At 41.9% G+C, this 134,685-nt stretch overlaps 1 protein-coding gene across 2 annotated transcripts; it reads right to left on the bottom strand.

Moving 5' to 3' along the window:
* Positions 1-41,688: 41,688 nt before the first annotated feature.
* On the bottom strand, positions 41,689-122,393 carry ELOVL6 (ELOVL fatty acid elongase 6). 2 transcript variants are annotated; one of them, XM_062574120.1, is made up of 4 exons: positions 122,151-122,393; positions 70,741-70,872; positions 51,804-51,955; positions 41,689-47,948 (listed from the first exon to the last, which is right to left on the bottom strand). In XM_062574120.1, exons 1-4 carry the CDS (start codon positions 122,237-122,239, stop codon positions 47,524-47,526), a joined length of 798 nt encoding a protein of 265 aa, XP_062430104.1. In that variant the 5' UTR covers positions 122,240-122,393; the 3' UTR covers positions 41,689-47,523. The 2 variants fall into 2 exon arrangements, with proteins under 2 accessions (XP_062430104.1, XP_062430105.1); XM_062574121.1 differs by lacking the exon at positions 122,151-122,393 and adding an exon at positions 89,931-90,000.
* Positions 122,394-134,685: the final 12,292 nt, after the last annotated feature.

Here is a 134,685-nt window from a genome sequence, read left to right as displayed (position 1 = left end):
GGTATTCTATTTCGTGCACATTTAAATGGCTCTATTTATGAATATTGCTACTTGTATGTCTAGAAATATTATCTGTTGTCCCAAGATATATTTTCAAGCTAATCTCCAAGATGTTATTCTCAGGATTTACAGGAAAATCAATGGAAGTCAAGTGGCTGAATCCTCTAGGTGCCTTATGTTTTTGGTTATACTTTTTTTTTTTTTTTTTTTTTTTTTAAGCATATTGAAGATACCTTAAAATTTTTAGGATTTCGTGTATGGAGCTAGCCTGGTATTGACCTCAAATCCCAGTGTTATTCTCTGTTCTTTTTTTTTTTTTTTTTTTTTTTTTTTTTTAAAGAATTGAACATGCATCATATCAAACTATAAAGGGGAAATCTAGAAACATAGTAGAAAAAAGCTGGACAAGCCTAAAGTGAGAAAACTGTTGGAAAATTCTGAAGAGCAGGGGAGAAAATAAATTTGTTTAGTTTAGTAAATCCTGACTTTACTGAAACTAATGTTTCAGTTCTCTAAAGCCAGATTTTCATCCTAAACAAATGAGGAATGATTCATTCTCCTTCATGAGGAACATAGGCAATGTGAAGGTTCCCAGTCATAAGGAATGCATGACATGTCTCACTTTAAGTCCTAATTTGCCATCACTTGCAACTTCTGCAGAAGTTTATCTACTCAGGCAAAAAATTTCCATCCTGGACTCTATTCCAGGATAAAAAATGTTCCTAGAAAAATCTACAAAAAAAGGTTCAGAATGGGATTAGGAGAAGCCTCTATCTTGTTAACTTATATTGTAGTTTTGTCCTGTTGGGAGCCATTTTATCTCAGGTTATTTCAGAGTGATGCCTACGCTGTTCATTTAGTCTTCAGTACACACTTGGTGTTATTGCTTCACTGGCTGATAACTTGCCATCTTTATCTCTGTACATGTGAAAAGGAAAGAGCTTAGTGGCATTAGAAGCCTCTCCCCAGATCCCCAGGAATGCACCCCAAACACAATCTGGAAGGATGATAGCATAAGTTGGCTCACTTCCCTCTGATCTTTTTATTAAGATGCTGTTTAATGCCAGTTTTGATGTGGACCAGGAACAGCCAACTTCATGAAAACCATTCATCATGAGATTAACTTTTAAGCACTCCTCAGTACTGAAGTGGACTAGATTCAGACCAGTGAAAAGCCTTAGTCCCTTCTAACTAACTTCAATATCCTACAATTTCAAGGCTTATGACCTTGACTTTTGAGGTAACTAGTGCAGCAATCCTCTTAAAGGTGCAGTAGGCCCTTTTGCACTGGACGCCTCACCACTGTCACACTTTACTCCTCCAGCCCAGAGGTAAGAGCCAAAATGTACGCAAATGTCCTCTCGCTGCCTAGTCCCTTTCTGCGGGGGGATGGTTCTAACTCTTTGATTCTACTAGTTACAAGCAGGAGCTCAACCAAAACCTAGAAGGAATTTCTGCGCTTCATAGATTGGGACCGTGAAGTCTGGAAGCCACTTGCTTTCCAGGTAAGAAGTTAGAAGTTAGACTCCAGGATTAATTTTAAGAACACTTGAGTACCAGATACTTGTTTTTGCTTACACCCATGGCTGCACAAGACTGCTTAATTTGGAAGCACCCAACTTTAAACTGTATACATCTCTAGAGCTTCAGTTCATAGTCAGTCTTGTCCACTTGACCTCTCAATTGCCCTGGTTGGTCTGACCCTCACCCTGTGCCTGTTAGGGGTTGGATCCTGTCTGTCAGTCACTTTTCAGTCTGTGTAGCAATGTTCACCTTTCTCCCATGGCCTTTATCCAAACCAGTTTGGAATGGTTTTAAAAGAAAGTGAAAGACACCATGTATGGGAATTTCTCATTTTTCTGTGAACTGCTACGGGAAGCAGAGCAGCTGGGCTCCTGGTCCATTAATAAGTTCTCTAAATAGTAATATGATGTAAATAATTAAAAGAATACTTAATAATCTGTAAAGAATTTGCTACTTCTGCCCGTATAGAAAGGAGATTTATTTAAAAAAATCAGTTTAATAGCTTTGTAGTTTCATGGCCCAGCAATTTTTGTGCAGCTCTGAGCGTTTTATTGATTAAAACCAACAAGTCTTATTTGCTATATTTAGCTGACAGAACAATGTGCATATTTTAAGGGACATAATTTTTGTTAATATTGATTGTGCAAAAGTATACTGTAATAAGTACAGAGAATGCACAGTTGATATTTTATAGTCTATTAACAGTAGATATTAGATGAGAGTAGTGAGTGTGCTATATATAAATTTATTGTCTTTTCACCTGAGAAAGAAATATGGAGTGAATTATTATTATTCTGATAGTCTGTATTATGGAGGTTTACAGATGATAATCAGGGATGCTGCTTAAAAACGTAACCCAAATTACTCTTGTTGCAAAACACCTCAAAAAAATATTTAGACTAAGATTTTAACAGCCTCTTTGCTATTTCCTATTTTTCTTCTTGTCTGCAAAAGAAAGTTGGGCCCAGTTCTGCATAGCCTTTACGTAGTGTGTGTGCCAGATAATAAGTTAGAAGAAACCAGTTGTTTTAAATGGTTCTTGAAAAGTAGGCATTTAAAAAAGAAATCAATAAACTAAATACAGCCAGATGCTGAACATCTTACTGAAGACCAAAAACACTAATAATTCCGAGAAATTCAATGATCCATATAGTATTTGTATAAAATAATAATAGAGTTCAACCTTATTTCTACCAACCTTAGTGTTGCTCATTAAAGTTTTTAGCAGAGACCTGGTTACAGTCTCATTCAAGTGAGGTGTTTGAAATTAAAATACAGATAAAAGGAAGAAGGTTAATCCAGGTCAAGGGAACAGATCAAAACTGTGGTTGCGTAAGATTATAGTATCTTTCCTCATTTCTCCAATGGTCAGCAGCAGTTAGTCTTAAGTAACATTCTTCTCTGCAAAATCTCCTAAATGAGAGCCTAAACATGGTATTAACTGTCCATTCTTTGGATTTGTCACTATCGTTAAGGTCACTATATAATGATTTTTGACCTCTAAGACAATTCTGTTTGTCTGAACCTGAAAGCATACTGAAAAACTCATCTGAGGGACTCATGTATAACATTTCATATATATGTATGCTGTTTTTATGGTAGTTTTTTCTCCTTTCTCATGCCTTATACTGTTTATCAGTTGTGGGAAGTGCATACATCAAAACACAGTATGAGCCCATTTTCATAGCAGCAAGGGAACCATGGCCCCAGAGCTGAACACTACCAAATGCTGAGGCAGCTGAAAATGGATCTGATTTATCTTGTGGCTGGATATAGCAATAAACCAAGCCTAAAGTCTTTCTCCGGGCAGTTGTTCCCTATTTTTCTTCTGCATCCCGTCCCCTAAAGCACGAATGCAGAGCTTCATGGCTGAGGATACTGTTAAATTTAAGAGTGATGGCAAGCAATCAGGAACGTTTAGTTCTGTTCCTCACGTCACTACTCATGGTGTGGTGCCAGGTAAATTACTCAGCAGGTCCTTGCAAGTTTCCTTGAAAAAAGAGAAAAAAAAAAGGAGAGCAAGACAGGGAGTGATATAAGTATTCTTGACTGTTAGTGAAGTGTAAGGGTTTTCTTTGATCTTTGAAAGATGTTCCCATAGAAGTACTGTTATTCTTATCATAAAGAAAGCTAGCATTAAAATCAGCGAATTTGGAAACAAGCTGGATCAGATTTACATTTCTTGCTGCTTCAGAACCAGACTGAGGCCTGGTTAAAGGGGACATACGTTTAACACAGCTAGTGTTAACGCCTTTTATAACAAATCTGAATCTAACCCCACTGTCACATTTTTATGTGCACAGAATGGTTACTGTGTCCCCTAAGTCACCCAATATTTTATTTCTAAGTGATGTTAACTATTCTTTCTGGGTGAAATTCAGTCCTCTGTCCACTGCCTGTTCCCCACAGAAGTCCAACTTAAACTCCAGAACTGTTAAACTGGGCCAGCTTTTCACATGTAGGTGAATTCACTCTCTGCTTACACGTGTAATGATAAGCAGACCCTGTTCTAAGACTTTAGAAATGCTTTACAGAACAGAAATCCTGAAGCTCTTCAATAAGCAAAACATAGATATGTTTGCTGCCATGTGTATTTTAGGATGAAGAGAACGTTAGAAGCACTCTAATATATCAGTGCAAGGTCTTCTGATTTACACTAACACAAAGCTTGCAGTGTAAAATCTGGTTCAAGAGTCTTTTCAATTAAAAATTTCATTCAAACCTGTAATGTGTAAGTTGGATATGCGAATGTGCTATATACCACCCAGCTTGTGGTGAGCAAAGGAGGTAAAGGTGACTGGGTTCTTTAAACAGTTAAACCTAACAAATGACACATTTTGAAGTCTTAGGAAAGAATGTGTGTTAGAGTGCACTAATATTGGCAAACAACAGAAGAGAAACAGATACGGCCAAAAGTTGGCAGATCTTCTCTTGGAATGTAAAGGGGGGAAAAAAAGAAGCCGAGAATAAAAAGGTTATGTGTTATTCTTTCCACATGTGTTTATAGAAAAGGGATAGATTTCACATTTCACCTTTTTCCAGTTTAATGTGTATTTTTTCTTCTGGTTTGGTTTTTGCTACTCCTTTCACCATCCATTGTTCTATTACAAGTCACTCAACCTTACGTTTACGTTGCTTCGTAAGCTAGGTAATATTCTTCTGCCTCCCATTTGCAAAATCAAAGGGTCGTATTTAGTACACTATTAAGCATTTTCATTTATCTGCTCTATCCTGCATGCTGTGCATAGGTAACAAGCATCCACAGTCTCTTTCTTCAAAAACATGCAAGCTGAATAAATGCCCAGAGGGACAGGAAGCATCTTAAATGAGAATAGGTTTCAAACCTCCTCATCATAAAAATAAGAATGAAACAGGGAGTTTTGTTTATTGTGCAAATACTCTAAAAGAGGGAGAAGGAATGAAGAAATATTTGTTAAAGGTAATGATTCATAACAACAGGACATCCCAAAAACAAATCTGTGTCACCTCTCTTGTGACATAAGTTCATGGAAGCTCCTCTTTACAGACCTCTTTCTATCATTTCCATATGTGAAATTACCATGTCAGGTGCTATATTTTGTGATACTTTTGAACATATGTATGTGTGTTTTTGTCTTTATATTAACATGTAGTAAAGTAGTTTAAGGGTTTAACAGCACTAATTATGTTGTGCTAGTAGCCAATGAATAGGTCAGAGAAATATCACAAAGTTGAATTTGTTTCAGAAGAGTTAAGCTTTTGCCAAGGGTGAAGAGTCTTGTCCTTGGCCTAGCCTGTGGCTGAATGTGGCCGATATATTTCTGTGGGATCAGTTCACCTGTGTGCGCCAACTTCTGAGGTGTTCTCTGGGGGCCTGGGTAAGGAGACACTTGAGGAGAGTAATAGCTCTGGGCAGGGCAGTGATAGAGCTGCTCGGCAACCTGTATCCATGCTGGATAGCACTTTACACACACCTCTGTGGTTGCAGTCAAGCCAGGAGAGAATATATCAATATCAAATATCGATAGCCTTCTGTGGGTTACTTGTCTGAACTGTATCTACTTACTGTATACTATCTAGCTGACTGTGTGACTACCTAGTCCCATTAAAACACACAGAATTACATAACTTCAGATATTTCCAGAAATGTAGAACTTTAATTTAGCATTTTTCATCCTATCAGATGAAAGGGACCTGACATTGAATTACTTTGATATTTCAGATGCTAGATGAATGAGGTATCCATAATCTGAGCTGCAGGATACATTTTCCTTTAAAATTCTGAAAGGCAAATATAATTGTGAGTGTATGATTTGTCTCCTTCCTGCTGATAAGAGAAGTGATGGTAAGTTTATAGCAACATCTCCATATTGCTGAATGGATACAATCAGTGCTGCAAAAACTGAGAGGCCTAGTAAATAAATCTATGTAAGATTTCCAATTACAGCTCCAATAAGGCAGAGTGTGAACTTTTGTTTGTTTATTTTTTCAGATCTATCAATAACTTGCAGAGCTTTGCAGACCCCAAGGCAGGCTTCAGAGAGTCCCCTGAAGGTATAGTATCTTGGCTGATAAAAAGGAATTTTCAAGATTCCCTTTTAAATATCTGGTGAACTCTACTGGAGGTTGTGGTTTCATGTAACTCTCAAGTTGTTTTTAGTTTTTAAGAATGTTTGCCTTCACTAAAACTTTCTTCCTATGCTTTAAAACCCAATCTTTTTCCTTGAGGAGGATTTTGGAGTGTATTTTTTTTAAGCACATTTCTAGTTGAGGGCATGCCTTTGCTGGATGGTAGGAGCAGAGCAAAACCTCAAAAAAAAAAAAAAAAAAAAAAAATTGAAAGAATGAATGAATATTAGATATATAGCATAACACTTGCAAAAAGCCCACAAATGAAGATGCATTTATTCACTACCAAAACTGATTAATTGAAATTTTTTAAATGTTATGTTTAAAATTGCCCATGCAACATTAATTCAGCTCCCTTGTGCATTATATTCATTTGTTTCCTGTTCCCCTCCGTATTTTTGCTTCACTCATGAACAAAAAAAATCTAAATGGATTTACACCAGAGTTTGGTGCTAAATCCCTATTGTATTCTAGCAGCAAAATCCCTACTGCGATTTTAGAACTAAGTGTAAATTCATTAAAACGGAATCTTGGCAAGCACTAACCTACTTTCAGATGTAACTTGACTGTCAAGGTCTTGTCTCTAGAAAATGTGTCTGCTTCACAAAACTAACACTATTTCAAAAACTGTTAGCAGTGATGGATACTGTTTGTTTTGTCTCTTTGTCCTGCTCTACTCCTGCTGTTTAAGTCACTGTCAGGAAGCCTCAAAAACATCAGGATGCCCCAAATATCACCAGACTCCCAAATTATTGTGCTTAAAATTCCTTGGTTGTAACTGAAGGCTTTGTCTTTATAAAGACTGTAGAATCTGTTCACATGTGAGCTGCAGAATTTACACACAATGGGGTTAGGAAAGGATGGAGTTCCAGCTATAACTGTGAATTTCCTGACTTCTAATTAAAACCAGATGCTTAGTACTGTTATAGTACAGATTTATGGGTGAATACAGCAATATTTTATTTTGTAGGTGTGTGCTTTACAACAAATCTAATGGGAATTGTAAAGTAGTACCTGACAATATCATTGTTTAATTGTCCCAGTGTAGCATATTAAAACAATAGCAATTCTTTCCTCATGGCACAGCAGAGGTGCAAGTCCATGTGCTGATACCCTCTGTAAAATGTGTCAGATGCAAAAGAGAAACAGTCTCTCAGGACAACATTTCAGAGCTAAATACAGTCCCTTATGGGACATCTATACAGATCGATTTCTCAGGGCTATGAAAAATAAATGTAAACAGTCTTACCTGTCAGCATTTATGCCACTGCATTATATATAATTTCTGCCCATACATGGTAGAAAGAAATGCCACAGTGTGTCATACAGACTTTTCTATGTTACATGCAAAATGTTGCATCACCATGTCAATAGGATTTCGAAGAAAATCTTGTCCAGATTTTTTTTTTTTTTTTTTTTTTTTTTTTTTTTCCCTGTTCTGGGAAGGTATCCAGCCAGGCAGCAGGAGTAATGGAGTTACAGAAAAGTTGAGGGACACACTTCAGGCCAACACTGGTGGAGCCTATCAGGCAGCTGTCATTTCAGCCGTTCTTCTAGCCAGACCTGCTCGTGCCACTGCCAGGCCTAATAGCTCAGACAGGAAGTAAAGATGCTCTGATTGTTTCAGGTCAGCATGAGCTTGAGCTTGGTACCTCAAGTTTTCATCCTATTTTGCCTTTTACAGCAGAGGGAACTGGCCATCTCTGGGGCAAGCTAGGGCTGAGCCTACCGTACAAATCATGGTCAGAGTGCCATGAGGAGTAATTTGTGGCTGAAATAGCAGTATTGGCAAAAATTCATTATGTGAGTGCATAAACACAAACAAAACTTACCTTTAATTGAGGCTAGGTTTCAGAATTGCAGTGGTCATATTTTGTAGCGTTTTTCACCTGTAAAGCTCAAGTCCTAAATTAGATACTATGTTTCTATTCTATTTTACAGATGAAATAACTGAGAAGGAAGGAGCTGGCATGGGTTGTTGCCTACAACCTGTCTGCTGTTGCCTACAACCTGTCTGCTGATTTCTGTGCCAGGTAGTCCATCTTTCTACAGGGAGTGCGAATGAAGGCGTAAAATATGGATGAAGGTCTGGATCATCCTGGGCAAGGTCCATCACTATAACCTTTTGATCTATGGGGAAAAAACGTCCTCTTAAATTAGATCTATTTGGTGTTTGTGAAGACATATGGAGTGAGAATACTGGAAACCACATGCCTGCATTTATCTGAAGGTTGGGGATTACTTTCCTGACGGGTGAGAAAGAAATTGTCTCAAATCCTATTCAAATGTTTCCTTTGTTTCAGTAAATCTTGGAAGAGAGACAAATTATAGCAACTATGTAATTTTGACATGAAAAACAGTCCAAAAGAGCCTGAAATGAAACCACAAATTCACTTCGGTTAGGCACAGAGATTAAGTGTGGTTCTCTTGCAAACGATCTACACTTGCATGTTGAAATTCCAAAGCTTGGTCTCTCTCTGTCTCTGTCTCTACTTGGAAAAAGGGTCATCCCTCCCCCACCTCATTAACTGTCAGTCTCCAGTGGTATTAAATCTCTCCTCCTAGTAGTTTCAAGCAAGCCTTTTAAATCATTTTAAGCATATACCGATTTAAACTTGTTGAGGGTTCTGTGTCTAAGCGTCAAGTCACTGGTGGTGGTAAGAGTTGGAGGGGATTCTTATTTTCTGTCAAACTCTTTTTGACTTTGACCCTAACACAGAAAATATGGCCTATGGAATTGCATGCACCAATGTAATCCAGAAACTTTCTCCTCCAGTCCCAGGTGAGCCAGTTTACTGCTTTTTTGTTTTGGGCAATATAGTGCTTTATCTATGTGACTTTCCACATTTTTCCGTATCTTTTGAGACAATGAGTTCTTTGGATGCTTGGGACTTCTGGTATCCTGCTCTTGCGCATTGCCTACTTACACTATGCACTGCAGGAGTGAGCATAGAAATAGCCAGTTTCACCTGTCCACCACCAGCTCTACATGAGCTTGGATGCAGAGAATACAACTCTGTCAGTGTAGCACACTTGTGCGTAGGGCCAGATCACACCACTTCTGGGTTGTGAGTGGGCAGGAGAATCTGTGTGGTGCTTCAACATTGTATGGCTTAAAGATGCCTTAGCTGCTCTAGAGAAATTACTCATAAATGACAGTAATAAAAAATAACATTTTTAACAACACCACACATAAAACGTATGGCATTGCTGTACAATGCAGCCCTAATGATTATCTAGAAAGTACCACGAGTTTTTCATTCACCCTCCACTGAAGCTGACAGAAATGTTCTCAGTAGGATAAAGGTGTACCCTTGAAATAGTTGTGAAAATTACCCATCTAAAGGATTATTTGCACCAGCTCATTAGTCCTGTAGCATATTCTAATTCCATAAGAAACATTAATATAATTCAGTGGCTGTCAGCTGTTACTGTATTTTTTAGTAGCATATAGACTGTCACATCATTGCTCTCAACATGAGAAGGTGACAGCAGTCTGAGTCCCAGAAAGCTGGAGTTATTTCATCATCCTCTCCTTCCCTAGTGAAGGTCTCCTTCCTTATGTAGTAATATTTCAGTTGGAGAGCAGAGATTTGCTGTGCTGTGGATTTATTTAAAGTTGGTTTTGATGCAGTTGGAATCAGTGACAGACTTTCCAATAGTAATGCTAGAGCAATTTTGTAATCACTTCATTTGTACATTCTGCTTCTCTGGTATCATCCTTTAAAATGTGCTGGGGAAAAATAAACCAAAACCAACCATAAAGTTCCTATATAAGCAAAATAGGATGTTAGATTAAACAGTCTACTGGAGCTGACTGAAAGCTTTGCATTAACAAGCAAGCCTTTTGTTGAAAGGGTTGGAAATGGTGCAATGAGGAATTTTCAAAACAAGGCAGTAGTTCTGTGAGTTCTGTGCAGGCCTCGGGAGGGAGGGAGGCAGAGAGGGAAGTCGCTCCTCTTTTATTATCTGATGAACATTAGTCCCGTTGGTCAGACTGCTAGGCGCCTCCTGGAGCTTAACCTCAGATTAACATCTGCTTCATTTCAGTGTCTGTCTGATAGTGGTATCAATAAACATCATCTTCTTACAGTAAAAACTGATAATTAAATCTATGCCCGCTGACTCATTATCTGTTGTGCCCTGGGGAATAATTGTGGATGATGAAGATTTAATAGATAAAAATATTTCATATTTGTCTGAATAGTGACTATGAAGCTGTTTTCAGCATGATCAGGAGCTCATCACGTAGCTAAGTTTATCTATAGAACATATAAAGTGCAGAAAAAGGCAGGCTGAACTTCCTCATGCTGGTTTAGACCTGCTCTAAATGGATGAAGTCCCATTGACTTCAGTAGATATAGACCTTGCATCAAGGCTGTACCTGCCTTGATGCAAAAATCAGTAGCATCTGTAAAAGACTAATTTGAAGGGAAAACACAAGTTAGCATGATGTTACATTGCACATACATTTATAACTAAGAGCTCTTGCACTGCCTAGTGGGCAAATCTACAGTCAGGCTTTAGCTGGACAGACCTGCTTTTGCGTTTACAAAATAAATAAATAAATAAATAAAAAGCAAACTGAATTTCCTCTAGATTTTCCAAAGGTGTCTGGTAAATAGTCTCCTGAACTGAGGGGCCTGTACCTCCAGTCAGTGACGAGGAGCAAGGAATGTCCTGCCCGAAAGCGTTAGGTACAAAATGCTTTGCGTGAGGAGAGGGCTGACAAGCACTTTCTAATGTTACATGTGAGGCCCTGTGAAGAACAGTGTGCTTCAGTGAGAAGCCTTTGGTAGTTTACCGTCAAGCCAGCAGAAATATCTTGCCTTCACCACAGTAGCATCTGAGCACTGTGCTAAAACCTGCAAAAAGCCCCCAGTAGTGTTGCTGAGTAGTGCTCTTGTCAAGCTCCAGTAGTGGCTCGCACTGGTTTCTGCAATCGGCACAATGATAAACCAGAGAAGACTAGGGACTAGAGAGGACTCAGTCCCCAGTGTTGGAAAGATTTATGTAAGTGTTTCACTTTATGCACTGCCAGTAGTTTGAGGATGGTGCTGCAGGCAAGATAAGTACCTTTGAGTTGAGAGTTTTTGGTTTGTTTGTTGAGAAGATGGAAAGGAGAGATAAAGGAAAAAAAAAAAGAAAAAAACATTTAATTTTGCTTTTTTAAAACAACCAACACACATGTTTTTGTATTTGGAAAAGTCACTGTCAAGGAATGAAAATGCAAACAGTGAATCAAAGCAGTGGTATAGTTAGGCAGCACTGCCATAAACAAACGAGAATGAGACTTTATTTTTGAATTTTGTATCAAATTCAATTCTGCTGGGTTGGGAAAAACAATGCCGTAGGGGTTGTTAAACTGGTTTGCATAAGCACTAATTTTCAAAGAAGTAAAAGTGTAAAAAAAAAAACCAAAATATTTCAATCCCATGCACATTTATCTTCTTCAATCACTCTGTTAAAGAATAATTTGTGCAATTTGTGTAATGTCATTACTTCTGGAGATGGACCAGGAGACATAATTTGATCCTCCTGTGATTTATATACCATGTCACTCACCAGCACTAAGATTTGGGCTTACTTCTGGAATGTTATGGGCTGGGTATTGGGAGTGTTAGCTCCGCGTGGTGTAAGCTGGTACACAGGAAATGTACCTTTTAGTCTGGGATCTGGTCTGCAGCCCAGGCCACTGAGCCAGAGTTGTAACTGAACTCCTCTTGAAATCTTTGAGCATCTAATTTGAAGGTCTGAATTTGGGGCAGCTTAATTGTTTATGAGTGAGGATGTTTAAATGCCTTTGCTAGACATTCCTAGCTGATCATGCTGCAGTCAAAGTTTATTTAGGTTTAATTAAAAAACCAAAAACAACTAACTGCTCCCTCCTGCAACCCCAGAGTTCTGAACTACCACTTACTGTTGTAAGATTAAAGCAGATATAGGTGAAATATCACAGTGATCTCATGTGAGAATCCACAAAAGGGGGATTTAGAGACTCATATCTAAGGAATCTTTAGAGATCTAAGATAAATTATTTCTACTTTAGCTCATCTCTAAAACAGGAGGATTTATCTTAGATAAAGATGTATCATTTTGTGAAATACTGATCCCATTTTAAAAAAAAGCAATTTAACCCTTGATCTTAATGAACTATTATTTCAGTTATTTAAATAATTTCTATTTTAAAAAATGAAATATTTTTAGCTATATGTTCAACATGACTGTATATTCAACATAGAGAGTCAACCAGAGATAACAACGTATCACAAGATTTTACCTAACACTTCAAACTGAGGCCTACCTGGCAGTGAAATGGGGGTATGAGGAAAAATAATAGGCTACATTAATCAAAGTTTTCATTGACAGGACAAATCTCTTCTTGCTGAGGTTTGGGCTAAAAGCTTTTGCTTCACTTTTCCCATGTGGACAGTCCCTGTGGTTCAGCCATATGCATTAACCCATTTAGCTGCCCAAACATGTCTGTTGAGAGAGTAGAGAAAACCTTCCTCTTACCTTTTTTTCCCAGAGGAGAGAGAGCATACTTGAGCTTTGTTTGGCTTAACCTGTTTATAATTGTAATTTTGCGTTAGGAAAAAAAAAAACTTTGTTTAGGGATAGGTGGCAAAGCTTTGGGGAGACTGTGTGTGGTCTCACAGGATCTGAATTTCAATCATGCTTTGTTGCTGATTTGAGTGATCTCCCTTCCCTCAGTGATGCCTTGAGTGACTTGAAGGAAACCAGCAGTTCATCCACTGCGTTGCTTTGAGCATGCAGGAGCACCTTTCTGTTTTCCCTCTTGGTGGCCAAGTCTCATGGACTTCACTGCATGTTTTGGCCTACATTTCCTGACCTGGAAAGTGGGGAATGGGGTACCTTGGACGAATGCTGCAGGAACTAAGTTCCCATTTTGTCCTACTTGCTGAGTTTGAGACTCAGACAAGAGTTTCTCATCTTACATTCGTCTTCAGCTAGGGCCATGTCCTACTGGCTTGCATTGCAGATGCTGGGCTGTGGCCCATTCGCTGCTCCAGATGCCGTGTACCCTGTGAGGGAAAGGAGCAGATCCTCTAAACTGCCTGGCATGCAAGGCCACAGCACTGCTTTACAGCCTAGACGGGGGTGGCTTCTAGTCAGAGTTTGTGTTTTGAAGAGCTCGCGAGAGATGCAGCCTTTGGCCTGACTAAACACTGTGGGCTCTTCCCCTCGCCTGTAACCTGGTGAGCTAGAGGCACCTGGTCAGGATGCAAAAGGACTTTCTGCCTATCTGCCTCTGGCACAAGGGTCCTGGACCATGTGCCAGGCACAGAGCTGACTGAGATAATGAAGCAGAAGAAACTCAAACAGATTGGATTAATTTGGTAATTTGTGCATGTTGCTTTGAACATATAAAGAGCTATAAAATGCCAATTAATATTATGAGGTGCCTAACAGTCCTCTTTAATTTAGTGTGCTGTTTTCTTTAGCATGCATTTGTAAAGAGCTTCTGGCAAAAGGGACTGTTACTGTTAACATTCAGAAAGGAAAATTTGGAGTTTCATGTCATATGTTGTCTTGGAATAATTATATCTGATAACCTGCCTGATTAATGTGAGACAAAAATTAGCAAAGCAGATCTTACATTAATGGAGCACAGCCAGCTCATAGCCTTTGCTCAAAAAGCCCTTAGAAATTTCTGGAAGCATATAGATTCTCCAAAACCCTAAATGTATTTTAGCCACATTTCTTAAAGGAATGGTAGGTGTGTGCGCAATGTTATTGGCCTATATTTATAGAGAAAACACTTCCATCCAAAATCTTAAGTGCTTTACTGATGTTAATGAATCCTGGCTGGAGAGAAACATTATTTGTATTTATGAATAGGGCACCTGAGGCATAGAGAGAGTGAATTATTTTCATGAGTTAATGCATTAAGTCTGTTGCATATCCTCAAACAGGAACCAGAAGACTGTTGTCAGGAGGCCTTGTCTGGTGCTGATACTTCTCTCCCTAGAGCCTCACGCAATATGTCAATCTCTACTTGTAGAGGCCCTTAGGGATCAGGGCCAGCTTGCATGGATTAAGTAAGGGAGCTCTAGCTTGCACCTGGATCTAGGGACTTGTATAGTTTTTCACCTCCACTGTTGCAAGATTTAATTCTCCTACAACACTAGCAGAGAGACACTAACATTCATTCAGCCCATGTAAAATGCTCTTCTATGTGTCTATGTTACCTAAAATTGGGTGGGTGGGTTCTAAACTGTGCATGTGGCTGAACAGCACTCCCATTAGTCATACTGACATTAACCCTCTTATGTCTTTCTCAGATGTCCTCATCTCCAGCATTCTCACAACTAAAATATAAATGACAATCTCTTTGAAAGATCTTGCTTCTCCTGCAGATTTTAAGGTACGTTTTTGCAGCTTTAGATTATTTCCGGTTGGGTTAGAGCTTCCACAAACAGGCGCAGAGGAAATGCTCATGATACCAGAATTTGTCTAAGCTGGGAGCACATCCCTTGCTCTCGTCTTGGCCAAAACTTGATCCCATTTCTTGATGAGAGAAGAGTGCACCCATACTGCTAGCACCCTGGCATCCAAGAGATGAAAACCGACGCACAAAACACAGACAAAAGCTGTAACAGGCCTCAGATGGGTCTCTGTGTGGATAATCAGGACAACATGGCCCCAGGCCATGCAAGGAGCATATCTACTAGGTAGTACAAATACTGCCAGAGAGTTCCTCAGTAGCAACTTGCTGAAACTGAGTTTGGTCTCCAGGCCTTCCCCCTCCCCCCCCCCTTCCTTTTGAAGCATATTTGAGGAAGCTTGTGGGTTTGTTATATAACAGAAAGGTGGCAGGATCACAGACCAAGAGTGATTGCCTTGAAAGAGAATGGCATAGGTTCTCTTCCAGCAGGTGGTTTTCAGTGAGCAGTAAGAATCCCCTTTCTGAACCAAAGGGGAAATAATTTGTAAATTGCTGTTATCAAGAATGTCTGTCTTTTTTTTTTTTTTTTTTTTTTTTTTTTTTTAATAGTCTGTTCCAGGTTCTTGGTGTACTGTTTTAATTTTTGCATCTGGAACACAGCTAGAGAGTGGGAAGGATTCCTCTGAAGCAGCAGCCATCTCAGTAAAGATAATAACACCTTAGGTAAGCTTCCCATTGACTTTATACTAGAAACTGTTTTCTCCTTTGTTTTCTACTTTGCTTTGCCTAAGCAATAAACAATCTCAAAATCTATAACTAGCATGTCAAAGTGCACAAATTCAGGCTGCAAACGTAGGGAATTAATTTTTCCTGTGTAGCTGTAAAATAACGTACTGTTAAAATCCCTAGCCTTCATCTAGAGCTACCATGTGGTCATATCTGATATATGACAATTCACCAGCTACACTCAAGACTGGGAAACAACCCAGCTGCCTCAGCACACCTTAGAAATGTTAATTGTTTAAAGGACAGCCACAATTCTGCTGCCAGATGGTGCCATTAAACAAAGAACTGTGAACAGATTCATGTAAGGTAAAAACTGTGCAATATTTCTCCCAAAGCTCACATCAAATCTTTTGTGAAGTGTTAGGAGAACTTGGCAATTTGACTTATCTCTGAGAGTGTGCATAGCAACAGTTTTGACTCTGCTAGGGAATTTGCGCAGAATTTTTTCTCTTTTTGGGAGGGAGATATCTGCAGCAATTTTTCTGGGTTGCCTTTACCCCAAATTTCTACTGTGTGACTAGCTACAGTCATTCTGAAAGGTGTGAAAATTTGGATGAGGATCTCCACAGGTTTTTCTTCATCTCTAGTAGTATATATTCTCCCCAAACTGTCGACTCTGAAGGAATTTGATTAAATATGTGTAAGAAGAATAGAAAGTAGATCCATTGCTTTAATGTGACAAGTGTGAAGGTAAAGAGAGAAAGAAGTGATTCAATTTCTATACCAAAGTGTGTAACCAGAAAAAAGAATTGGGATTTTGGAGGGCTGATTTAGGGGAAAAAAAATCATGTAGAAAAAGTTGAGGATTCATGCTGAAAACCAAAAAGTGACTACAGATAGTTCTTCTGGGCTAGTAGGAAAAAACTGTGTAAAGTGAAAACTCAGATAATACTGACAGTGTAAATTGGGCTAGCCACAAGTAATATATGCTTGTGTTTGAAAACTTTGTAGAGAGTTTTTGGTGGAGATATGGATCTGATAGGCCGTAAACCTCCTTCTATGAGGTGCAAGTAGCAGAGTAGAGACTGATGAAAAAAGGCTGGGGCTCTATGTCATGTTGACCTGAGTGGTGGCCAAAGGCTTTTGTGGAAAGCAAGACCTAACTGAGCAAAACCTTAGATAATCCATCCATGGAAAAATCAAGAGTTAAGTGTAATTGTAACAAACAAAGCTATATCTAAAACTGTTTAGTTTACCAAGGAGTTCAATGGTTCTTAAGATCTCAGTATGCATATGTTGCAGAAAGGTTGGGAAATTGAACTCTAAATTCTGTTAAAGGAATGCTATCTTGTTTTTCTTTTCAAGAGAGTTGTGTGCTATGGTTTGTTTTGAGGCATTTGTCTTCAGTGCTAAAATTTCCTTTCATTTTATAGACTGAATCCTTTAAAAATGAAGTTTTACATAAATTGCATTGTGATTTAACAGCTGCTGTTAAATACAAAAATACGTACATTAAAACAAAATAAAACACCTCCTCCCCCCAAGCAGTAGCATTTGAATGAAGGAGAGAACCAGCATGTATCCAAAGGAGATGATGTCATTCCAGATAAGTATGAAGGCAAGTTCTGTGGAATATTAATAAGGATAGCTGTTTTCTTCATGTGTTAGTTTTGTCCAATATTTGATCTAATCAATCAGGAATCCAAAAGCTGTTTAACTTGAGCCACTGAAATAAATACTTATTGGAGTATAATGCTGATAGGTATTCAGGATCATTAGATCCTGAATGTGTGTGTGTGAATGTATGTGCCCTAATATGTAGGGGAAACATATATGTCTGGACTACATGGTTAATCTTTCACCTGGACCAGTCAATAAGCCTTCCTATTCCATCTGAAGGAGGCTGGTAAATTTAACCATAAAGATTTTGACTTTGGTAATATCAATGAAAGACTTTATTGCTTGGCTTAGGGTGTATGGCTGCATGCTAGAAAGTGAGCATAGCAAAGTAATATTTGCCATGAATTAACACTTGACTAAATTTTGGCAACTAGTTTTGTATTTGGTTTTGTCTATTTCCATAAGCAAACTTTATTGGAACAAATATTTGAAAAGAGTTAAATTCAGACTCTGATCCAAATGTATTTGATGAAACAGAAACATATATTTGCTACACAATTGTTTTTGCTCTCCCAGCCAAGGAGTAGAATACCCTCCAAGCATGACCAATAATAGCGTGACCTTAGGAAATTTCACTTTAGAATATTACATATTTATTTACAAGGTGAATCAGTAGATAATTATACATGTGCATATTGAAATAACTGGTAAATGAAAGAGTTGTGTAGATGTTCATGGGATGGCATTTACAACTAAAGTTTTAGAGACTGAAATAATTCTTTCTACGATGGTAGAACAAGAAATGCATTTGAAAAAATTGTAGTTTGTCTCAAATATTATGTAAACTGAGACACTCACATTACTGGATGAATTATTTGTTGACCATGAGTTGTTCAGCTCCAGCTGTGGATGAAAGACAGAACTTAAACTAATCAAAAATTACACAGAGCCATAACTGTAAAGCTTAAAATTCAACTTAGGTGAAAGCTCACAACTAAAAAAGAGTTAGTTCCACATGGCTAAATTGAGATAACAATTTAGAATGAGATTCGTTTGACACAGCCTTTGTTTGAACAAATAATAATTGCTTAGAGGGAATGAATGGGACAAATTTGCAGAGGAAGAAGGAAAATACAAAATGATGAAGTTAGCTGCACAGTTTTGAACACCAGAAAATGTTTTGGAGGTCAAGTAGTTGAGTTGTGGGAGAAGCTTTGGTCATATCCTCTTTTACTTGATGTTTATTTTGTTTCCCATTTCAAGAACATCTTTTTAAAAAGAACTCAGGATGTGACATCTTATTTAGTATTTCTGACCAAGGCTTGTGAGGGTTTTTTTTTGGTCAAAGTAGGTGAGATTTAAAAGCACACTCTGAAGTAGATTTTCATTATCAGTTTGTTTTCTATCTGCGTTCTGAGGTTCAGCCAGTTCTCAGGCTGGCAGCAGAGGCATTGACTAGAGCAGTAAAATAGAAAACTACATATTCTTTTGTGTAAAAGCTGTAGGAGGTTCACTTTTGGTGCAGAAGACTTGATAAGAATGCCCTGTTTTCATCTTTTTCCAGATATCACTGTGTCTGAGCACTCACAATCTCAAAGTATTTATCACTGCAATGGTCTCGTAAAGCAACAAAGTACCACTGTTTTCATTTCACACATGGGGAAATTAGGAAGGGGAAGATCAGGTAACTTCTGCCCACTGTCACAGAAGTGTATTTTGACACAGAAAATTGATTTCATCTTCTCTCAGTAAGCCCATGCAGCACGCACATACCAGAAATGAAGTCATTTGAGGATTCAGATTTATATATTTATTTGCAATGTGTTTGTTAAAGGAAAAGGACACTATATATCTTCATTGCTTTCCAGAAAAAGGAAGTTTGTTCAGTAATAATTCATCGTGAATAGTTTTAACAGCTGTACTGACTGTTCCTTTTCTTAGAGAATCTTTCCTTTTGGATATGATTTTCTTCATCTCTTTTTGAGTTTCTAATCCCTTGACATTCTTCCACAAAACTGTGCTCTCTCTTCTACACTGGTCAGTCTCTCTTCATCTTGTCTCTCTCACCTTAATGCCTCCCAGCCGTTTCTATCTGGGCTGAAAATGTTGGTCAAATTCCTTCATCTACTTACGAGTCCATATGCAAAATTAATTATAGTAGTAAGCTTCTTCCCGAGTATCTTCATCTCACATTCTTTTCATTTAACTCCCCACAAAATTATGGAGCTCTTTCCTCCCCACTCACACACTTCAGCTGGTTTCTGTTCTTACCCTTCAAACAATATGGGGTCCTTTCCTCTCAGATTCTTCCCTTTGCTCATTGTGGATACTTCCCTTTTCCTCCTGTGAGATGCTATTGTGCAATCCCAGCAAGCCATATTTAGGGAAGATTTGTTGCAAACTAACCATAGTCCCCATGTTTGTTTGAGTTGCTGTCATGTTTAGTCTCTGTCAGGTCAGAGTGACTGGCTGCATTATTGGCTCTCACTTACATGCCTGTGTAAAATATCATTTTAATGTGTTATAAAATATTACTTGCTGAAGTTAATCCATGTTGTAGTCCTGAAACATGAAACCTCTCTTACAGTCATCAGGAAGAATTTCATATAGGTTGTATGCATGGTTTATGGTCTGGCTAGATGCTGAACTCATAATTTTGTACCATAACTAACTGCTTTTAAGCAGAAGTGCCTGACAGAAAAATTCACATTGACAGTGTATCATAACTTTGTTTACTATGAAGTCAAGTGATAATACCATCTAGTTTTATCTGGCAAGCATTCACAGATCTTTTGCTTCTTGCATGCTAAAAACTACCAGTGCTGCAGCAAGCACTTCATTGCAAAGAAAGAGTTTAGTCTAAATGATATCCTAATGAGTTATAGAGAGCATGGATTACAGGAGTCCCTTGGGGGCAGCTTTGAATCTGGGTGGGGGGGGGGGCGTCCCCAGTGTGAAGAAGGGGATACTGTGACACTTTCCTTTAGGTCAGGATTCTGCTGAAGGAAGTCAACCCTTGAAGATGAAGTTTGTCTGAAGAATCAGATAGCCACTGAGGACCTTGTCAGACTTAACCAGGAAAGCAGTTTGGTTTCAGAGGCTGGTAGGTGAAAGGGATGCTGAACCAAACCAGAATGGGAAGGATCAAGCATTACTGATTTATTTTTAGATCTCCCTGAACAGAGAAACTGATTCTTTAACCTCACATTTAGGAAGATGATTCATTTTTGCTTTTACTTTAGAACTTTTCTGATGCTGAGTGATTTCAGGGTGTCTGGCAAAACAGCACGGTGATTGCAGCAAGACACATTTTTAACTCCAGCTTCCCAACATCTCACCCTATTCAGACATCCTTAAGAAGTTGGAGGATAATGTCCATGAAGATGGAAGGAGCCGTCTGAGACTGGTAATACAAGCTATTTCTTGGGGAATGCCATCTTCCTAGGCCTGATCAGAACCTCACTGGCATTCGGTGGGGCATTAGAAAATAGCCTGAAACTTGGGGATCCTCAAAGTTTGAGAAAGGGCCACCTGCTCCCCTGAGCCTTCTGGCTGTCTGGCTGAATTCTGCTCATAGAGGTGCTGTGCCTTCTGTGCTGTGCACAGGGGTAAAATACCTGCCTACAGCTGCATGTGGCATCTTCATCACAGCATATTGCGTTTTAGAAAACCTGACCAGGTTTTCTGGATACAAATCTGTTATTTGTACTGCATCTGTCAGAAGATGCACCCCCCTGTAAAGGTGGGACATGAGAGAGAATTTCTTCATTTACTCATCCCTTTTTGGGGGGGAGGGGAAAAAAGAAAGAATTATCTTGCAATTTTATGTATTGCTCACATCTCAAGCTGGTCCAGCAGAGGGTGCTTTTACACAGAAGATGTGTTACGAATGCAGCTCATGACACCCAGATACAAGTACTCCTGCACTGAAAAACAACAGTCTGACTAGAATTCATTTGGAGCATTTAGTCTGTAAACACAGCAACAGGTTTATTAGATCAACTTTATGATGCAGAAGACATTTGGTATTTCTGATCTGTGCCTGGAGCAGTCATCTCAACATGACTGATAAGGTATTGTCTGATAACAAGATGTTCCCTCTTTGTCACTCTGCTTTCCCAATGGTAAGATATTTCAGTAAGTGCTATAAAGTATGTTCACACTGAAGTATAGCACCATGTATATGATCTTAGAGGAAGCAATAATCTCAAACCTGAAAAGACCCTATCTATTAAATTTAGTGTAGCTATGCAGCACCTAGATTCGACTCTTTATAACATAGACTAAGTTTTTATTTATTGCTCTGAAATGTCGTTTGATTTTTAAGGTAGTTGGCTACATCTGGAAAATTAAAACTCCATAAAAATTGGTCATTTTTGTAAATAGGACCTTGGTAGTTAAGAAAAGCCTATGACCTTGTTTTTGACTGCTCAAACCTCACTCCTTGCAGCCAGCCCCATTGTAGATATGTTCCCTCTTTCAGATTTCATTTATTTCCTAAAACTATGCGTCAGACCTGCAAATAGTCATGCACATGCTTTAAAATTGCTCTAACACTCAATTCCCTGCCCTCCTTTAGTCAGTCTGTGTACAGAGCTATGGGCAAGTTCTTCCTCAAGTATAACTGGGCATTAGAAATTCTCCCACTGAAAAATACAAAAACATAGCTGTTTTCCGTCATAACTCAGACCCACCTCTGCATGAAATAAAAGATCTTTTTTCTGGTATTCCCAGCATGAGAGAAGGTATAGTTCAGACGATTTCAGGTGCACAGTGAGAAATGACAGTTCAACTAGGATGGATTCCACTGTGGGTCCTGACCCTGGTTTTTGAAATAGAGACATAACTTTCATTTGCTTTGTATGTCCCTGTTTGATGTATATTTTAATCTGCTGCTGCTTGCAACCATTCATCTTCTAAGATTTTTTATATGCTGCTACTTATGACACCACAACTGTAAACATTCTGGGCAAAGTCATCATAACTATATTATATAATATATATATTAATTCACTGGTATTTGGATACTACCTTTTTTTGGGTGCTAAAAATGCATCTCTTTCATTTGACTTAGTTTGCAGCCTGTGTATTCCTTTGTACAGCTTCCCCAGATATGGTATTGTCAAATATTATTCTGCAAGATGAAACTGATTTAACAAATAAGTTTGAAGAAAAATGTATTTCAGCAACAGAGTGGAGGGAAGGAAGGAAGATGATGTGGGAGATCCTTAAAAATCTTACAGAGAGCACTGTGGAATAGAAAAATGTAAATCTATGTTTCAAAAAAACCTCCTCCTTGCTTTCGGGGTGGTCAGTATTTCTGAACACTTTAGTTAGTTAGTTTGCATTTTATTTATTAGTTTGCAAAAAAAAAAAAAAAAAAAAAAACAAACAAACAAACAAACAAACCACACAGAAATTGCATATACTGATTGGGAAAAAAACAAATCAAAAAAGCAAGCTGAAGCCTTGGTGGACTCAGCAGTCTGCAAGGCAAAACTCAATGTAGGTCAACACTTGAAAGTTTGTGCCTGCTTTCATAATGAGAAAAGATGCAGTATCAGAACCAAGATGGAACATGTTCTCTCTGGAAGAAAAATCTCCTGAACATTTTGAATTTGTTGGAACCTCTTTCCCTTGTTAGCACCACCCTGTCATGGAGTAGAATCCATATTTGTATGATTATTGCACAGCCACAAAATATAACTATTTAGCAAAGCGGAGCTTATTCACATATTCTAAATGTCTAATCTCTGCTTCTCTCTACTATTTTCCAAATCCTATTTTTTCCCTCCTCTTCAGGCATATCCAATAATTATCCATTAACAAAACTCCAAAACATCTTCTGTAAATAAATGAATTTAACTTATTAAACATTGTAATACAGCAAGTTTTCAGTGATGCAAAAATGATGCATCATAATTAAATTTGGGAATCTCTTTTTCAGGTGTCATCGTGGGCTATCCAAACTGTGGTAGTGGTTTATCCTTTGTCTCTCAGCTGAACCTCAGTAGCAAGACACAAGATACCTCATGATGTTGACAAGAGACACCTGGTCTTATACCTAGGACAGAACACATCAACACTTGCTACTGAAATCCATGTAAATTCTGTCTCCATCACTGGCTCAAGGTGACTATTGGAGAAATACCAGTTGCTTATTAGAAAGTTACTTTTTTCTACCATGCTGTGTTCCTGGTCTCATATATAACATACAGCCTGTTTATGCTTTTACTACCATTCTGTATAGTGGCTGCCTTAGATTTTTTTTGGTTGTTTTCCACTAGTTAAGTATACTTTCTTGCCCATATTTGATCCTCTGGAGTAAAACCTGTACGTTCACTTTTAGAAAGAGAAATTATGGCACATTATTACAAAGCATACAGCTTCCAGTATGTTCAAGAGATTTATATTTCTTAGCAAATGGTTTGTATAGGTTTAGTTTGGAGGAAGAAGAAAAAGAAAGTCAGGAGAAACCCTCATTTAGCGTTCCAGTAAAAATCATAGAATGAAGCATAGGGCTGAAAGGCAACCTGAAAGCAAGCTTTCTTCCTGCTCGTGGTTAAAGCCAATTGTCTTTATAATAATACTGTATTCTGCTTTAATGTTATATTTTCCTAATATGTTCTTGAATACTTTCAGTGATGAAAACACCATGCGACAGCCTTGCCATACAATCTACTGCAGTAATTCCCTGTTCTTACCACTACCCTGTGTCTAACCTTGAAACAAAGCTTGCTATAAATCCTTCATTTTTCCCAAGCATGCTTTGAAATACAGGAGATGAGCTTGAAAAGGTTAAACCACCTGTTTCAGAGCAAAATTTTCTGAATGACCTTTCTCAAAAAGTCAGTTTCTCAGGAAAATCATAGTCACTGAAACTGTTGGGACTTCTGTTCTGAGAATAATCAAGACTATGATCAAAAAATATGATTTCATTTTAGCAGATGAGAAAGTGACAATAAGTAGTATAAAACAGGAGCAAAAGTAAAGCCTTTGTACATCCTGTAAGATGAAAACTAACTTTGAAACTTGCGTGTGCATGAATGTGTATGTATATGTTTAAAAACAGAATTGGTTTCCTTTTCATCTGCAGAGAGGGAACTGCTCAGTGGTTTGTATGATTCAGAAGTTGTTCCACAAATAATGTTTCACAAAGTTCTGAAATCACTCAGCAATACAGAACAAGACGTCCCATCATGTTAAATCATTTTGACTGAAAGGCACTAATACATAAAAACTCTCTCTGCATCTGTAAAGTTTCTTCGTAGCCCCCAGACATTTTTATAAAGAATTGAATTACATTATCTTTTAACTAGATATCTCATTGAGGTAGAGGAAGGAGAGATTGTTAGGAAAAAAGAAGGTATTCAAATCTCAATTGACGCACAAGTAGCTAATGATTGAGTTGCTCTATGTAGCTTAGGAAATGCAGCAAATCACTGATTTTGTTCTTCATGACACTGAATACTTGCTGTATTTCGAGTAAATGGGAGTAATTTTTGCCAAGATAACCTACGAGCAGCTTTTGTGGTTGATGCTCTAAGGGAAAAATTATGCTGCAGTGAATTAACTGAAGAATTAGGCCTGCATTACCACTTGGTACATGGAGAAAAGGAAAAAAAACCCCAGCAAAGTGTACCTGCTATAATACTATCAGAATTACTTTGCCATCAAAATTTGACATATAAGCAGCCCACTTTTGGGCAACGGACAACTGACTTAGGATTGGCTAGCTGCCTAGATGAGGCTTTTAAATGCTAATTCAATGCAGAGGTTTACTACATAGGCATGCAGGAAGCATCTTTAGCACCTTGAGGTTTTCTGGGCAGAGCATGTCTGAGGCCAGAAAGACTCTACTTGCTAAAACTCTACTGTCGTGGGCACTGAAAGAAAAAAAAAAAAAAAATAGGAGGATGAACTTCAACTGCCAGACATTTGCTCAGAGGCCTGGCTGAGCTAGGGCAGTCCTGTAGTGCAGTATTGCTGTGGATACATTGCCTGGCTGGATTTAAGCCCATTGGAAACCCTGCACTATAGTACTCCCAGGTGCCCGGTGGGCACTGATCTCTTACACCAGTATGCTGCAGCACACCAAGCTCTGAGGTGTATTTGCAGGTTAGTAGATAGACAGATAGATTGCCTCTTCTTCTGCATTACTCTTTTTGCTCTAGATTAAAAATAAAAGGGTGAGCAGTAACAACTTATTTCCACAGAAGAGCTTTGTGGCATGAGCAAACAAACTACAACTCATTTCTTGCGAAATGAGGTATTATATATCCCTTAGTTAATGCTATGCTCTTCATTCTAATGATGCTGTTTGATCTTGTTCCATTTGCAAGATCTTTAGTCTTAACAGTAATTGAGTAATGCCCTAGAATAAGGATTGACTCCTCATTTTTTAGTGTTGTCAGTTTAAACTATTTTTTTTTTGGGGGGCGGGGGGAGAAGGAGGAGAGAAATCAAAACCATGGCTATTTTAAAGTATTTTGTGATGAAATTCCATATAGTATTCAAGCTATTAGCAAAGCTCTAAGTATGTTTTTGTACACTTTGTCAGATTCCAGCAAAATAAATAACTACATCACATAAAAGAAAAATAGTAGTTTCTATTCCCAAACAAGATACTGTCTTGCTGAAACCTTTGAGTTACATACTTAAGCACAAAGTGAAGTGGAATATTCATTATTTCTTTGATCCCTTCATTAAAGATGGAGAAATGATTGATTTGCTCTACTTTGTTCTGGCCTTAACAACTTAGCAAGCTGTGCAATAACAAAGACTCCTCAGAAAGGGGAAAATGGAATTAGAAGGAAAGAGAATGCTAAGAAGGTCTCCTGACACTACAAGTTAAAGCAAAGAAATTTGATTATGACATACACCTAGAGAAACTGAGTGTTTAATATCTCAGGAGGATGGTCTCTTTGCCTGTGCGCTGCCTTCCACATTGTGCTGTCCTGGTAACAGAACAAGCCACTCACACTGTTTTGCGAACACTTTACCCCACTTTTTACTGGTCCTTTTTGGGGAGAGAAGGATCAAAGATGACTCCCTTGATCCAGAAAAGACACTTAATTCTACTAAAATTCCTTAAGTCGCTTACATCACCATTTTAAATATTCTTCTGCAAACTGAGAGGAATTACTAGAATGAAGCCACTGGATCGGTCCCAGGAATCACAGAATTAGCTCTGGTTAAGTTCAGATTCAACATAATGGCTGAACTTGCTTTGATTCTACCTCTTGTCTTCGTCTGATAATAATTTGGTTTGTACTGACTTGTACTGGCTATGACAAGCCCCTTGGCAAATTCAGTCTTCAATGCCCTATAGAAATGAAGGGAGGAAGGGTGATTCTGCACAAGTTAACCTGGGCTAAATGCAGCCTGTATTTTCACCCTTCTTTCTGCTCCTTACTCTCTCCACATCCTCCTTTGAGCCAAATACTACTATTTGTGAGAGCCCCACAGTGAACAGACCCATGCAGCTGATATAGCATAAAACTAACCCCACAAAAGAAAAACCTAGTCCTATGGGTGCTGGGCACAACTTTGACAAGAGTCTGTGCTGGGTCAAGGACTCAGCCACAAGGAACTCTTTTAGATTTTCCCTCTCATGTACCATGACAGAAGCTCATACACAAGATCTCTGCCAGTCACGGCTACTGTTGAACTAACCCAGAGCTCTCTTGCGGAGACCGCCTCATTGCGTAACTGCCTTCCTCTGCCATGACGCACACCAGCTGTCTAGACCAAAAGCACAATGTTTGGGCTCTTCCTAAATTTATCAACAGCAGTACATAATATCAAACTACAAAATATAAAGAAGCTACTTGAAAGCTAAAAACTTCTAAAGGGAAGAGTTGTACTCTTTCTTTGCTGCATTTAATCTCCAGTGAATGGGAGGAAGTTATGGCATAGTTTTTTGCACTTTTGCACAGATGTATTTTTCCTCGGTCTTCTGAGGGGATACTGTCATCTTTGCCAATTTACATTAGATGAGTGGTTCTTACTGACTAACTGGCTGGCCTATATTATTTACACAGCATGAGAAGAAAAACTTTGTCAGTCTTTAGGCTTAGCAGCTGGGCCTAGTATGGGGCTCAAATCTATTGCCTTGATGTTATTAGCAAACTAGACTGATATTTGTTCAGCTACCAGCTTACATGGGTGCCTCATACCCTGTTAGAAGAATTGATTCCCCAAAGCTACGTTTACTCAATACGGAACAATTGGCAGAAAATCATGCATTTCACCGAGAAAAAAACCCTGGGGCTAGCTCATACTGCTTGTTCTTTGCAGGTGTTGAGGACTGACCAAAGGCAGGAGTGATATTTGAACCTGCAATGTTGTTTTGTGTATCACTAGGTTAACCTGTCTGTCATGCATGGAATCACCTTCCGGTCTGCTTGCCCAATACACTGGACAAAAAGAATGAAAAGGGAGTCAGGATGAAAAGGGTCAATAGGGTGAGAGTAAGGATATACATCTGAAACACACAGTCTTAGTATGAGTCATAGGGGGACCCGAACCTGAAATACCAGCGTATTAGATACAGAAGTTTCCAACATGCCATCGGTTCTAAGTTGACACAAGTTTTCTTGGCTTGCAGTTTTCCTTCTTATGTTCTTTACTCAGCCAGAGAAATCTGAGAAACATTATCATCATCTCTAGAAAAAGGTCTGTCACCTTATGTGCAATCAGCCAGCACTTGAGTCCTTGTCCCACTGCCCTTTTACTTAATAGGGGAAAGATGCTGGCAGGATGCTAAAAAAAGCTTATAAGAACCTGCCGTGAGGTCCAGCCTCTCAGAGAAACCCAGTTAGGAGTAATCAATCAGGTGTCAGGAGAGCATAACCTTGAGCTTCCACCTCTCAAGCCTGCAGTACTTCTGCTCAGCCAGCCAAAGGTGTGCAGGGCAACTAGGCATTAACAAGATGTCCAGGCACAAGAATGGGAGTGAAACGTCACATCTGCTGTGCAGGGCTTTCCCACACTGCAAATCCCTGCTCTGCTTGAGTCATAGCAGACTTGGTTTAAAAAGTTACTCATCAATAAGAGAAACTGCAGGCTACTAGTTGAAGACAGAGTAAGGAGAAAAGGTTTTCTTCATAGGTTCTGAACATAGAGCCCTCTCTTTTATATACAAAAATATTCATGGAAGCAGAAATTTGAACTATACTAATCTACAGAAGAAAAGCAGGTCCACCAGATTATCAGGTGAGTTGCTCCATTGCAGCCTCTCTCTGGTCTATGGAGTAACAAAGTTTAACTACCTAACAGAAACAGTTAATGTATTAAGAAAAAATGAACAGGAATGGTGCCATGGGGCAAGAGGCACTGAGCCAGCATTTAGAGAGGTCCCTTTCTCTAGATTTGCCACGGTTAGCACCTGTAACATTTTCCTGCTGAGTGAGGGTTTAAAGAGCAAAATCAGTTTAAATCATTTACCAGTGTAATTTCCTAGAACTCCATTAAGATGAGTCTGTAGCCAGGAGTAGAAACATGATCTTTTTTAATTTGAAGGCTGTAAGTTCTCACTCAAGAGACTGACATTTTACTAACTGCTAAAGAAGGCTAGGTAGCAAATTCAAAAGGCTTTCTTTCAGTCATGCAAAGGGAAGACAGGGCAGTTCTCACTTTGAGGACTCACAGTGCTTTTGGTAGTGTCTAGGTAGGATTTGTATCCTACAATGCGTCCAAATTACTCTTGAAATTTCTTTTGTGTTCTGCAGTATTACAGAGTATCCTTGAACCATGCTGCAGTGCAAGATGAGGAACTAGACTCCTGCAGCAGAGAGCTGGCCGGGTTCAAGGAGGTTCTGCGCAGATGGGCTCCCACCACAGGTCACATTTCAGTGGACATGGTGGTGCTGTGGGAACACGGCGCGCAAGTGCCTGTTTCAGTACAGAGACCTGTAGCTTAGGTGAGTGCCCTTCCCCGCTGCCTTCCACCATCTTTATCAAGGGGAAGGTCTTCAGAACCTCCAGTTAATTCCCTTTGTTACCAGGTGCCTAATCCTAATTTTTAGGGATAATATACAAGCAAGGAACCATACTGCCTTTTACTTGCCAATGTATGTGCTTTAAGTGCAAGGCCCTTCCTGCTCCAAGTGCTTTGCAGTGTGCAGCTGCCCACTCTAAGCTGCTCAACGCAAGACGGCATAAGGGAGGAGCGCAGAGTTACAGAATATGGTATTCATTCATTTTCATTTCTATTTTCCTACGCAAGCAGGGAAAAATAAGAATTCCTCCCCTCTCAGAAAGGCCTATTGTTTTCTTTTTAAGGACTACATGCCTGGATGGTTAAAGAAAGGCACAAAGACATTCACTTTCTTACAATCATGCTTATGTTGACTTGTGTATTTGTTATTCTCTCATTTGCAGTCACTTCCTATCTCCCACCTGATTTAAGCTCTCTTGTCTAGAGAAGCAGGAGTCCTTGGGAATGGAGGCTTTTTCTCTTATTAGACTACCCACACAGGTTGTCAAGCAGGTTTATTCCACTGGAAACTATGCAGCTTAACAGACGAGTACTCTCCTAGGCATTTTTCTTCTCCCAGCTTTTTCACATTACCTAACTATACCCTTTCCCCATTGCAGATCAGAGTACCATGCTGCACTGTGGAAGCATGTTCAGAATTGCATCTAATCCATATCCTCCACAGTACAGGTTCATTATAACACAGTGCTCGTGGTGTTTTCTTCAAATTCTGTCCAGGAAACCTCAATAGGGTTGTGTGTTCAAGACATTCGATCTCAAAGTTTAAGCTAAATGTCTCCAATAATCCAGAATGTCACTATATCAGGAAGGGTTGTTTATTTTGACTTCTGTGCTTGAGAAGGAAATGCAGTACTTCTCACTGAGAACCTCATGCAGAAAAAGGTTTATTTCACTTGATTTCTCTCTCTCTCTCTCTCTCTCTCAAAAAAAAATCTTTTAATATTTGATTTAGAGTGAAAAATAATTATCTATTCACAAGTTTAGAAGTTAGACCTCAGAGTAGCTATTTAGGCAGCTCAATACCTCACCTTCTCTCAGACAGGAGGGGGAAAAAATGGAAAAAAGAATAAGAGAAAACATTCCTTCCTGCCTGACATGTCCACCTTGACTATTTGCATGTTTTATGCAGAGCCTGAGGAAGTAGTGCTTCCCCTATCCTGTAACTAAGTATTGTGAGATAGAATATGAAATGACATCAGGACAGTCAAATTAAAGATCTTTTGAAAGCTGCTTCAGAGGTTTGTGCACTGGACTTTGGTCTCTTCTCGCAAGACGATCTGCACAGGCTAGTAATTTCTCCCTGGTAGCAACGCTAGGCCTTTCAACTCTTCCAAAGTAACTAACTCAGGAGCTTTTGGCTGGAATGCTTACTTTCTTCCTTTCCAAACTGTGACAGTACAGCCCTAGACAAGTGGTGATTTTATGATCTGGGCCCTCTCCATTTTTAGCCAAGAGTTTAATAAATGAAATGTATTTCTAGGAAGAAAAATAACTGGCTTTCCATTCAGCTCGGCAAAACAGCCACCAAGGGCTGATTTTCTAACATACAGTGGTCCTCATTGCTAGCTAGGTGTCAATGAACCGCTGCTGTGCCAGCTGCTGCTGCTCCTGTTTGCTTCCATACTCAGTAATAGAGACTCTGTTAACAAGTACTGGAGGGACTGATTAGAAATATAAATGACACCATACACAGTCCTGCTGTGCCCACTCTCTTGTGGGTGAGAAACAAGCTTTTCAAACTCAAAAGTAAATAACTTACTTGTCCCTGCGCTGTTCCGAGATGAAGGGAAGCTGGCAGCAAGTCTTCACCTTCAAACTGTGTGACAAAATGGAAGCTGGCTCTGGGAAGAGCATAGTATTACTCAGTTGGAAAGTCTTGGAGAAGTCTCAGAAGGAGTCTTGGAGGCCATCATCTTCCACAAACTCTGTGTCTGAAGTACCTTTGTCAGAGGGTCTATCACCACACTTGCTAGCTTCTTAGTTTTATTTTCTTTTGGTAAGGAAATCTTAGTAGCCACCAGATGGCTTTCTCCATGGGAATAAATTTTGTCCCAAGTACGATCAAGGATTGTTTTCCCTTCAAAGATTATTTTAAAAACAGTTTCTCCTAAATCCTGATGCCTCAGGAGTGGGAGGAGGAGTTAGCACAAGAGTACAACTAAGCTTCCCAGAAGTATCAAGCCCAGAAAGCTGAAAACCTAGTTACTTAGGATCTAAGTTGGAGATGAAAGCTATGAAGTACACAATCAGGAAGATTTTTCTGGAAATGCCAAAGTCAAGAAAGTTTTAAGGAAAAAATGCTTTTACGGCTTCTAAGGCTACTTGGCAAAGAGAGGAGGAGTTCAACACTCCCTCCTCCCCCAAAATGCCATGTCTGGAAAGCAGGAGTAGCAGCTCCTTTAGGAGAGCAGTGTGCCTGAAGGAGCCTAGTCCCTCCTCAGTCAGAGGCCTGAGTAGAGGGGTCCTGCACATGTCTCAGACTTGACTCTCTAACCAGATGATCCGCATGTTGAGGTGGTCAAGGCCAGGCTTTGGAAGGCCACAGCCAGAGTAGAGATAGCGTGCGCTCAGTCTGGCTCTCAGCACACAAGTCTCCTCACATAATATATAGCAGGTTGTGGAGGAAGCCAACTTATACAAGAGCTTACATTTGCAGCAGCAGGTGAACAACGCAAGTTTGAAGTGCAGGCTGAAGAATAAGCCATCTTTGCCAGAGGATTTGGATGTTTTAGTTTTCTTCTCAGAAACAGTGGCCTGTAACAGGCATGACTGGAGGTCACTGTCTATCGACAGAACAGGGTGGGACAGGCTATACTTTCTCAGCTTCAGTCCTAGTCCCACTGATAGGGGAAAAGGGAGTAGAGAAGGTAGCTGCACTGTGTTTAATGACTACACGTACACTTTCAGTGAAAGATTTCCAGATCGGTTGTTGCACTAAGTTCCTTTCAGCCTCTCACTGGCAAACCATACTAGCTATTCCAACCAAAAGTCACTCGTTTGAGCAACTCAGCTGAGCACAATCCATGAAAGCAGGATTTTTCTTTGCTGTCCTCCTTCCTACATGCACTGCAGTGAAACTCATCAATATCCTTTCAAGGACAACAGGCAACCTCTGTTCTCTCTTCACATTTTTTTGATAGGAAATTACCAGGACAGGTTCTTCAAGACCTTTCTCGTATATGTCTGCCAGATGACTTTAAAATGAATGGCTGACAAGCTAAGTGAGGACAGCCACGTTCAAGTCAAACATAAGCTAAGTCCTGAGCATCAGAGATTTTGTTAGAAAAGGGATCATGCTTGGGAACTGCAGTCACATGAATCCCATAATTATATATTTATCCTCTAATTACGGCATCAGGAGTATCCTTTTACATCTTCGAAAAGAAGTTTAAAAGTGCTAATGTAATAGTTACTCTGAAGTTCGGCATTTAGAAATAAGTCCTGCTGGTGAAATACATTTTTTTTACGGAAAAGATCCATTCTCATTCTACTATTTAAATGACTAATGGAGATACTAGCTTAGTTAAAATACCAAAATATTTTCTTCTGGATCTCTATGTGCATGGGCTATTAGAAGTTTTACTAGTTAGTAATACATGTACCTGACTCAAGCTTCAACTAAGGAAGATGCCTGAAGAAAACATTGAGGAATCACTCTTTTACTAATGCTACCTTTTAAAGTTTTATAGTTTAACTTGACTTTTAAGTATTTTATCTTAATTATTCCTCCTTCTACAGTGTTTTGATGATTGTTAGGTATATAAGTAAACAGTATAAATAAGGCATATGAATTCAAGAAAGGCTATTTCTACTGCTCTTGCACAATTTACAACTGCTGCTGTAGACATTAATAGATACAGGCAAGTGTGAATTGGAATAGCTCAGCCAATAGCAAGTATGACTGGCAGTCTCACACTTGGAGGTCTTGTGAGGAAGTATGAAGGTTAGTGGGTAATAATATTGTACTGTATGGAATTACTGAAAGTCACCTAAACGAAGAATGCCAGTAAAAAGAGCAACAGAAGATGGATAAAAGCTATCTTGTAGATACCTGAGCAGAACTTTGAGAGAAAGATTAAATAGTTTAAGCTTTAGAGACCCCCTGGAATTACAACCACTGCCTCACCCAGAAGGTGTCTATCTTACTATCTAGATTTTTTCAGTCTTTCTAGCTTTTACTGAAACAGTTTAACATGCCTAATTCACACTGATTGTGAAGGTAAAGAAAAGGTTTGTGTACAAACCAGGTTTGGTGCCTTAATGTAAACAATGCTGTCAGTGCTGAGAACACATCAATAACTGCATTTGAGCCCCGTGTTGTCAGCTGACAAAAAGCAAAACAACAAACCAACCGATAGCTTTTAACAAACATATTGTAGCTAACAGCAGGCTCACAACTGGCCATCTCAAGCGCTTAGATGCATACCACCAAGCAGTCAGATTCACTGAGATGGGAGTAGAAATACCCCTACTTCCAGAGTTTAGGGAGTGAGCTGGGTCAGTACATTGCAATGCCATGGTCACAACTTTGTAGGGTAATGTGTGCACAAAGGCTTTAGCTGGTCCTTATTCTTAGTACTTTTATTTCAGTATTTAATTATTTGGGGAGATTCCTCAGACTCCCTTTTTCTAACTCCTCCCACTGGAGAGGATATAAATGTAAGGCTGGCTTTGGTATTTCAGAGTCCAGAAATTCACTTCTGAAGCTGCAGATACTCCCAACTGATGATGAGGTCAGTGTGAGCAGCCCTCGTATCTATCTGAGTCTTGCGATACTATGTGATCCATGTGAACTCGCAGGAAGTGAGTTCAGGTGTTCTTTTTACTATCTCATGCAGCAAGCGACAAGCCTAGTCCTGGAAAAAAACTAAACTTGTTTCCTTTCCCCTCTTCTGCTTTTTGGGCATTACCAGTACCTGATAGAGGAACTAGACAGGGAGAATGATTTATTCAAACTCATAGACAGAAACTCAGATCTTAACCTGTCTGCCTCACATCATTTTCAACAGGAAGAATCTTGACGCAGGAATTGTTGGCTGCATGTAGAATGAAAGTGGGAAGTATTTGCAGAGGAAGGTCTACATAAATGCAATAGAGATCTTAGAAAGGAAGTGTCTCCCATACTGCAAAGATAAGTGAACTATTCTTTGGTGTTACTGACAAGCTTAAAGCAACAGCCTGGACTTTCTTTTTAAGCTACCACTATTATTTTATTCAAAAAAAAAAAAAAAAAAAAAAAAAAAAAAAAAAAAAAAGTGGCAACTGCAAGAAACCAAGTTGTTCATGCTTGATGAACACACACCGCTCTGCAGGTAGCTGACCTGCACTGGGGATTTTTGACAACTGGGACTTTTCCCATTGAGAGAATAAATTCATAGAAGAGTGCAAAGTGCATGCTGCATGCAGAGTTATACAAACCTTTTGAAGATAGCATCAAGAACAAAATTGTATTCTGTAAACTTACTTTATACTTGATTGCTGTTTTACAGCTCTACTTGAAACATACTGAATTCAAAGTTTGCATAAGATATAGCTCACAGCGTGGAAGTAATTCAGAATACCAGCTATATGTTCCTTCAAAAATCTCCTGATTTTTAGAAAAAGTCAGTTGCTACCTTTTCAGAATAGAACTCTGGCTTAAAAGAAAAAACAGCTTGGACTTACTGAAGTTGTGCACTCCTTTAAAAGATCAAACCTTCCCCCCTACACCTCTTCTTCATCTTTTTCTTTCTAAAAAGGACTCAGCTTTGCTGAGCAATACCCTAGTGCAAAGTGTTTGTGGCTCCAGCACTCTCCTACAAGCCAGACTCAAACTCAGAACAACCCACATTACAGAAGCCATTACAGAATCAGTAAGGTCAGAAGGGACCTCTGGAGATCATCTAGTCCAACCTCGCAAAGATTTCCTCGTGCTGGTTCCACTGAGGCTTGAACCCAGGGCCTTCTGCACATAAAGCAGATGCGACAACCACTACACTACCCCTCTATAGCCCAGTGCCCTCTGCAGAGCAGAATAACAACTGTGCATGATCCAAATATAAGTCTTTGAACTTTTTTTTTTAAGCTTTAATGGCAAGTTGTTAGTATTCTGGATTTAAGACGCTCAAGGAGAGAGATACTCAACCTGTATTTTAACTTACAATTAGCCTGACAAGAGACCAAAACTCTAAGATAAAAAAAAGCAAATACATCTCCCTTTTGATGGGCTACATATATCTAAAGTCTTCCACAAGCAGCAACAGCACAATCCCGGAGCACAGCACAGGGCGGTGGCTAGCCTTCTGTCAGGCACACGTGAGGAAGGCTCTGGCTGTACTGCAGTACGTAAATAAACAGAGCCCCAGACCACTCCACCTCAGATACTTTTGACAATTTTCCCCTCAAAATTTCAAAATTTATGATGCACTACAAATGCTGTTCGTCACCTTAAGATGGGAGGTTTGGTATTATCATGTTATCATCGCCTCTATGCGGAGAAGTGTTTTCCTGGATCAATGCCCTGCCATATGCCTGAACTTCCATGAGACATTGGATCATGTGTTGTTTTTCCAAATTGTGATAGAGACTTTTGGCCAGATACGCAACATCTGCAGTTATAAACAGGCAGGCTTGGGAAAAACTACTTGAATAATGGAAATAGCCTGCTTTTTTTTTTCTTCAAAATTCTGTTCTCAGTTTTTCTTTTCTTCTTCCTTTCTTTCTTTCTTTCTTTTTTTTTTTTTTTTTAAGACACTTGCAGTTGTTTAATTTGATGCTATTATCTCTCAGAGCAAGACCATCAAACTCATTAACATTGCTGTACTAAGGGGGACTGAGGGAAAAAAACCCTTTTTCTGCCCAATTTTTAGTTGCTCCTCCAGTATTCTCCCCCATAGCATTCCTCCCCACCCCATGCAACCCTAGAAGACGGATAGGACCGTTTCCGAAGCCTGCATGCTGCCTTGCCACCCTTTCTTTCTCCGCTCTATCAATCACGCTGTCCTGAGCGAGCGGCCTGGGGCCTCTGGCGATCCCACAGGCAACACCCAGGGCACTGCCTGCAGCTGCACTCTGCAGCGGCGCACGGCGTGAGCAGAGCAAACATCTTCTTCACTGCTAGCAATAAAATATTTACTCTCCTGAGAGCAAAGCGCCTTCACTTCACATACTGCCCTGCAGAGAGAGGCCCCACACTGAAGTTACGCAGCAGGGAGCAAGTAACACTTGCCCCGCACGCTATGACATTCCCACCCAGCGCCACCATCTTCTACTAAAACAGCCACGAGCAGTTAAGCAAACGAAGGCTTAATCTGCTTGCAGCTACAGGGAAGAAAGCAACCCAGCGTCAGTGCTGTGTGAAACCTTGGTAATTTTGTATGAGGAATATCTATCTGCAGCTCAAGCTGATGTTCTCAACCTCTGTATGGAAAGCCATCCCACCCACCAAAATTATGCATCATATGTAATGATCCTGGCAATCTGCCACATCTCACTTCATGTATACTTTTCTTCTTTTGCTTTGAAGCAGAAGTTGCTCTTCTGTTTAGGTCTATTACACTCCTGTATTTCTACAACAGAATTAATACATGTTCAAAAAACAGATTTTGCTTGACTTAATTCACAAAAATCCAAGATCCAGCAGAGAAAATGACAGCTCATAGGTATCCTCTTGCGGAAACACATTGCATAGGAGCAGATATTCAAGCAGCTAGTGCCATTGGGTATAGCAATATTCAAAAGTGTTTAGCTTGTACAAATTTTCTTCCTGCCCCAGGACAGGTATCATACCTGATGGTTTTGTACGACAAGGCTGCCTGCAGTCTTGGAAACAGGGATGGCATTCACTAGGAGCTGAGTTAGGAGCAAGACTTCAGCCCTGTATCTTTGTAGACTTCCCAGTTCTCTTCTGAACACCCAGATAAATGAATGTAATAGCTGTGTCTGAGAGGGCAAGCCCTCTAGATACACCCTCCTTTTCTGTTTTAAGTAAGTCCTTAGAAAACATAGTGATCTCTGGTACCCTCAACATACTCCCAGCATTAGCTACCACACACTCAAGTCACATTTTATATCTTGAATCAATTTGCACACGTGGCTCAAGAAGGTCCTGTCCTGCCAATTAAAAACGTAGCTGTACATGTTCTATTTTTTGTTTTCTTTTCACTGAGAGATTAGCCTCAGAGTAAAGCACACTTGTGAATTTCATGGCTTGGAAAAATATTTCTTTCCTAGGTGCCAAGCTGGCATGCCTTACCTGCTCTGCATCCCAGACGAACACGACTTCTCCCATCCCAGGCCCTTCAGAGAGGCTGCAGATGCTGTTCCAGGACCCAAGGGACTTCAGGCATCACCAGGCAACATAGGGTGAGTCTAGGGTCCCAAAATCTAACTGAGAACAGACCTTTCTGAGCAGACCAGCCCATTTGGCAAAGCCTGCTAGTAATTTCCTGGCTCCCTGCAAGCACCTGCCTCCCTCTCTGTCAAGGACTCACTGCCAGCTGTGGAGCAGGGCTCCTCCTGAGTGGGTATTGCTCATGCCTGTGCCTATTCCCAGCCGCTGCTAGGCCCAACATGTCCCCTGCACCTTCTCCCTCACTTCTGTCCATGGCTCGTGCTTGAACCATGCTGACTGCCAGATGTGGGACAAATGACGGGATGTTTGCTTGGGACTTAGGAAAGAGCACCTGGTTGAACAGTTACGCATACTATGGGACGTGATGTCCTTCCAGCTTATAGCTCCAAGGATGTGAGTAGTTGTGGATTAAAGTCGGAAACTGCACAGAGTTAGATTCATGAAGTGCAGAGCCACCTTAAAATGATAATGGTCCTGAACTGCTCTTATCTTCCTAGACATGGCCTCTGTTACACAATAGAAAAATTGTTCCCCAGTAAGCTGTATTCCCAAAACAAGCCATGACCTTATATATCTTACAGACAGCTACTCTGAATGTTCATCAGCCTGCATGTGCCCAGTTTATCTTATACAGATAAAGCCATGTCTGAAGAAAAACTCTAGTGAAAAAGCAAAAGAGGTGAACACCAAAGTCTTTGTTAACTGTATTTAGCTGGCTAATGAATATTTGAGAGAAAGAATTTAAATGCCTTCAGCAGTTCCAGGGCCATCGTTAGGGCACGAATGTCAGCATTTTACATCTCCAAACCTGGGGCTGACCAAACTTTAGATTTCTGGTATTTTTAGTAAAAATTAAAATGAAAAAAATCTAATTAAAAAAACCTCTTCACAGGTGATCTGTAAAGTTCTTTTGGCAGTAAGGCAATAATAAATTATTACACACTCCACAATCAGTATTTTGTGTTACTTCTTCCTTTATTACAACTTTATCTACTACCATTTTAATAGTTAGATGCAAAATATGTAATAAGACACACAGCTCAGTTTTAACAGGTAAAATTCAACTGCTGTATCATTTGACACTGTAGTTTTAGCCTAATAATATTTGTCATCCATGAGCAATTTTTGCATAGAAATATGTATTCTATTAATGGTGAATTGTATCAACTTCCCTAAAACTCTTGACAACCAACACCATGCTCTGCAATTTCATTCTTTTCAGAGGCAAAAAATAGTTTCATCCAAGTAGGATATAGCCTCAGTGTAATTTTCTTTGGAATCTGTCCTTGACTTGGGAGGTGCAGTTGTTGCTGGATGTCAGTGACTGAAGCACATATTGTTGTGGCATATCAGAAGAATAACAGTAAGTACAGTTGCAGAAAGGATTCAGGCAATGAATTGCAAGTACAGTTCGAGGAGTTGTAATTGCGCTGGCAATAATAGTATGCAGACTGAAGCTGATACTCTCACAGAGAGACAAAAAAAAAATCCTCATTCAGAGATAGTCCAAGGTAGTCCAGGAATCAGGATAAACGTGTGGAGCAAAGCAGTAGAGCTTAGTCTACACTGAACATGCAGCAAAGTCCTTGAAACACTAGGGCCTGGGGCTATGCTCATAATTTACAGCAGAAAAGAAAGCTAAAGAGCTGCATAGGTAAGTACATAAAAAACCACCATGCTCCAGGAGAATCTATCTAGCTTCACCTATTTTCCCTGGATAAGTATTGTAGGCAAGTCAACCTACTCTTTCACTGTGGAAGATGTCAAATACTCCCTTCAAGCTTTCACTGGAGAGTGTGAGACAGAGCAGCAGCAAAGGATTTGCTCTTTGACAAGCCCTTAGGCTTTTGAAAGGCTGGAAGGTGACAGAGTAGGCTCAGTCGGAGACCTTGGCATCGGCTTTTTCACATGGGATTCTGTGGGCACATCACTCTGGGAGCTAAGCCAGAGGGAAAAGACGGCACCAAACTACTCTGAAAAGCAACTTATTATCCAGCTGATGAAGAACATTTATTCAAGATTTTCACATTAAACAGCATGACAAAGCCTCAGGAAACTCCTCGGCCAAGCCCAGCATCACCGTGAAATCTTTGTTTGCTCACACGGATTTACTGACAACTTTGTTGAAACAAATACTTCAGTTTTAGCTTTGAGGAAACTGCTACGTATGAGGGACAAAAGCGCAGCAGACTATGAGGCCGTGCTGTGTTCTTGGACATGCAGGCATGAAAATGCCAGCCCCAGCCCAGGGTGACTGCTGCTCCCCTCCTCTGTGGCCGGGCTCCTGGGCAGGCTCAGCTGCAGCGATGCAGCGATGCCTCACATTTGTTCTGGGCTAGCAAGCTCTCTGCTTGCTGCACTGGCAATGAACAGAGCACTTCTGGGCCTGCCGGCTGGCGGAGGGCCGACCGGCCATGCTGAAGGATAGGCACACTGCGATTGCTATTGCCCCGACACCACCGTTCTTGGTCAGCGGCAGCTGGTGTTCCAGCAAGTGCATTATGCAATCGTGAATGACTGGAGAGACTGTCTGGGTGCGTAGACTTGGAAGAGGAAGTGCCACAGAGCAATCTGTGCATCTGCTGTGTTCCTTCAGGAAAAAAAAATACCTGGGAACCACCGATGCAACCTTCAGTGAGACGACGGGAGGACCGAGCCTAACTCTCCTCCACTAGCCTGCTTGGAGTTGTGACATGAAGCCATTGCAAGTCAGGACGGCTCGACAGAGGAAACGAGAGAGCACACCTCATTTCTGATAAGACTGGAAAAGCTAACTCTCCACACCCATAGTCTTGCCAAAGATACTGGCAGAGTATATACTCTGTAAGTATGTGCATAAAAGCTGTACACCTTTGTTTACACTGGCTCTTAATACAAGGAAGATTTTCATGCTTCATCTTCTCTCCTACCTCAAATACAGTTATAATCCAGCCTGGGTCACAGGAAGCTGTGAGAAGCCGGGAAAGGTGGCTAGTAGAGCCACGGAAATGTAGTTTCTGCCATAAGCTCAAGAAACCTATACCACCCACATCCTGTTTTTGTCTCCCAAATCATTGTTATAATTCTTCACAACATTATAATGACACCTAACTTGGAAATTCCTCTCTGTTATGTTACAATCTCTCTTTTCCTCTCCTTGTGATAGTATTAAAACAACAGGTAGGACTTACCGGTCTGCATATCCAATTCCTTCTTCTTGCTGCTCATCTTCCAGGTTGCTCCTTGGCTTTATTCCTGAATCAGTCGTCGGAAAGTCCACTAAGGACTCTCAGTGGCCTGTGTGTGTGGATCACAGGTTTCCCACTCTACTTTGGTCTCCTCCCTTATCTAACGTCCTTACTGTCCATGCTCAGAAATGTGTCAGGGGGATGGGACTCCGCAGGGGTGGAGAACAGTGTGGTTTCTGCAGGGCTATGTGGCAGCCCAAACATTTACATTTTGGGTCCTGCCTCTGTCATTGACTAGTCACGTGGTTAGACTCAAGTCACCTTGAAGATTTGTGTCATGACTAACTCCTCAGTAGTATGGGACAGTAAAGCCTTTACCTTCCTTTAGATAGTGTTTTGATTTAATTAAAAAAACCTGAAGACCCAAACGAATCATGAAATGCTCTTGCCATTTAGAGAGGCTACGCCCGTGGTTTAGTGTGGGCGCCCGGCTGCATTCGTCACGTTGCAGGCAGAGGCACGTCTGAACAGCTTGTTTGGCCGGACAGGCCGAAGGGGAGCTCCCAACAGCACGAGGGCAGCGAGCCTGGCTGGGCAGCGCCTGCCCGGGCGGCAAGCGGGTCTCCCCGAGGTGCACAGGAAAAACTGCACAAGAAGTAGGAAGCGGCACCATGAAGGCATGGAAGAGTAACTGGATCTTGTAACATGGCCAGGTAAAAAGGTGATGTTTAGGGAATAAAGGACACAGGATTGTTCACCAAGAAAAGGCCCATGCAGAAATGTTACAGAGAAGACAGGGCAGTTACGAGCACCAGGACATTGCTGGCTAGCTGCGCCAGTTGGTGTCTCTATGTCTACATGAGACGCAAAGGAATGACAATTTCAGAAGTGTGTGAAGAAACAGGACGTTTAAGCACAGACTGAACTGCACTCATATTGTACAGACACATTATCACACACAAAGAATAAAAATACAATGCTTCTGTGTGATACTCAGAAGTAGGAGCGTAATAGAGAGATTCTGGGAAGTGAAGGACAGAGTAGCCATATGGTAGTCCCACAGCCAGAGAACTGCGCCTCCTTTTCCGCAGCTGCACTTGATGGCAAGGTAGAGAACTAATGGATGCTATAAATCAATAAAACACAGAGATATATTTTATTTTGAACCAAAAGTTAAAATTTTATTTGGAATATCAATATACCAAAAAAAATAAAAATAAAAACTTCCTTTTATGTAGTGAAATAGCCATTTGAAAATGGTAAAATAAAGATATTTCTCATACTATTCTCTTCTAGTTATTGTACATGTATTTAAGTTTTTTTCTTTTTTTTTTCTTTTTTCTCTGAATAGAAATCTATCTTGAGCTTTATGGCTCCAAAAAGCCTAAAGCATGTAGTGGCTCTTTTGAGAAAGCAGATAAGTCAATCAGAGCTGTGTTTTTCAGCAGACAGGCCTGTTTGAAGCTGTCCAGGACCAGACAGAAGTGAGACTTCTCAGGAAGGCCATTATTTCAGGAGAAGATTGTTTAATATCCATTGGGAAAGACATTCTAACCCCACTTCCTCTATGGGGAGAAATGCAGCGTTTTATTGAGTGTTATGATGCATTGGGGAGGCCCTGGGTCCCCTGAGCTGTAGAGTACTTGTGCAGATCTGAGTGTATTTGTGTTTGGGCAGTTGGTTTAAGAAATCAAATCCTACTCTGTGGTTTTGCTCCACTAGACAAAAAGGTCTGTAACAAGGCACTGATCCTGCCCTTGCCTCTCTAAGCAAAAGGTTTCTAAGCTGCATTGACTGCAATGGAGCATTTATGATTGCAGGATCAGGGACTTGTCCTTTAGTTTGATTTTAATAAAATAAACAGAATGAAAAACGTATTGAAACAAAACAGTAGAAACACTTGGACAACTCTGAATCATAATTTTTGCCTTTTAGAGGGTTCATTGATGCCAGGCAGGAAAATATGGCAAAGGACTGATGCCAGGGCCTGAGGGGTGCCCTGAGTGGGGCGTCTTTGCCATTGACTAAACATAATGGGATTCAGGTCTTGCATCACCCATTGGAGCTGGGCTGTTACGGCTGGACCAAAGCGTACTGAAGTCACTGGGCATCTCACCAGTGAGCTCACCTTCAGTAGGCATTGGACCAGGCCCTGAGCTTATGTAGTATGGGTTGCAGTCTGCTTATATTTCTCCCTCTATCAAAGCCATTTTTATTACTTACCATAAAGTATAGCTATAATTTGTATATAAACATATTATGCTTCTGTTATCCTGAAGTACAGGACAGAAAGCAAACGCTATTCTTGACATATTGTATTGCACTAGTATGTTTGTATCTGGCACCTGCTTACAAAGACTTCTGTTCCACAGCCACAGTAAAGGGTGTCTTATGCTCATTGTTACTTAAAAACCACCCGAACAGCGATCTCTGAGGCATCATTTTTTTCAAGTAAAACATTCCCCCGAGCTTTTGCTTTTAGTAGAGAAAGACAACATACACTCAGGCCTTGAAGTTCACAAACTGTTAAACTGTGAATCTTCATCTGAACAGACCCATGCTGTCACTTAGGGGGCAACTGCGTAATTAGCTTCCTGCAAAATGCCCCAGGAGGGGCTCTTTCACTCAGCCTTACTCCAGCAGCCACCACATGCTGGGCACTGGTATATACAACCTGCCTTCCCTCATCTTAAAAAGGAATATAGATGTGATAATTTAGTAGAGCTAGTACCTGAGCTCTTGGCCAGAAAATACTCTCTCTTGGGATAAGGAATAGCTCGCCTTTGTCGTCTCTCCTGTATCTTGCATTCAACACATTATTCCTACTACTCTGTTTGGTTTCTTTGAGTGATTCCATTTGCATGCTCAGGCCCCTTATCTTGTAAGTAAACACTTCTATTAGTTTACCGTGAAATTCTGGTGAGAGATCGTTTTTGGAACCAGTCACTCTTACATGTTATCAGTGAGCCCAGACAGAAATCATTTGTGACTTAGATATAGAAAAGGTTTGTAAGAGTGCGGCTTGTTGGTTTTTTTTATTTTTTTCCCCTCACCATAGGCACAATTTAAAGAAGTTTCAAAATAACCAAATTTTTGATTTTTCATTAACTAGCTGAAAATACTTTCCTTGAACTGTCACTACATAGAAATATTCTTCAGGAAGAACCAAATTCTGCTCTTAGCTGCCTCGGTTCACATCTATTCCAACCTTACTGTTTTCATTTCAATACACTGGACTAATGCCTCAGAACACAAAATACAGACTTCAGCACTGGCAGACTGACCTTATTCTCAATATAACCTTCCTGACTTTAATGGTGAGCCCCCTAACAGTGTTCCCAGTGTTTGTAGTTGGTGTCAAAGGTCCCATAATGTTTGATACTTTAATAAAGTTTGAGTTCCCAAAAATGTGTGTGAATACAACACAATTACAGCATTATTTAAAATAATAAGGGGAAAAACAGATTCTGGTAATGAACAGAAATAGTTGAAAGTGTGAACTTTAGGCTCAAACTACGGGAAATAAATAGGACCCAATTAGCTGTGTTTAAAGCTTGTGACTAATAGGTTAGAACAACTGGAGTATTATAGAGTTGTCATTAGGTTAGGATTGACTGGCTCAGTGCTTAAAAACACATGAGTGTGTTACATATGGTGTCTAAATATTGTGCATGCATTTTTCCCTTTTTTTTTAAGGGGAAAAAGAAAGAAAACCAGTGTATGTTGGTTTTGGTCTTACCCTCAATTGCTTTAATGTCAAATACCACATTTGAATCCAGTGGAAAACCTCAGAGGAAAAGCCCTATAGTATAGCAGGACAGGACCTGTGTAAACACATCTATGATATGCCATCTCATGAAGTAAGTGACAGTGTGACGGTCGATTTCCAGTGTGACAGTAAACGTACCCTAATTTACCACTATCCTGTAAGTGTCTGATCTTGCTGCCCCTTCCTTACAGGAATGCTTGACCACAGACTAGTCGCTCCCCCAGGACTCCCACTGAAGCGAGTGACTGAGTTCCTTTTGGCCACCGGGGTGCATCTGCACTGCATTTTGAGGAGGCCACTCAGGCTGTTTTCAGCACAGGAGCCGCTTCCCGAGCAGTAAAGAAGGAGCCTGAGAGACGGGTCCTCCGAGGCGCGCAGCTCTGTGCAGCGCCGGGTGTCCGCACTGGCGGTGCACGCGCCACCGGCACGGCCCCGGCTTGCAGAGAGGGGCACAACAGGGAGTGCGCTGAGGTCACGGCGGCTGATGAGTCGCCTCCTGAAAACAGTACAGATGGACCCTTGAGGGCTTTAGAAGAATGAGCGAGTGAAATTCTTGCTCCACTGAAGTCAGTGTTGGCATGGCTTAGCATTTCTGTCCAGTATGCACTTTTTTTTTTCCTCTTGTGCAATTAAGCAAAATGGTGTGTGAAGCACGGTGGGTCATTTGCACGCTTGTTAGCGGCCCATCCCATTTTCTGCCTATGTGAAACTTAGGCTGCATGTCTTTATCTAGATGTGGTCTTGCTTCTTATTTGTAAAGTTTACTGGGCTTTTAAGTCATTAGCCTTAAGCTTCAGATTACAGCAGATGCGTAATACAGTTCCTTCCCCTCCACTCAGACAGGAGGAGCTGGGACACACCGGCTCTACTGAAACCACAGTAAGCAAGTCCGCCACTGACTTCGCGGGGTCCAAGATTTCAGCTCCAGCTTCAGCTCCACACGTGGATCAATTTCAACCACTTTTGGTTTATTTCAGAGACCTAAGACACACAGAACTGAGAGTCTAAATGGCACCATGGTGGGCTTCTACCAACGCCGCTGCTATAACTGTACTCGACTCTAATTTTGCCTTTTCCATTCTTCATTAGTCTGCTTCTTAACCAGGGCAAAATTAAGAAGGAGGAAAAAGGCTTATTGAGCATTATAATTATCTACTACCAAGCTGTATAACAAAATAGTTTACATATTTAGTTGGTTTTGTCTAATATTTCCATGTATACAGTAGTCCTATTAATGAATAGCATATCTTCATTACTGAATATCACATTTTGCTATTTGTTGTGTACCATCAAATAACATTAGCACATCAATAACTTAAATAACACAAATGTAAACGTATTTTCTGCTTCTTATAATTATGATTTTAGCCTACAAAGGCTTTTGGATCTGTTAAGACCATTCACATAATATGGAATGTAACTTTATTTGTTTTTCTTTTGTGTATAATGAGACACCGAAAGCCCTTGTCATCTCTTAACAGGATACTAAAGCAGCTCTGTTTCATGAATGACAGCACAATTAAAGCTAAAAATCATAACTAAAAAAACCCCTTTGTACTGTACAATCTCATATTAAAGCAAGATAGATAATGACAATCTTTTGCATTAGCCAGGAAATGTGATTCTCTGCCACTGGGCTTTTTTTTTTTCTTGTTGACAGTTCACATGTGTATATGGGTGTAGTTATAGGTGTGTATATTCTATGCAGAACAGCAGTCCCTATTTTGTTGATCTAGTTCTTCTAATTGTTTAGTTAAACTATCTAACGGATACAATTTAGAATACTACATTAACACATTTAACATCAAGTTTACATACTTGCGTCTTTGAAATACTAGGAACTTTTACACATTTTATTTGGCTTTGTAAGGACTGGAATATTACAGATAATGCAGTCTACTCGTCTTTGAAAGACTATGGCTGTTACCAACTAACTCTCTAAGGTTCAGAGTGAAATACATTTCTCTTTATATCTGTAGCTGACTTGAGAGAAGAGAGTATCTCCTTAAGTCTGATGTTACAGTACAGATTCTGCAGAGATATATGTATATATATTTAATGAAGGATAGTTCTCTCTGGACATTAGAGTTAAGCTGTTGCAGCAAAATTACTCCATTTAGACTAATTTTCTATACAAATCTCAAGAAAAACCTATTCCAAGTATGTTTTGTAGTAGTATCTCCACATGACCAGAGGAGGGCACTTTAAACATCTTTGCACTGCCAGGAGGCAAATGCAGAAGCACAGTGTTATCCAATGTCGCACAGTCCTGCCACGGGTTCCTACCAATGCTGATATTCCTTGTCCTGAAGTTCACAAAAACATAAAATATGTATTGTACCACAGGGCTCTGTTCTGAAAACAGTAGACAGCTATATCACTCTCTTCTCTCTAACTAGGTTTTCTTCTGATTTCCCCCATTTAATTCAGTGTCATTGCAGGTTAATTTGAGATTAACAGATAATTTTAAAAATTGTGTTAGGGGAGTTCTCTCCCTCTCCTTCCTGAACATTCCTCTGCTATTAGCCCCTGGTAATTTAACAGATATTGATTGATTTAACCCTCTATGACATCCTGCTGCAGAAATTTCTTGCCTTTAACTGAAAAATGCACTTGGAACTCTCTGAGATATGTATTGTAACAGTGCATCTTTTCACATTAAACCCTTGTAAAAGTACTGTTGCTCACTACCTTCTGGAAGAGGTGATTGCAGTTTGGATCTGCCCACTTGGCAGAGTACATAGTGGAGAAATCAATCTGTTCGCATTTCCGTTCACGACCACAATGGAGTCAACCACTTTCCATACAGACATTCAAGACATCCTTTTTGTTTTCATTTTGGCTAAAGGCATCAACCCTTTGTGGAAAAGATTTTAATTTTGCAATCCTACTGTTATCATAGATTTTTTTTTGTCACCTCTCTGCTTTGTTTTGTTCCAGTTTAATGCTGAAAAATTATTAGAAAGGATATAGAAATTGTTTTTTTTTAAATAAAAGTCACTCTTCCATCCTGGGGAAACACAATGCTTACTTAATATACATTTCTTCCACAACATTATCTCTCTTCTCTTTTCTTCTTTTTTCTTTTTTTTTTCTCTCTGCTTTGCTTTGCTTTCCTTTCTAGAGCAGACAGGTACAAGAAGGAAGATGTCTTTCATCAGCAGTCCTTTGAGATAGAGTAGATTCAGTGAGTCCTCACCATGATAGGATCATAAACTTACTGGGTTAAACCAAGCTAACTTTCCCTAAGCTGCCAAGTTTTAGCTGCACCATACATATATATGTGTTTCCTTGTGCCATTTTCTTTTCTTATAATTTTGTTTTTCTTGATGACCCTGAGCTATGGCTTCCGTCTCGTTTCTACCACTAGTCAGCCTTCCTTGTTTTTCTGGTTTTGCCGATATAGGCCTCAAAGAAAAAATGGCAGAAGAGCACAAAGTAGCTGAGGTACATGAGAGAGGACCAGATGATGTTCTGAACATGGGAATGGCACTGGCCCTGCTGCATCCAGGAGAAGACCAGGTAATTAACTACACAACCGATCAACATCTGAGTGATCTGTGATAAGGTGATGAACATGGCAAACTTGCGTGAGACTCTGAAGCCAGCAGCCCGCAAGGCATAGTAAGAGTACATAACGGCATGTACTCCATAGTTCATGGTCATAAACCAGCCACCGCCAGCCACCATGTCCTTGTAAGAATACCAAGAATAGAGCAACACAGTAATGTGATGGTACCAGTGCAAGAAGATGAGCTTCTGTTTCCTAAGAATAATGAATATTGTATCTCCTGTAACAAAAAAAGGAGGGGAGGAAATCAGAAACATATTGAACAATTCCACAGTTACTGAATTCTGCAATGCTTTCTTCCTTTTGCTGTCATTTGAGTATACATTATTTTGGAGCACGAAAAACAACCTCAGCTCTTGAACTCAGAGCCTGTCTGATCTGAAATCCAACCTGGCCCTTTTAATCTCTGTACAATCGTGGGTAAACAAAGTATCTACGTTTTTCTGCATGGATAGCTCCTGCATGAAAACTCCATAGGTTTAACCGACAGCCATTTATTATAAACGTAACTGGGAAAGTCTGCAGTCAGGTAGATGAGTGTGTGTGTATTATCCTTGACCATGTGATTGTCCATTATATATCGTGACTAGAAGAGAAATGCAATTTCAATAGAGAGTAGACAACTAAAGAGTAAGCAGCACAGTGTCCCTTAAGTTATGATGTCCAGATTTAAGTCAGCATTTCCAAAAATGAATATCTAAATGTAGCAACTAATAGTCTCATTAGAACTACAAATAAAAATGATTTGATTTCTAGAAATGAGGATTTTCTTTTAGGGTTAATGAAGGTTAAAGATCCTTAGTAACTTTGAGGCAGAGCTTAAAGTAAAATGTTGGGCCCCTACGTTAAAAATGCAGTCAAAAAATGTACAAATCCGTGCTAGTGGAGAGAGATGCAATCTACCAAATGAATCAAAAAGTTTTTTGTTATACCTTTCGGTGAGAAAGTGTATCATTTTGTCACTGCAACGAGAAAGTCAAGAACTGATGAGCACTGCGATGTAACTCTAGGCCGAGATTATTTCAAACAATTAATTATTATGGATGTTACCTTTTACTTAGGTGTCTAACTTAAGCATTTTTATTTCTTCCGCTGTTAAACAGAGAAGTGTGCACATGCTGCATGTGTATAGATTTGAAACTTTCTTTAATGCTGACTCATATGGGAATAAACAAGAATTAGTGAGAGAGTGAACAAATTTGCCTGGCAGATTTAAATCAAATGCATATCTCAACTGAACCTATTTCAAAATAACAGAGCCTTATGAGTTACTATGCAAAAAGCTATTGCATATGCAGCCTACATTATTGAAAAGTACGCAATTACCAGCAACAACTATTCTGGAAGCAAATTTGGTTTATGTTGAAATGTTACATATTCTTCTCTACAAATCCAACGTACTATAGTAGAAAAGTAAGTTTTATTCCTGTCTTTTTCATCCTTTTGCTTCTCTTAATTGCATGGAGCATCTCAATTAGATATAATATGCATTTATGCATGCTTCTTATTTTCTGTTCTTATAGACCCCGTGATTCCAAAAAGACCACCAAGGTTTGAATCTGGTGCCTTATTTCTACACATATGTACCTCTGAAAATCCAGATCATGAACATTAATGATGGGGGAAAACAAAATTGCTTTGTCTGCACAAGGTCTTCAATAAGCCATAATGCTTCTGTTCACTTCATTAGCTGCAAGATGTTGACTCATATTTTCATAAATAATCATATGTTCATTTATTGTTGACCTGTAGTTTTAGCTGATGTTTTCCAGTTTTAACAAAACTAAGTATTAGTATTTTTGCAGTAATTTAAGCAGCTGGAAACCAAAGGATTCTGACACAGCAAGATAACTGGTGTTTGTTTCTTTACAGTTTTTATGTTGATGAATTGCTATCCTGTAATTTGCTGAATCAAATTCTCTGCAGAAAGAAAAAGCCCTATTTTTGCTGTATATTTGCACATAGTGAATTCTGCAGGGCTTTGTGGTTTGAGTAAGGGCATCCTCAGAAGTGAAAGCTGGAGGACTGCTCAAATACTGCCTCCTTTCTCCCATTAAAATAATCCTTTCTTACACACTAATAAGCCATGCAATGACAACACATACAGGCTAGTCATTAAGTTGGCTTTGGCAAGCATATCATTTGTATGCTTACAAACGAAAATGTTGGAGAGACAGCAATTTATAAAAATCTGTATCATACTGGAATCAAGACAGCAAAAACTAGGGATAGTATGGCAAATCGTTTTTTATTTGGAGGAAGCGGAGAGCCACAGCTTTCAAGGTTTAGAGATGAAACACATTACTGTTCATAATTGTAGGACTACACACATATTTAAGGACAAACACTTCAGAACTGAGACAGAATCTGACTTTAAGCTTCTCGCTGAAATAGCTGCTGTATCCTGCCCTTCACTTTTGTATCCAGTCCATCACAGGATGAGTGACTGCAGATAACGCTACTCATGTTTGTCTGTAATCACTGACAGCTTCAGAAACGATCAGACAGGCCTAGGTAATGCTGAAGGCTATACCAACATATTCTGTGTTGTGGGATGAAGATACATCACAAAATTTTTGTGGCAAGCAAAAGCGATGTAATATTCCCTCCATGTTAGCATCATGGCCATTGAGTTGACTGGTGCCTTAGGCCTGAACCTGGCACCTACAGAGCTAAAGTGCGAACTCGTGTAACAGCAGACCCCCAGCTAGCAGCAATGCTAGACTCATATCTCCTGCTACAGACAGAGGAGGGCTAACAAACAGAGTAATAAAGCGCATGAAATTTACTTGCTGGCAGGCTCAGGTATAAAATGGAGGGGGTACATATCCCTGGCAGACTGTTGCAGAACTGAAAAAAATCTCTGGAATTCAAAATATAAATTTAACTGCTATTTCCTGATGGAGCCTTCTTATTAGCTTTTCCTGGTTTTCATTCTTCCCACAGGCCTTGTTCTATGGGGAACGACAAAAATCCTCAACCCATGGCCACTTACAGATGAATACAGCAAGTAGAGCTGAAGCTCTGAGAAGGAATGGCAAAGCCTTTTGCCACATATATGATGCCTCCCTATTTTGAATCAGTGGCTGATATCCACTTGTGGCTACACATAGCTAAAATCTGTGGCTGATGGGCAGGCTATCTATAAATGTATTAAAGAGTTTTGAGCTGAGGTCCTCAATCTTCAAATATACTGCAGCTTAGCTAACTTCACATTTGAGGACTCGGACCTACATGTTGTGTCACTTGAAACTAGCACCTTCCTAGGTATGCTGACAGATATTGTACTGCTAAGAGAAAGCTCAGAAAGTTGAGCTGTAATTTCAGCTTTGAAGGTGTATCTAAACAAAGTACTCTTTGCAGACTTTATCTGAGCAACCTGGAGTATATTCAGTGGCCATAACACCTCTGAGAATTCACTGCGTAAATAGTGCTGCCAATGGAGGGACTTTTATCTCTGCTAAATTGTTTTTAAGACGCAGTCTAGAAACAATGACAAAGACCTAGCTATTTTCAGGATGACTGGCTGAGAGGCAACGGAGAAAGAGCATTGAGCTTGATGGCATCTTCAGAATGGTCTCTTCATTGTACTTAAGTGAGCCTCACCTCAGAGACACTGTGGCACAGTGAAGATCCTGATCTGCTCACCTCCAAGTCGTTTCTCAGAGCTTTTGGGCTAGTGTCCACCTGGGACTTGTGTACATGCTTCTCCTCTGCATGAAGGTGCTAGGGAGGGGGTATAGACCACATCACTCTTACCTATTGACTGTCCTGCTGTGTATCATCCTGTACAGTTTATTCCTGTACTGGGTTAAACCTTTTCTCACCTGAATTAAAACTGCACTAGTACAGTAAATTAATAAAGGGGCTGAGAATGATCTCATTCAACTGCTCATTGCTCTAACTTCAGCCAAGTTGGACTTAATCTCTATAAACTAAAATATGCAGAGTTGGTTTTATTTACTTAGTTTTTCTAAGACTGAAAACAGGTTTCAGCAGCAAGTTCTCAAGTTCCCCGCACAAACATTTCTGCTTTAAATATGCATGCTGAGGGAAAGAGAGAGAAGGTACTCACCTAGTTCAGGTGCTTTGCTTAGCACAAATGCATATGCCCAAAATTTGCTGACAGGTCCATTGTAAAAACTCTGGTCACACACTGACTGCTTCAGGCCTTTGGTCATCAAAATGTACAGCATATAAGCACCAGTTCGAACAGCACCGAATATACTTTAAAATACAAAGAGAAAATGAAGAAAGTTCAGCAGGTGCATCACATCTGCATGTCATCATTTCAAATATTTATAATAAAAAACTCATAAACGTGCTGAAGGAGTAACAGTTTGAGCCAGCCTTAAAACTGGAGTAACTCCACTGGTTTCTAGGAAGTTCTTCTGAATTCACATTTGTAAATTGGAACTGTAGTAGTATCCCCTGGCGAAAATATGGAACAGTAACATCAGTGTTTTTTATTTCATTACTACAGGGATGATTCTTCAGTTATCAGGAGCAGTAGGGGTTATCAACTTCAGCTGAGAATAACTTGCATAGTTTTGCTGCTGATGGCTGGAAGGTTACAAGAAATGAGTTAATAAACAGTTGTCACCAGCACAGGACAAATTCCCTCTTCTGATAGCCTCAGTTTTACCTTGTCTCTCTCTGTGCTTGTTACACCCACAAGAGCCCTGAGCAGACAGAAACCAGGTAGGACACACAGACTTTGGCGGGGAATTTGGTTTAGGGCTGGAGTTTCAGATGACTGTGGTCTTGGTGCCTGTTCTGACTTTGTGTTTTATCTCTTAACAAGTCATTGCTCACAGAGGAACTGACTGGCTGAACTCACTCACAATAAGCACTGATTCACCCTCACCTCATCAAGGACAGGTGGAAGGTAATGGTGTTCTTATCTCCCCTATAACTGCTCTGTGCTCCTGTCCTATTCATGAGTCCTTGCTCCGTCTTGGTGCTTTTCACAACAATCTCACAGCAGCAAGCAAACCACACCACCTAAAATGGATGTATGCAGATACACGTGGACAATACAAGTTACCATTTATGCAAGATAAGTGAAATAAGGAAGAATTGTAGATTCTCCATCATTTGTTCTTTCCTTGTTAAGCTCATATCTTTAAAAAAGTGTGTTTTAAAATCATCAAGGTAGCCTCAAAATTTGAGGCCTATGGCAGTTCTTACGGCATTTGGTCAGACTAGGTGGTTCAAGCGAGCCTGCTGAGCTCAAAATCACTGATCAATGTTTTTTATGTTATTTGCATAAGGTTTTTAGATTTCCAGACCTACTGCACTGACATACCCGATCAAACCTGACTGACGCTAAGGAGCAATGCACTTCCCTTGCTCCTGTCCACCGGAGGCAGCTCTGTAATGGGGTGCAGTACCATGCAGCTCTGGTGTTCTTTAGGCTTTACCAAAAGCACCACATTTGGGGCTCTGCAGCCTCCTCACACATGGGGAGAAATGTTGACTCCTGACTTCTGCACTGTTACATTTTGATGCACGAGGTTTGATCATTCCATCAGGAAATTCCTACCAACACTAAACATTGTTTAGGTTTCCTAAGAATCTATCATCACCAGCTGCTATTTGTATTATGGCATTTCCTCATGGGCTCTATTGCCAGATGAGTTCTCATGTGCTATGTGCAAACCAAAAAGATATCATTCCATGGTACATGTTTATGGATTTCAGGAGTTTAGATGAGGCTGCATTTCCCATTAGCACTGCCCAAAGCAATGTATATATCTGCAGATTCAGGCAACACAGCACCTTCAGTCTCTTACATATATTTTGGATTCATCCATCCCTGCGAACAAAAGAAAAACTGCAGTATTCTTAGCACCTGTGCAGTCTACAGCGCATCTTTTCCATGTAGGGCTCTCCTCTCCTAGAACTGCTCTCTCAGCATGCTTTTCTCATGTCTTTCTGGGACTGGTCCTTTTAACTCGGCAGAGACTGGCTGCCACAGCCTGTAGTTAGTGTTGTGAAACTAGGTGGAACTTGCTCTATGTATTCTCTCTAGCATTGAACACATGCTCTGTGTTCTTGGGAGTTGCATTTCTCACTCCCAGGACAACAGGCAATTCTGACAGAGACGTGATCTGATCACTTCCTGAAGCACTAAACTCAACCTGGCCAGGGCAGGCTGCTTCTTGCTCTTGTGTTTTGGGTGGTGGCAAAACTGGGTGGAGGAAGATCAGGCAGAATATCTAATGATGCGCAGTCAGTAATCTAGTTCTCCCATTAGCAAATTCCTCCATGCTGACATTAAAATAGGAGAAAAGAGGAAATTTTAAATTATGAAATCAAATAGCTTCCAGCAGAATGCCTTTCCTCATACAGAAACTGTATTGCTCTTTTAAAAAATCATGGATTATTAAAGTTTTAAAACCAAAGAGGATTCTTTGCCACGAACACAAGCTCGGATGAGAAAAGGACTGGTTTAAGCAACAGGCAGAACATTGACTTAATTGTAAGTGCTTCAGTGTGACAACCCCTGGATTTAGTCTGGAATGATAACTGAGCTGAAGAGTATTTGCCTTGTGGGGATTACAGTTTCACTTTACTTTCCTTGGGATTACGAGGATGTAATTCTTCCTGTATTTCTGTTTTGCTGCTACTGCAGAGCTCTCCCTGGAGTGTACATGCACACACACACACACTTTTCTTTTCTAGTTATGTTAGCATTTTGTAATTTTATAGCACTGAGGCTTTTTCTGGTTCTGTGATTCTAGAAGAAGTAACTGGCTACTGTTCCACATGGTGTGAGTCAGACTAATCTGAAATTTTTATCAGTAAAAAAAGTCACATTTTGGCGTAATTCATAGAAGGTTTTATAAATAAAGAAGATGGCAAACTGGAAACAACTGATTCAGTTATTCAAATGCATGCCTTCAACAGGTAGCCGTTTATGAGATGTGTTGCATGCCAAAATACTATCTTGCCAATAAGCACACATCACCTGAGGAAAAAAAAATGTTTAACACATGCCTACAAATATGCTTTGGACCCAGACAGACAGAATCTGCTTTTTGTGCCTCCACCACTTATCTCATTCATTCTGTAAGGTAAGCTCAACTAACAAATTTATCTCTTGCAAAGACATGATGTGCTGCAGAGTGATGATACTGCTTGCTCAGTAAATCACTTCCGCTTCATTTTGTCCTCGCCCTGCTCTTGCTGTAGCTATTGTGAGGCACTGAAACGAACTGCTTACCAAAGCAGTCTGCCTAGTGGGAACCATCCACAGGGATTTTAGCAGTAAGGTTGCAGTGAATTACTGTACAATTACAGCCTTTTGCAGCTAGAGAGACTGATCAGAAACACACTGCACCGGCTAATGCTGCTTTCTCATCTGTTCAGACTCAAAATGCCCTACATTCTTTTCCCTCCAGGCAGTGACTTCTCTGGTAGACTAACTGATGTCCAACTGCTATTCTAGTGCCCATATTATGATCAAAATGCATCAGTGAGTGAAATACAATTAATACTGAGCTTATTTTCATATTAGGGTCTCAAGACACACCACATTTACGGATAAGGAGCATAAGACTTTTGAAAGGAAAGCATTTTAGAAGAAGGGAGACTGAGCCACAGGGAGCTAACTGATGTTACAGAGCAAGACAGAGGTAGACACTAGCAACTGAATCCTATTTACTACTTGAAGTTTCCTCCATGGTACGTAGCAGAAGGAAGTGAGGCCCTTGTTTCTGAGAAGACTGAAAACTTTCCACCAAATGGAAACTAATACTGTTCTGAATGTAAATGAGGTAAATAAAAAATATGTTAGCTACGGGTTACAAGTTCAAAGTGGGATATCTTTAATTTTTAAAGCATCCCATCATGCGTTGTAAACTGTGCATACATGACACCACCAGAGAGCAGCAGGGAGCCCACAGACAGCGAGACCACGCTATTCCCTGCGAGTGCAGGGAAACACAAGGATTTCAAGCAGAGCCTGCGTTACTCAAAGGCGCAGGTTATTTAACACTGGCACCAAACAGAGGAGCTCAGCTGGTTTGACCAGTCTCTGAGGTGTCAGACTACCCCTTATTCATAGGTGTGTTGGGGTAAGACAGGCACCGAGCCCATCAAGCACCTAGTTGTGGTGCTCCCAAGGTGTCCAGGTCCAGCTCTAAGCCCAGAGGGCCTGGCTGGAAGAATTAAGAAATTTTACTTCTGCCTCAGCCTGCTTCTGCAGCGATTCAGGGGAGCCTCAGCCTGTGAGTCAGTGCGTGCCTGCCGCGCTCACGGAGCCACTGGAGAGTGCGCTGTCCCCGTGAAACCCGAATGGCACAAACTCCCCTCGCGGGAGAGTAAACATTCCCCACTGAGATCGGCTTACTCGCAGAGTTACACACGTCAGCCTGCTGCCTTCTTTGCTATACCAGTTATGAGAAAAAGGCAGGCAGGCTTTTTTTCTTTTTAGCACACAAAATATTTACAGAGGAAGCTTTCTGAATTAGAAAGAAACGTTTAAAGGTCAGGAGCTAAAGAATGTGGAACTTTTTAAAACTTCTTTTGTGATAAATCAAATTTCATTCATTTTTAAGGTCCAGTGAATTCATTGGTCATCTCGAGTTTCCTTTCCACTTCTAAAAAGCTTGTTTCTTAACAAAATAAAATGGCCTTTCTGTGCCCTGTGGATTTAAAACCTGCAGTCCTTATAAAAGAGCAACAAGTTGCAGTGCTAGTGATGTGGAACACGAACGCTGGCTACACTAATACCTCTCAGTCTGACAGGTCAGCATGGCACGATGCTTTGAAAAAAGGCTTTGAGAAATCAGTTGCTGTAAAAAGACAGAACATTTCTGGGCTTAGCTGAGCAACCGAAAACATATAAAATATGAACAGATACCGGAAAAAAATGTGCAGAGAAAGCATCTGTAAGAAAACAACTCTCCGAACTAAGTTTCTAAAAAAAGAAATGCAGCTGAAGCTACCTTTGTTAGCTAGCTCTGAAGTCCCCAACTGGGAATTGCCCCTGAGTCTGAGTTAGTAAAGAAGCTCAGACGGATGCTCAGGACATTACAAGTGCTATGTGCCAATGTGGGCCCATCTCCACGTAAAGGAACTACTGGCCTCACATTGTACAGCCTTGTTTGCCTGTTGTGTGTTATTAATTCCTAAAAACAACTTCATAAAAAGACAATAATCTTGCATTGTTATAGGTATTTTATAGTTCTTTGAGAGTACTTTCTTTTCCTACTGCTAAGTGCAAGCTTCTTTCAGATCATTCTTCCCTTCTGTAGGCCCGTGAAACGTGGCCCGAGAGCACCAAGGGATCAGGGGATTGACCCTGCCTGAGCAGGAGGGTTGGACTAGATGATCTCCAGAGTCCCTTCCAACCTCAACCATTCTGTGATTCTGTGATTCAGCAGGTACCAGACAGACGGCGCAGTAGCGGTAGGACGGGATGATAACTTTCTGAAGAAACCGATGGATTATGTTGCCTGAAATCAAACTGTTTGCAAGAGGTTTCTATCTCCCACAAAAACCTACTTCGACCATGTTAGAAAGAGCAGTAGTTTTGGCTGCCATCAAATGTATAAAAAATATCTAATTTTATTAATTGCCTTTCTTCCAGTTTCCCCAGGATATGGCTGAAGTGAGGATAATCTCTCTTTAAAAATGAGCTCCCCCAAAAAGGGGATGTCCAAGTTAAAGTGGTTTTCTGGGTGATATATAATGAAGAAAAAGATAATACAGCCTGGACTGTGTTGACTAGAATTATGGATCAACAGTCTGGTGATTTTTACTGGTTACTGGGCACTTAGTTAAAATATATTGCTTTAAATCCTTTTGTGGGTAGACTTACCAGATTGTTCTAAGACTGGGGAAGAATTAAAAGCCTGACAATATTTAACATTTCAAGGGTCTATATGATGAAAAACGACATTCATTCCCTTGCAGGGAGGGGACTGCAAGGTATGCCATGAAATATGAACCTGCTGACATATGGAAGCAAAGGGTAACTGAGAAATGCATTTTCTAACTAACTGCCCATCAACTCATAGGTACTTTGGCACATGTTTGCACTGTTTCCCACAAAACTAAGGCAAGTCCTTCGGGCCCCTGTTCTCCACCATGGATATACACATGAACATAGCAAAAGGACAGCAAAACTAATCAGAATTTGCAATTACTTTGCTACAATATATAACACACGGGGTAGTTCTGCTTGTTGCCTGGCTAGATTTCCTTACAACTCTTCCTTCTTTTTCTGAATGAATCACAACTTACTCTTTCCCCCCTCCCAGTGATACACACATTCATCTACATCTAGTCAGCTTTGCCAAGGGAAGGTGGAAGCATTATTAATTTTGCTGGTCAATGTGCAATATGTGATGGTGCAATATAAAGCATATGCTGGATTTTCCAGATGGAATAAATCCTCCAAATAAGAAAAGGAAATAATTAATCCTACGACAGTTTTGATACATAGTGTTATTAGAAGGCTGTCAGACTAACTAAATGTTATTTCAAATGTAAGTCCTGTCTCAGTTTACCTTGATTTTATTCACAGGTAATTCCATTAAATCCTGGGTGGGTTGTATTTAAACAGGCGTAGGAACTCTAGGGTCAATTTAGGCTTATCTGTGATTGCAAACACATGATTTTTTGCAGTATAATGAGAGTTAAACATACTCTACCATGAGAAACCTTAGCTACTTGATCACTAATAAACAGGCAATGACTGAAAGATACCATTTAGCTGTTCAGTGACCTCTATGGAATTAATGGATCTTGTTTTGATCTCAAGGAATTAGTGAGAGTTGTCGTTAAGTTAGTACAATATGATATGTCCTCTAATATCACAGAAAAGCAGCCTAGTGAAAGATCTGGCATTCAAGATCCTAAATGGTCAACGTGACACAAGGACAATATATATGTAATATGTATAATTTACTTCAACTGACTAGGAGAACCAGCTTTATAAGTATACATCTTGTCATTAAAAAATATTTTGCTTAGTCTGTTGAACTGAGGGTTACATTTTCCAAATTAAATGAATCAGCCTATTGGTCAGTGGAAGATACACAGTGATATAGTATTCATCTAATGTACACTGTTGTAAAAGGATAATACTGACTACGTATTCAGTCTTTCTTAACTCTAAGTGTAACATTTATGAGGCATTTTATAAGCATTTAAAAGAGAAGACTTACTAATTATGAGTTACCTTGAAATCCTAGAGAGACATTTTTTCAAGTTGTAGCTGATGAACTGAGCCCAATTGTTATTTTTATAAGAAATAGCAAAGAAAATTAGCATAATTAGGCTATTATTTCACCATTCTCTCACGTTTCTGAGCTGAATTCAAACAATGCCAAGGTTAATGATGGAGAGAGGGAAACACAGCCCTGCAGGAAGTTGTTACACTACTGTTTTGTACCTCCCAGAACTGGTCCAGATACCTCTTAGAAGTACTCTGTCCTCTCATTAAACACTCTTGTGATGAAAAAGACGTCTGTATGCTCTCCACAGAACAGATGTATCTGTTGCCTTACCAAAATTTCTAATGCATCCAGCTTGAGCTGTCCCAGAAGAATGCCTCAATAATATTTAGGGCATCAATGCCTATTCTTCTAAATCAGATATCCTTCCTTGTAAAGAACTGCCAAGTACAAACCTGTTTTTACGTCTCTTCAGGTTCAGGGCAAAGTTTCTCCAGACCTATTCTATCTATGTTGGCATTTCAAAGGCCCTTAGCACAGTGCTTTACAGTCCTTAGTGGCTTTTGCTCTCACAACAGCCTAGTAAGGTGGTAGGCATAAGACCCATTTCAAAGACAGAAATATCCTCTAAAAAAAAAAAAAATCTGTGTCTGAGCCAGGATGAGAACTGATGAACAACATCGAGTTGTAGTTCAGCGTCCTAGCCACTAGGTCTGATTGATAAAACCAGACAGAGATCTAAGCTCACTCTGTGTAGATGAAAAAGGAAATACTGAATCAACATATTAAACACACTCCATAGGAGGCATTTTCTTCAGAGAGAAGTAAGACCTACTGTGGATTTTCATTTTTTTTTTCACATTTTAGAGTTAATCTCTAAAATATTCTAAAATTCAAGTCTTAAATCCTCTGCTTTAATTACACCAGATTGACTGCTACCTTTCAAGATAAATAGTTTATAGACAAAGAAGTTGTTACTACACTTCTAAACATCACATTTTCACCATTTTCATGTCTGATATGTTGGCACCATGCTTTCAGGACCTAAAAATACATAGTCACGCACAGGGATACAGCACAAGTTAACAGAGCTGTTCGTCCTAAGAACACAAAAAGCTGAAAATAGTACCACAAGGCTATATAAGAATAATAGGAGCCTTCCATAAACTCAGTCACACTCTTACGTACTTTTGATTTCTCCTTTTCCTGTGACATCTGTATCTAAAAACTTCAAAAACATTTTTTTAAATTACAAAAACAGTCTTTCAAGAGTACTTACATGCATCTCATTGTTTAAACAAGAATGTAGAGCTCATTTTTCTTAGACTACTTGTTTGAAAGGCTGTAAGGTATTTATATTCTTCACAATAACTAAAAAATTGTAATTAGGAGCATCATTTTCACACTTTTTGACATATTTTTGCCTAAGAAACGGTCCAGGTCTCCAGAACTCCCTTAAAGGTTGAAATGACTAACAACACTGCTATTTCTATTTGTAATTTTATTTCTGCAGACAAGAGAACATATTTGAAGAACGCTCATTTTCTTCAAGAAGTTATATTTGATGATTGTGGATGAGTGTGGTCTGTGGCTGTGGCTTCTCCCTGCACTGAGCTCTAGTCTGTCACCCCGCAGCACGGGAGATGCTCTACCAGTCGCTCTGCAGACAAGCTGCTGCCTCCCCTTCCTCACTGCCAGCTGCTTGTTCCTACTGCTCTGCTGCCTGCCGAGTTGTGCTCATTCAACTGTTTGCATGGCCCTGCTGTTTAACTGCACTAGTGAGTGATGCAGCTAAGAAGGTCTCTCCTCTGTTTCTTTTCAGATGTATTATTTCCTTGCTTTCAGCCACGTGAGGCCGTGCTGTACTCCAGCGGGGAGATGAAGCATGGGGAAGGCAGGAGCCCTTTCAGCCAGCCTCGACGCTGCAGAATTCATAACGCGGCACTGTGCTCGGAGCAGCTACTTTGCTGTGGGAATTCATTTAAAAGGCACTTAAGACGTTCGTTTGCATCTCAGTACTGAATCCGGCCTTAAGTATGCTTCCTTTAGCAGGTGACAGAAAAGCCCAAGACTAACTCAAAGCACAGAAGTACAATTATAATGTAGTTAAGAACGGTGCGGGAACAGTAACAAAGCAATATTAAGTACCATCCAAGTAAAATATTCGGATCTCCAGTGCTTTCAGTAACAGATATGGATGCTTCTAAAACATACTTAGATAAACAGTTATCATCTCTGCGAGGACACTGGAACATCAAGGATGTAACAAGCCCACCAACAAAAACTTCCTTCTAGCATCGTCCTGCCCAGCTGCTCCTCAGCCTCTCCCTTTCCCACCTCCTGAAGCAGATGGGTTTTGTTGCTCGCCTGCAGGGTCCCTCACCCTTTTTGAAGGTGATGCAGTCCCCCTCAGAGCGGAGGCCAAGCCACAGCAATGTTAAAAAACAAAGAAAGGAAAGGAGGAGGTGAGGCGCACCATATGCCTTTCTCAGTGTGGCGCTCACTTATCCTAAAACCTAGCAGTCAGCAGGACTGAAAGTGCATCATAACGGGGTTCTCTACTTTTCAGTGTGTATGAGTGAAGGCTGTGCTGAGCTCTGCAGTTTTCCTCACTGTTTTTGGCAGAAGAATTTTCTCTGCATAAGTTCACGCATACTTTGAGGTTTGGATTCAGTCCTATCAAAATCTCAACCGAAAATCCGAAAGAATTCCTGTTCCATCTCTAAAAAGAGCCCAACACTAAACCTAACGCACAAACCCAAATCCGGCCTTTCAGACAATCCTAGTGCATCTGATCCAGATGTCTCATTTGGGTTTCCATTTGGGAACATAACCTGAAGCCAGGTCAGTTCAGGGTGATTTAAAAAATGCGCAAATATTTTGCATGGCTCTAAGAAATAATATATCATTTGTGCAGGCTTATATATCCATAAGCAAATGCCTACATGCCTGGGTGGTTATTACTTTCCCATGTGAAGAATTATTGGGAGAGAAATGAAATACATTAAAGTGACAGTTTAAAGTTTTCAGGTCAGGGCAGGTACAATACTCCTTGCATTGGTCTTTCTCCCCCCTTGCAATAAATCCTCCAAAGCAGGGCCAGCCCCTTCAGTGCTCCACTTGTCACTTTTAGGGGCTCCCTGATCTCCCACGCTCTCCTGACACTGCATGGGTTCCTGCAGGTGCTGGCAATGGGCCCGGTGCTGTGCTACTGCTCTGGTCCTCACGTCCCTTCCCTCACGTCCAGAGATTTCCTCATCACAACTCACCTGGCTCCCAAAACCATTTATTTGTCCTTTGTATTGACAAAATTGGAGAGGGAGAAAAAAAAAAAAAGCTGAACTTCTTTCCTTCACATCCGGGACCTCATTAAGCACAAGCAAACAGCGGCATCTCTGCAGGGCTGCGGATCAATGGACACTGTCATCTGGCAATTTTAATCACATTAATACCACAGCAGAGTAAAATCCATCTGCTTCTCCCTTGCTAAAGTGGCAAGGCTCAACACATCTGCCAATTGCTGCAACTACCACTTGGAAGGCTTATTTATGTGTGGATAAAAAAAAAATCAATCTACCACAGCTATTTTCTTCCAGTCCTTCCTCATTTTACCTGAACTCCCTCTCCAGGAAATGCAATTTGATGCCCTAAACCTGCACTCTTTATGATTGGGATTAGCTATATTCAGAGAATCCGGAGGAACACAGCACAAAAGTAATCAATAAAGTGAAGTTTTGTGAGCTAGTGGAAGCACCTGCAACACTTAGAAAACTAATGCCAGGAGTATATTCTTGCAAGCAGTCTTTACAGCACATGAAACAATCAGTGGAGTTAAAGAGGATTATACTTGCAGGGAGAGTCTCTTATACAGAGCACTCAGTGTTACACATGGCCCATCAGGTTTTCGAAAAGAGAAAAAATAAAGAGCAACACTCAGGCTGAAGGGCAGTTGTTCTCCATCACGACCCTAGAAAGATGAAAGAGTAACATAATTTGCTTACAGGGAAAACTGTAAACATACGCTGCTGAAGAACACATAACTTGCCTTTCCAGGAACAGAAAATAGTTTTCAGCTCTATCCACTCTTCTCAGCTTTTCATTTAACTTACAAAGGGTCAATTACAAACCAGTCAATACTAATTGATATCAGTTCTTGCTGTCCTCCACGTGCTGTTACCTGAAGCTACTCCGTGATTATCTAGCATATGGGAGGTAGGAACTTGAAGGAACAATATTTCTTGAGGAAAATGATCATTTCACAAGCAGTAGCTCACTATTCTATCATAAAATAATAGTTGGATTTTTTTTTTTTTTTTTTTTTTTTTTTTTTTTTTTTTTTTTCATCTGAAGATCCCCAGCAGCCTCTGAAAGCTGTATACTCAGTAAGGTATTTTTCTGTCAAGAAACATTTCTTAGTTCTTAGGTATTTTTGTCAGCAAGTGTGGACTGTGGATAAATTACCAAAAAAATTCAATTTTCAGCTTAAGCCCTGCGTTTGGTGCAAAATCTCATAAGAATTAAGGAATCCATTTAAGGATTTCTAAAGTAGCCCATGAGGGATTCATAAGCATAGTGTAGCTCTTAAGTAATCCTTAATGAATGCTTCAGGGGCATTTGAACTTGTTCCTGTGTCATTACTGAAATTATTCTCAGCAGCCAATATTATCTGAAGAAAATTTTAGAATAACTGTAATATTCCTGTGATTTAAATGATAATCCAAAAAAGTGGCATATCTATTTCTGCAGGATAATTTAAAGATTCTTACAGGATCAAATGTATCAAGTTGGTAGAGTAACTGTCATGTACAGCATTGAAATGTATATCCAGGAGTTTGAAATTATCTTACGCAAATAAAGCCAAAAAGTAATAAAGTAAAAGATTTAGAAGAGAATCAAGCCAACCAATGGCGTTAGCAATCACTAAAGCTGTAAAACAGGCAGATAGCAAATTAAGCAAAATCTAAGTTGCGGGGAAAAACTAGCATTTGACAGAATAAAGAAGGCTTAAAGAAGCTAAAAGTTATAATACGGCTTTAATGAGCTGCTGAGATCCATAAATGCAATGGTAATTGCAGGCCCGGAGTCACTGCTCTTCCCTTCTGCTGGTCCTCACCGCGGCTGTTCTCCTACAAGCTCCTCGGGGTCCGGACTCAGGACGCAGAGTGATGGAGCAGCAACCTGGGCGAGCGGCTGACTAGCACAGGCACGAGGAAGCCCTGGTGCTCAGAAGAAGTGTCAGACCTGCGGCGTGGCGGCAGCCTCGCTACGCAGTGCCTCTGCGTCCCTACGTGAGCCGCACCTGAAGGATGCAGAACGCAGAACGCGGAACTGCTGCCACGCAGGGGGCAGACGGGATGTCTGATTTCTTCTGAGTTACCTACTTTCTCTCTAGTGCAGTTCCCTTCTTAAGCTACCAGACACATGTTTTTTATTCTTCAAACATATTTTTCAGACTGCTCTCCATTTAAAATGGAGAGGAGAAGCCTACTCCCACTCGGCCGTGTTCGGAAAATGACATTCATGCTGCGTGGTGGCCCACAAGGACCCATAGGCTGCGACAGGATGATTTGATGAGTAAGGTATAACTCAAAGTGGCAAAAAGAGTGGGAAAGGGAATAGGGGGTAAAATTAGTGTAACAGCTTGTTTTCAAATAAACTCACTTTCCTAAGATGTTCAGCAAAAACAAGCAAGCAAGCAAGCAAAACAAAACAACAAAAAGGAACTTTTTCATGGAAGAAGGACCAGCTTGGCTGAAAAACAAGAGATTTTGGTAGGAATCTTTTAGCCAATCCTACCCATATCTGCTGTAAACTGACAAAAAAATCCAGGTGTCACATGAAACTTTGATTTACTTTTTATAAGGCCTGATTAATCTCTCAGTGAAATTAATTTACTTTCAAAATTAGTTTGGCAGATACAACAGCACAACAGAATCCAGTAAGAGCAGAGCGAATGAAAAGATGAGTTTTCAGGAAAGGATGAGAACATCTTTTGTCATATGGCACCAGCAATAGCTATAATTCTTGGAATAAAGGTATTGTCATGGGATATTCTTCTCAGTTACAATAAATAAGGTATATATTGGAGATATATCTTCTTGACAGTACTACAATTGCTTTTAGTCCATATACTTTTATCACCTCTCTACCTGTTTTTTTAATGCCAACTTGTATTTGTTTTTCAATTTATAAATTCTCCTTACATAGCACTGCTTGTATTTCCCTACTGGGATTACAGTTTAGCTTTCAGAAAGGAAATTTTTCTTCTTAAACTGTTATGTCCCATGCAATGGATTTTTGTCTTTTCTCCAACCATTCTATTTGCTGTTCATCCAATTTCCTACTTTTACTCCAAAATGGTAATTAAATTTTTTCCACTATTCTATTATATAAGAGTAAGTATATAAAAATGAACACAGTTCTATTGAAATAAATGGTTAACTAGGTATATGTTAAGCATGTTACTAACCTAGGCTCTGGAAACTCAGTCATGTTGAGAATATACATTAGTGCACTACAAACACAGGGCATGCTTTACAGTAAATTCTCATGCTTTTAAGTTCATAAAAGAGAAGATAAATAATTCACCTTAAATGTTACTTACTAATCTAATGTTATTTGGCAAATATTCCTCTTTCATTAACTCATTTTCTCTTCAAATGTATTTTCAGAAACCCATATAAAATCTCAGAATATTTAAAGATTTTCGATGGGTTGCTCAGCAACATATCAAATTAAGTTGTTTTTTAACCTTCTTGACAAGACTTTGTGAATGGCAGATCTTGAGATAGGATGTAAATTTGAATCAATTTTCATCCATTTTCATACCTATAAGCATCCTACTTTGATTATATTTCAGAGTCACAAATCCATGCAATTGAAATCCTTTTTAAAACTTATGTTCAGTCCCTTCCATTCTGTTCAGTTGAGGACAGAGTTTTCGATACATATATTCATCTAGGATTATCTTGTTGGTAGCTCTCTGCAGAACAAATCATGTACCTTTCTGTAAGACGTTGTTGTGCTTGCAGTAACAAATACTGCAATTACAGCAGTCTCATAAAAAAAAGTGAGCCATATTCTTCCAGTGAGACTTTGTAGGTTTGTCTTTCAAATACAAGACATACTGCTGCTGGGATACTTTGCTTTCAAGGCTCCTATCAGTTTTGCTGTGTATGTGGCAAACAGATAGTGACTTATCAGCTATGTTTGATAGCATTCCTACTACTTTGAGGAAGAATCACTTTTAGAAACTCCTGTATTGTCATTAATTAATTTTCAGCATTCCTCCAAAACATAGCTGAATTAGCATTGGAGGCTGAATGGTGTCAGATGATGATAATAATACTATTACTGCGTGGTTTGGCTAGACAAAAAGGCCGCACTCCATCAGTCTTGGTTAGGTTTAGCCTCTCTCTGCAAATGCCTGTATCTCATCAGTTATTTTGGCTTCTTCCTCTCATGTATCGACATGTGAATATTCCTTAGGGAAGACAACATTTTGTGATTATTAGTTACAGCCAAGATCCTGATTCTTCTATTGGTAGTACTTTAAGAACGGAGACTGAGTGAAAATGGTGCCATGCTGTTGTCTTGTGTGAAGACAAGGCAATCAAATACATGTTTAAGCTCTTTGATAGCAAGGCTACCCATACACAGACTGCAAGGCCTACAAAAGGAATTACAAAAATCCAGCTGAGATGTAATGAAAACTAGAATTAACGACTTCATATCCCTCCGTGAGAGTCCTGTTCCCAGCTTTGCTGATTCCCAGAGATGCCAGCATGGTACTTTTGATATTCTGTAACTAAAAAATTCTTTGGTGTCAATGATGACCCTTACCTGATTTTCAAAGTGGCACAGAATATGGAACTGGCAACTCCAATTAGTCATGTTTTCTCAGATTTTAACCCCAGGAAATATTTAGAAATGCAGAGCTGACTGTTGCCTGGATGTGTAGGTGAATCAGCACTTGGGGTCTTATGAGACTGAAAAGCAAACTCTTGTGTCAGCCTCCTAACGCTGGATTCCCACTGACGGGAAGCGGCGCACGTCCCAGGGCTGCGCCCACCGCACCTCAGCGCAGAGCTGCGCTGAGTACGAACACCCTGCTCCCTTCGTTAAAGTGCATAAAGTGAAGAAAGAAGACTGAAATCACTTCAGGCAACAACAAATCTTCAGTGCTTGAATCAGGTCAACAAGAGTGCCAGGAAAGAAGAAAAAAGGCCCTGAACTAATTTCTCAGCAGAAGAGTTTAAAAAATTATGGTTTCATGGTGGTTGCAAAACAAGAAGAAAAATTTGCTGTCATTGCTCTTATAAAAATTTTCACTGAGAAGTGATAAACCTCTTCCTGAGACAATATGTTTGAAAACAGAAGATGCTTCCAAAGGGAAATGAAGCTGCTTTTCTGTCTCAGAAATCCTGCTGGTGGCCAGTATTGACATAAAATTCACTCTTGACCGAACTCCTGAATTCTCAGCAAGCTCAGTAGGGTGGTGTAGTTGTTTTGTTTATTTATAAGCATGGCAAGTTTCCTGCTGTTGCTGCTACCACATTTAAATGATCTTGGCAAGAAAAAGGCATACGGGAGACATTCTGAAGAAGGACCATGTCATTGCCTGGCAGACAATTGCCTTTTTTTAAGTCTAGAACACATTTTTCCAGCCTCTACTAAGTGTTACTATTTCTGAGGATACTCAAAGCAGGTAAAATGGTAGGACTTATAGGAGAAACGTAAACAAGTGCTCTAAAAAATGTCTTACACCAACCTTGAGACAGAATACTCAAAGATCCCTGGACAGATATTTCTTCCTCAGTACAATCACTCAAGGCAGATACATACATTATGCAGAATTTCTGAAAGCTATAGTAAAAGTCATAGCATTTCCACAGACTAGAAAACTAAAGCGAAAGTCCTTTCAAAGTTAAGGGGTGTTTTCCTAGTGCTACAGTAAGTCTATAGGCAGAACAACAGCTTCCACATTGACCTTCAGAGGAAGCAGAAATGTCTTTCAGGCCAAGCATAAACAGCTAGTTATGCGAGGAGTCAGGAAGAACAAAAAAAGACTCAAGCTAGTTGGAAAGTTTGCAGTATTTGAAGTCTAGTTAGTACAACTGGCTAGGAGAGTCAGTAAGGCTGGAAGGGACTGATGGCCCCAGAAAGGGCGCTGGGAGTGAAACACCAGGAAGCAGATGTTCCAATTTACACTTTTTATAAGAACTCTCCAGCTCCGGTTTTAATGAATACTCTGCATTTCCACTCTTTTCCAGTCAAGAGGTCAGGGTTTGTTTTTGTTTGTTTGCTTGTTTTGTACGGGATTGCATGTTACTGTAAAGGCTGCTGAAGACTCATGTTCAACCTTACTATAAGATTGTGGGTCATCTTCTCCCCTCTCTGCTTCACTCTTCTGCATATTAGCCTGATGCCCAGAAGATGCACAGATCTTACACCTCTCCTAGAGCTGTCATTCTACAAAAAGCCCCTGTACCTAAATATCAAATGCAGGTATTTAGTGTCGTAAAAATGGAAAGAAAGTTCTGTACCTTGGGGTGTTCTTGCCATAAATATAAAGCTCTAGTTTTCCAAATGCAGCTATACGTTTTTTACAATTCACTGGTCCCCACTAGCAAGTCCAGCAACTTAAAAGCTCAGTGTTTCCACATCTTGCCTTTCTGTTCTTCTCTCTCCTTTCCACCCCTGCTGTCTCATTTCCAATGTACAAAGTTTAGGGAATGTCACTGGAGCTGTGGTATTGAAGTGGAAGGAGGAAGCAAATACTAAAATTATGAATCCCTTGCAGACTGCACTCTCCTGGCAACTGCTTCATGCCTCTACAAGCAGAGCTCAGCCCTAATGCCTGAACTGCAGGGCACAGGGAGAGGTGGTCACTGGGGTAGGTTCACCCTACCTACTGGTTCACCTTCTCACTTCAAAAATATGACATCCACATAATGCAGGTCACACATTAGATATTTCTTATGATGCTAGTGGGAAATGTCACTTAGCAAGTAATTAACATGTTGATTTTGGTCTGAATGTTTTCAGGCCATCTAGACAACACTTCCTCAATGCAGTTTATATTCCTGCTGTTTCTTGATTAGAACAGGTGCTTATGATTTTGGGAGGAGATAAAAAATTAAAAAAAAACAAAACCCACACTGTGAATTTCAACCATAGATCTGTCTCAGGTAATGTGATTTTAGAAATCATCAGAGTGATCTTCTGCAAAGGACAGTTCTGAAATCATGCTACCTTTCCTCAGATTGGGAATTAAAATACAATTGCTTTACATGTCAACTCATTTCCAACAGCTATGTTTTATTGAAAGTGTAATTATAGTATGTATTTTGGGACCCAGATGGCTACAAATCACTTTACAAACTGATCCACAAAAGAAATGCCATCCACAAACCAGTTCAACAGTTGCTGAAATTCAGCTGTAGCTAGAACGAAAGATGGCAATTGCTTACAGGACCTTAAGAGCACAATGACGCTATGTTAGACAGATAGCGAGAAACATAGCACCAAATGGAACTGGAGGGAAATTATAAATATGCACAGTGTTAAAATTTGTCTAGAATTCTCGAAGTTCTGTCTGCACTAAGATGCTTTCTTTTTAAGGAAACTATGAATTATTAAAATCAAGCCAACATAATCTAAAGTTTTATTGTTAGTGTGTCCCGGCTGGATGAGGCAACTTAAAATAAATTTCTGCTGGAGTTTTAGAAAGTGCCAATGTGATAGAACTATTTTGGAGAAAAAAGTAAAAGAGCAAAGAAAACCAAACACTAGTCTCCATTCCTGCTTATTTTCCTCGTAGAAACTCCCAGGTCAAACTATTTCTGTCCTGTGAAAAATCACCCACCATTCACTGCTGCTCAGTGAGCAAACCTGTCTTACGTACTTGTGAACTAATATAATCAGCAATTATTTTACTGATACTATAAAAAGATAAAGGTATCAGTGTTTGACATTGGTTTACAAATTGCTTCCACAGTGTAGTGTGAAGTATTACTATAAAATCCTCAATTCTGTGTACTGAATGTTGTTGGTAAATTGTGTCAATATTCTGTGTGTTTGTAGAGGGCTATTATTATTAGCATTTCTTCATGTGTTTACTTATCTTCAGCCTCATTAAAAATGAGTATGTCAAACAGATAAAATGAAATTCAGGTGAGTCAGTTTTACTCCTGACTTCAGAAACTATAAAGAATCTGAACCTGGCTTTCCCCATACTCAGTGACACAGCGGCAACACGACACTAATGAGCTGGGCACCACAGCCTTTCCTGTGGATCCAGCCTTTTGCGATATGCACAAGCTCTTCATGACGGAATAACCAACACCCAGATTCTGATCTCATTTACAGTAGCCTAATTTACCTGTCATCGAGGTAGTTACTCTAGGTTTACCTCACTGTAATGGAAATCAGAGTCTTCACTAAATATTCTCTATATACACCTATATAAATGTCATGCTAACTAGTAAGTGAGAACAAGCTTAATATCTTAATGGGATTATTTCCATTTTTAGCTTGCCTGGTAAATTTGGTGCAATGATATTATGTGCTTTCTCTCATTTCCTCACTTTACCTTCACCTTTGCTATTCAAGAGAGTTATTAATTTCTGTCCTTATCAAATGTCATACAATCTGGGAAGTCAAAGAGGACCATTTCAATGGTTCAACCCTGAATGACAAAACTAAAGAAATGCCATTTCTGGATGATCTTCTGGTCATATTAACACTCTTTTTAGGGCTGAAGAACCCCAAGCTCTTTTCACAGACTATTGACAAAAGCTCTTGGTGCAAAGAAATGCCTACCTGAAGACGGCAAGGCTCAGGGACCAGAGCACTAGTGGTTTCCTCAGTTCAAATTTTGCTCGTTTGTTCATTAGGTGCCGACCACCAAATATAAAGGCAGCATACAGAGCTGAAAATAGGAATGATTTCTTCCTGCAAAACAAAAACAAAAAACAGCTGTTAAATATTTAATTACTATTCATTGTATAGCAGAGTCACATCTGTATGTAACTGTCAAGTGCTTGGAGTCTCCTTGAAAGGAAACTCTTCTGAAGATGCTCCTGCAGCCTAGTAGAGATTATTGTTATCATATAAACCTACGTCCCTGTGCATACGTCCAGGTATTCTTACTGTAGGCAAAGCTGACCTTGGGGAAGCTTTTCCTGAAAAAAGAACAGCAAAATTTGGCTTCCCTTCTTTCCCAATTTATGAAGACTGACCTTCTGTGAAGAATAGTATAGCTGTGACAAAGCCTGTGTGGGTCCTTTGCCTAGATACACTTCTAAAAGCAAAACATGGCTGACATTTGGACCAGCTGATTGGGTTTTGTGGCTCAGTCACCATTTTTGTATCATATATTGTTTCCTGCAGGCTTCTTGCTAACTGGCATTTTTTCCCCATTATTTCCTCAAAGAAGACTTTTAAGTATCTTCAGCATTTGCAACACAATATGGAGAGACTCATAAAAAGCAGAGCGCCACCAACTAGAGGTCAATAGCTGTATTATGCCGCCATCCTACTGTGTGGAATCGCCCTGTTTTAAGTCCTTTTTGCAAGTGCTGGTTCACTCTATATAGGAAATCCAATGAATCTGCAGAAAAGGTCAAGCACTGCTCTGTTAAGGAACTTCAGTGATACTGTTGGAATTGCAAGCTTCATTTTTAGAACTGCCTGATAGTAGCTCTGCTCAGCAATGATCAGCAGCAAGCATCTGAACTCTGGCATTGTAATTCGTTATAAATCTACATTACAGGTCAAAAATAATAGATTCAGTCTGGGATCCCTTCCCACACATCATAATATCACAGTGGCTAATACTTAATGATGCACAACATTAATGGTGGCCTAACTGGGCGGGTATATATTTAGGAATAGATTTTTCTCTCCAGAATCTATTTTTACCTATACCAGTATTAGTGGAGTATCTAAGAAAAGCTGTAGCTGTGTATTTGTTGCTGTATTAGTACAAGGAAAGTACATGCAGCCCTCTGCAGAGATAAATGAATTTGCATAAGGATGAAAGCGAAGTAGCAGCATCAGTCCAGAAGACAAGCACAAACATAGGTGGTCTAATTGTGGTGGCAACGCTTATTACAACTGGCTTTCGAAAACCACATAGTCTGGGCCCTTAATTGTCTCTTACTAAAGAAAAAAAAATTAATTTTCACTTCTGTGTTCTTAACTTCCACAGTGAGGAAAGAGACTTTATCACCACACTTAATAGCATGGAAATAGCAACCGATACCGAGCTGCGTGCTTCTCGCCCTGGCTGAGGGCAGTGCGGTCAGCGACTGTCATCGGGCAGGCAGAGGAGGTCTGTGTTGAGCCGGTCCCCGCAAGGACGCCCAAGCACGCGAGACCCGTGCAGGAGGCCTTGCCGGTGCAGAGACCGCAAGGCAGCACCGCTGGGCAGCTGCCGGCAGGACACGGGCAGGCAGGCTGGCAGGGAAGGATGTCGGGGTTTAAGACCAGTAGCTAGAAACGTTTCATGGGAAGGAGGGAAGGCAGGAAGCAGTTTGATCCAATTCTGGATCAAACACAACCAAGATTTCAAAATGAAAAAAACCATCAGTCTGATTCAGTTATCCATTCAGGTCTGTGCTCAATTTGACTCTCTCCTTCCTGGGCAATACCCCCTATATATTTACATCAAATGACAGTTCACTTTGGTTCTTATTACTAAAATTATTCTTTTGAGTTTAGTCAGTTGAAAGAGGTTTGTTATACTAAATGTTTAATATTATACTAATTAAACTACATTATACTACATAATATACAGTATACATTCCTATATATAGTAATTATACTACATTCAACATTGTACTAATTAGAACAGATAATTTTTAGGTCACTTTTAACAGCTTTGCTCAGCATTATTTGCGAAGATGGTAATTGTTATTGCAGCTGTATCCAGCTCTGTATTGGTGGTGGCAGACATGAGACGATGTGACTGCTCTCGCGCTGTGAACTGCGGAGAGCAGCTGCCGGCAGTGTTAGGCAAGGAGGGATGCAGTACTGCTACCTCCTGTCAGAGGCACGCGCAGTACTGCAGAAAGACAAGGCTGATTTTGAAAGCAAGTCTCTTCTTTGACAAGTTCTGACACGTTCTGACACCTTTCACTTTTGGCATGAAAAGGCCTTTGAATTTCCCTCTCTTTGCAGCATAATAACGACTAAAAGGACTGGGTAGTCCAGATGATACAGTTATAAAGGGGCAGCAGAGGTTTGTACTTTTAAGATGATCTGTTTAACTGCATTAGATCGGTATTAACCAGCTTCCTACCAGTGATTTTTTCACGGCTTTTGTTAAAGGTTCATGACTACACTCTGGTTCCTAGTGATCGGTGCTACAAAGCAATGGCAATCTGACAACATTCACTTATATCTGACATAGTTTCAGCCAAAGGAGTCTAGTACCAGATAAGCATTTTTAAAGATAAAGTTTTGGAGTAGTTCCAGAGCTCTGTAATGTTTCATTACTATTATCTGAAGAGAAACTAAATACAACAGAACAACAACAAAATAATTTATCTTGAAACTAAGAAGTCTCCCTAAGGAATTCCTTAGCGAAGATTCACATCCAATAACTCCAATGTTAACACATTCATATGTTTGTCTTCAATTCCGTTCTGCAGGGTAACACAGTAGGCATAAAGACAAGGCTGCCAAATCCTCTACATCTTTCTGGCGTTTCTGTTTCTCACAGTTGTCTCCCACCTTCCTACATTTTCAGACTTCAGCCACTAAGTACTATCTATATTGAATACAACTCTATGTTGCACTGCAGAAAATTGCCAGTTCTTTTGCCCCAAAAAGCGAGGCAGGCGAATTTTCTAGAGAACATGTAAAATGCTCTGCTCCGTCTGGGTGTTACTACAAAAAAGGATGACAGAGTTTGGGGCTAAGGGCTGAAAATGTGAGGTGGCTCTTTGGAGACTGGAGAGCAGAGGTGGCCTTAAGAAGCAAGGGGACAAGCAAAAGCAGCTGACAGTGAGGGGAAAACAGAAAAGAAAGAATGAATGGTAACTATGGGAGGCTGACAGCTATGAGAGACGTGAAGCTGGGACTAGAGGAAGGGAAGGAGCCTTGAAGTGTGGGAGCAGGAAGACAAGAAGCACATGGATAGGGGAATACTAAAAGAGGGCTATGTACAAAAAAGAAAGTATTTAAGTGCCTTAATTCTGCATTACTCCAACACTGAAATGAAAAGCAATGGCTCAGCTGCAGTTTCATGGCAGAACTGTCCAAGCTCATGGGCAGCTGCTTGTTTCCTTTTGCAGCATATGGAGCATGAGACATTTTTGTTGTGTCCACAACTAGGACCTTATATAAAGGAGAAACAAGGCATTGATTTCGCCCAAAGTTCTGCTTAAACATCATCAGGACTTTGAAAGAAAATGTTTTTCTCATTAAGCCTCTGGAAGGTTGAACATGGGTACAGCAACAAACTCAAACTACCTACACTGAAGGTAGTTTTGATCACTCTCTTAGAGAAATCCTGTAGATGGTATTATCACCTGGGTCACAGTTCGTAGCGTCTGATTCTCCCTTTCCATTGTGTACACCGAAGATGGGTGTTTTGTCTATCCAAGGTCTGATGGACAAAGGTTTAGACACTGGTATGCATTTTAGAAGCTTAAATCCCTTATCAAGTCTAGCCCTAAGGAAGTGGAAACGAGACAAGAAAAAAAAGGAAAAAGATTAAGAATTGAGAAGAGGGAGGCAGAAAATTGGGGAAGAAAGATGGAGAAAATCCATTCCACCAGAAACAAAGCTTCTTATCATTCACAGGCAGAAGTCTTACCCAGTGGAGCCCGTTCCAGCATCAAGAAGTGGCAAAGAGGGATCAGTCATCTGGCTTAAGGCAGCGAAATGACACACGCAAAAAGACAACAAATTAATGTTGAAAGAAGTCAATGGTAAATGGAAAGGTCGGGAGTATGAAAACTTGTCTCCCCTCCCAGAAATATGTAATTCATAAAATACTGAATGTATAAAAATTACCACAGCATTCCAACAATAACAGACCCAAACCTTACAGTGAGCCTCATACAAAACAGTGCAAGACATTCTGGCATCTCTGATGTAATGTGAAATAGCCCCGAATATTGCAGTGCCTCTGAAGGAGGTGTTTTCAGCCCATATGCACTGTTGTCATTTTTTCCCCCTGAAAATAGCTGCCTGAGTCATTACTGTAGAGTTATCTAATGTTAATGACTAAACTTATAGAGACATAGATATACAATATAAAATCTAGTATTTCCATAGGAATTTCTTTAATTGTTAAGGAAAAACCTTATAGAAACTCACAAAGGACAACCTTTGCATAGATCTTTTAACTATCCCATAATGTGTAATAAAGGATTATCCCCATAATGGCATTCTATAGCAATAGTGAAAAACTGGAAGAGTGTTATCTATTTTTGTTACGTTCTGCAGGTTTTTAGAGACTTTTTTTCCAAGATGTATTTACTTTCCATATGCTGAGCTCATTCTTAAACTCATTAGCACTTCTGCATAGGCTATTAAGGGAGCAGAACAGGTAAAATAAGCACTGTAGTAGCCAGAGGAGAATGCTTCTGTCAAGTAAACAGGCAATTTCAGACTCCTGATGTTTTTCTGCTGGCATCTTTCATCACTGTTTCATTTAATTCTAGAAAAATAAAGATTTTACTGAAAAAGAGAAAAGAAAAAATGAGGATGCTTGGTAAGATACTTTTTCTACAGGTTTCTCCTAGCTTTCAACAGGAAACAACAACCAATTGTGTTTATAATTGAAAAATTGAACTTAAAACTCTAATTTAAATGCTTGAACTGAACCCATGTGAATAACACAGCATAGCCATGTATGTGTTTCACAAGCATTTAACAAGCAGCGGCTGTTAGCCCTGGCAAAGTTACTTTCTCTTTGATGCTTATTTAAAAATCACACATTCAGTATGTATAAAAGAAGTGTGAAAATGCTTCACAGTCTCTCAGTGTTTCTACTTCTGAAATACTGTCAAAGCAAACCTTTCTCTCTCTTCTCAGATACAATGACAAAACCACCAAGAAGAGATCCAATATGTGGATATGACAGATTTGCATATGAAAATATGACCTACACTGCTGGATTTGATTAGCATTTCTGCAGTTATTTCCTGTTGCCCATAATAGCCTTAATCATTGAGAAAGAGGAAAATGCAAAAAAGGAAGACCAGTCTGATGCACGTAGTCTGATGCTACAGCTAAATATCCCTTGACATTTCTATTCAGAGCAGCAGCAACGAACATCACACACACATGGGTGGGTGATTCACCGGTGACGTTCTTTCACGTAATGGGCTGCCGGAGTGCGAGAGAGTCAACAGGGATTTGGTTCGTACTGATCGGCTGACTGATCTGGTATCTAAAGTCTGCCTTTCAGAGCCTGCTCAGACCTTCAGCATCTTTGTGACAAACACGTAAGATGCACGGAGGGCTGGGATGCTCCTCCAAGGTCGGGGCAGCTCTCTTGGCACTCCTTTCTGTGCTGGCAGCAAGAAAAGCAGAGGCCAGGCCTATGAATCAAGTCCCAGACAGGGTCTGCTATCCCCCTGCCTCTGCCCTTTCACTGCGATCCTGCTCTCATCACCACATTTATGTCATTACTGTAGTAGCTGCATTATTGGTTTGACTCCTCAACCCAAGGGCTCAGTCCTGCCAAATATTCTCAGGCAGTATTCTGGCACAGCGAGGGCTGTTGTACTGCAAATTTAGGATTTTTCAGTAGTAGAGAGAAGGACTTGAGGACATACAGAGAGACCTAGCAGAACTTGATGACTGGAGTCGCAGAAAAGCAGTTGAGTTTAACGAGAACAAGTCATGGCGACTTCTGTGGACACTGTCAGTTTTGAATAACTTGCCATTTTATGTCTTGTAGGGGCACCTCTGCTCTCAACAGGAGCACCATGTGCACTAATAGTTTACTTTAGGCTAGAAGTAGCCCTAGTCCTCCACTAGCCTGTCCACCACTAGCATCACTTCTAGGAAGGCCGGGTCTGGGGCTAAGAGGCAGCTCACACCTGAGTCTCACCTCAGCACTGCATTCCAGCAGGCTCAGGAGCAGGAAAATGCTCCCAGGTCATGCCATTGGCAGTGCAGGCAAAAGTCATAAAATTACAGAGCAGAGAAACAAGTGCAAGGCAGCGTAAATGCACAGTGGAAGATGTCCTAGAGCTCCCTGATGATTGTATCTGTTTCTTTTAAATGTGTTTATCTGCAGTTCCTCATGGTCATGCTTGTAAAATACGAGTATTACAGAGTATTAGCCATAAACTAAAATGTATGCAGCCAGGGAAGAGAAAAACAACATTTTTTTTCCTTGCTCTTTGTAGTGGAAAAATTTAAGAGAAAGGAAAAGCGGAGGAAGTGAAGTCAAAATTCAGGGATATATATATATATATATATATATTTTAAGATAAAAGAGGAAAATACAAGTCTGAAGAATAAGAAGTCATTGTTCTTTAAAACATCATATATGCTTAATTGAGTAAGCCATAAACTCTTAAAAACTTATAAGCTACAACCCCAATTATAAGCATGAGAGAAAATAACCCCTCACATTGAAAGCACTTCAGAAAACAAAGCCAAAACCCTTCCAAAAGCTTGGGTTTTGTAACCAGCTTACCAAAAGCCTGCTACTGCTGAAGGCAAATCAGCTCCATCTCTGGCTCTGCCCCAGATTTCCTCCACTTTAAAATTATATTTAAAATGGGGACCCACCCAGTGGCGTTGGTAGGTGATAGTGTGCTTGCAGTGATGAAATCCATCCCTGCGTTTTCATCTAGCCAGTGCAGCTCGCAATGGAAGTGACAGCCTGGCGGGCCGTGTTTGCAGGGTGCGCATCCTGTGCCAGCTCCCACCCGGCTGGTCTCACCGCGCTTGTCCAGCCCATGCTCGAGCCGCTGCTGCCCCACCTCCAGGGCCCCACGCAGATGGGAGCGTGCTGTGTAGCTGTGAGAGGGGACAACCATTCCCTCATTACCAATATTAATGATAAGCAACAACTATGTTTGCATAAAACTCCAAGATTTATGTCACCAGAGTTAAGAGTTGAATCTGGGCTCAGAATACTTGCAGGAACTTGCAAAATGAGGACCATCACTGGCCCTGTTAAAAGCCTTCAGACCAGCTGTAGTCACAGAAGCTTCCTCTCAGCTTGGAGTCTGTTAAATCCATCTCTATCGCTTTGACAACCACCTAACTCTTACACTAAGACTTACGGTGGTAAGACGTGACAGAAGCAGAGTGTCCCGTCGGAGCCACTATGGGTTTCTCCAGGCTATGCTGGGGCTTTCAGACAGGCGCTGGAGAGATGGCAGCGGGCAGGGCCGATAATGTAGGTCACGGACACTGCGGCTCTTATGAAAAACTACATTACTTTCACTTTTAATTTGTTCTGTGTACATTTAAACCTCTGGCCTCTGCAGGGAAAACCTGGAGCTAGTAAATAAACACAGCTGCAGCTGAATCTGGGGACTACTAGCCTGCATCTCTCCCAGTCACATCCTTTCTGTCTGTACCTGAGTCTTGTCTGAAGTCGGTTCACTGAGACATCTGAAGGTGGAGGTATGTTGCACAGATACAGAATGAAAATACTTAGATCTCCATATTGCCTTATTCATTTGATCTGCTCTATCCGATCAAATTAATCAATGGTTGTGACATTTAATGACAAGTTTCCATTTAAAGTAGTACATCAATGTAAGACCTTCAGATCTAGGAAGCCCTCTGAAGCAAGTCACACATGTTAGTTATATAGACAAGCACTGCTTTAGTCACTTCTTTGGAAATAGATATTTATGTATTTAACAGGACACAAACCAACACCCTATAAATAACACATCAGTAAGAATATTTTGATAAAGCCACTTTTGTCCCTGTACCTGCAGGAAAGCCTATGCACCACAGCGGAGCTGTCAGTTCTCTCCACCATTGCAAATGCAACTTGTAAACAGTCTTAGTAATAATGTCTGGTGGATCCCAAAAGGTATTTAAATAGCAAAATAGTATTCACTCAAAATGACACATGGAAAATGCAGTGATTGCAAGCAAGCAGCAGCTTGTTGATTTTATACGCGTCCTAAAAGACATCCTCTCCAGCAGACACTGCTCCCTTCCAGCCTTCTGCAATACCACCGGAAAATGATGTTGTTACAACTGTCAGTGGATTGCAAAACACAAACAAACAAAAACGCTTTGATTTTTCTGAGAGGGTTCCCAGCCAAAAAAGGCATGCAAGATTCTCCTGTGAAGCAGAGGGTAACCTTAGAAACAGGGCCAGCCGAAAGTCATGTACAAATAAGCCCTTATTTCTAAGCTGTGTGACTACCTTACGGGAAGGATCACTTCGTAACTCTTTCAGTGCTGGCAAACATTAACCTATCCTTGGGGAAATCAGACTGAGAAGTGCAATAAATTAGAATGTACACTTACCATCCTTCTCCTCCCTGCCTAAAGACCCAAAATGATCTATACCGATCTGACCAGGACAGCAATGTCATTCTATGGCCTAGGTCTGATTAAAAGAGGATTTTGTACTAATGGAGCAGGGGAATACAAACATCTTGCTTTCCCACCTGGTAAATGCCCATACATCCTGTGGAAGAGAAGGAAGGGAACAGTGCTCACAAAAAAAAAGGACATTTTGGATAGAGAAGCAAATGAAGGAATATTTTCAGACCTCCCTTAGTGAAGAAAGAGCAGGTCACCTACAGAACAGTTATCTATTCTGACTGGTCCTGCAGCACTTTTTGATACATGATGTCAAGGACTGCTCGACGTATCTAATGAAAATCTTCAAGGGTGTCTCACCCTTGTCTATTGCTGAGAGGAGATGAAGCGACAAAGGATGCTAAGGAAAACACTGCAGAGAACCTGGGCCTTACTCTCGACTGGCAGGAAACTAGCAGAGATCAGGAAAAAAAAAAAAAAAAGAGTAATCTTGCTGTAATCTTTTCAGCCATCTCTCTAAAACCAGGAGCCCTGCCATACCGCCCTTTCCCTTCTTAACCAGCTGGGAAGCAGGTCAGGACATATATGATGGTGTTTCAACAGTGTGCAAGGCTTGCAACAGACAGTTCAGGGTAGCTATGAGGCAGCTTTGCACGTTGTTGCCTCCTTACAGCACAGTGCTTTGCAGCTTGGCCAACATCAGAGCACTTAGCCTTGTGCGGTAGCAGCCTAAGTAATAGTTATCAAATGGTATCTTCACGAACTAAAACTTCACCCCTCTTTATACCTTTCATTCCCAGCAACAACTTCATCCTCAGACTAATATGTCAACAAATTTGCTGAAGTTTTCAATCAGCCATGATTCCTATGGCATTGATCATGGCCTACAGCTTCCCCATTAAATCCAGAATCCCTCTACCTCTAATCAGTAAGATTAGGGCCTTTGGCCTGTTCTGTTTCAAAGATAAAGAAGGTAAATTTGCCTGAATCCAGTTCAACTTATTTGAGAAGGGAATGTAAAGCACCATGAGAAATACTGTGAATGGTAAACCAGTTCAAGTTTCTAATTTTCCAACTATTGTCAGAGTTTTCAGGATCCAATTCAGACAAAATTTAAGCACCACAATGCCATTCTTAAAATCTATAGTGCAAGTGGGGATGGGACAGGAACACGACAAACGTTGTATGATCACCAGCATCCACTCCTGAATTAATACTGCTGACAGGCTGTTTTTCAGGCATTTACTGCAGAAGCTCTACATGCAGTCTTGAACCAGCCTGAAGCAACAGGGATACAGCAGCAGGAGTGGCACAAGGCTGTACAAAGTACACGGCATTAATGTGGCTTATCTATATCCTATCAGTGGTATGTTTATGACAGCTCGTTGTGGCTTTCCGCCTCTGTCTAAAACTTCATGCTTGGAGCAGGACCCTCAAGCTTGGAGAGACCCTCCGTCTCTCCTCGGAGCTGACAGGATCTACCCGTCTTCCCTAACCAAGTAGCTCCGATCTTTCTCTTTTCTTCCAACTGTGAGGGCTCGGCTGCCTATCTCCTGCCCAGAGTCACAGCCTCATCTAATGAGATGGCATACTAAACAGCTTAGCAGTATTTCACTTTCACAGTATAAAGAACCCAGTTTACTAAAGGATTAGCAAGTATAACATTAAAGTGTTATATAGATAGATGGTTGCATTTCATCTCTGCTAAATTTTGGTCACAGAGGACTTGCTAAAATATGGGAAATGCCAAAAGGAAAGAAACCACAAACAAGCAAGGCAATGAATCTGGACGGTGGTGGCAGTGGCTGCACATACGCTGCACACGCACTGCTGCAGGAAAAAGACTGTAAGCAGGAGCAAGCAGTAACTGACATCCAGCTCTTCTTGACATGCAGACAAACAGACCGAAGGAAGGTAATGTACCAAACAGTTGAAACGCAGCAATAGTAAGAATTTAATGACCATGGTTGTTAAGGAGCAAAAGAGAGAACTAGATTACTGTAAATCCATAGGAAAGCCTACTAGCATGTCAATGATACAATTTTAGATTTTTTTAAGCAGAAAGTAGTCTCCCATGAACTTAGGGTAATGGAATAAATGATCTGGACTGCGTTTTTCATAGAGGTCACATAACCAAAGCCTGTTTTATATCTTTAAATATATTCTTTTTGCTATCCTCTTTCTTTTTACTTTTTTTTTTTTTTTTTTTTTTTTTTTAAATCGGCTTGTCCACTACTGATTACTTCTGTAACTTGTGGGTTTTGCTCAAACTTCTCTCCTTGGCACGTTTGCTAGTTATGGCTGGTCCATAAAGAAGTTAAAAAATTGTTCTTGTAAAAAACTTGCCTACTCTTAAATTATTTCCTATCTTCAGCCAGTACCTCGCTGCAGAGCCTTACAGCTTGCACATGCTGAGCTTCGGCACTTCGATGCCTCTAGCTAAAACCAGCACAGTCCAAGTGTTCTCACGGATGGGGCACTCTGGGTTCTGTGCAAGTGTATTAAGTACATACTAGCAATAGCTTGCTTTTACAACTTTTTCTGCTTGGGAAAGGTAAATGCTATCTCTTTGAGTGTGATAGTCATCAACACAACTGCATGTTTGCCACAGAGCTAACATAAGTGCCCAGAGAAAAAGTTGTAACAGTGTTTATTCAACTAGTTTTTCCACTTTCAGGATAGCCTAGAGCAAATGGCATTTTGCTAATGTTTACTGCTTTCCATTTTTTCCCCTTTGACTACAGTTTGCTTTGAGATTCATGAGTTTAAGAGCTGTCTGCTTTGCTGTATAATGAGGATCAGAGAATTATGCAATTATTCTGCGTTTGGATCAAGATTTCACTACAGCACAGTTTCCAAAAGGCAGCCAGTCTTCAACTCAAAACACCAACAGGTAAGAATCACAGAATGGTTGAGGTTGGAAGGGACCTCTGGAGATCATCTAGTCCAACCCCCCTGCTCAAGGAGGGACACGTAGAGCACACTGCACAGGATCATGTCCAGGCAGGTTTGAATATCTCCAGAGAAGGAGACTCTGCAACCTCTCTGGGCAATCTGTTCCAGTGCTCTGCCACCCTCACAGGAAAGAAGTTTTTCCTCAAATTCAGGTGGAACTTCTTGTGTTTCAGTTTGTGCCTGCTGCCACTAGTCCTGTTGCTGAGCACCACTGAAAAGAGTCTGGCCCCATTCTCTTGGTACCCTCCCTTGGTATTTATAGACATTGATAAGATCCCTCTCAGTCTTCTTTTTTCCAGGTAAACAGGCCCAGCTCTCACAGCCTTTTCTCACTGGGGAGATGCTACTGTCTTCTAATCATCTTTGTAGCCCTACGCTGGACTCTCTCCTGGGGAGCCCAGAACTGGACACAGTACTCGAGACGAGTAGAGCAGCAGGTTCACCTCCCTCAACCTGCCAGCGATGCTCTTCCTAATGCACCCCAGGATACCATTGGCCTTCTTGGCCACAAGAGCACATTGCTGGCTCATGGTCAACTTGTTGTCCAGCAGGACTTCCAGGTCCTTCTCTGCAGAGCTGCTTTCCAGCAGGTCAGCCCTCAGCCTGTCCTGGTGCATGGGGTTATTCCTCTCTAGGTGCAGCACCCTGTACTTGCCCTTGTTGAACCTCACGAGGTTCCTCTCCACCCAATTCTCCAGCCTGTCCAGGCCTCTCTGAATGGCAGCACAGCCTTCTGGTGGATCAGCCACTCAACCACTCCTCCAGAATTTACTCCTGTTTTAAGAACTTATATCAGTGATTCCCTTCCTTCCATAACACCATTTTTTAAAATTTTATTTTAATTTGTCTGGTTTACTGACACTGTGAGCCAAGACCCATGTCAATAACAAGTTACAAATCTTGCATCCACCTGGGCCCTGGAAAAGCACCACCGTGTCAGTGCCAAACTGCTCACGCCCACAGTCAGTGGGAACGGTGCTGGGCACCTGCACTGCACCCAGAGCCAGCGGGAACAGTCCGGGCACGGCACCTGCACTGCACCTGGAGCCAGAGGGAATGGTGCTGGGCACGGCACCTGCATTGCACCCGGAGCCAGCGGGAACAGTCCGGGCACGGCACCTGCACTGCACCCGGAGCCAGCGGGAACGGTGCTGGGCACCTGCACTGCACCCGGAGCCAGCGGGAACAGTCTGGGCACGGCACCTGTGTTGCCGCTTTGGAGATCTGTGCGATTACCTCTGTACAAGCAGTCCTGCGCGCCAGCTCACTTGGATGTCTCTGATGTGTCCCTTCATTTTGCGGTATAAACAAGCCTTACGAAAGCTGGCGTTTGGGCACTGACCCTTCCACATGCAGAAGCAAAAAGGCATTAGTTGCCACCTCTGTTCTTCAGCTGCCCTGGAAACTCAAAGCTGTTTCTTGCAAGCCTGAATCACCTATGTGCTAGTGAGTGCAGAGAGAGGAATGGAAGAGGAAGGTCTCACGAAAAAGGCTGGAGTTCCCCATCCTCTGTGGAAAGGGCACAAAGTCTGTGCTGCGGCTGCTTTCAGCCCGGCAGTTTCTCCAGGTGCTCAGCCCGAGCCGGCAGCGCGGCTCCCCGCGGGCTGCAGCCCCTCGCAGGCGGCAGAGCCCCCTGCACGGGCAGAGCCCCTGCCGCGCTGGGCCCCGGCCCGCAGCTCCCAGCAATGCTGGCCTCGCCTCGCTCCTGAGCTGAGTCGGCCAAGTGTAATAGGTTGTGCCAAGCAAAAACACATTCAGTTTTGTGCTGAGTTTGAATATATTTGTTTTGAGCCACTGGTTCACATTTTAGCCCCTGTAGCTACCTCATATATCAACAAAAAGTTCACATTCTCCCTTCTTTAGACATCTAGAGCATGGCACTGGTGATTTGTTCAGAGACATATCAAACCTACAGTTACAGAAATTTATTCTCTTGGGGTTTGATTTTTTTTATAAGCACAAGCTTGAGCTTCTCATCCACATTTCTGAAAAACACTGGCTACATACTATGGCCTCCACTCCCCCCTTCCCTGACAGCTTTTGCCCTAGATAAAACAAGGGTGTCATGTGGTTAAGTGCCAGAAGACGGACCTAACTAGGCTTCAGCTGCAGCTGTACCTGTTCTTATTACTTAAATCAGCTTGTGTTTCCTTGTTCTTCTGTTTGCGTATTTAAACATAGTGCTAATATACACTGAATTCCCCACAGCACGGTGACACATTTTATTAATGTCTCAAAAATGTTCTTGGTTGCTTGGATGGCAAGAAGAATAAATCCGACTTCTACTTCCCACTCATTCTTGTTAAATAATACCATTGATAACCAAGTAATACCACTAATAGTAATACCAACAATATGTTAAATAAATCTGTTAAATAATAATTCAAGAAATGGGTTAACTCACCAAATGTGTAAATATGCTGGAATCTGACCCTACGTAACAGAGACTTAATCCAGCATCATTGCTAAGTTTGCATTCAAGGTAAGAATGCAATCTTACTTTCTTTAAGTAAAATTACATTAAAATGTTTTGGCCAAACTTGGAGCTCATGCCCTGTGCCAGGCTTACCTACTAGAACTTCTAAAAACTACAGAAGACAGAAGGTACCAAGGGGTGAGTGTTTGGGAGTTCCCCAGGACCAAGAAATTTCTATTTTAATTAATAATAATAACAAAAAAGCCTCACAGTGAGGGGCCTAACTGTATTCAGTGGCTGCAGTTATCCAATAGAGTAATGGAGAAAATGTTCTCAGGCAGCTGCTTCTATTTTCCACCATGGTATGCAGAAGCATTTTAAAACAGTTTAGGGGTGGCATATTAAATAGCCTTCTGGCATATGTCCTACAGTCAAAATGGAAATGTAAAAGTCCCAGTAAGAAACTTAATCATCCTGCAGCTAATGTAACTGAAAAGCCCAGGATATAGGCTTGATGGTGGTGGCATGGGAGAGATGCTGGCATGACTTATTTTTGCATCTGATCCAGTTTGGAGACTGCAAACAGACCTGGGATATTCCCTATATCGAGGGCTCCTGAATCCAGCCAGAACAGAACTGACTTCTGGCAGAGCTGCAGCAGAAAACAGTGCTAGAAAACACAAACACGAGGGCTGCTTCTCCGCTGAAGCTGTTCAGTCGCTTCCAGAGTGAAACTTGTGAGCCAGCCAAACGGTTTCTCCTGAGCAAGGTTTTAGACCCGGAGCCGTGGCTCTTCCCTTATCCGGGTCGAGGCTCCATGTGAAACGTCTTAGCTGTTCCAGGAGCTCAGTCCCCAAAGGACAGGTAATCCAGCCCAGTGCTCTAATGCTTCAACCCCCAATTTTGTCTATAAGGAGCTGTCGATTTATTAATAACTCTCTGCTTGTCCTGAAGCTGTTCAGCCAGTTCAAAGTGAGCTGCGCTCTTGACTTAGCTGAACAACACAGTTAGTGGCAGCTTTTGCACTGGGGACAAGATTATTTGAAAAGTTTCTCTGCTCCCCCCAAACGAAACATTTTGTTAGAGTGCAAAACTGGGCTGGGGATGTATTTGGCTCCGATGGGGGTGAGCAAGAGGAAAGGCAGACGGACAGCGAGAAGGCTGCGAGCTAAAAGCCACCACCGCCAGAAAGGCGGAAAAACTGTTGTTCCCAGCACCACACTGGGCTGCGGCTGCGAGCGGGAGCTTCACGTGAGATAAGTCAGTACCTGACACTTAGTTTTAAACTGTCATTTTCATGGTGTGTCTGAGGGCAAAATACAGGGCTCTGCCATCTTTCCCTAAACTGTCATGACTGGACTGAAAAACAGAGAAGAAACGTGGAAAAAAATCTCAAGGAAACTAAATTCAGGTCATGGCTTTGAGTCAGGTCAACCAGCTACAGAGTAAAGGCAGGTCCTTTTCTTTCTCTTCTTCAATGCCAGACTTGTTTAATGAGACTCTCCTTGGCAAATTTTCTTCTATAATTAACAAATGAAAAGGAAACATACTGCTCCGCATTTAAAAGAATACCACCACTGCCTTACACAAACCATTTCCATTTCTAAGACTGGGAAAAGGTTTTGCTGCTTCTGCTTAAACAAAGTGTTACTTTTCAGCCTTGTTTTGATTTGGGAGTGAGAGGGAAGGGGGAAACTAGTGAGTGTCTTAAATGATTACAGACTTTTGTATTTATGTTAAATAATAAACACCAGCAAAACAACAGTGAGAAACAGTCAACAGCAAACAGACTGGGACAAATCTGTCACAACAAACATAGCTGATGGCTAATCACATAAAGTCTGAAAGACCATCTTCAACTTCAATGTGTGCTAGCCACATACGCTTTAAATAATAATAATAATAAAAACATATCTTGATGCCTTATATCGGCTCTTACAGCTCTTCTTTCCTACAGTTCTATTAAAAAGATCCTGGCAGGCTGAGTTTGCTTTCAGTTTGCATGCAAGGGGAAGGCAAAGAAGGCATGTAAGCTCTCTGCTCTTCTTGGCACCAGAACAAGCTGATAGACACCAACCACGAGATTGTTCAGGCAGTAAGACAATTCCCTACCATTAGGACACCCAAACTGTGGCAGAGTCTACTTTCTGAGTGCAAAAAGCTTACGTGCTTGTAACATAGGGCTTAACAAGTTTATCAAAAAAAAAAAAAAAAAAAAAATCATAAAGAATGCATGAGGTGCCTCATGACCCCACTGGTCTCTCACAAAACAGTATTATTCTGAATACTCCAGACACTGCTCCCTGCAGCCCGAGTCACATTTTTAGGATGTCAGTGATGGAAATGATCTCTAGGATTACAGACCCAGGACAGGAAGGACCTGACAGAGCTTCATACAGCTGGGCCTAACACACACAGGTGGCAGAGAAGTTTCACCTCTGCTCTGTTCCAAGGCTAAAGCATGCAAATCTGACAGCTTTACTGTGCAAAAGCTTCTCTCTCACTCTCTGGCAGTTCCTCCTTGACCAAGCGGTTCCAAAGCAAAACCCCCCGAGGCTGCAAGGCTGGGACCTGTTGAGCAACCAGTGAAACCCTGACGGAGACTCTTGCACATTACTGTCATGTACAAACAGCAATATGCAGCCTTGGTCTGCACAGAGACCTTCCTACGAACCACGTCCTGAGGAGCTCTGCAGAGCTGTCAGAGAGGAAGAGAAATTCAGAGAAGACAAGGAGGAAAGAAATGCAAGTCTCCACACATTAAAGGACAGAAAGAGTATGTCTGGCCTCACGTGGACACACAGCGGCTGCCACCCATTCCAGTCACTGCATCCTCTTCTACATCCCTACCATCCACATGCAAAGGCTGTTCTCTGACCTGAGGGTCCCTGAAGGCAAGGGCTGTGTAAACCACTCTGATACAGTGCAGGAGAGCTGAGGCGAGGCCTGGGGACATGTATCTTTGCCCCCGGACCCTGCGATGGGCTGCAACGGCTGCAGCTTTCTTTCAGCTTTTGCAGCGGGGATCCCAAAACAGTCCCTGGCAAGGCACTGAGCCTGTCTCCAGCACACAGCTCTGTAGGCCCAGCAGGTTTGGCTGCACTGATAAATACTAGTTGTTCAACCCAAAATAAATAAATTAAAATCACATTCCTTTGGGGTTGCCTCATAAAAGAACTGCATTCTTTTTATTTAACTGCTCTTCCCTTCCTCTATTTGTTCGTTTCCCGTTGTGGCGGAATGAAGTATTTCAGTTCACCTGAGAGCAGCTGACACACAGTTCCCCAAGCCAAGCACAGATTTGCTCAGCACTTCGCCTAAATTTAATCTCACTAATGGTTTAAAGGGCTCCAGGGAAGGAAACATTACTCCAAAGTGAAACGTTAAAGTTCTTCCTTCAAAACCTCCCTGAGATGCACCCCTGCTTGGATTCCTCTTCGTTCTTTTCTCTTTTGCTGAACTGCTTTGCTGCATCTGCGCATTGATTTGACTGACAACACTGCATTGCTGGGAGAGGTAATCTATTTGCTAGTCCGTTTCTAGTAATCTCTCCTTGACCATCCCAGGTAAATATGCCTTATGTAAGTAGAGCAGGATTTTGCTTGGCATGGTTTGGATCAGTGGCATTTGTTACGTGCTGCCATGGAGTAAGAACAGAGAAAAGGTGTCAGGATTTGGCCATATACTGTGTCTATGGAGAGGAGAGGGAAAGGGTGCCTGACTAGTACAAATAACAGCGTTTATCTGAGCTGAAAGTTTTGGTAACTAAAGCTTTTACCAGCTGATGCTTGGTAACCTGCATCACAAGTCTTTGACAGTATCAACCCAGCTCCCAGGGGACCTCATAAGGGCAACATGGTGCCAACAGCAGTTGGCAACCTCTGTCCTCTCTGCTGAGGCTGCTGAAACACCCGAACGGGAATTACCTGAATCACTCACTCGGCACCAGGTTGGCCCAAGTCACGGTGGAGCTGTGCAGAGAAACCTGCGTGGACAACCTCCATGTGCCAGCGCAAGCCAGCAGGGCTGCCAAGCCAGTCTCTTTCCAAGGTATAAATTCATACTTAGAAAAGCACGTTCTGTGCTTTTCCACATAACTCTCTATGTATGACCATAAATATATCAAGAAAGCATTGCACTAGCACAGGCTACTGCAACTTCTTGGTGGGGGAACCCCTGCTTAGGGTGTAAGGCAGGCAGAAAGCATCTATTTCTACAGCCAGGAAATACAGCTCAGCAGCTCTGAGCCAAACTTAAATGTTCTGCAGGCAAAGCTGCTCTACTGCCTATTAAGCATCAAATGTATTTGCATCCTGTCCTCTTTATCAGCATAGGCCTAATGGGAAATAACAGAGTGAGAAGGCCAAAACACTGCCAAAATACATGGGTGAAACAGCTGAGCAGCTAGGAGATTGCACCTGTTACTGCGGTTAGGTCTGGTCTGGGGCTCAGTGGTATTAATGGAAAATTCCCTGCAGTTTCAGAGCACTTTGGGAAAGCTGCATGTTAGCTGGTGCATACTGGTCTTGTCATTTGCCACTCCTAGTTCAGGCAGCAAGGCCTGAAAGCTTTAACAGTTACCGTTTAATTTCTTACTCCTTCACACCACCTCCCAATACTTTTTTTCTTAATTGAGCAGCCTTTCTTTAGGGGCACATCTGCATCAACTTTCTATCGCTATCAACTTTCAGAGACCTCTCCTTCTGTGTGACCTCTCACGAGGCAGAGATCAGCCGAGGTAGCAGGTCCCCTCCACTTCCTAAGGTTCCTTGCGCTATCTGTAATGTGTTCAGCATTGCTCTTTGCTGCTAGCTGGCTCCGTCTGCAAGACTGCCACTCCCTATGCGGGTGGGTTGCTTATATCTGTATTGCTTACTAAGCGCAAAAGAAACATTTGAAAATGTTATCCCTTATCTAAAATGCATATGGCCCAGTTTCCACAGGTGAGTTAAACAAGGATACCTGAGGAGAGGAACTACGTGTCTGACCGTACGTTTCTGCCTTGGTAACCTGAAGGAGTCAGTTCAGGTCATTTACTGACTACGCTTTCTGACGACAGTCATTGGCAGGGAACGGTACGGGGATATGGCCGAGGGCTCGCCTTCCTCCTGCCTCCTGGAAACCGGGCTTTGCTCACGGCCCGTACCTGCGCGCAGGCGAGGTCACCCCGCGCCGCGCCGCGGCTCAGCTTCCTCGCCACGCCAGCCGCGAAACCCAGGCCGTGGAGGAACGGCCTGAGAGCCCGACGCTCTCTACTTAAGGAAAGCACAGTTTGTTTCTTCTCTCCTCGTTTTTCGCCCGTCCGATGTGCAGGACATGGTAAGGTCAGCCTCAGCGCGCTCGTGCAAGACTCCGTCTCCACTGAGACGCTGCCTTGTTTGTGCTACAGCGCTCGCTGCATTGGTAACTCCTGCCGTTATAGCCACCCCGGTGCAGGTTTCCCTTGCGACAAGCCTTTAGGGTTCGCCTGCAGAGCAGAAGTAAAGTGAATCTTATTAAGAGCAAAGGTGACTAAACTTCACCTCTGCTTTATAAGAACAGCTTGCTCTATATACCAGTGTGTCATATGTATATACTCCCTTGCTAACTTCATTGCAGTCACTTGAAGTATCTCAGTTTAGTTGCACAGCTGTAAAACAAATATATAATGATATTTCCGTTGTCTGTCTTGTCTTCTTACACTGCAAGTATTTGGAGACGTTGTCCATTGCGATGCGTCTGTAACACAACTGGGTTTGCTAGAGCTTGTTAACAGTACAAAACCGAAAAACAACACTGCCAGGGGTGAGACCTAATTTTTTCTCCTAACTTCTCATACCTGGGCTGAATGTCACAGCATTATGAGGCCCACAAGGACGTTTTAATATGGACAGATACAGTCTTAAACTAGGAGTTACTTTTACTGTGCACTCGTATACTGTATTTTCCCTAAGTAACAGTGGGCTGTTGGCAAGTGCACCTCACTTCAGGCTGTAATCACTTTGAAACTGTTTCATCTGTCTTAAATACTTGTGTAACCTTGTTACTGCTCACACTCTTTAATGCTTTTATCGATCTCCAGAAACGGGCAGTACGCTGTAGAGACTGTGGTACAAAAATAGAGCTGGTCTCAATCCCACCTTCACTTTTTGCTCCTTTGTGGGCTGGAACGGTGTCCAATGGCAAGAACCAGCAGAAACGGATTTATGACCTGGACCCTCCAGCCTCTCATCTTAGGAAACACAGGCATGTTTCTGAGTTGGTCCGTAGGGCAAATCATTTCCCATTGGGCCTAGGATTATAAATGCAGCACTCTTGGATGATTCTTAGTGAAGAGCTCTCTCTTTGGGGTAAATCCAGTCAATCTCAGTTGCAGCTTAACGGTTTGTAAACCACTGAAAATTGCCTAAACCCCACTTTTGCCTACCCCTACTGCTGGGCCTGTGGAGCTGCTCCCCACAGTCCCTCCACGCACCAGGAGGGCCAAGCCGCTTTACTGGCCCCGCTGAATGCCTCTTGGACCATAAACCCCGTGACTTCGATTTTCCTCCTCCGGGGCAGCAGGTGCCCCCAGGCGCGCGCCCCGCAGTGCCAGCCGAGCACCGGCGGCTCCCGAGAGGAGCGGGAACGGAGGGAGGCCTCTGCGTCCCGAGGAAGCAGCGCGGCCAGGAGCAGACCTTGCGGCGACGGAGGCACTCGGCCTGACCCGACCCGCTGCGCTGGGTATGGGGCGATACAGCAGGCAAATCCATACGCTCCCGGCTACCTGGAGTCATTCCAGCGCCCGGCTGCTGGATTAGCACTCCGGGGACAAGACTTGCTCTCAGACTTTGACAGGCTTTCCTCGGAGGAAAAAAAAAAAAAAAAAAAAAAAAAAACTGACCGCGTCCTCAATCATAATCTGGTGCCAAAATTCCCATGCAAATCACTTGAATAAATACCTTGTGGGCTCTGATCACATTTTCTCTGTATACAAATGTCTTATTTCTACATATCCAAACTACTCTGGAAGCTGCGTTTAGTCTGATTTCATCCAAGCTCCTGACGAGCCGCAACCTTTTTACCTTGCAGACCTTCTCAGTGTCTATCCCAGGAAAATGACACAAAATGGTGCCCAAGACTCTCTTCTCCTATTCAAACACACTTCTGATTATTCATTTCATTAATTAATTTCATTAAGGAACTGCAGCATCAAGCATACCACATTGTGGACACATCTGCATTCTCCATTTTAATAGCTCTTCATGATTTGCAATGCATTTTTCTCATTTACAGCCAGAATACCTTTTCCTAATGCCAGCTGAATTTATTCAAAAGCACAGAAGTCAGTTGCCTTTACTACTGACAGACGCACCTCAATGTAATTAGTTTCATGACTATTAATAACTCGTTTGAACTTTTGCCACTAAAATGTTAATGAGTAAGACCGGGTAGTGGTTTGGTAACAGGATCTAGATGCTCTTACTTCCACAGTTTGTTAGTTCAGCTCTGGCCCGTTTCCACCATGACCAAAGGTCGTTACTACCTGAAGACTGGTAGATAATCTGCGTGACAGGAGTCGGTGGTGGTAAGCCAGGCTTAGCAAGAAACAGCCTTACAATTTGTTCTCAGCAGAAAGGCAAAAGGGAGAAAGGTCACCATAAAGTGCTACAGTTACGTATCTGTGGTGAGAAAATTTCAGTCCTTAGGACTGACTCATCCAGAGCCTTTCACCAGCAATGAATTCAATGAAGGTAGAAAAGAAATAATTTGAGCTGAAAAACCTTGTAGATTTTTTGTGCAAGATACAATTAACCTGTCTGACTCACCACTGCAGGTTGTTTGCTTTTAGCGCATTTCTAACGAGAACTGGAAAAATAAATAAACACTAAATCACAGAAGGATCATACTTGATGTTTCAAAGTTTTACTAAGTTGCTAATTAGGTTCAGAAAAACATTTCATAGGTGAACTGTGCTGTTCCTCAGCTCCTGGTATACTGTTGACTATAAATGCTATAGCAAAGCAAAAGGTTACGCATGGCATTCAGTAGTGGCCAACACGGATTGCATCCACCCATCTTCTCTCTTTGGGTACCAGTACAGTTCAGCCCCATACACAAGCACATCTAAAAATTAATAAATGCACACTGACAACAGGCTAGTGTAAGCCTTGAGAATTATTTCTATCTCTTCACTAACAGGAACCTGTGACATGAAGTAAAATTATGTGCTCAAGGACATGTGGGAATTGGGACTGATTAAGTTTTCATGGGAGACTTCAGGCAGGACAGGCACAACCTAATTACTCAAACAGAAATTCAAACATTTCATTCAGGCTAGCGACCCATCTCCTATGACTGCACATGGGCTTAACCTAGCTGACATGTCTCACTAACAGCATAGTATCTCCAGCACCATATTCCCTTTGATTGCTACCTGTTTTTATATTGACTCAAAACATGAGCACATAAGAATTCTGAACAAACCCTCTCCTACAACAGTTATTATTTTCAGCCAAATGGGGAATATTGTCAATTTGCTGATTATAACTCAAATGCAATTCTCTAGCTTATCTTACCTTGCCACTTCTTTCTTTGGGCTCCTAAGAACATCCTTTTACCTGGACTAGATTATCTTCTGAAAGAGACCTCATGGGAGACGGTCTCACAAATCCTCACAATTCTTCTTGGCCATGATGAAAATGAAAATTGCTGAGCAGTAACTCTCAGTAGTGACCCTGAACCTCTGTGGATCTGAGTGTATGAGGGTGCACTGGATCTGATGGTATGATGGGAGCACGCTTTCAAATGTAGTTACAGGCTACAGTTTTTGAATCTCCCATTTATGCAGAAGCAGGATAAATACAAAACTTGTAGCAGGATGGTTTTACATGAAATTTTTAAAATAGTGACCCAGGCTTACATTTCAGTTTTGCATGTATTTTTTGAAATTATATAACTGAGATAGTAATTCTAGCTCATTATTTCTTTGAAAAAGGATCACAACTTGAATAGAAGTCAGCCATTAATTTACCTGGGCAACATAATTTCACTGAGCTGTCATATATATACATACATATATATATATATATACACACACACACATGACTGGGTTTTCATTAGCAATAGCCAATATATCAAACAAGCAAGGAGAATTTATTGACCAGCATTGCCTTAGATTTCACAGGGGACAGTGGCTGTACATGCCTGCATTTTTCAGATGTCAACAACTTTGCACCAAGTCTGATTTTTAGGGCAGGGTTGCTTAGTACTTTTTGCAAGCCAGATTCTTACATGCTGTTTCTTATTAGTAACCTAATGGGGAGGTATTAAAACTATTAGTTGCTTTGGAAACTTTTAGCTAGCAGTAGATACGTGAGATTTGGTGTCTATGTGCAAGTTTGAAGGGAAACTCTTAACACTGCATCCTGCAACCCTAACTCCACAGTTACCATTTCTAGCTTTCACACAAAAGTATGAATCTTGTGCACAAGATCTGAACACACAATTCATTAATGAAATACAAATCCTCCAAACGCACAGCAGTATAAACATATGTGGTTTTGCCCATGTATTTCCATCTGCCCACTGCCTTGGGGGAAGGTACACGCACATTCTTTAGTAATAACCTGGGTTGTTTCATTTGACAACAGCTCACCTCCGGTTGCAATATGGAGTAACTCTGGTGGGCTTTAAATAAACATCTCACTGCTCTGAATCTGCAGCAGGCTCTCTTTGGCAAAACCCTCAATATTAAAAGAAGCTCAAACCAAAAAATCTCCAACTAAATGTTGTATCTTGATGACTGGTAAGTACCTTTATCTATGAAGCCACACTGTTGGTTAGCACTGTCATTTTAAGTGCAAATATCTTTGAGTTACTTGTTTACGGACTTTAACACTTAATCCAGCTAGATTGCATGGCAGCTTCCTACACATATTGATGGTACCAAGGGAAGGTGACAGAAGGATTGCCGCAATGTAGAAAACTGATTCTGCCTTAATTCAGGGACTAGATAGAAAAAAAGTGGCCTTTTATTAGCACTGCTTGAATATTCTGTTTTGGCTCTCTAGAAATGGGACAGTACTTATATTTTTCTCAAACATCAATATGGCACTACTTTCCTACTGACAGATATTTTTGCTGTTACAGTGTTTCGGATTTTTTGTGTATCTGTGATTCTCTTAAATCGGGCTCCTTTGCACTTCACACTGACGTTCCTGAAATAACTTTGAAGAAGTAGTAATGAGCCTCCCCTTACTTTACAGGTTCTCTAATACAATGTAAGCAGCTTTACAAGGCTTAGCTAGTCTCTGCTGACCTAACTGCATATTTTCCTCCTATAATAAACTAAAATAAGCAGCCTGCTTCCAAAATGACTAATTACTATAGTGATTTTGTTATTTTCTTATTAAAAGAAAATCGCACAGTCTTTCAGAAAGTTAAAAGTATTCATATCAAGTGGCTGTGGATGAGATTACTAGAAATCTCTCATGTTGAGAGGGATAGATTTCACTTTAATAAGCAAATCAACGTTGTGCTAAGGTCGCTGCATTTCTCTCTCTCTCTTTCTCTCCATTTTTTTTTTTTTTTTAATTTTCTAGCAATCTAGGCTTCTTGCTTTGCCTTTGCTTCATCTTTATCAAGAGCGGACATTGTGTTCAAAGCCCCTGACGGCTGCTGCGCTTGACTTCTTGCCAACCAGCACGCCGGCGTTTATATAGGATCTGTGTGCTACTGAGTCACTCCGCGCCCGCAGAGCGCGGGAGGTCACTGGCTGCCCGCTCGGCGCCCCGCAGAGACGCTGCCGGCAGCCGGCCGCGCTGGGCAGCGGCTTTTACGTAAGAGGCAGCCTTGGGCCGCATGCCTGCCATAAACTTCCCCGCCTTTGCTGCAGAAGAGGCCAGTAATTTTGCTTTTGATTAAACACACGCATTCAGAAGAGAGAGCTTCTCAGAATTTACTCTCTGCACAATTTATGTCCACTGCACTGTAAGAAAGGGAGAGAGGAAAGACTCTCACATTGCTATATATACTGTATACACTGACAAAACCAGAGCATCCTTTGGCTTTACCCACTGCCAACACGTTTTGTTGCAAGAAAGAAAAAAAGCTTTGCTCTGCACAGCTGGCACACAATGGCCACAGTATTTTAAATTTATCATTTTCAGAGAAAATTCTGTCTGGTTAGTTTGGACAAAATTAAAAGTAAACGAACGCAACCGTCCAATGGGAAGCGCAAGGCAATCACAGTCATAAACATTCCTACATCCGCAGTATATTACGAAACTACGTAGGTAAAAGATTAAACAAACATTTGGGCTGATCCCAGGGTCTAAAATGGGAAAGAGCGATGAAAGAGATGTAGCTCTTTTGAAGCACTTGTTACGTGGCCACAAGCTTTACCCCCCAGAGGTGCCACCACTAGCACTGATGACAAACGAAACGGTACAAACGGAAAACTGTACAGGGGAGTTAGATCAATGTGCTTTCCTGACCTCAAAAAGTTTCACTCAAAAATTCTGAAAACACAACATAAAAGCCCTCTAGACAGGAACTTACAAAAACACATCCTTTCTGTGAAGATATGACCATCTCAGAAAGAACCCCTGCCAGGAAAAACTACTGAAAAGGGTAAAATCTTCAAAGATGGCAAAATGTTTTGCAGTGCTCTGACTGTGTAGCTTTCTACACGTCTACCGACCTGCTCCGTGTGTGTTTGTACTAGAACAAGCAGGACAGTATTTCCCATTTTAATTCAGTCATTTGTTTGTAGCTTAAATGCCAGAAGGGACCATCATCTAAGCTGAATTTCTTGGTATTGCAAGTCCTTACGTTTAATCTAGTAACTCCTACGCTGAGCTCAGTAAGTTACATTTGGCTAAGGCATATCTTCTAGGCAGACATCTGCTCTTGAGTGGAAGAAATTCAGAGATACAAATGTACCAATTCCCTTAATAATTCACTGTAGTGCATAGTAATACTTGCTACTATTTGTAATTGCTGTGTATCTGGCTTCACCTTTCAGCCAGAGACTCTTGGTTGGCCTCCCTTTTCAAGGGTGGAGAAGTTGCAAAAGAGTTCATGTATGATTCAAAGGCTACTAGAGATGCCCCTTGAGGAAAAATTTTATCCTCGAGTATAAAATCTGGTGATTTTATCAAAAATATAATGAGAGGTGACTCAGTTAGCATATTAACACCACAAAGGAAAAAAAAAAACAAAAAAAGAAAACAACAACAACAAAAAAAAACAAGCACTAAAGAATTCCCAACAACACTATTGAAATCTGCACACTGGAAATATGCAGGACATTTTTTTCAATATCCCAAACAATCTTTCCTATTTCTTCCACTTCTGATTCTTGCAATGTCAACAAGGATGTTCTCTGGAAGGAAAAAAATGACCTGTCCGAAATAGTAACAGCTAGTGAACAGGCAGGTCTTCTATAAAAGCTGTTTGAAATCATGAGACCTCCAAACACTCCTTTATTTATAATCGAAGCTGTAAGCACAGGCTAGTCTGCTCATTTTCTCTGCTAAGCACTTTACCAAAGATTAAAAAGATAAAGAAAAGCAGAGATTTCTTCCTTTTTGGCTATAAAAAACAAAGAACAAAACACTCATGAGCTGAGTGTGACAAATGCGACAAGTGGAAAACGGACAACTTCCCCAAAGGTGCGACTGGAGGACAGTCTCGGCATATCTGGGGACAAATAGCAAAGGAGAAAAACTTAAGAGGGCTGCAGTTAAAAGTCCAGCACAAGACCCTAACCATTGCCGCCTCAGCCGCCAAAACCAAGGCTGGGAACGGTTCTAAACAAACAGTAACTCAACACATTTTGAACACGTCTTTCATGTATCCTTTTCAAGGTAGGATGCCTGGCAAGAATAATCAAAGGATATGCCGTACAAACAACTCACTATGCAATTTCAAGGTGAAACTTTAGTTGCACAAAAATATAAAGGCCTTTGGCTTTGTCATTACAAAATCAATTTTATCTTTGTACTCTTGCATGTTTGAATTTATCTTGATTGTGCAAGAGAATGCATCACTTGATTGTGCAAGTTCAGGCAATGTGACATTTATTCAGCAAATACATGTAAGAAAATGAACTTTTAAAATGTTAGATGCATAAATGTAATAGTTTGCTTTCCTGTAATTATTCCAGCTTGTAATTTAAATACCATTCCTCCCATACAACTATGCATAAAAGATGAGTTCTTCACTGTGCACAGATTTGAACGGCATCGTTTTCTGTAGTTGTGGATTTATACCTATCCAATTCCATATTTCAGTTGTATGATCATAAAATGCTGTTTGGTGAAAATCTATGTATCAGGAGCAAAGTGGGACTTCTTATAGGAACTTATAAGCTCAACCCCTACGTATTCCACACACAGCTCACCAATATTGAGAATAACCATCTTCCCCAAAAGAGTGCAAATATCACCAACAAACAAAAAGAAAAACCCCTGCAGATTTTGAATATGGCATTTGCTTTTTGTTCTTTTCTTTCTGTGGCTTATGGAGCATCTTGGGCACTAACTCCCCAGCTGTGCTCATTACTTCATTTTTTCTCTGCAGAAACTGTCATTCAGAAGTTTACATGTATATATCTGTACATACCCAGCTACATATGGAGAATAATCCAGAAGTCATTACAAAATCCTCAGCTTTTAATTGCAGACTTTCAGGGGGCCTTACAGAACCACTGCCTGTGCCCTGCTCCAGATTACTACTACATACTTCTAGAAAGACCTTGGTCCTTTGGGGCAATTCCAGAAGCTTTCAAGCTTGTGTACGTGCAATCACGAAATGCCCTCTCAAATGCTGCTGAGCTAACGCATCTATGAGGCTACATTAAAGGATGGTGCAATTCTGAGATATTTACCACTTTACCTGTGCCATCTTAAGAGGAGTGTGACACTATTTAAACTGACTTCTGCTCTCTCTTCCTCTCAGTCAAAAAAAAATGAGTATATCAAGCAGTTGCCAGAAGACAGCTGAGACTGCTGCTCAGCTGCTCTGCTTTGGTTACTCCTATTAATTATGCACAAATTCCTAAGACCTTCAAGGGTTTATGGATATCTTGATGTCCTAGTTACATTTTGCTGGCTCTTGGTAAAGCTACAAGGGATTTGCCTGCCTCAGGTGGCCTTTCTGTCTTGTTACTGTGTCATTAACGCTGCCACACGACAACAAGCCCAGGGCCCCAAGGCTCACAGGATTAAACCCTGTAATGTTCATTTGTCAAAGACGGACAACATCCTGCGTGCCAGAAGGGCCAGGGCAGGCACGTTGGGTTGCCCAACCCTTTGGTGCACCCAGGGCCAGTCGCCGCTCCTCGAAGGAAGCCTGCAGCGAGGTGCTGTGCCCTCGCCATCCCTCCCGCCTCTGGCGGCTGGCAACACCGACGCCATCTCTCCGCTCCTCCTCTTGTGCAACCTGGGGCTGAAGTGAGCCCGCAGTATTTTTAGATGTCAAATCGAACTGACATACCCTTCATTACACAAGGCGGGTTGACTGAATCAGTTCCAGGAGGTGTGTGTAGAGGGTCACCACGTAAAGTCAACACCTCCCATGACCAAGGGTGCAATTAAGGGGAAAATTCCCAAACATCTCAGCCCACAGTTTTACACAGGAAATGCAATGGAAATAGAGCAGCACATCTCTTCTCTAATTGTTTCCTGTTTACATGAACCAGAGAATTGAAGGTATCCTATAATGGCAATCACCATAGCAGCTAAGCCCTGCGTAGGTTAATTAGATCTGCAAAGAAAGGTTCAGACTAGGCCTTGAAGACTCTCCTCGTCCTCTCTTTCACCTGCTGAGATGAGGTGTTTCAACATACAAACCCCTTCTCTACTGACCGTTCAACGCATTTGGGTTTAGCAGCTTGGGAACTATGACGAGTGGTACAAGAAGATTAGACCAAATACAGTGAATTCCTCCTGGCCCTGTAGGAAATGTTGGTTTGAAGTCCTTCACGATGGAGATAATTTTCTAAACCTTTGCATGTTAACCAGGAATCTTTGGCCTTTTGTTTTTTCTTTCTATAATCATTCTCCAGTCTTTCTGCTTATATCCCAGCTATGTAAATTGTTTAAACTATATTGGATTAAACTAAATCTAATACAGAAATGTGTAATCATCCTAACAGCAATTATAAAGAACAGACCTAAGCTTAAGCATTCATTATGTTATTATACAACGACACCAACATTTGTCTTCTGTGAAAATTGTGATTGTCTAAAAACGTCACAAACCTGTGATTTTTCTCTCTCCATGTAGGTACTGAAGTGCAGAGAAGAAAAGATCGATCTCGGTAACATCTATGCAATTCTGAAGGCCTGGGACTTTAGGGAAGAGTGTCCAGTGTCTACACAACTTTGTAGTTGGGAGTTGTCCATCATTCTCCTACTGCTAGATAGTAAAGAACAGAGTTATTGTAATTCTGTGTTGTGTACTCCAGACTTGTCCCATTAATCTGTGCGGCTTACTATATCGCATGGTACTGAAGGATAGCTTGAGTAAGAGCTGAAATAAGACTTTATCATCTGCCAGAAGGCTACCATTTAAATTCAGTTAAGTTTGTCAATACATATAACTCATGTGTGAAGCCTGCTACAGAGCATCCAGATTCCCATGTCATGTTTTGAAGTTTCCTTATAGCCACTTTCTCAATGACTTGGCTCACTCATTTTACCTTCTTCTGTCTGTAGAAATCCGTGGCCTTGGGGAAAGGCCTTTGCACCTATGTTTGTTCTGCTATGTCTATTGTGTGGTTAGGACACATCTGTGGACTGGAGAAAGATGACATACTGAATAAGGGAATAAAGCCTTAATGTCCCAAGTAAAATGATTATTTTATAACTAAACATCAATTCTACTGGAGATTAGCTGTTAATAGAGAATGTACAATCATATACACATTGAATAATCTAAGAACAACTGCAATCTTTTCTGGAGAGCTTTTTGTGCAAGGTGAGCACATTTCACATCTCATTAAAACCTGAAAGCGTTTTTGTGCTTTCTGTTTCTGCAAGTCTGTACTTTATGCTTCACTTCCTACTTATTTGACTTAGAACTTGGTCCTGATTTATGAAGCTACCTGTAGAAAAGCATTAAAGTGATATGCTGAAAACAGTCCTAGTACATTACAATAATTTTTTTTTTCCACAGCCACATTGCTATAATGACATAGCTTTAAGAAAAATTTTAATTCTCCAAATTAACCTCTTATCAAACTTAATATATGATACCAAAAATGTACTGTCGTAATGTATTGCTATAGAAGTTATGGAATAAAATTATACACAAAAGAGCTGATAGAAACAGTGATTCTACTTTCCACATGAAAAAAATCCCCAAAGATTTAACGTTTTCTCTGAATTCAGTAAGATGAATTTATTTGAACTTTAAAATGTGCAGTATGTAAGAGATGAATAAGAATCAAAATCAAAGATTTTCAATATTCAAAAACTCTAATATAGTTGAAACCTACATCTTTTACTTTGTACATGCATATTTGTATGATCTTCATTCTGAGGTGAATCAGAAACAGCTCCCAGAAGTCAGTGAAATTATACAGCTTCACGCAAGATCAGAATCAAGACTGATATGTAATAAAAGCTATGCTATAAAACATGGCATATGTAGACTGCATAACGAAGCAGTAGCAGGGATTGATGCCTATGTGTCTTGACTGTGGGTGCAAAAGTTGAAGGTGAGGGTAGAAAACCCAAAATTGTTTTTGCAAAAACAATTGCAAAATATTGGTCATTAAATTTAGTTTTGAGCAGAGCCATAACATTAGGGCATTATATGATACCACTCAAGGATGATACTATTCTCCTACTGCTCAAGGTTGGTAAAATGATGTTTGTCATTAGTGTGGATATCACTACAGCCTACTGGATAATGCTATAGCATTATCCATGTAACATAGAGTAACCTTTGGAGAAAGCCTATGTTAGAAATATAGCTATTCATCTCGTTTGAGCTGGAAATCGGATAACCATTTAAATAGTTAAATGCCTACCGAGATAAGATATTTCAGAGAAATAGTTATGTAATGACACAGCTGGACATCTCTTTCCACAAAGTACTAGGCACTTTGCACAGGTGATGACTGTTTTTCTTTACAAGCTAAACATCAAAAGATGTTTTAAGCTACACAGATCATTCCCTGAATGAAGATGGGAAGTGAGCAATGAAAGTGGTAGAGGAGTAAGAGTGGATATAAAATTCTGCAGCTTTCGGCCAGACGAGTTTCACTGTACACTCTTTATTCACGGAACACATGGAGGGAAAATTCTGTAGCCCACCCTGAACTAATAAACTGCCAGGTGGCATTTGGAGGCACATGGAACTACTGTATACTTGTAGAAAAAACAAATTATGTTACTATTTGCAAAAGAGAAAGCTTTGTACAACTTCTGCAAAAACTGCAGCACAGGTCTTACTGAAAATACCAGAACTGGTGCTTCTGTTTGGTGCAAAAGTGGTTGTCATATGTGGGTGGAATTAATGGACAAAATCTGTCAGATGGAAGTTACTACAACAGGACTGCAATACATCTATGGGGATGGCCACATCAGCACCTCTGTATACTTAAGCAAAGTATTATGAATCTCTTCTCTTGTTAAGGAGACATTCCTGTGCAGTTGTACATGGTTCCGACAAGAACCACAAGAAGTATCTCTCAAAAGAGACTAATGGTCATTTGGAAGATGCAGGCTGATAGTTTAGCTACAGCGATACAGCTACAACTCCGAATTAGCCAGGAAACCATCAGTAATTACTCTTCAGAGAAGAAATACTGACTCTGTTTTTTAAATACAGCAGGTGTGTATGTAATATGCCTTTAGTTTAAAACCTGACTTAAAAGATCAAAACATTTGAATCCTGGAGTACCAGCAAACCCTTGCTAGATTCATTTTTAATCACTGCAAATCAAAATAGAAGTTGTCAGCTACTGGAAGGAAGATTAACTTTAATGTGGTCCAGAAACTCTGAAACTTAAAACTGAATTGCTGGAGAAGCACTCTTATGTCTAAAGAAAAGACGTCCAAATAAAACCGAAGAAAGGAGTGGCTAATACTTGCACTGCTGTGCTGCAACCAGCAGCATGTTTCTCACTGGGGCTCTGAAGAGGGTTGGAAGCTTCCAGAGCCTGGTTTTGTTTCAGCGAACAAGGCTGCACGGTCTGTTGGAAAGCTGTCCAACAGCTTAGACCTCTCTAACAGGTATAGTGTTTTATGCCTCATTTGCATCAAACCAAATCTGCTTCTCTCTCTCCACCAGCCGTTGCGCGCCCGCTGCGTGCCTCCTGCCTGGCAAACGTGCAGGTGCCCTTTCGCGTGAGCCAGTGAAGCTGCTTGCAGCTCCATCAGGCTCCTTTTGCAGGTGGTTTTAAATCCCAGTCTGAATACAGAGCTGAAGGCTACACCAGTAGCCTACTTCAGCAAAAATTTCATCCAAGTACCTGAGAAATACAAGCTCTCTGCCAGAGAGCTGCCAAGTCTGAAACTTTGACAAGTATCAAAATACCATGTAGGCCAACAAGTAGTACTGGATTAAACATAAATACTATACACCTATTAAAGCCATGAAACCTAACTTAATGACTAACTTAATAAGCTCAAACTGCTTTAAGATGTTTCAGTGTGCTTGTAAAATAAACACTTGGAAAATCTGGCCTAACATTAACACAGGGTATTTTCTTGACGCTGCCCATAGCCTGAAGCTTCTTCAAGAGGTACACATCACTTGCATTACCTTAAACAGAAAGCAAAGTGGCCAAGCTTGTGCAGGAGGATAGATACGGCATGAAGCTGTAGAGCCAGCAGCAGGGAAGCCAGCCATGGTAGGAAGAGTGTTGGGCCTCCAGTCTGCGGGGATACGCCCTTAAGGTAATCAAGCCTTGTCCTCACTGCTTAAACGAGTGGATTTGAAAGTTGGGTGGCAAGGTCATGTTTTCTATGTTAAACTGCACATAGCTGGCTCTTCAGTTGTGTGTTGAAGCTACTATTTATCCCCAGAATTCATCATGCAGCTGCAGAAGGAGACATCAAAATGTTACCAGAAGCAGGTGTTGCAGTCTGTGGGAGAAGAGTTCAGTTGCTGCAGTCCGCCACTGTTCGAGCCTTCCTGTGCCAGCGCCACACTGAAGAAAAACTTATTGCTTATATTAGGTGACAGAAACGAAGAAATATATTACTAGAACAACTCTCAACAGAGTATGTAATACCACTTACTGAAACAGATAAGCCATATTTTTTAAAGCTCTCGTATCACTGTCTGTTCTATAACTGGTTTCTGTTTAGCTGCATAAAATGAATCCAAATTTATGATTTACAAATACGTGATGCCAGATGTTCTTTGCCAGTAAATATAACACAAATTCAGAGGAAGCTGGGATAGAGGAGACAGACTAATTTAATGGAAAACATGCAGCTCTGCTCATCATTCAGTCCTCGCTGCATAGGCCCATGATGCCAGGCACTGTTTTTGCAAATCAGTAAGAATAAATGGAGGGAGTACAAGCCCACAGCCTTCTAATAGTCTTTGCAAACACATTTGGCCCAATAGTATTCAGAACTAACATCAAAAGTATAAATGCAAAACTAAATGAAGCTAGTCGCAAGTCCTTAGTGTTGCCACTGAAATGCCTGGAGAGCTTTCAGAGCTTGGTTCAAGAAGCTGACAGTCATTTCTGCTATGAAGAGACATCAAACAAGAGAGAATACCAGAAAAGTTGCATGCTTAATGCCCTCAGAGCTTGCCAAAGTCCCTATGTGAAATACCAAGATCTTCATATCTAGAATGTCTGTTTACAAATGCTAAATACCACTGCTCTGACTAGACTTCAAACACTGAAACCTGCAGTAAGAAATGCCATAAATATAATTTAGCATAGGCTTTAAATAAAGAATTCATACCTAAAAGCAGAGAAAGGCAACACTGTTCATGCTGGCCTTCCTCACAGCAAAGCTGCTGTGCTGGGGCCCTCACGCGTGCCCCCATCCAGATGCTACTGTGAAGACCCACGGCACAGAGGCCACAGCTACAATGTGCAGGGGATTTCAAAGGGGATGTTGGGAGTGCTGCCTATCTACTCCCCATGTAAAACAAAAGTGATGAGCAGGACAAGTCCTACAGGGAAAAAGCATACTTCATTCACAGAAAGGCTGCTGCAAGGTAATGCTGCGTGGTACGCACTCCTGGGAACACGTACGTAGTGCTCTTTGAACCGTAACAGAAGAAGTCGCCTGCTAATTAGCTTCCTGCTAATTGGCTGTCAATGTCATTCCTTGCATGAGGATTGCTGGGAAAACATTGGAATTATCTGAGCAAAGAAACGAGTGTTTTGTGACAGCTGCTTAATGAGGTGAGCTTTGAACCAGCCTTAAGCAAGCTGGACAAAAAACTACAGGTGGAGAAAAAAAATAAACGGTCACCTCATCAGTAGAGACAAGATAAACACAACCATCAACCATCTGAGATATCCATATTCAAGGTGTTGGGGACGTAAAAAGGAAAACCCTGAAGACATAATTGTCTGCACATCCTAACCTGGATCCTCAAAGTTTTGAGGAGTGTTGCATAAAATGAGTGCTGATGGTATTTGGTAAGATATAAGAGAAATGAGCTGTACCTCCAGAAGTACACAAGCATTGCGCATGGTGAACATAAACCCTTTCAAGTGACAAGAGAAACAGTTGTTTAATGGCTCTGGGTGCAGATCAAAGTGGGAAAGGCACTAGGGCTGCCAGGCAGCAGATCTGCTGTAGCTGATGCTGGAAGGAGGAGCTGGACAACTCTCTGCCAGGAAAAGGGAGAAGGACCAGGACCTCGCAGGAAGCAGGGCTCTGGAGTACTCACATCCCTGCTGGGAAAGCACTACAGCAGGACTGCAACAGCCTGCCAACTTCTCTGCATTTCTCAGTCCTGTTTTTATACAGTGCCTGTTCTGTTCAGCTTGAAAGTTTTTACAGCCACAGCTTGCCTGTGTTCCTGTCTTTTGCAGGTGAAATCACGAGTCTGGTTTAAAATTCAGCTTTCAAAATAGCCTTTGGAAGTGGGAGCCCAAATGGCAATAGGGCCAAATCCGGTTGGTGGTTGCGAGTTCCTCAACAGAGATGCTGGGGATAACCCTCTTGTGGGAGCAACATTTCACCACTGTCCCTGCCATGCGTGGGCTTCAGGCCCCTTTATTTTGTTGCTATTATTCACTTGCAGGTGAATTATATTAACACTTGAATCTAAATGCAGATACCTCCCACTCCAATCTGAGACAAACACAAACACTGATTATACAGTGTCTGGGCACAGCCCTACTAAGAGATAAAAATCAACACGTTCAGGGAACAAGAAAGAAAAAGGCAGTGCAAGAGTGAGTCAGCAAATTCAGGCAATACGTTAGGCAGGCGAGCGTTTCTGAACTCCCTGCGAGATTATTAATACTGCAGACAAAGTCAATACGTGCCATCAGATCTCCATCCGGCGCCGATAAATTGGACCATATATCAGCCGGGTGTTAGGGCCTTCTTCCTCTGCAAGAGGGGCTATTTATTTCCACGTGGTTTTGAGGAAGACTTTACTGGAGATTTCTTCCATTTCCTCCCCAGCTATGTCTAGGAAAGGAAAAAATCTACGCTATGTTTAGGAAGATGTAAATGTGAGCATGGAAATCCGGTAAAGCAGCGGACGAAGGCAATGCTGCTGTGTCAAGCGTTGTAATAAAATTACATTTTCAGAATTCGCCTGTTCACTTTGCAGAACATAAAATGCTCTATTGAGCCTGTTTACAAATGAGGCCGTGTTCTGGCTCGTCCTCTCGTGAGCAGGCATTTCTGTGTAAAACAAGCTAGCTGGTGCCCCAGAGTGCTCTAGCACAGCGCCACGCGGAGCGGGCAGACCTGTTCAGCTGCACGCAGCTACTGGCCACCAGGTCCGAAACTCTCCTCCCTCAAATCACGTAAATAACAATCAACTTCACCGATTTCATTGGATATAGCTCGGAAAAGCGGTGAGTGCAAAGAACACATGGTTCAAAGATAGTAAGCTTTATAAAAGTCAGTGAGTTTCAAGTCACTAACAGTTATTTGCAGTTTTTCTCATCTAAAGCCTGTTATTCTCTCACTTTGAAAATCACATTCTAATTAACTCATGTTCTGACACACTATGGCACCCTGAAGAGGCTGCTTGTAAATGATATTTATAAAGCAAAGGCTATTTAATACCTGCTTAACATACATCCATGACCTTCAAACTGCCTCCTGCAAGCGGACACTCGGTGACTTGACCCAGGATTTCTTTTCCCTTGGTTTGCTTTAAGGCTTTGTCTAGCCTGTGGCTGTTGCTCCAGCATGCAGGAGGATGCACCCTAAACCACCGCTCACATCTAAGTGGCCTCAGCCTTGGGGAACGGCAGTTTTACTCTGGAAGAAGGGCATTTGCACAGGGTTGATTACACATAAGCCAGTTCTAGTCAGTATCCCTGGGAAAAAAGCCCTTTTCAGAGTAATCGTCATGACTTCCTAGTGATCCTCCATGTATCACCATTTACTCCATACCTGTGTCCTTCATTTCTGTCCCTCCTCTCTTTTTCATCAGCATTCAAGCAGAAAGCCCGTGGGATGGCTGCCTATTCAGACGTAAGCAGCACTCATAATCTTGTCTGAATCAAAGCTATGTCTAAGGCAAGAGCCAGCTCACGTACTCACGCACAAAAAATTAAATGCTATTCTCATTCAAGTCACAGGCAAGACTCCCACTGTCTTGAACGCATCCCAAATGCCACTTTTATTAGCAAAGGTCCTTGGAAGTCTGTAGTTCCCCGAATGGGCATCTTACCTATTCTTTGAACAAATCAGGTAAATCAGGATAGTCCAGGAACTAGACCACAGGACATTATCACAGCAGGCTGCAAGATTCAGTTAGGGAGAGACGTTTGATTAATTCACAACCTAGAGCTTTTGCTTGTGACAAAATATTTGTCCCCATTCACACAGCTAGAAAGAAACCTCTCAGACTCACAGGTGCAGCCTGCAAGCTGCCTGACCTTCAAGGAGCAGAATTTAATCCAGTATCCCAGTAAAATGCACCATCGTACCGAGCTTATGTCTGGTGTGCTTCAGCCTACTGTATGTGCACTGGGAGGCTCTCCCAGTGTTGCAAGTCAAAGTCTTACTCTTTGTTTTGGATATGACTTCAGAGCTATAGGAAAAAATTCTGTCACTGCAAGTTGGTAGAATCAGCTCTCCTAAGGCTTTAGGTGCTTTGGAAAACCTCACCCCAACAAATGCACGTTGATACTTTTTGAATTTGTGAGCATTACTCATGATTGGCTTCAAATGAGTGAAATGAAGAAACTGCAATTTTAAATTCTGCTTTTCTTAGCAGAATCAGCAGAAGCATCAGCAGAAAAAGAATGGCATTTTTTGGTACTTTCAGCCTAGGCTCAGGTCATGAAACATACAAAAGCCAGCAGACGCTGCTCTGGCGAGACTTCCAGTTGCAACGGATTTGAGCAGCCATCGGCAGCCGTGGAGGCTGTGCTGAACCTGCACTCTCAAGGCTTCCTTCCTGCTGCTAGAAACGCTACTTTCTACAGCTTTCTGTCATAAAAGTATCTAAGTTGCCAAGAATGTGACTGTGGCATAGAGTTGTAAAGGAAGGAGTCTGGACCCTACCAACGAGAAAATGCATGCTAAAATACAATTACTCTCCATAGAAATCCAAAGGATGGGACTACTGTCCCTGTTTAAAAAGATGCACGGCTCTCGATACACAAGATATGCAGCTTGATACATGACAGCTGCTTGAAATCCCATCAAATCAGGACTCATTCTTGAAAATTTAAACAACGTGAATGAGTTAAAGATGTCTGAAGCCAAATTAATGTTCCCTGTAAATAGACATAACATCATCTATTTTAATGGAACTGTACCTACTTTTTGCTAGCAATAAATCAAGACCATAACTAACAAAGTCGTCAGGACAGGGCCTATGGAGACAAAAGGCTGGAACATAATCGTAAAAGAAAAGTGCAGGCAAAATATCTGTGGTCTATTAAAAGCCTCCCTCAGTTATATTTGCAATTTAAATTGATGCAATTGAAAACGGCTCACTTTATCAGAGTTCATCTAGAACCAGAGGACCACCCTAAATATCTTACGTACTTTACACGTCTACGCTGCAGCCACTCATATTTCATTGGGGAAGATGTTTCCTGACAGCCCAACAGCTGAAGCCATGGGACTGCTAAGGCAAGAGGCATGTTTGGGAAGTGGGAAGACAAAGCCTGTGCTTTAATGCTTTAGTGTCGACACGGGACAGATACTGACAGATCCTTTTTCTTACCCTAATCTATCTTTCCTCTCGACCAGGGCAGGTTACTACAAACAGCACAAGAGTTCTGCTCCTTCTGCATGCACTAAAATGCTGCATCAGCTCTTAAAATTGCTTTTTCTACCTAATGTCTGGTCTGCTCATTTTATCAACCTGGTATGTATTTTTCCTACAGGTAGGATCAGAGTATCTTTTCCAATTATTCCATTTCCAGTAATGACCATTTCAAAACATGTGTATTATCATAATCATTTTATGCACTAGATGCTATATTATATTTACCCAACAAATACAAGTTGAGCACCTATATTTCATGCACTGAAGTCAACAGAAGTTTTACTGCAGATATTAATTAGGATTTTGCCAATCAGTCATTGGAAAGTGACTGTTAAAGGTGAGGTTATGGGGATATGACATGGGTGAGGAAAGGCACAAACTAGCATTTCTCTTTACATATAAACACAGTGTAACATACCAAATGCTACAAGTCACTTTTAAATCTCCCCTAGTATTTTGTCTAAGGTTGGCTTAAAGTTTTGCAGGCTTTTGAAGAAATCAACATAAAAGCTTAAAAAAGTAAAATTGTAGATTCCCAAATTACGGATAGTGGTGTGTATGGGGGGAGGGGGGAATCTCATTATCAACACTTTATTATGTATTTCTGCTTTCTAATCTCTTCTGGCAAAAAAATGAGGGTGGGTCCTGTGCAGCACATCTCAGTCCCTAGTCAGAAGGCACTTCACTTTGCCACGTCTGTTGCCAAAGGTCGTCTGTCTGTAACACTACTTGTGTTTGCCAGTGATTTAGCTGCTGCCCTATTACTGAAATGAAGGGGCCAAGCAACTCCACCCAAAGGTGGCAGAGGGACTGTCCTAATGCAATGCTCTTTATGTTCATCTGGGTCAGCGGAAGAGCTGCCGGAGCTGCCCAGCGGCATGAGCCCCGCACTGAAACAGGCTCCAGCTGGTTTGCCCTGTGCACGGTGCTTTGGGCACGTTCCTCAGTGCAAGCACGTGGGGCTTCCTGCCACCAGCACTGCTGGACTGGCTCTTCTTCAATGGGAAAGAGAGAGAGAAAAAATGAAAGAGGGAGAGGGAAAGGGCAACAAAAAGAAAAAAAAAGTGGATATATGGAAAAAGAAGAAAATGTGGAGAAGGATGATTGGAAATCACTATGGTCCAAATCCTGGTTTCAGTCTCTCTCCTGTGAAACAGTAACACAAGTGTCCAAGCCACTCAGAAGCCTACAGCAAACAGAAACAAGGATGTGTCTATGTGTCTCCTGGGGCCCTGCCTTTCCCCTGCAGTTCACTTTCTTGATACACTCTGTGATGGATTTTCTCGGCACCTGGCAGCCTCCTGGGAAGCCGAAGCGGGTGCTGCGGCTGGCCGGGCTGCCAGGCGCCCCAGGTTATCTGGAGGAGTCTAGCAAAGGCTCACACTGCAACCACCATTTGTACGGGGATGTCGTTACACAAGCAGAATGTCTCCCAAATGCTTCAGGACAGATTATTAAAGCGTTTCAAATCTCAGGAAACCAATTTCCTTCGTTTCCTAACACGCAAAGGCACCCTGGGTACAACGGTCTTGTGACAGTCCTGCTGCAAGTGTTAACGTAGAAACTCTTTGCGTTGGCACTGATATAAGAGCAGAGCCCTTGCAGATGCCTGGAAAACCGAGATACACATTTCAGATGTGGTATTAGAGGTTAGTGCATCAGGACAGATTAATAAAAGATTTTTTTCAGTCCTATAATACTCTTTTTCCCCAAAGTGTCTCAGAGTCCACACCACCATTTACCTAGACATTTACAAAACCAAGACTGAGGTTTGGCTACCTGAGGTGCACCTAGTCTTAAACTAAACCGAGAAGCTGCTGGGGGCCTCACAGGATAGATCTTTTCATCACGTAGTTGGGGATGAAATACTGCCCCCTGCAAATGCTAGGAGAGATTCCTAGCATTGGATGCCAGGGAATTTTAGAATAAGTTAATTATTTCAGCATAACTGCCAACCCAAGTAGGATTTAAAAATAATTGATTTCACTTTACAGTGTTTACAGAATTCTAAAACAGTAAATAATGATTTAGCAAAATAAACTGTCAGTCTGTGTACCCAGAACCACTGCAAAAGGACTGTCGCTCCCAGACAGTTCTGGTGTGACTCATACCAAAAATAGTATTTTCTTTATCAGGCATGTGATATTTAAGCACATAGGACTGACGAAGTCAGATCAAAGGTTGATGTAGGTCAGTATCTTATCTCAGACAGTGGTCAGGAGCAGTATTGAGAGGTAACAGGGCAATGCCCTCCCAAAATAATGAAAGTAAAACATTGCGCACCTCTAAGCGCTTGTACTTCTCTACCTGCTTACACCTCTTAGCTAACCTGCTTCGTCAGGGATCCAAAATCAATGTTGCGCATGTTAATTAGCAGCCCCACTTAACACATCTTTGCGACTTCAACCTCTGTGCAGGAGATGCAGCGAAGTCACCGGCGTGTTTTATGGGGTTTGCACCACCCAGGCGTGAGCTGGGGCTGCCTCCCACGCTCGCCTGCCCTGCGGCAGGGGCCCGGCACCGCCACTCAAGGCGCCAGCCAGCACCGCCCCGCTCCATAGCTCCTCGTGCATTTGCTCACCAAGAAGGGCTCGTTTCCCCACTTTCGGGGCAGGGCTCCGGTGCCCAGGGCAGCTGGCAGCGCCGAGCACTCAGCGGGGGCATTGCCAGGCGAGCGGCAAGCAGCAGTGTCACCGGAAAGCCCCAGGCCGGCGAGGTCTGTGCGGTCAACAGCGCTGGGCAGCCACCGGCCCGGCAGCTTTCGGGCCAAGGGAGCAAAAGTTTTGGGAGAAAAGGACGCAGCAAAAAGAGACGAGCGATTCTAGACACCACCGACGGCATACAGAACAGCGGGGAGTTCTCTACATTAGCTGTCAAGCCAAGTTTGCTTAAGAAATTGTAACTAAGGAATTTAAATCTAAGATGTTTTCAGCTAAAAAAAAATCAGGATTTTCAGGTAAAAAACATAAATACAAAATACCTTTCTTCATTGTGACCTGCAAATCTGGAAGAGGAGTTGGATAGCTAGTCCCTAGTTAGAGAACAAAAAGGGAAAAAAAATAAAAAATAAAAAAAGAACCAAGGTTTTCAGCCGTCTGAACATGCTGTATGTTTGAAACCACAAATTCCCATTAATGGTTACAGGAGTCCTGCACTGAGAGGACTACAGGAGACCTACAGGGAAAATTCCCAATTAAAGCTAAAAGGAAACATACACGAGAGAGAAGCCAGACTTTGTAAAGAGTTGTTAAATAAACCACTATCTGAATGGGACAGTGCAACAGCTCTGGCATCCTGCTTTTGTTTATACTTATGGGATTTTACTGTCATCTTAAGTACCTCTTACAGGTCATAAATTAAAAGAAAGAAAAAAATCCCCACACTATTAGCCAGAGGATCAGACTCCTCAATAGCATCATTTTGATGTCTTTACTGAAATGGACTTGGCCCTTAGTTTCTTCCTCTTAAAATGTTAATTGGCAATCCCTGGGATTGTTCTTCTTAGGTTTATTTATACTGCTGATGGCTCAAGACATACAGGGTAGATATTTGTCCTTAATAATGTTCTTGACCAAGCATAAGCTTCATGTCCTAGGGTAACAGATAGCATAATCAATGCATTCAATTTGAAGAGCTCATGATCATGGATGATGTCCAATTCAGTTTTCACTCAATTTGCAGGCTTCATACGCTGAAGTTAATTAGCAACAAATTTTAAAATTCCTATTTAAAAGTTACCATCAGAAGATGCTGAACAGACTAAAGTCTTATTGGACTATTTGAAAGCCAAATAAATTTGCAATTAAGAATGATCTGGACTTCTGTCGTTTAATCCCACGATATCAACAATAAACTGCCTTCCCACTGATATTACAGCAGCTCTTCTTACTCCTCAGTTACCACAGCCAAGAAGACATGCAAAATTTGCCCACATTCCTGCCAAGAATAAAGTATTCTTCAATGCTAATAAAAGCGTAAAGCTGCATAGTATTAACGTAAAACCTTTCTGTTTTCTATATTCTTTTAATAATTACTTATGTGGGTTTTACCATATCAGGATTCAACTTTTCACCTTTGTGAAATGGCGAAATAAAAACTTTGAATATCCTCAGAAAGAATTTTTTCCTCTTTTATGGGCAAGGAATTGAGGCATGAAAAGCGATCTTCAGAGATGCTGAGGGACCCTAATTTCTTTTGAAATCATGGGACTCAGGCATTTTCTGAGACATTGGTCCAGAGTGACTGATGTCTAACGTATACGCGACAGCTATGGCTGCAATCAGCTTGAAGTCCCCAGAGCCGTGTTAACCACTGTTCCCTTGCATGCCATCCACAGTCCAAACCACTACGTGTACTCCAAAAAGCACTAAGAGCCCTGGCCTGAAGTAAAACATTCACTGGCGTTACCCCATCCTCTCTCGTCAGACTGAACTGAAACCCTCCCCGCAAAAGGTCAAGGATGGCTCGGCAGATGCAAGCTCTGTCCATCATTTCATCATTTCGTGGCACGCCTGCTTTGCAGGATCTGGGCTGCTCCTCTGGCCAAACAGAGGTCATAACTGCTTTTGGAGTCCTTCCACCTTGTTCCTGGGCCATAAGTAAGGCTCGTGATAATCAAAGAATAAGACATTGTCCTCAAAAGAGTTCAATGAAACTTGACTTGCAATCCAAGATTTGTAATAACCATCGGCACACAATAAAAAAGCAGCAATATCAGGTGATATTGCTACTTTGCATTCACAAGCAGTAATAACCTCATCAGTCAACTCTGCGCACGAAGTGATACAATTTCTTTCTTGATTTAGCTTGGGAGCACACACAGCCGTACTGTTTCCCATTCTGCCGCTGACTCGGCTATCTCAACCTGCATGTCTGTGCAGGGCAGCCCGTGGGCTTTGCATGCACCCCCAGCAGACCCAGCGCAGGGGACAGCACGCCGCGATGGGAACCGCAGCTGCCCGAGCAACATGACAGCATTTCTGGGAAGCTTTAGTCAGGGACAGGGGGCCGTTGTGTTAGGCACTGTACAGCTATAGAATAAACACAAAACCTTTACGCTCAAACTTAGGACAAGACTCAAATGAGATGACAAAAGAGTTAGCAAGAAAAAGAATATTGGGAGAAGGTAGCAGTGTATGAACAATGTGGTTACACAAATAGCTCACCTGTTGGAAAAGTACAAAGTTTATTTTACATTTTAGTCAGTGTTAATTTATATTAAAAATAATACACTCTAACCTCTGCTCATTTCCATTTTTTTTTAAAAAAAGGATCTACATTCTGTCTTGATTAAGCTTTCAAATAAATGCCGTATGTTTTCTTGCCTGTGCAGTCCCAATGGACCCTGTACTACAAAACTATCCTCAAAGTTATGGAAAGCTCCATAAACACTAACAAAATTTACCCCTATTGCAAAATGAGAGACCCCAGCTCTGCTACCCTCCTGCATGCTGACAATATCTTACGCTGGAACGGTCTCTGTATTTGCCATTTCCCTGGGTCCATATTTGTCCCACCTCCCTGAACCCATAACTCACAAGGCGAATTAGTCTGCCAGTGATAACATGGTCATGAAAACAAAAAGAATATAGTGTTTCTGTTATTTTCCCCCACCCTTTTATCTCTAAGAGTCAGCAGATCAAAGTCTGCTGAAATGGGCTTGAGGGCAGAGTCTTGATTAAGGGGCAAAGACCGAGTATAAAAGAAAGAAGTACAAACATCCTTATATTCCCTTGTACCACTATAGATAGCTATGGAAAATAAAATTGATTTCAAATGCGGCACAAATTCAGGAGTTAAATAATTGGTCAGATCCTTCTCTGCTGAGGACAACTAGAATGTGAGCAGGCTTTACGTTTTTAAGGAGCAATAGATGCACTGGACATGAAGACCTGCCGTGTTTTCAACACTTCAGGGAGGGAGAAGGCCAGTTATGTTAGCTATTGTGGCAAAGAGAGTAACTGAGATTCTTAATCATGCAATGAGTTACACTGAGTGATGTCCTGCTTACCTCGAGCCCCATTAAAAGTCAGTGTTTACCAGCATGGAGTTCATTAGAATATCACGATTTAACAAATTATTGCAGTCTGCCTATGGTGCTTCTCTGGTGATTACAGTATACCTGCACTGTGCCAGCTTGAGGGAGAAGAGGAGCTGTCCCCCAAGTAAATTTTATTTACTGCTTTTACAAAATACATTTTTAAAGATTTCTGGGTTGCCAAGAGTTAATTAGCGTGCACAGACATGCATGCACTCTCTCTCTTTCTCATAAAAGCTAAAAATGCACCAACCTGAATAACAGTGGCACATCATCAAGGTATGATTAAAAATTAAAAATTATGAATGGCATACTGTTGCTGTATCTAGGAATAGTCAAGAAGCATGCATAATGTAATGACAAAAATACTAACGGCAGCTCAAGCGTAATCATATAAACTGCTTTCTTCTTAACATGGAGAAATGACCTTTATAATCACGCTTGGTAAACAAGCTCTCTGTGCACACTGTATTTACCTGAGGTGCAAAAGGAAGATTCATGCCAGTTTGCACTTTCACCAGAAGAGACCAAGTGGAGACATTACTACGTAACAGAAAGTCTATCTGCCCCGGTTGCCCTGCACTAACACCACATCATCACCTGGCTACATCATGATACGGACCGGAAAGGCGGACCAGAGCATAGGGCATCTCCTCCTGCCTGCTCCACATGGATTTTGCTAGCTGCAGCCAAAGGTCTGCTCGTCAGTCTCTGCATGTCAGCACGTATCCACGAGTTAAGAGAAATAGCCATAAACATGCAAACCGTCTCCTCCATGGGGAAGCAACTGCAATCCACTGCAATTCAGGATTTCCGGTTTGCCCTGCCACATCAGTGACGGGAGTCTGGAGGAGGAAGGATGGCAGGGGGCTCGTGTCCCAGCCCAAGGGGAACAGACCCTCCAGATCCCAGGGAATCAGCTGCTTCCCAGTACTCCTTTGCCCATCCAGAAAAAGCACGGTGGATCCAGGGATTTGTGCTGCCACAAGCTATTCAGCCTGTGCCTGCAGAAACACCTTGCTGCTGCTCTGTTTTCACAATGTATGCTTAGCTGAGGACACAGAGTTGCTTTTTCGAAAGTGCCAAGATAATTCAAGATCCTACAACCCATGTCTAAAGAAACTACTCATAAACATCCATATTCACTTTTACAAGTGATGGCTGGCTCCTAAATTACTTCCTGCCAGTCCTTCCTACAAGTTTATTGTTCCCACAAACACGTGGTGCTTCATAGACAAAATAAGAGAGCTCTTCCCTTTCAGAGGCTTAAAAATTGATGAAGCAACATGATGAGAGATGTGTTCAAACTTTGGGGGGTGCGGTGAGCAAAAGGCCAATGCCTGTTTCATTCAGTGCGAGGCTGAATGCAGAAGACACTGATGTATTTATCTTTAGGATACCACACTTATTCCTTTTTTTTTTTCTTTTCAAGCATACACACAGATAGAAAATATCTGATCATCTTAACTCTGAAATGGCATGCACTGTTCTTCCTCATAGGCTCCATACTTGTATTTTCAAGCAGCTGAAGCTCTGTGACACTCCAGCAAATTGGCCTTTTGCTCAAAAGGGCCTGTGGGATAGAGAAAAGGCAAGAAGCTAGTATTATTTCTGCTGCACCAAAGCTGCTCTTTGCCTTTCGTTAGGCACAGAGAAGCCTTAGGAAGCTGGGTCAGCCAGCTTTCTGGCCAGTTTACACAAATGAGCAGCAAAAAGCCACTGTGGGTACTGGAATCTGTGTAAAGGTAGGCTGAATTTAAAAAGTCTTGAGCTCAATTCCTGGCTTCCATGAAGCTGCTCAAGTAAAAAGTCTCTCTATGGTAAAGAACAACTCCCACACATCTGCCCTTCGCTCCTCGCTGCAGGACAGAGAAAGGACAGGGTGGCTGCACGGCCTCTTCCCCATCCTTCACTGGTGTTCAGCAAGAGCTTGCGGGGGGAAAGAAAGAAAGGTAATTTACATCAATTTTTGGTTTCCATACATGTATGCCTGTAGAGATACATGCACTGACTCTCATTCTTACCTTTTATGAGATAAGAGTAGCTTAAGTCAATGAGAGAAACTTGCTCCACATCTAGGAAACAAACCTCTCAAGAACAACGGTACTTATGTGAATTATTAAAAGGCAAGCACATTTTAAAGTCCCGGTTAGCTGACTCTCTGGTCTCCTCAACTTATTTTCAGTTCTGAATGGCAAAAAATTACATCAGAGAATAAGTTTCTCTCAGTCAGCCGCACTTTCTGTTTCTTACCACATAAAAGTTTTAGGCAACAAAAGATTAAAAATAACCTACTGTATTAGAATGCCACAAACATTTATACAAATCTAGGGTTTGCAAAGTTAATTTTGAAGTCACATTTGAACTACCAACATCCTTTAAAGAAAAGCCCAGATGACTTGCATGGTGCTTTGTACTTTACAGAAAGTTCACTGACAGAATTGGGCATCTTCTGCAACACACTGCAAAGTATCTTTGCAGAATAACCAACTCAATTTTAATTTCTAACTTAGGGGGACAACTCTGCTTTTGCTATTATGTGAGAGAACACTGCTGGCTTGCAAGGGTTAAACTACTGTAGATGCTGGAGTTAAAGGAGAGGAAAAAGCCCACCTCCTTTCGGACAGCAGAGAAATAAACCTGCCCGAAGGAAGCAGCCTGCAGAAGCGTACGCAGCGCGGAAAGAAAGGATTAGCAGAGCGCTGCAGCGCTCGGCGGAGGAAAAGTTTGTGCGTGGTTTTTAGGCAAGCCCTCGCGTGACGTCACCTCGCCCAGGCGGTCTCGGCGCAGTCAGCACAGGCCTCCTGCCTCCCCATTGGCGAGCCCCTCGTCAGCAGACATCTGAAGATAATTATTATTGGCCAGGCAATTATAACAGGAACCACTGTCACTTAGCGCTGAGACGCGGACCCGGCGCTCTGCAGCAACGCTGGGAAGGACCAGCAGTGTCACGAAGGACCCGGGCGGGCGTCACTCGCCCCTTCAACCAGCTGCTATCACTTTTGCTTTCCTAATCGCTGACCAGTCTCCACCGGCTGCGGCTGCACATTGGGATCTCAGCTCCAGACTCCTTTTTGCTGCATCCCTGACTGAACGGTGAATTTTCTGCAAAACAGCAACAGCTTGCTTGCTCACAAGAAATAAAGGACTAGGGCTGCCATCCCCATGCAGCAATTTCTTTAAAAACAAAACAAAACAAACAGCATCCACAGATTATTTCCTACTTCCCTCTACTCTTGTTGAAAAAGTTTGGGAGGAGGTGCTGGAGGGAGTTTGAGCTAATAAATCATTTTAAGCAGTCATTTTAATAAACGTCTGACTTAATCCTGGCCTTATTGAAACCAAAACTCCCACAACCTGAGCATGGTAAGATCAGAGACGTTCAGCACCTGCTATTCTAAAAGCCAGCTATCTGATGGCACTACGCTTAAATATCAACAGTCCTTCCCACAACATAAAGCGTAAGGAGCTTCAGGACACTGAGCGGATGTCTTGGCTCTTTAGCATCCTCCAAACCCCACGTCACTTGTTTAGGGAAGATCGGCAGGCCGCCCCGTCTGCCCTTGCAGCCGTAACCTCGGCCTTTCGTTCTCTCCTTCACGCAAGGGAACCGGACAGGCTGGGGGATACAGCGCAACGCAGTATATGTACACACAGCCAAGCATTCAGGGAAGCACAAATAAGCCCCTCAGCTTATAAGTATCAGGGTAACAGCCTATTCATTTTTTCTTCACGTCAAAACAGCAGGCTCTTTGCAGCATTGCTCGTTTAGGCCCAGGCTCTGATGAGGTCCCCGAGCAATAAGCCTTGCAGGATAGGGGCCTTCTTAAAGCAAAATGGCAACATCTGGAGCAGAGCAAGAAGGACTTCATCCACCTCTACCGCTCCTCCTCACTGGCAAGGGACTCCACTGGTGCCAGCTCAAAGGCAAGATTTTCAGAGGCAGATACGGGAGTGTGGCACCTCATTCCAGCTCTCCACCCAGTTTACAAACCTTAGCTTGGGTGCCAACACTTGGCAGCATAGCAAGTGCGCAGAACAGTCATAGCACCAGGGATCGAAGGCACTCAGAGCGGGCCCAGGGTGGCAGGGGAAAAGGAGGGATTAGCCTTTGCTGAACAGCAGTGGCCATTTCACCCCCTGTGCCGTGATCCAGCCAGGCCACACTGCTACCCTCAGGCTTTGTATTCAAGCTTTACCAGCTTTAGGCATCAGCAGTTATAATTAAAAGGGACTGTCAGCGCTTGAATCAGCTCAGAAGCCAGAGGGTACCAAAGGGATTCATGTCCTGCCTAAAACTGGGCTACATTTTCATCTGAAATCTATTCAGGCTCTGAAGATGCTATTCAAAGTCCAAAAGACAAGGTCAGCTCCTCAGAGCTACTTCATCCTACCTTATACTCTTTAGACTTTCTTTTTTGGCCTTGTAAAGGATCAAGAAATATTTCTGAGATGGGAGTAAAATAACAAATGCCACACCTATAAAATTTGTTTACCTCCATGTTAGGGTGGTGTGTTACATCCTAATTTAAATGACTATTGTAGTCTTTTTGAAGCAATACTACCTACTCCATCTTCCTGTCACAAAGAATGATCAACCATGTTTATCCCTACAACATGCTATTTAACAACCTCGTCTTAGGATGTTCTTACATTAATGATGCTTACATTAAAGTTATGCCTATAAAGGCAAGGATGCACTTACTACCACTGATGTCTATGTAGACAAATTTGTTGTTATAATCCTGATGTGAAGCAGCAAGGCCTTCCTGTACAGCCTTGGCTGCTGATTTTTACTAAGTCGCCCCAGAAGTTCACATGCTGGAAGCTGAAGCGTTTCATTACGTAAGCGACTTTCCTCAAGATAAAAATGCACAATTTAACTCGAAACTCAGATGAATCTTCACCAGCATTTTCAAGAAAAGCCTGCTGTGACAGAGTAAGTAGTGAGCACAACTCCCTTTCACTTCAGAAAAGGCTCTTAAGCCACAAGCAGATTGCTCTTCTCTACCTTCATGTGAATCGAATGTATTCATTCCTCCACTCCCTGAAAGCAGATGCAGCTAGGCTGAGAAGTGTGCACACAGATCATCAAGGCTCGTTAGCTGCACAGCAAAAGCACGAAAATGTTGGTCCTCTCTTTTGAACCTAGAAAGTGGGAGCCTCATGTTATAGGAGTCCCAGCTGGCCAACCTCTGCAGCAAATGAGACGGGGGGGAGATGTTAATAATACTACTTAGCATTTATACTGTACATGACATCTTCAGGGCACTCAGCATACGTTACCTAAGCCATCAAAGTATCTGACAAGGTATTTCGGCATTAGTTTCCCCACAGTCTTTCCCTGCTGGGGAAACTGAGGCCTAAAAGAGGTTACATAATTCTCCTCAAGGTCACATCATGAAGCGCAGGAGAATCAAGGAAAGGACACAAGAGTCCTGGTTCCTAGTCATGTTCTTAGTGCATTACTCCAAACTGCAACTCGTATGGGCTATTTGGTTAATACATACTCCCAGATACCACCCTCTCCATCCTCTTTTACAAGTTTGTCCTATTCTGATGCCAGTTTTCTTCTGAAACTGGAACAAAACAGGAACATCCAGCACTCCCAGCCCACGAATACTCATGCGGTCGCACTGCTCCTGAAATGAGAGTCACACAGAGCACTCTTCAAGAGCTAATGAGCTTGCCTTCAGAAAAGCAGAGATGTACAAACACTTAAATGGTCATTTTAATTACATTGCCCTCAAAACCTGCAGAGGAGCCACTGGCCACTGAAGGAGCCTATAGCAAGTCCCTGGTAGAGACCAGGAAGGGAGTGTTGAGCCTTGCGAACTTACGCACCAAAGCTTCAGTCCATGGTCAGTCCTGTCCTGCCATCAGCACAACCGGGGTGACAGGGAAGGTCCTCGCGAGGGAGCCCGAGGGAGCCCAGGGAGGGTGGACGGCACTGCTAAGGGATGAAATCCAGGCCCCAAGAGGGAAAGAGTCCCAGGCACGAGTTAGGGAGCAAGAGCGGGCATGGGGCAAGGGGGCGAGTGTGGCAGCACAGCAGGGCACGAGGCAAGAGCCGTGAGGCCGCCGCAGGCAGCCGAAGCCGGGACGAGGAGCGCGAGGGGAGAGAACAGGGTGCGGGCGGACAGGTGCGACAGGCGAGCGGGCTCCCGGCGGCCCCGGAGCCTCGAGCTGGGGGGCAGCGCAGGGGCCCAGCGAGCGGGGCTGGGCACTGCAGGAGGGCAGAGCGGGGAGAAAGGGGTGCTGCCGGGGGGCAGCGCTGCCCTGCACTGCCCACGCCACTGCGCGGCCCCCTCGGCCCCAGCCTAGGCCCGGCTGCCCGTGTGCCGGGCCGGGCCCGCAGCAGGGGCCGTCGAGGGCGTGTGTCCGTGTGAGGGAGGCACCGTCTCGCCGCCAGCCAGGAGTCCCCGTGGCAGCGGCGGCAGCGGTGGGCTCGGCCCCCGGAGCCTTGGCTTGGCTTGGCTTGGCCCGGCTTGGCCCGGCCCGGCCCGGCAGCACGCACATGCCGGCAAAGTTAATAGCCGCATGGCTGCAAATGAAGTTTTATCGGGCGCGGGGAGGAGGGGGAAGGAAAGCGGGGCTCCCTTTTGCATACACACAACTTGTTCTGCTCGCTCGGCGGGAGGCGGCTGGAGGGGCTGCAGGAGGAGGAGGAGGAGGAGGAGGAAGAGCTGAGCCGGGGCACGTGTGCGCGGAGCGGCGGCGGCAGCAAGGAGACGGGAAGGGCGCGGGGGCGCCGGCGAGAGCCGGGCGCGGCGCGGTGCCCCCGGCGGCCGCAGGGCGCCCGGCGCGGCGGCGCCTCCGCGCCCGCGGGCGTGTGCGCGGCGGCGGCGGCGGCGGCGGCGGCGGCGCGCCCGGATGGGCTCAGCGGCTCCCGGCGGGCGGCGGCGCCTAATGCCGCCGCGGCGCCCGGCGAGCGCCGCCCGAGCCACCACTCACCAGTTCTCCTGCATCCACTGGATGGCTTCATTCTCGTTGAACTGCTTTTCAAATTCGTATTCTTGCAAAGTCAACACTGACATGTTCATTGGACCGACCGCCGCGGGGGTGGCTGCTGCGCCGGAGGGCTGCGTGCGACCTGCCGCGCCTGGCCCCTGCGCGCCGTCCGCCGCAGAGCCCCTGCCTCTCGCCCTCTCCGCCTCAGCTGTATCCCTGATTTAGCATAGCTCCTCTCCCTTCCTCGCCTTCTCCTCCCGTGCCTGGAGGTCTCCTCCTCTTCTGCATCCACCCTCAGAGGAAATGGAGGCGGTGCGGTCTTAGTGCCCGTCCCCGCGGCGCGGCGCGGCGCGGCTCAGCCCCGCTCGGCTCGCCGGCCGGGGACACCCCTTCCCCTCCCCTCCCCTCCCCTCCCTTCCGGGCCCGGCCCGGCCCTGCCCGGCCCGGCCCGCGCCGCCAGCAGCGCTCGCCTCCCGCCCGCCTGCGGCAGAGGGGTCTCTTGGAGCCTCCCTGCTCCCCGGACACCCTCACCGGCGAGCTTAAAAATAAAGCCGACACGTAGCTGGAAAAGCAAACGCATACGCCAAATAAATAAATAGACAAATAAAAAAACCCACCGCAAACCCCTTTTTGCATCTAAATTCAATGTGCCTCCACTGTGGCGGTGGAAAGGGTGGCTGCACGGCTGCTGCCGTGCCCTGCCCCCCCCCCCCCCCCCACCGTGTCCCCATGGGGCCGGTGGCCAGCCCAGCGGCTCGTTTGGGTGAGGGGCTGTAGCGGAGCTGCCTCCCAAAGCAGGCTCCCTCCTGCCGCTCGGCAGCCCCGGCTGTGGCCCTGCTGCGCCCGGAGCTGCACGTGGGTGATCACACGCTTGGGGCCAGTGGAGGGTGGTCCACGCGCCGGGTCGGAGACCCCCGGTCTGAAGGGACTGTCACCTGGCTAGCTCTCCTCCCAGCTACGGCACGCAATGTTTAGGTAACCTTAATTTTGTCTTTCTCGTCTCGTCTGTCACATCCTGATGCCTCCAGCTGAGTCCTTCCGACTCAGGCAGCACGCTAGATGTGCTTTACAATATGAGTTGTGCTAAAACGAATAGCACTCCCAGCCCCCACAGGGCTTGCAGTCTGAAGGCAGAAGGATTACAGCGGTAGGCTTTAGTGCACAGAAAGCTAGCCATAAACGAGCAGATCCAGCAAAGGTCAGCATGCTCTTGACTCTCACGGTCTTCAATTCTCATTGACACAGTAGCGCTTAATATTGCCAGACCCAGACACCGAGAAAAAAAAAAAAGAGTTTTAGTCCTCAAGTTGTGGGATATCAATAGCTAACTGATTTGATGTTCCTATTTGCATTCTGAGTCTTGTGCTCTTCAGGGTCACGTTTTTCAGCTTTTTTTCTTTCTTCCTAACAATTACAACGTTTTTCTGCTAAAGAGGGCTGAGTTTTTCACATCATCATCTGACTGGGGTTTTAAGCAAAACATCATGCTGCTCTCACTGAACCTGCAAGGCAGCACTAAATTATTATTTAGTACTACTGTACCCAGAGGCCCTCAACTGATCAATGTCCCATAGGCCTTTCCTCAGAAGAGATTATAAACTGCACAGACAGTTGGGATGGGAAGAAGAATGGAAACACAATTATCCTGGCTTTACCGATGGACAATTGAAACTCAGATTTTCAAAAATGCTTCATATCAACTTTCCGTGGCCTCTGAAGTGCCTGGTGGACCAGTGTTTGGGCAAAGTTAACTTCATTTGTATTCCCACTCTACGTGATCTGCCCTTGAGGTGGCTGTTGGTCTTCAATATATTAATTGGCAAGCAGTTTCCATGAATGGAGGCTGCAAAGATTCAGGGGGAGACAGAAATCTCCAGTACAGCCACAGGCCACGTTGTGTGACCTGTGTCTGTACCAAAGTGCATAATGCGAAGGACTCACCGCAGCTGCAATACTTGGGCTCTGAGCCACGGGACTGCTCCTCTCTGTCCTCCTGGAGGATATATGCTGCTCCACAGCAGATGTCTGCCCGTACGATCTCGTGCCAGTCAGGATTCCTCTGTGGTTAGAGGGACGCACTACTTTGAGCTGAGTATCTCCTGCTGGTGCCCTTCCTACAGTGTGTGTCTGCACTTATTTCAAGGCAGAGCTGGTTCCATTAAAGGCCTAGGATGATATTACTTGTGGGTTTTAGTAATTATTTTTAATGAAAAGATGTGGAAAAAATCATTTGTGATAGAACAAATGCCGCTGCATGTCAACACTTGTGTTGAAAATTACTGTTAAACAGGTAAATTCACTTCCATGAGTGGCAAAATATTTTTTTCCTGTCTTAGAGTTGTTGCAGAGAGACTGTAGTCCTTCCCTTAGCAAGCTTATAAACCGCTTCCTATAATCAGGTAGGCTATCTTGATGAATAGATCCAAAGGATGAAATAAACCATTCTGACTTTTTGCAAAATCCTAACAAATAATTCTTGAATCAAACCTATTTCCTTTTTTTTTCCAAGACAGAAACACTGCCATGCTTCTACTTTTTTTCTTTTCTTTTTTCTTTTTTTTTTTTTTTCCAAATAAAACCATGCTACATACAGGTTCTTATATTTGTTTACAAGGAAAAATATGTTTTCATGCTGACAGCCAGGGATATTCTTAATATGTTATTAAACAAAATGAATTTGAGATGCCAGAAATCTTAATTTTTGAAAGATTTCTCAATATCCTTTTTTGCAAACCCAATCTATTTCACATTAAGAACTTGAGTAGCATAATGGCTTATCTTATTTGAATATTTCATGAGTATCTGGTGGGTTGAAATTTACAGTTTGGTTCCCCCCACAAAAGAAAAAAGTTGCTTGGAAATAATGCTCAGTATGCAAAGTTTCCAGAATACAATGATGGACTTTGAAAAGTCTGAAGTGGCAGATTAGCCAGAAGGTTTGGGACACCTGCTGCCTTAGACTGCAGACATCCTGAAGTCCACATCAGAGCTGGCCAGGTGTACAGTGTTAAGCTGAAGGTTATGAAATGCTATGGCAAGGACTCCTCTAGGTTTAGGGCTGCTACAGGGATCTTGAGGAGGTTAACAGCTACTGCAGAATTTCCACCTCGAAATAACCACCCTGCGACCAGCTGCCACCAGGGCTCCCTGGAGTATCTCTGCGTCAGTCAGAGTGCAGTCGAGCAGCCACCATGCAAAGCACCGTGTAGCAATTAAAGCCTCAGCAACATTTGAAGATCACCTGTGATAGTTTCAGAAAATGCAGGGACAGTCTCAAAATACTAAACTCTACTGGGATTTCTTTGTGTCTTAAAAACACAGCAGGAATTTCTCCAGATTTTATAGAGCTCATAGGACTTCTACATAGGTTAAACAATCTGCAATGAATCCTTCTTCCGTTGCTGTCCTAGTCCCACATGAACTACCTGAAAATTCCTCCTACCACATGATTATCTGGAATTTTTTACTTAAGCTTCTGGTCTTTTACAAAATCTACATGGATGCTGGACAAGTACGTAAAATCTTCATGGTCTTGTGGAGCATGTAAGCCCTACTTACACATTGGTAGCTGCTTATATCAACTGTATTCAAGAACAGTAAACAAAAATACCATTGTCTCTCCTAAGGGGAAATAGCTTTAATGTAACCATTAAAAAGCAACTTAATTGATTCTCACAGAAAAGTGCTAACATGAAGTGAAAGTTGTAAATACCTTTCACAAGGAAGGGTGTGGACAGAAGGATAGGATTGTGAAATTAAATCCTCAAAAGACAGGGAATACAACTCTAGTCAGTCTTTCTCTGCACATTCTGTGCACATTCAAGTGCATATTTATATATTTTTTCTATGGGATCTTTGTCTTCTGTAGTAAGTGGGCAGTTATTGAGCATTCTTTTTTTTTTTCTACATATTTAATATGTTGCCTAAGAGGTTATAGTGTGCATACCAGCTAAATGCTACATTTTATACCAGTTAGACATTAATGTCATTTCCATTTTACCCAAGACTTCTTGGTTGGATAATACAAGCAGGTTCATTCAGGATTTACAAAGAACTATCTAATCAGGTTGGGTACCTCACCATTATCATTCCTGTTATTAAGCAAATACTTTTTCTTCCCTTTCACAGTGCTAATTTCTTACAAAAACCTTTAGGGTTCTCTTGTTGTAAGGAGTAATTTTGAATTGTTTGTCGTAGTGATGTATAGCTACATCTCAGCTGAATTCTTAGCAGCTGCTGTGAAATGAGAAGCTATATTGCTGACAAGTCAGCATAAGGTATAGTAAGTGACAATGAGAGATGACATCGTGATTTAAACATAACATCAATTACTAAAACAAACAAAACCTGAAGGAGGCCTGTGTGTTTGAAAGATTTTTCTGCTGTATCAGTTAATGTACTGAAAGATTCAATCACTCTCTACAATTTTGCCTTATCTCAAAATAAAGCAACACGCAAATACTGGAAGCCGTGGAAAACTGGGGTGTCCTATACACCCCATAATCTAGAAGCAATTAGATGGTGCCCTTGGATAAGGCAATGGTAGCTGGAATCAAGAATAAGGGAAACTTAGTCTCCCCGGACTACTGACTGCTCCTGATGGATCCTAACAAAAAGAAAACTTTCAGCCTGTCCCAGAGAATAAGCAAAACTGGCCAAGCGATGTTTATGGTCAAGCTGCATTTCTCTGTCAAGTCAGGCTAGCAAATCAGGTTGGTCTGTGCTGTGCTCAGGCTCAGATGGCTGGGAGGTTGCTTGGACGGATGCTGTGATAAGCTCATGCAAATCCTATGAGCAAATTGTTTCACTGGGGAAGTATGGCTCATAGTAAGTCATTCATAAATACTAATCAGACTTAAAATGTCATACAGAAATGTAAAGCAAAATTATTGTGTTATTTTCCAGATGTATGGAATAACCCATGTCTCAGCATACTCTTATTCCGCTTTAATACAGTAGTCAGAGTTGTTAGCATGATCACTCACTTAAAAATACCTGGTGTGCTCTGAAGCCAGCTAGATCTAAGCTTATCGCAATACTTTAAAGATAGCTCACACAAGTTGCAGGAGACGTGGGGACGGGTAGGCGCAAACCATCAAACGTGCCGCAGAAGCCAAGCAGCAGCTCGAGGGTGCAGCTCCTCTGTGGCTAGCTCAGACCCAGACCCTCCTGGCTCTCAACTGCTCTGGCTTAGGCTGGCCAGACAAAAGCACAGCACGGTTTAAGTGGAGCAATTGTATCTTCACACAGTTCACCTGAGTCTCTACTCTCAAAATTTTCTTCACATTTGTGATAAGCAGAAGTCTTTTTCAATTTGTGCTAAAGCTCTAGGCCAGGGCTCTGTGGCAAAAAGTGGAAATGTTTTGTGGTTATGACGCATGTGAAGTCTTGCACATAAAATACAATCCAACAGCAACACCTCCCTCATTATAGGAATTTCCATACAAGACCAAATGTCCCCTCCTTCCACAGACTAGCAGCAGTTCCAAGCATCTCCCAGATGATATTCAGAGGCAAAAAGTACACTTTTTTGTTGACATTATCTGCAAATACATCAGCAGTTTTGTGGAATGCTTCATGGAAGTGAACAACAATAATAGCTTGTTTTCTTCTCCAGAATCTTGGCTCTGATGATAACAGTAAATTTTAGAGAAAATAAATGGATTTTCATTGTTGGGAGGCCAATGAAAATAGTTTATCTTTTTAAGGGAAGAAGTTAAGACAGAGAAGTGAAAGGCAAAAAGTTCAGAGATGGAGCTAGCTAGCTTTGCTGAAACAGCTCATGCTGCACAGTGAGGTTATGCTGAAAGTCTGAGGTAGAGATTGGGATAAGAGTTAGGTGTTATGGTGGTTGGTGCCAGATGTCAACATACATATTTGCTTTCTCTCAAGGAGACAATGGTTGTATCTGTTCCAGGGAGAAAAGGACCTTGACATTCAAGTATGTTACTTTTTAATTTTGTGAGGTTAGAAGTGGGAAAATATTGAAATAATAGGGCTGATGCAGTACATGTTCTAAAGACTAATTTAATATTACAGAGCAGTATAAAAGAGTCACACAAGCAGAATAAGCTGCTTCAGGTGATTAATGCCATTATTATATGGGTATATATTTATGGGTGGATATGCATATATTTTGGGTGATAGCTGAGGAGAGATACAAAAATAATGACAAGTATATGTACAACAAACACTACCTCCCCAAACCTTTTCATATCTTTGAATTTCTTGCAAGCTCATTTCTGCATATTCCATCATCTTTGAAAGTGCCCGGAAAACTGACAAGCACTTGGATGAAGTGGCCACACAGAGAAATACTCAGCCTTCTGCAAACCTTATGGTCAAGTTTTTCTCCTTGTATTTTGAGCCTCTAGCACGGAGCTTGTCTGCCAGCTGTGATTAGGAAAGTGTGGCCATGCAGGCCTGGACTCTTCACTCGCTTCTGCTCTGTGCAGGTTTGTCTGCTTCCAGAGCCAGCTATCACCTGAGCAAGTTCACTCCCCTGCTTAAAAAACTGATATGCAATAGTGCTATTGCCACATGGCCCATAGGCTCTATCCCAGCTATTGCAGCTGGCAGCACATGCAGATCTTGATCCTGCCACAGGTTTGGTGGTGTATTATGCAGGAATTGCAGCACCCTGAAAGGTCCTGCTGAGCTCAGCAGCGATGAGGTTTGGTGTAGCACTCGCTGTCTGAGACAGGGGAACCAGTGACGGTATTTGGAAATTGCGTTCATCCACTTGCTGTCCATTAGGAGATGAGAGCCACCACTTGGAATCTCTTGGCAGGAAAGCAACAACAGGATTAATTCCTGTTAATTATAACTAAATTATTACAGTTAATATTACTATTAATTATTACTGTTATTAAGTCAAATGTAGATGTACTACACAAACCCCTTGCAGAAACTATTAAAATGAAGGACAGGATTCAGTCATCAGTCATGCTGCATAATCTTCCTGGTGCTGATGAGCTCATACAGGTGTGTACAAAGGCTCACTGATTTCAAAGGAGAAAATGAAGGCCTTCCTCTTCAGTATCACAATGTAACATTTAACTGTACAAATATTGATTATATTCCATTTTAAGGATTTACCAAAAAGGTGATGCCAAAGCTGCTGCTTCAAAAACGAAAATGGGAAATGGTTGCTAAGCTTTTTTCTTGTTCTTCTGTTTTGTCAGTTGGACTGATGAAGGAAAGGACTAACTGCAGTGATGAAGGAGGTACAAAAAGCTAAGCCTGTCTTTATAGTCACCTCCTTTAAAATCTTTAGCTATAGCAAAGTCATTTGCTCTGTGCTGTCTGGAATCTGTGCCAAAAAAAAAAAAAAAAAAAAAAAAAAAAAAGTCCTTTATAAAAGGACTCCACTTTGCAATTTAGAGTTGTGAGCACTTTAGAATACAAGAAAGAAAAGTTGCACAGAAAAGTAGTTGTACAGTAAACTAGTTGCACAAAAAGTTTTAGAGAACCTGTTTTTTAAAGGGTCACCTTTAATTTTTAAATACATCTTTGAACATCTTCTGGATGACACAAATATTTTTTGGCCTCAGAAGTACATTCTGTTGGCATAAACAAGCTTTATGTTAGCATCATGTTCAAGACGTACAGGAACAAGAACCAATTAGGATGATGATAAAACTGAAAGGATTATTGTAAGAAGTCAACAAAGTCAAGAGGAAGATCTTGTTTTCAGTTGTGTATTCAGTATGTTACTATTTCAGAAGCATGGGAAAGTCAGTGGCGGGGCTATTCCACTTTTACTCAAACGTAGTAGTACTTGATCCCCCAAGGCAGATTCATCAGTGTAAATGGAGCTATGGTGTATCAGAGCTGAGGACTCTGATATTAGTCACTTTAGGTCAACTCATGTTCAGAGACATGGGTGTCAAGAAGTGCCATTTGAGATGTCCTCAAGAATCCCACTTGGCCTCCAGCAGCTGTTCCCCTAAATCCTGTGTCCTATCTACCAGCCCTGAGGACACCCTGGACAGTCTAAACCACCTCACATGGACCTAGACATTTTCATTTGGGCAATTGAGTAGATACCTGTGATTCAAAGGTTGTTTGCACTCCAGCAAAGGAATTGCAGGGATGACTCTTGCAGAGATTACCAGCAGTTTGAAGGATGTGCGCTATTTGGGGAGTGTTCCAAAATAACAGGTCATCTGGCTGTCTACACTTGCACCAATTGCCACATTAGTTGGCAAAGACTGCCTGGGTGGAGGGGCCAAGCCATCCTTGTTGTCACAGAGGGGAGTTTTTGTTCCCTGCTCTCCTGTTGGTGCTGCTTTGCCTTGGCTTCCCCACCTCTGGCACTTTCCTGACCCCTCACTGAGCTGATTCAGTTGGTGGGTAAGTCACCTTAGGGAAAAGAAGAAAAAAAGGAGAAGAGGGGAGGGGAGGGGAGGGAAAGGGAGGGGAGGGGAAAGAGGAAAAGGAAGATCTTGGGTAGTGAGTTGCATTGACTCCCTAATGGGCCAAGTATGGCTCATGGAGGGATTGAGGAGCATGGCTGTCGGTGCAGCTAGAGGTAAGAGGTGCAGCGTGATCTCCCCTTGCACTTTCTTTCAAAGCGACAGAGTTATTGGGTTGCTTTGGCCGACTTCTGAAACAGTGCACTCGGATCAAGGGCTCAGGGATGGGCAGGAAAAGAAGGACCACTTGCTAAATAAGGCAACGGTGCTAAAAGGCAGTGTTATTTCTCTTTGGCTTTTGTATATTCCTGAGCAAACTTATTGCTTCTCATTTTCAGCTTTCTGCTAATAACCTACAGTTCTTCAGAGGCATGTTTTTATTTTGTTTTAGTGGTTAAATGGTCATCTATCTACAGATCTATAACTTGAGAAATACACAGTTGTATAGCTAGGTGATGTCCAAGGGTAAGTCTGTGTGGTAAGGAAGTAGTGCAAGCTTACAGCAGAAAACAGCTCACTAATCAAGAATGGAGTGCTTGAACAGATCAGCCTTAGGCTACCTATTCTGACTAGAAAGACGCAAGTCTTTGCTCAGTTTGATGTGTACTGCATGTGGGAAAATTCCCTGTTTTGAAGTGATTCCAGTTCTAGTACCAGGATTTAAGCCAGTTGTTTTTGCCTGGGCATAACATAAGGTACAAATATATCTGTTTAAGTATGATTAAATATGGAAAAAGGGTGATAAAATCTGGTAGTACGTTTTTTTCCCAGCATTTTACAAGCTGCATATCCTGGGAAAAGTCTTTCCAGGAAAATGAAATATCTTCCCGTAGGAAGATAAAGAAATCTACCACAACCTTGTTCCCATACTCATTTTCCCAGTCATTTCCTTCTCTCCTTTCCAGGACAATCCACAGATGACAGATGAGTTATCTGGCATGCTCATGTGACTGTTGAATGAAGGTTTGAACATGACCACTGATCACCATGAGGATTTAACCAAAGGAAGATGCTTTCCATTTCTGCTTATGGTTCTTCATCGGCTTCCATAGGGGAGAACAGTGAATCAATGCATCTCCTGTCTGAGCACCTCATCTGCTTGAACCAACCCACAGCAAACAGGAACTAAGACTTTTATTGCTTACTTCATACAGTCTAACTTTTGTCACCTGCAACACATGGCTTGAGCTCTACAGGTCGTAGAGTCTAATGTTAATTTCTGAAACCAACAGGTTGTTGAACTTCACCCAGGCTCCGGAGGCAGACACACAGATGGACAGTTATACTGCAGAACTAAGAACCTTAAGGTTATCATTCATTGAGACATTTAGCCAGTTTCCAAGACACCTCTGACAAGTCACTTCAGCTTCTCCGCTTCGATATTTCTCTGAAGAGCAAAACTAACAACATTGCCATTACTGGGAATTTAGCAAGGCTAAATTAATTATTGGATGTTAAAAGTTTGGAGACCCTCAAAAGGAAAGTGTTATTTTATGTACAAAGACTAATTATTATGTTGCATATGTGCTACAAATATTGCCCACAAAATTGAAATGTGTCATATTCATACTGTTAAAAACAGTATACATACAGTATAAATTCACTACATAATTCATACAGTATAAACACTTGTCTGTTATTAGTGGTCATCAGTGAAGAAAGACCTGGATGCCATAGCACTGTAGCTAGGTGTGAATTACTATTATGTCATATAATATAAGGATTGCATTTTCCATGATGATCTGCTGAGACAAATAGCGAAAACTCAAGGGCGCTTTTAATTATGCCACAGAGGCACAGCCCTGTCTGGGGAGAATGCAGAGCTAAAATGAGCATTGGGAAGTACTACACATAAAATGGCTCTGTATGATTTCCCACGCACAAGGAGGGCATATCTTTTGATTTGTACCTCTGTGAATTGTATATATCAATTTCCCTTCACACGCTGGCCCAAAGGGAGGGATGCCCTTGCTCTGTGTTGGGCCCTTTGAAATGCTACGCAGGCAAATTGAGGCGAAAGGGAGCAGAGCCATCCTCGTGCACCCTGCAGAGCTGGGGTGGTGGCTGAACCGGACCTAGGCGGATGACAGAAGGAAGGTCTCTGGGCCCTCCCTGCCTTTCCCACTGGGCTCACAGATGGACTAGACACAATTGCCACAAAAATAATAATTTTATAAGTTAAAGCTGATTGTTTTTCTGGTTTTTGCAGCACAAGAACAGTAATCATTGAAGCAGATATGTCATCAGGCAGCCCCCAAATTACTAGTTTTTAGAAAGAATAAAGAACAAGAGCCAAATTCTCAGCCATAAGTTGAAATTCCCCCGCCCTCTGATCACTTACGACTGGATCAAGTGTCATGTAAATGGGAAGAAACGGTAACCCTCAGTCACTACCTCCATGAAGCCTGCCTGCAATGCATACCCAAAGGAAGATCAAACTTAAGTCTGCAAAAAAGCAGTGTTGTGGCTGTGCTAGCTTCCTTGCACCTCCCCAAACCAGGGCTTTGTGTGGCTCTGTGACAAAAGAAGATGCACTACCTCTTTTGAAAGTGGCAGGGGCTAGTGTGTTTTTCAGGGATAACCAGAGATCCTTTCAGGATGCAGCTGTGGCCAGGAGGAGCCTAGCCAGCTCTGACTGCCGGCGAGAGGGCCTGTGCTCCCAGGAGCATCTCCCTCCTCCTCCTCCTCCTCCCCTCCGCTTGCCCCGGCTGCCTGGTTCTGCTGGGTGGCTGTGCCCTCTGCTGGAGCCTCTGCTTTGGACATCTCAGGGTAAGGACCAGGCCCAGAACCAGGCAGATGTACGAGTCAGTGCTGAAGCTGGAGTGAACCACCCACAAAACGCCTCCCAACGCCTGCTGCGGCCCGCAGGCCAGGGGAGGCTCTGCTTTCGCCGGCTAGTTATTTAGGGTCAGTGCTGCTGCTGCTGTCCGAGCCCCACGAGACCGGACGCCGGCGCAGCCCGCTCCCCGAGGGGCCCAGTGCGGCACCGCTGCGCACACCTCGCCTCACCCGCAGCCAGGATGGAGCCGAGCACCAGGTGCCGCCTCCGCTCACAAACCCTGCTGGCAGCACTCAAATCACCTTCACCCCCAAACTCTGCTATGGGCAACGGCTCCACCATTTGTTTCTTTAAGTTCCCGTTGCTTGCAGCAGTCACTGTCGGCGCATTTTATACGAGGCAGCCACTGGGTAAAATCCACCGGTGACCCTCGGGGCCGGGCCCAGAGCTCAGCGCAGTTCCCAGGCGAGCGTTACCTCCCGAGTGCAGGAACGCTCTCCGTTGTTCCCTCCCCGCTCTGGTGAGCTTTTAATTCGTTGCTCAGCAAACATACAGCATGATAAATGAGAAGTTGTGAGTTTTTGAGGCAGTATTCTGGCTCAACACAACCTTTCGAACTCTTGTGAGTATTGTCACGCGCTTGCAAGTCATTTCCTTCTGTGCAAACACAGCTCATCCGGAGTTTAGAGACGGATGCACAGAAAATACGGTGTTCTGCCTGTATTATTTTTACACCTTAGGTGAATGAATCTAGTGAAATGTGCTCTACTGAAAGTTGTCTTACAGTTAGGTGTAGAGGTGCAGATGGTTAAATGCACTTCATGGAGCTAATTTGCTAATAAGAAACAGATTTGGGCTAGGATACAGAACTGCTGGGGTAAGATTTTACTCAGGATTTAGCTCTGTGGAAATCTGTGGAGGAGCGGCAGTTTGCACCAGCTGACCCCATCTAGCCAGGTCTGCTATGAACTCCCTGAACATTTCTTCCTCTATTGACACCAGCACAGGGAAGAACTCTATTTCACATTTGTATCCAAAGTAAACATCCCAAATCATGTTTTCATTAAATAGTGTTGCAAAGACCTCCTAGAGACCAAAATGAACAACAAAATGTGTCTTACTGGCTTGTTGTCTCCGAGCTGCCTTTACGGATGCACACGATTGCATTTGGGAGATTGCTCCTGCTCTCTGCTACAGCAAGGAGTGGTGGAATCACCTTGAATTTACTTTAGGATAGTATAACACTTTCAAGAGGAAATTCTCCGTAGGGAAATTTTGCTCCATAAAAGTTAATAGTCACAGACACACACAGTTACTTTTTCTGCAAAAAGTGACAGGACAG

Source organism: Rhea pennata, chromosome 4 (genome assembly GCF_028389875.1).
Source record: "Rhea pennata isolate bPtePen1 chromosome 4, bPtePen1.pri, whole genome shotgun sequence".
NCBI lineage: Eukaryota > Metazoa > Chordata > Aves > Rheiformes > Rheidae > Rhea > Rhea pennata.
Note: the sequence above shows the minus strand (reverse complement) of the source record. Positions and strands in the feature narration are given on the sequence as shown.

What these genes read in the sequence shown, in the direction of transcription:
- ELOVL6 (XM_062574120.1), bottom strand. Translation starts at nt 122,239, where the DNA reads ATGAACATGTCAGTGTTGACTTTGCAAGAATACGAATTTGAAAAGCAG. An exon ending in CTGAGCCTTGCCGTCTTCAG is followed by an intron (nt 51,956 to 70,740) that starts GTAGGCATTTCT and finishes TGTATTTTAAAG; the next exon opens with TATATTCGGTGCTGTTCGAA. An exon ending in AAGCAAAGCACCTGAACTAG is followed by an intron (nt 47,949 to 51,803) that starts GTGAGTACCTTC and finishes TTTTTGTTACAG; the next exon opens with GAGATACAATATTCATTATT.